General features: G+C 43.1%; 9 protein-coding genes across 16 annotated transcripts in view; 4 read left to right on the forward strand and 5 right to left on the reverse strand.

The window, feature by feature from the left end:
• The window catches only part of LOC139925215 (uncharacterized), an 8450-nt gene extending 3601 nt beyond the window's left edge, over nt 1-4849 (reverse strand). The window contains exons 1-4 of the mRNA XM_071916487.2: nt 4432-4849; nt 3589-3756; nt 2784-3327; nt 1-2111 (exon numbers count right to left, since the gene is read on the reverse strand). The exon at nt 1-2111 is cut by the window's left edge and continues 410 nt beyond it. Coding sequence (XP_071772588.2) covers nt 1-2111; nt 2784-3327; nt 3589-3756; nt 4432-4849 — 3241 coding nt within the window. The remainder of the gene's footprint in view (nt 2112-2783; nt 3328-3588; nt 3757-4431) is intronic.
• A 3999-nt stretch (nt 4850-8848) lies between these two features.
• Nucleotides 8849-15611, forward strand: rmnd5b (required for meiotic nuclear division 5 homolog B). The gene is made up of 10 exons (XM_071916476.2): nt 8849-8898; nt 9994-10170; nt 10400-10542; nt 10629-10766; nt 10950-11050; nt 11662-11828; nt 13133-13298; nt 13971-14073; nt 14172-14326; nt 14647-15611. The coding sequence occupies exons 2-10, from the start codon at nt 10032-10034 to the stop codon at nt 14708-14710; spliced, it is 1176 nt and encodes a 391-aa protein (XP_071772577.1). The 5' UTR covers nt 8849-8898; nt 9994-10031; the 3' UTR covers nt 14711-15611.
• Nucleotides 15612-17926: 2315 nt separating this feature from the next.
• Nucleotides 17927-42493, reverse strand: n4bp3 (NEDD4 binding protein 3). 2 transcript variants are annotated; one of them, XM_071916479.2, is made up of 10 exons: nt 42326-42493; nt 24896-25176; nt 24594-24765; nt 23595-23807; nt 23255-23376; nt 22914-23115; nt 21762-21854; nt 21401-21652; nt 20932-21190; nt 17927-19367 (listed from the first exon to the last, which is right to left on the reverse strand). In XM_071916479.2, exons 2-10 carry the CDS (start codon nt 25141-25143, stop codon nt 18982-18984), a joined length of 1947 nt encoding a protein of 648 aa, XP_071772580.1. In that variant the 5' UTR covers nt 25144-25176; nt 42326-42493; the 3' UTR covers nt 17927-18981. The 2 variants fall into 2 exon arrangements, with proteins under 2 accessions (XP_071772580.1, XP_071772581.1); XM_071916480.2 differs by lacking the exon at nt 42326-42493 and adding an exon at nt 35692-35757.
• Nucleotides 42494-43618: 1125 nt separating this feature from the next.
• On the reverse strand, nt 43619-46242 carry LOC139925216 (platelet-derived growth factor receptor-like protein). The gene is made up of 7 exons (XM_071916488.2): nt 46112-46242; nt 45662-45831; nt 45324-45466; nt 44927-45078; nt 44482-44775; nt 43955-44094; nt 43619-43862 (listed from the first exon to the last, which is right to left on the reverse strand). Exons 1-7 carry the CDS (start codon nt 46191-46193, stop codon nt 43653-43655), a joined length of 1191 nt encoding a protein of 396 aa, XP_071772589.1. The 5' UTR covers nt 46194-46242; the 3' UTR covers nt 43619-43652.
• A 2297-nt stretch (nt 46243-48539) lies between these two features.
• On the reverse strand, nt 48540-53161 carry LOC139925198 (cationic amino acid transporter 2). Its single transcript, XM_071916462.2, has 11 exons — nt 52789-53161; nt 52085-52240; nt 51816-51981; nt 51546-51682; nt 50874-51096; nt 49827-49963; nt 49592-49694; nt 49357-49490; nt 49001-49167; nt 48781-48889; nt 48540-48670 (listed from the first exon to the last, which is right to left on the reverse strand). The coding sequence occupies exons 1-11, from the start codon at nt 53156-53158 to the stop codon at nt 48540-48542; spliced, it is 1833 nt and encodes a 610-aa protein (XP_071772563.1). The 5' UTR covers nt 53159-53161.
• Nucleotides 53162-58202: 5041 nt separating this feature from the next.
• Nucleotides 58203-70126, forward strand: anxa6 (annexin A6). 2 transcript variants are annotated; one of them, XM_078288974.1, is made up of 25 exons: nt 58203-58274; nt 59376-59433; nt 61310-61394; nt 61585-61679; nt 61869-61982; nt 62094-62184; nt 62325-62404; nt 62535-62591; nt 63083-63176; nt 63464-63559; nt 63704-63762; nt 63995-64117; nt 64208-64266; nt 64670-64748; nt 65429-65510; nt 65601-65695; nt 65941-66054; nt 66986-67076; nt 67210-67289; nt 67519-67572; nt 67694-67787; nt 67918-68013; nt 68124-68182; nt 68420-68557; nt 69639-70126. In XM_078288974.1, the coding sequence occupies exons 2-25, from the start codon at nt 59425-59427 to the stop codon at nt 69696-69698; spliced, it is 2004 nt and encodes a 667-aa protein (XP_078145100.1). In that variant the 5' UTR covers nt 58203-58274; nt 59376-59424; the 3' UTR covers nt 69699-70126. The 2 variants fall into 2 exon arrangements, with proteins under 2 accessions (XP_078145100.1, XP_078145101.1); XM_078288975.1 differs by having other exon boundaries at nt 68420-68542.
• A 1666-nt stretch (nt 70127-71792) lies between these two features.
• On the forward strand, nt 71793-88001 carry tnip1 (TNFAIP3 interacting protein 1). Of its 5 annotated transcripts, none has more exons than XM_071916465.2 (18): nt 71793-71821; nt 76872-77055; nt 77733-77897; nt 78016-78107; nt 78397-78456; nt 79279-79494; nt 80648-80742; nt 81223-81391; nt 81914-82006; nt 82127-82192; nt 83754-83885; nt 84027-84155; nt 84245-84379; nt 84472-84597; nt 84754-84837; nt 85369-85590; nt 85875-85959; nt 86229-88001. In XM_071916465.2, the coding sequence occupies exons 2-18, from the start codon at nt 76908-76910 to the stop codon at nt 86291-86293; spliced, it is 2082 nt and encodes a 693-aa protein (XP_071772566.2). In that variant the 5' UTR covers nt 71793-71821; nt 76872-76907; the 3' UTR covers nt 86294-88001. The 5 variants fall into 5 exon arrangements, with proteins under 5 accessions (XP_071772566.2, XP_071772567.2, XP_071772565.2 ...); XM_071916466.2 differs by lacking the exon at nt 71793-71821 and adding an exon at nt 71868-71972; XM_071916464.2 differs by lacking the exon at nt 71793-71821 and adding an exon at nt 75569-75629.
• A 95-nt stretch (nt 88002-88096) lies between these two features.
• Nucleotides 88097-92703, reverse strand: gpx3 (glutathione peroxidase 3). Its single transcript, XM_071916468.2, has 5 exons — nt 92569-92703; nt 90655-90805; nt 90439-90556; nt 89774-89873; nt 88097-88683 (listed from the first exon to the last, which is right to left on the reverse strand). Exons 1-5 carry the CDS (start codon nt 92635-92637, stop codon nt 88462-88464), a joined length of 660 nt encoding a protein of 219 aa, XP_071772569.1. The 5' UTR covers nt 92638-92703; the 3' UTR covers nt 88097-88461.
• A 3411-nt stretch (nt 92704-96114) lies between these two features.
• Nucleotides 96115-105131, forward strand: dctn4 (dynactin 4). Of its 2 annotated transcripts, XM_071916470.2 has the most exons (14): nt 96115-96305; nt 96953-97023; nt 97152-97330; nt 97669-97712; nt 97913-98020; nt 99364-99384; nt 99947-100020; nt 100335-100447; nt 100736-100845; nt 100952-101025; nt 101711-101765; nt 102421-102528; nt 103206-103303; nt 103398-105131. In XM_071916470.2, the coding sequence occupies exons 1-14, from the start codon at nt 96171-96173 to the stop codon at nt 103615-103617; spliced, it is 1410 nt and encodes a 469-aa protein (XP_071772571.1). In that variant the 5' UTR covers nt 96115-96170; the 3' UTR covers nt 103618-105131. The 2 variants fall into 2 exon arrangements, with proteins under 2 accessions (XP_071772571.1, XP_071772572.1); XM_071916471.2 differs by lacking the exon at nt 99364-99384.
• Nucleotides 105132-129827: the final 24696 nt, after the last annotated feature.

The following is a 129827-nucleotide window of genomic DNA, read 5'->3' on the forward strand; positions in this document are numbered from 1 at the left end:
TTGACATATAGGTGCTCTTGTCACCCTGTTGCAGTTGTTTATGGTCCTCGGTGCCAATGATTTCACATTCCTGGTCTCTGTTTGTCATTCTGTCCTGCGTGCTGCTGGCTCCAGTGGCAAAAGGAGCTCCTGTGTTCCCGGCAGTGGCATTTGCTGAGTCACCGCCCTCTCTTTCCTCCCATCTTTTACTGTCATCTGCTCGTTGTCCATCAGTCCTGAGGATGACTTTTTCTGTGGTGGACTGTTTACTGTCAAATGGCACTGTCAGTTCTGATCTCATTTCAGATCTTGAAGAGGTTGTATGCCTGTTTTGAGAATCAGTCCCTTCGTCAGTCTGTGGCAAGTTAAAACTTGTGCTGCTGCTATTTGAGCTTGGCCTGTTACTGGATTTCACTCCAAAGTTTTTCTGTGATCTGATTTCACCCCTTGTGCTCGGTTCTCTTCTCACAGCAAGATCTTCAGATGAAAGACTGTGATCTGAGTGAAGACTGGAGCTCAGATTGTGTGTGTCAGGTTTTGGGGACTCTTTAAGTGGTGCCATTGCACTCTCAGGGGGTGGGGTTTTGTCCTCAGAGGGGGGGCTCACCTCTTCTCTCACGTGCTCTTCAGTTTGTTTATCAACACTTTGCATCTTCTTGGACAACACACTCTTGATGAGACAAGTGGCCATCTTGGTCTTAGTACAAGACTCATCCAGAGAAACAGATTTCTGGAGTTTAGATTTCCTCTCATTTTTTTCATCTGGCTCGGGGCTCGGCTCAGGCTGGTAGGACTCCTGCATGGCCGCTGGTGTACTGTGTTGTCTTACCAATGTCTCTCTGGAGTGCCTCTGTAGAGAGGGACTGTCCGCCATCACAGGAACCACAGGGCTACTATTCTCACTGCTGTCATCCTGCTTCACTTCAGCAGTATTCTTTCTCTTCAGCTGGATCTGTCTCTTTGGTACTCCTCTCTTCACCTTCCTGGGCTCCTCTCTCTCCACAGCCACATCAACACACTCAAAGCTGCCCATCTCATAGCGCTTTGATGGGTCTAGGCCATCAGAGTAATAGGTAGACTGGTGCTGGAATGAGAAGTCCTCGTTGTCCAGCCTTGGAGCAGACCCCCTGAAGTCAGCGTAGGCCAGCCAGGCAGCATTGGCCCCAGCTGGGCTTTCCTGGGTAGATGGCTGGGAAATATTGGTAGATGAACGGTGGCTGGAGTTGTACATGTCAAGGTAATCTACCTCAGGGCTTGACAGGCTGCTGAAAGCCAGGTCTGTAAACCACTTCACCTCATTGTCTGCCTCATCCAACTCACTTCCCATGCTGGAGCTGGAGCTCCGGCCGGGCCTGTTTACGGCCACACGTCCGGGAGCAGAGTTCTTGTTCTGGGACACAGTAGGCTGAAGCCGTCTGGTAGGACCACCTCCCCTGGTGTCTTGCTGGGAAGTCTGCACTCTGAGCAGACTTTGTTGTTGCTGTAGCTGTCTGGTGGCAAGCAGGCTCTCTGAGTAGGAACGCGCTGTTGGCATTCCCTGACGAGTCTCTCTGCTTGTGGGAGCTGTACTGCGACTCGCAGGCCCTTTTCTATTCCTGGCACTGAATGACAGCTCAACCTGTTCCCCTCTGTAACTGGCGTCCCCCTGCCACCCCTCCCCCTTTTCGGGCACCCGCTCCTCCCTCTTCCTCTCTCTCTCCATCTCCCTCTCCCTTTGCCTCTCCCTGTCTATCTCTCTTTCCCTTTCTCTCTCCTCCTCCAGCTGCATTTCCCTCTCCATCTCCAGTTCCCTTTCCAGCCTGACCCAGTAGGCCTGGCTATTACTGTCAATGGGGGCAACATTGGGGCTTTCCCTATTTGTCACCGGTTTCTCTAAATTACCAGTCAGTGAGGATGCTACCACCTGAGGAGGGCTACAGTTTCTATTCTGCCACTGTCGGTATGGCTTCTGAGGGGCTATGATGTGTACAGGGGTGAACCTGGTGAGTGGGGGAGAGGGCGTTCTCTTCCTGTTTACATGGTGGGCCATGTCCTCCACAAAAGTCTCTCTGGTTTCACTTCCAAGTTTGGGTGATGGCTGTCTTCTCAAGTGCTCGGGTGTAAAAGTAGATTTCAGAGAGCTGTTGCTTTCTCTATTGTCAGAGGTTAAGGGGTGAGCCGCAAATTTAGGCTGTGGGCTGTCCAATCTCTGTACAGGTGAGTTAGATGTAGCCTTGTGGGCAGGTGAACTGTTTGGACTCCTGTTCTCAAGAGAGACTGGCAGATTAAGGGAAGGAGCCTGGAGTTCAATAGAGGAATTATTATAAGGGTCTTCTTTCTGGAAAACAACAGGACCAATATCTTGTTTCTCCTCAGAGAAGGAAGCTACACTTGGGTTATGTTGATGGTATATTTCCCTTGGTGTTGTTTCTCTGTCTGTGCTTTGTTGTTTTAGTGAACTATCTAACACCCTTTCTTCAGCTGAGAAAGGTGAAGTGGATTCAGGTGAATGAATAGGACTTTTTGCTACTGGTGAGCTGTTTTTGATGTTTGCCACAAGTGATTTGGCTCCACTGTCTAATTCAGATGAGGGTGACACTGTGTCTTCTGTCAAGTGGGTGGGGTATTGTATTCCTGTAATATCAAGTGAAGAGGAAACAACCTCGACCTCAGGTATGTCTCTGAGGGGAAAAGTAGGCTCTGTATATTGTGGATCAACTTCAATGGAGGGGGCAACTGGTGAGTGCTGATGACACCTAGTTTCAGGCGATGAGGCAACAGGTGAAGGATCTCTATTTCTGTGTTGAGGTGAGGGAGTTTGATACCTCTCAGATGAAAGGGTTTGATGCCTTGGCTCAGGTGAGGGAGTGTGATGCTTCGGCTCAGGTGAAGGGGTTTGGTACCTGGGTTGAGGTGACAGAGTTGTTTCAGCGTTCTCTGGCTGTAGGACAACACACGTGAAACCTGTTATGTGAGGTGAGCCTCTTGGTGTACTAGTGGACTCTGCTATGCTGCTCTGTATACTATCTCTGCGCGGGGTAGGGCTCCTTGGTTCAGGCGACAGATGTGTCCTGCTAGGGTCAGGAGTGGAGAGGCGAGAGAGTTCAGGAAATGGGCTAGTGTCCCTGTCCTCAGGTTGAACAACAGAGTAACAGATTCCTGTGATATGAGGGGATGAAGTGAGGCTTCTGGGGTGAGAAGAGGTGGAGTCAAGGTGAGGATCCAGAGAGTCTGAGGTTAACTCCACTTCAGAAGACCGCTCTCTTCTCTTGACCTCAGGCGAGGATGCTGTAATCCTGATTTCGGGTGAGGCAGACGTATACCTTTGCTCTATTGGAGAGTAGTTGTTCCTAACTTCAGGTGATGGGACTAAACTATAAGTTATTACAGGTGAGGATGCCTGAGATCTGGTTTCAGAGGGTAGGAAAATATGTGTTGTTTTAGTTGAGGGAGCAGGCGAGGGGGTTCTTGTCCAAGTCTCAGTTGTAGAGGCAGTGCTGAGAAGGCCAGGTGAGGGAGCTGCACATCTAACTTCAGGTGAGACACTATTCTCCCTAAGCTCTGGAGTGGGGGCTAATGAAATAACAGGGGAGGGAGGTGTGTATCTTGGGGCAGGTGTGGACACAGTACTGGCAGGTTCAGCTGATGACTTGCTGTCCTGGTTCTCAGGTATTGTTGCGGTGTCTCCTCCTGCAGACGAGGGGCAAGAAATCAGCTCAGGGGTGCAGGGAGAATCCTCTATGTCAGGTGTGGAGCCTCTGCTAAAGAGGTCAGGTAGGGAAATCCTCCCTCTTAGCTCTGCGAAGGGAGAGGATGCTTCAGTATCAGGGGAGTAGGACCTATTCCTCAACTCAGGACAGACCAATGTTTCTCTTGACTGGGATGATAACTCTGTGCTGGTGAATGAAGGCAAATGGGAAGAAAGGATGACCTTAGGTTCAAAGTTTGATGGTGTCAAATCTTGTGAAAAACCCTTGGATGCGGGTTCAGGTGAGGGACTACTGTTGTGGTTATAAGAGATGCCTCTTGGCTCAGGTGAGAGCTGTGCTCCTCTAGACTCAGATGAAGATAGGTTGTTTACTGATTCAGAGGAGGATGAGGTGACACTGCTTCTAAGATCAGAGGAAGGACTCTGAGTTGAAGATTGATGTGAGGAGCTGTTATGTCTGTCTCTGGATGTAGGAGTGCTACTCCTTGATTCAGCTGCCAAGTGAGTTTGTCTTGGATTAGGTGATGAGAGTGAACTTCTTGTACCAACTGAGGATGAAGACAAGGATGACACTCTTCCCTCTGGACTGAGAGTATGGGGGCTGTTATATTCAGGAGAGGGGGTTCTATCACCACAATTAGTGTTTAGGACCTCAGCTGATGGACTATCTGTGCTTAGCTGAGGTATTGGTGATTTGCTCTTTGGTTCTAATTTGGGGTTAATGTCCTTAGAAACCCCTGGATGCCCTGAGCACAATCCCTCGCCCTCCGACTGCCTCCTTTCTGAATTCTCTCTCTGCAATGTGGGGCTGTGGAGCCTTTCTGTTGAATCCTCGAAGGCCTCCTCTCCTTCACTGGAGCCCTGGGCAGTGTGGTAAGAGCCTGACGAGTCGTTCAGGTCGTCCACCAGGGGTGATGCAGCGGCTCTTCCGTCCACCTCCCTCTGGGAAGGGACAAAAGACGCTGAAGCAGGGCTGCTGGAGAGGGACGGTGACTCACCGTCGTCCCCAAAGATGTCACACAGGCAGGTGGTCTCGGAGATGGCACTGCGAGGAGTAGGGATGTTAGTGATGTCGAAGATCTCCACGTGGTTGGGGGTCCCGTCGCGATGGCGCAGGGAAAAGGTGCGGGGCGCACTGCGCAGGAAGGAGTAGCTGTCCCCCTGGAGAGTCCAGCTGTCCATCGCTAGGCCACAAGCTCCAAATTCTTACTGTGGCCAGTCCAGTCTGCTCCTCTAGTTAGCTCTGGGCTCTCTACCTGGACTGGAAATGAGAAATGGTCACCTGCAGGGTGTGTAGTTCATTCATTTATAGTACCAGTAAAGTTTGATAATTATCCAAGAGGGTTTACGTTAAGTGTGCATTTTTATTGTTTTATTAGCTTGTCTACAGCAAAGTCATCTTTTAATTCCTTTGGGATTTATGAACCTCAAACTAATGTCCTACATGGAAACTTTGTCACCCTCTAAAAATGGTTAGAACATAAAAATAACTCTCTTAATTATGACTGTTGCCATGTCTTAAAAAGGAGAAGCATGCAACATGTTCAAGTCATAGCAAAACTTGCGATAAAATTTGTTATTGAAAAACGTATAATCTGCCTATCAGAAATTCAAAGTATCTATACATGTGCTTAAAATATCACAAGATTCATTATCATTTCAGAACACATTTTATGAAGAGCAATTTATTTTGATCTACAAAGATTGAGATAAATCTTAGATATATAGCCAGTCATTACATTTAGATTAGTTCTGCCAAATACATACCTTTACCTAAAGTCCCCACATTGCCTTCTTTAGGACTGAAGAGAGAATGAGAGCATGCTCTCAGTGTGAGTAGGAGAAAAGAGAAAGACAGGATGATTGTTACTGTACCTTTGGCTGATGATGGGGTTCTCCCAAGGGCATCGAGTTCCTCTGTGTTGCAATAACTGCCCTTCATCCAATCCACTGGTTCTCAAATCCACAGCACAGTCCAAAACTACAAGAGCTCTGTACATATCTCTAACCCGGGGCCAACACTGACCAGCTCCGTACAGCTCAGTCCGGCTGAGCCACACTGGCTCAACAACTTCAAAAATTCATAGACGCTGCCATATAAAAGACTTCTATAGAAGAAGCAAAGAAGGGCATCTCGCTCACACACACACACACACACACACACACACACGTCTTTCCTCTAACTCTCTCCTCTCTATATTTCTGCCCCTCCCCTCTAAGCTGGCCTCGGGAAAAGGGCTTACTGAATCTAACCTGGATCTTTTTTCTTCTCTGGGCTGTGGTTTGGCATTGGCTTTCCTGTCTGAGCTGGGCTGGGTGAGGCGTTGGGGGGGGGGTTTATAGTTAGCAGCAGGTGCTGATCCAGCCAGGATGGATGCATGCCCCTGGAATCTGACACTTAGAGCCAGCTCAGTCACAGGGCTCCACTATATATAGACCCATACTATCAGAGCCAGATAGCCATAGCTTAAGCCGACTGCCTGGGCACAAGAGCGAGGGAATAAAGGGGAGAGATAGGGCTCACAATGCAGCCATACTCTTTGTCCACTTGACCATTATATACTATACAGTTATACTTTAGGTCGTGGTTGTAGGTATTGTATTTTTGTGAGTGTGTGTGTGTGTATGTGTGTCTAAGGGAGTGTGTGTGCTAGGGTCTGGCTCGGGGACAACAGGTTAAAGGTTGAAGTTGTAGACCACCCGACTGACAGCTCACATGTAAAACTCTTGTGAGCTGCATGTTAGTTACGAACCCTTGCATAACATCACTAAGGTATACTCACATGTTTTAACTCACGTTTAACATTTATTGCTTGGATATTTTATGTTACAGGACTACAAACAGTGTAGAATCACATTTTCCCTGTGGTCAGCTTCTAAAGTGTTGCTCCGATCATTTTGATTTATATAATATTGCTGCTACAGGAGCAACACCTATCTGCATTTGAGGCAGAGGCTGTCTGGGCATGTTTGATAGTAGTGAGGTTGGATAAGCCCCCTGTCCCTAACCTAATACCTCAGGAGATTAACATGAATTCTTAGTCATTAAGTCATTCTGGGCGAGCCAATGGAAAATCTTTTGAATGCAGCCCCCATTGAAGGTTAGGATAATATATCAGTAATGTCAAGGGGTTGAGAGATCTCACTCATAACACAGGGAAATCGACAAGGTATCTGATGTATAGCATAGTAAATATGTCTTTTGGTCTGCTCTTTTATCTGAATCGAATCCTTAACCCCGGCTGTGTTAGTGCCATGCTCTACCCACTGAGCTACACAACACTATATAATTGCTTTCCACCATTAATTCTGGCTAAAATCATCAGTGGTGTTAGACTGATAATGACCCCTGATCCCCTTACAAAGATATAAGTGATCTTACACTTAGTTCCTTTCAATGTAGGCTCTAATGGCATGACAGACATGGTTCAGCTTCCCCCTGAACTCTTAACAGGCACTAAGGAGAGAGTGGTTGCTATGGTATCGTTTAGTACTCCTACAGTTAACTGCCCTACACTATTTTATGATGTGTTATAAATACACACGGATATCAACATGGAGATATCATGGAGGTCTATGAACAAACATGGAGTAAAAGTCTCTCACATAGCTATAGAGAATAGTAAATAACTACTAGGTGAGATGGGAGAATATGCGTGCATGTGCGTGGTGGTTATGAGATTCTGTGTACAAATGTGGACAAAAAGTGGTGATAATTTGAACCTCTGGGGTTATGGCGGCACAGAGGGCTTGTGAAGGACACAGAGGGAAAGAATGATGGGCACCTCAGCAATGGGGAGCTTTAGTTTACATCATTGATAGATTAGTCACAGCAGCCCCCTCATATCCAAAGACCTCACCCACTCAGTAATGCAACACGCCACCAAGCCATACCTAAACAATAAGCCGGGCATCTATCCGCCAGGAGGTCCGTAACCCCATGCCATACAAATGAGGTGGCACACAAATGTACAGTAACCTTTTGGGTAAATCAAAGGCCTTGGCAGAGATACTGATGTTCAGTGTCCATAGCAAAATAACATGATGGGCAAATGTCAAATGCTGTCTGGCACAGCAGTTCCTTAGGTGTGACAATAAATAAACATAATTTCCTTCTTTGAATTCATAGCGGCTTGTTTATCTGCTGGGGTCCTATCTTTGGGTCGTGCTGCTAAACAAGCGTCCAGTCTCATGACAGGGTATTTAACAGCCAGTATTTATGACAAACAGTAAGAATATAAACCTAAGATCACATTTCAAATCTGTCTTTTTTGAACTGACCTACTTGCCCTCTTTAGAAAGTGATTGTACATCCTAACACTGCTAGGATATAATATTAGCTATATTTTAATGTTATGGTTATTCTTATAATCAGATAGTAGAGGAATTATATTAAGTGACAAGTAAAATGCACCTGGTATTCCTGACAATGTTACATATAGGAACTAATAGAATAAATCTTCATAGAAATCTCAGCCAAGTTCTTCTTCTTGGGATTGGAGCCATGCATTTCTCCTTGACTGTATAAGGATATTAATTCAGTAATCTCTATTAAGTAAAGACCATGCATGCACCTAGCCTCATTTATCCTTATATCAAAGATCAAAATTAGGCTACTTGCAGTCACTATAGACTTGTGCAGAACTTTGGACCTGGACCCAACTCAGCTATGATGGTCTGTTTCATGGTTTGGTGATAAATAATAGCCCATAAGTAAAGAGAGAGGTTGTTAAACTCATTTTAATTCTTAAAATGCATTATTTAGGGTGATACATATGTGACACACGTGAAACTCTTACCTTCTGCTCTAGGCCTAGCCTACATGGTGGGGTGGGATCACGTCTCATTGGGAATCCCCCTGGAAATGGGCCAGCTTCATGATCAGTGCAGTAGGCTACATAGTGCAGAGAAGCATTATAGGAATACTTGTACAATAAATTAACCTAATTACCATATAATTTCAGATGCACTGCCACCTGGCGTTGCTCTAATCTGTGAAATAATTGCTTTGTTGGAATTTGCAGAAGCTAAATTTGATTCAAGCGCAAATCAATATGGCACGCTGAGAGCGATGAACTTGCATGTCTCACAGCAAGGAGCTTTTATTGTGAAATCCGCAGAAGAGGCAAAATGCGACACAGGAAGATCCGCATCAGGACGACTGGTGGCGAAGTGTTGTCATAACAGGCAAGTGGCTAACGCTAACGTTTGCTAACTGGTTAGCAAGATAGGTGAGTGGTGTTTATTTAAATGTCTTGGTCTTAAATTTAAGTTAAATAGCCACAAATATTTAAAGTGTTGAAAAAATACAAAATAACGACAACGAGCAGGTTGTCATTCTGTCTTAAAATCATTTGGCCCTTGTCAATCAGCAGCTGGTTAACATCAACTAGCTAGCTGCTAGCGATGGCGAGCTTTTGTGGTTAGCCAGGGACTGTGATGCCGTTTGTTTATGTTAGCAATACGACAGCTTATTTTCGGAATGTAACGTTACCGAATTGTAATGTATGGTAATTTGCCGTACAACCTATTTCCCACTGTGATTGTTCAATTTAAAAAGACGTAACATTACATTTCAATGGGACTACCGAAACCCAGCTAACGTTAATGTTGGCTAGCTCTCGGGGTGGACATTTTCTGTGTACTGCTAACAAACAGCAATTTCTAGCAAAGATTACTGTTAGCTATCAATGATTATAGGGGCTGCTAACACGTTAGCAAGGGGTTTTGTCTGCAGGCAGCTCAACTATAGTAGCCGAATGACAGTTTCTTTTGTTACATGAATTGCTACGTATTTTGTAATTGTATATGGTAGACTCAAACCATAGCATAGACTGATTACATTTGATACAGTTGAGGCCTTGCTAGCTGTTAACAATATTACATCAGGCCTAGCAAACGGTCAAGCAAACTTTTTATCAAGGCAGCATTGGTTAGGTTTGTGTTGGTAGTCTCTCTTGTCATGATCAAAGAAGGATGCTATCAAAGGGCAGTTAGATCATTGTCATTACTTAGACCAGATGGGCTGATTGCTTCAAGAGACAGTTGATATATGTTTTAAGGGGTTGTAAATGCTAAGGATATGATATTACTTTTTCCAGACACCGCAGACAACTGGTAGGTGAAACTGAAATCACATGGGAAGCCACATCCTATTAAGCCCCAAACAATTATCTTGAGATTTTCTTCAGTGTCATGTCCAATATGGCATTATTTGTACCATCACATGACTGCAAATTATACACCTGTGATCACTTGCAGTGAGGACAATAACATTCACAACATTCACACCAGTTTTGAACTGTTTTGTTTTCTCTTAAACCTAGGTGTTGGTGTTGTGTGTATGAGTGTTCCAGTCTGAACCATGGAACAGTGTGCATGTGTGGAGCGGGAGCTGGAGAAAGTGCTCCATCGCTTCGTCATGTATGGCCACCAGTCTGAGGAGAGGCTAGACGAGCTCCTGCGCAGTGTCTGTGAGATACGGGGACAGCTGGTCGCATTTGGTAAGAAAAACTAATGCTCATAAGTTGACTGAACAGGTTGCACCACAGTAGTGCGAGTAGTGATTGAACTGAATTGAATTTTAAGTGTTGTAGTAGTTTTCCCCCCATCAGAAAGTGCTTTGTTCTTCATGCGAAATCAGTGCTGCGTCAGAAGTAATCCGACACAATGATGAGTCGCAGTTTATTGTAGATATGCATAGTGAAAACCTTGTCTCTTTCTCTCTTTCAGGAGTACAAGACGCAGACTTATCAGTCTTATCTCAGACTATGGCACAATGTTGTAAGAATATCAAAGAAACGGTACAGATGCTTGCCTCCCGACATAAGGACATTCACGGCAGTGTGTCAAAAGTGGGCAAAGCCATTGACAGGGTAAGGGCAGGTAGTAACTGTCTGACATTTTACATTTGGCATACATATATTTGATTTTTGTGTGTTTTTGGTCTACTTCACTGCAGAATTTTGATGCAGAGGTAAGTGCTGTGGTGGCAGAGACAGTGTGGGACTCCCCAGAGAGACAGAAATACCTGAGTGAGACCATTGTGGAGCACCTGTACAGACAAGGGATGCTCAACGTAGCAGAGGATCTGTGTCAGGTAAATCATCTGAAAACTTTCACACAGATGTTTTTGGTGTAAACCTAGCCTGAATGCCCTCAAGATGTTTGATTTATGAACTGCAGAAACATCTTGAGGCCATAAAGGCTAGCGTAAACCTTTGTTTTTGTCAAAGGAATGATTGTAATAGCTCTTTATTAAAATGCTATATCTTGTTTCTAGGAGTCTGGAGTAGTTATAGATATGAGTATGAAGCAGCCTTTCCTGGAGCTGAACCGGATCCTGGAGGCTCTAAGGATGCAGGACCTCAGACCAGCACTAGAGTATGTTTTCTTTTTTTCCCCTACTTTATCTGTGTCTACTCATTAAGCTTCTTGGTATAGAGACACTTTAATCAGTTGACTTGGACTATTAAGCACTCTTGCATAGATAAAGACGAATATACATCGGATACTTTACTAATCATTATACAACTGGCAGTTTCAGCAATCTGATTAGTGAAAGACACATTCCAGATGTAATTCTACACAGCTAGCAAAGCATTGCTAGCTGTGTTTTATTGGTTGCCATGCCAACTCCTATGTTAATCACGGAGGTAGTTGGTGATTTATTTTTGCTTTCTTCTGTGTTTTATTCTTATGTATTATACCTCTATGAATATAACAGTAACACCCTAAAGGGAGTTCTTTGTTGCAATATATAAAGTTACCAATGCGGTTTTCTTCATAGATAAGAATAAAAAACAGGGGAAATCAATAAAGATCTCTAACTAGCTTCATGATTACCATAGGAGTTGACATGGCAACCAATAAAACACAGCTAGCCATGTTGCTAGCCATCAGATTGCTCAGCTGAAACCGCCTGTTGTATAATGATGATTATAAGACAGTGTGTACATGGCTGACTGTACCTGCTCATGTCTGTACGTTCTTAGGTGGGCAGTGACGAATCGGCAGCGCCTTCTTGACCTGAACAGCAGTCTAGAATTCAAGCTGCACCGCTTGTACTTCATCAGCCTGCTCAACGGGGGCATCAGCAACCAACTGGAGGCCCTGCAGTACGCCAGGCACTTCCAGCCCTTCGCCTCTCAGCACCAGAGAGGTAGGAAATATACAGTGCCAGACTTCATGGAGTTTCTCCAGACTTTCACAAGATCAAAAGTTGTCCCCTGTTATGTTTGCAATGTTGAGATGGTGCTATATAAGGTTAAATCCTTTCAATATTTTCCCTTTACTTATGCCTGACGCCTTTACTACTCGTTTTGCATAAAGTCTTCAGGCTACCATATACAGGAGGTGGACAAAACACTGGAAACACCACATGAAAACTAAATCGTAATTACAAACACAGCTACACAGGCAAGGCATGAATGGAAACTTGCAAAATAATTAAGGGGAACTGTCTTGAAAATCATGACAACATATGCCACACATGGACAAACTGCATTGTCAAACAGGGAGACGTTGGTAGATGGTCACTTAACAGGATACTTGCTAAAAACCTCAAAACTACAACCTCAAAAGTTGCAAAATAATTAAGGGGAACTGTCTTGAAAATCATGACAACATATGCCACACATGGACAAACTGCATTGTCAAACAGGGAGACGTTGGTAGATGGTCACTTAACAGGATACTTGCTAAAAACCTCAAAACTACAACCTCAAAAGTTGCAAAATAATTGAATAAGCACCTGTGACACAGTCTTAGCAAAAGCTGTAGGCTACATTGTGAGCTTCACAAAGGTATTTATGGCAGGCCTGCCACTCAAACCAGTTGTATCCAAGGCCAACACACAAAAGCGCAAAAACCTGAACCCCTTCACAATGGAAGAAAAAATTGTCTAATGAGTCATGTTTCACCCTTTTTCCTACATCTAGATGGGTTTACATTTGGAGAAAGCCAAAAGATGCCTTCAATCCACAATGTATGTGGCCAACTGTTGAACATGGTAGTGGATCTGCAATGGTATGGGCAGCCATTTCATGGGTTGTCATTAAGTCAACCCAACAACATCTGCCACACATGAATGATTGCTCTGCTCCTATGGTGCAAACACTGTTTGCTCACAATGTTCCCTTATTCCAAGACGATAATGCACACCAGGATGAAGTCAAACACCTTCCATGGCCTCCCCAGTCACCAGATCTAAACATCATTGATCCTTTTATGGGAAGTTCTGGAGCGTAGAGTGCGAAGTAGATTTCCCCCTCCTTCATCCCTCAATGAACTGGAGGCCAGTATCCCCCTACACACAGTTCAGGACTTGTATGACAGCAACCAAGGAGGATTGAAACTGTTCTGAAGGCAAAGGGTGGCCCTTCTCCTTATTAGATCCTTCATATTCATATATTGTTTGGTGTTTACATAATTTTTTCCACTCCTGTATTTTCTCTGTTCCTGCAGATATTCAGATCCTGATGGGCAGTTTGGTTTACCTGCGTCATGGCATTGAGAACTCTCCGTACCGCAGTCTGCTGGAGACAAACCAATGGGCGGAGATCTGCAACATCTTCACCAGGGACGCGTGTGCTCTGCTGGGCCTCTCCGTAGAGTCGCCCCTCAGTGTCAGGTCAGAAAACCATCAACACCACACACCACGCTACCCCTCAGTTCTGATACATTTAAAATATTTTTTTCCATTTATAGCAAAATTCAGATTATTATATTATTATTAGATTATTATAGCAATTAATTGATTTGTCAGCTCAAGAGGAAATATGAACAGTGCCGTTGGATCTTTGTCATACAGTAGATGGATAGAAACTAAAACTTATGTTCACACTACTCCTGCGCTTGAGCTAACATTGGCCAATCCTAATGCTGTGCTAACGTAACAGATACTGTCAAGATGCTCTGCCCTATTTCACACTGGGATCTTTTGTTTTCACATGCTCTGAGGTTTTATTTTCAGAGGCTGTACTTGGCTGTACTTTAGACTTTGTTTTGAAAGATTGCTTGAGGGCTCATCATCCCCCGAACTACCATGTGCATCAGCCATTTTCAAAATACATAGACAAAGTGAGAGAAGAAGTAGGCTAGAGAATCTGATGATGAATCGACAATGGGCAAATAATATTTGATATTCGTCATTTGTCAACTTTGTTGATAATGTCAAATAATTGTTGCCCTAGTTCAGACTTTGCAATTGCCAACTATTGCGAGTCTTGTTGAAGCCTATGTGCTTTGTAGATTTCAACTGCAGTCACATTTTATCAGTCTGACCGTGTCTGTTTCTCCTCAGCTTTGCGTCAGGCTGCATGGCCTTGCCAGTGCTGATGAACATCAAGCAGGTGATAGAGCAGAGACAGTGCAGCGGCGTCTGGACACACAAGGATGAGCTGCCGGTAAGTCCCTTTGGTCTTTTAATTCCCACCCAGCGCTGATCCTCCACATGCATTCCTCCTAACCGTGCAATTAATGCACATCTTGTGTATACATGTAGATTGAAATTGACCTCGGGAAGAAGTGCTGGTACCACTCTGTGTTCGCCTGCCCCATCCTCCGGCAGCAGACCTCAGAGAGCAACCCCCCCATGAAGCTCATCTGTGGCCACGTCATCTCCAGAGATGCCCTCAACAAACTGACTAACGCTGGGAAGTAAGTCGGCGATGCAACCGAAAGGTCACAGGTTCAATCCCTACAACACCCATGTGCTGTAATGTCCTGGAGCAAGACACTAAACCCTCCAATCAATCATTGTAAATTACTCTTGATAAGAGTGTCAGCCAAATGTACATAAATGTAAATAAATGTCCCTCCTAAATATGAGCAAAATGATCAGGGCTTTTTTGTGTAGGTAGTGCAGTAGTTATCCTTGGCATTTTATGTTTTTGAAGTTTTGCCTGAAAACTTAAGTTCAGGATCTACATATTCTGACATCCTGCTCTGCTCCCCTCACCCTCCCCTCTCATCCTCAGGTTGAAATGCCCATACTGCCCCATGGAGCAGAATCCGTCAGATGCCAAGCAGATCTACTTTTGATACCATTCGCTCTCCTCAAGAGTAAGGCTGAAGTTCCCTGGAGCTCCTTGCGTTTCCAGGACCATTTGCTCTGGCCCCCTCCCTCTGCCCCTGGCCCCTGGCCTGTTATTATAAGCATCAAGGTTTTATCCCAGTGCTCCTCTGGACAGCCTTGGCCATCCCTAACCCACCTTGGACCCTCCAACTTCTTAGTGTACAGAGACCAGTAGGGATGGTCCAACTACAACCTGTAGTAGAGTGAGGAGTCTGTCAGTAATGAGAACAACCTTACAAGGAAGCACCTCAGAAAAAGGATCATTCATTGAAACTCATTTGCAAATGCCTGCAAAGTTATAGGCTTATCCTTTTAAAGTATGTACTGCTTTATAGTGTTTGTTTTCTTGGTTTTATCGACTGTTTGAGTTGGCTTATGGATGACTGCTTCTTTTTTTCCCTTTTTAAGTTTTTTTTTTTGACAGAAGCAGCTGAATGATTATGAATGGGTGTAGAGTGGGAATATGGTATGGTTAGACAGTTTCTGATTTCAGGATAGTATTTAACTTCTATTATAACTGAGAAAGCCTCTGAGAAAGTATATTCAATTATAAATTGTATCGAAGGTTTGTCATTTGCTGGTGGAGGGGACAGTAAAGGTCTATCTTGAATCGAACACTGATTGTGAAATGTGACCCATTTCTCCTCCGTAATGTAATAAAGGCCTCACGTAGTTGAAAGTCACTGTCGGCTGATGAATCAGTTTGATCAATAGAACGATTAACTCATCAATGGTGGAACAGCTTTTTTGTGACTGACTGCACCAGCAAGAATTTCCTCATTATGGAAGCCATGTGTCTTGTTCTATGTATGTATTTAACAAATACCACAAAAAGAAAACAAAAAATATATACTACTGTGAAATGTGCTTTGTTTCTATTTTTCATTGCAAGAGCCACGAAGGCTCGTGTAAGATAGTAAATTAAAGTGAACAGCAACGCCCGTAATCAACACTACTGCATAACTTTCAGTACTAATGATTCAACAAGACCCATCACAGCTGTGCCATTGTCTCACTCAGTCCTGCATTGTGTATCCTGAGCTTGCACACGGTGTGATTTGGAGATGTATAGTGGTGTGACGGTAGCCGTATGGTCTAACTTGCAGTGACTGTAGGCTTGTGATTCAGCTTTACTCGTTATGGGCGGGGAAATCCTCTGATCATTGTGGCTTTTGTTTAATATATATACACATAAAACGCCTCTGCTGCATAGGTTTGGCTTTCATTTGAGATTAATTCAGAATAGAAACATTGAAATCCATACATTTCCTCAGGGCTCATTGTAACAATACACAACACACTGCAGTTTGTTTTGATGGAAAGATATACCTTTATATAGGGAGTCTTGAATCAAAGACTACACATATTTGGCTATCAGGGCTGTGCACTTTCAAAGTTTGTAGTAAATTGGGTGTTTGGCTCTTGGAATTTGTATATATTAATCAATTGAAGTATCAAAGTACACCTGGGGAAAGTGTGCCACAAGGTCCAAGCCATTTGGATGTATAGTTTATGTACATATTCCATACTAATAGTGCAAGTTCCCGATGTCCTCTTGAAAATGGTGATGTCACCTCACACTTGTGAGGCTTATTTGTTCAGCAAGCACTGCACCAGCATAGCTCACACTGACAATGCAACATAACTCACTATCACTGGTTTTAAGTCAGAATTTCAGATGAACAATGTCATTTTGTCTTTATTTTCTAAAATTTCAGTTTTATTTAGTTTGAGTAAAAGCACACAGTTTGTGTGAAGTTTCACTGAATTTCCTCTTCATGTTTTCTTTCTTTGGTTGACAATCATTCATTGCTTCTTTGAGTATTCTTCAGATAGACTGCTAGCCCTCCATACTTCTGTCGTATAATTTTTGTTGAATGTTTGCATTTCCTGCTTTTGTGTGTTATGCAAGTTTTATTGTAAATATTTATCCTCTAACATGTTTCATATACTTGCATCTGAAAATAAAATAAAAACTTTATACTCCATGTCAGTTTTGGAGTCCTGTACTGGCATTTAGTGGTTGATTGCGCTTATATTAGAAATGGTGGTTCGTTGGCCTTTTCTTCCATTTATCACCACTTGATGGCGCTGTTGCTGTATTATCACTACTTGAACTGAATGGCCCACAAGTACACAAGATCTCAAGGCAGAGATTTTAATTTGAAAAGGAGTTTCACAACCAGGAACCCCTTTTTTTTATCATGAAATGAAATGACACAGTAATATTTAATATCTTCTAATCACCTTGTGAGCTCATCAGGTAAACTGGACGGATGGCACTGAGCGCTGCAGCCGTCCTGCTGAACAATAACATGCAGTGTGAGGTAAGAATCTTTTCTCATCCCACTCCAGTAAATCACTCGACCTGTTCTACACACCCATGTGAGCTGTGCAGTTATATTAAGCCCCAGTTTATGTAATGTATTAAATGCCTAGGTAAGGGCCTTGTGAGTCAACCACAGCTCATAACTATTCAGATTATTACCCCACATGAAAAATGTATCTGTACATGGACTCATATGTGTCCTCTCTCGCAATTTGATATGATACTCTCACTTGGGCATACACAGACACGCGCAGTATGTTAGATTCCCCTTGAAAAAACACCATTTTGTCAAGCGTTCAACTTTCATCCCTGCCAAGTTCTCCCTGGCACTCCTCTCTAGTGTGTACTTTGATGGTTTCCATAGAGGTGCTTATTCCCTGAGCAAACAAAGATCCTCCCATGTCTCCATCTCAGCTGACCTTCCACCCCTGGTGTCCATATTGAGTTAGAAGGTATGTAAGGGTTGACCAGGGTTGAGCAGGCAGGGCCGAAGGGAGAGGCTGAGATAAGGATCCGAGGCTAAACCTCTGAAAGCCATATTAGTCCCAAAAGCCTCCACCACTCTGTTGTTCGCACCGTCATAAAGCCCTTGTCCCTGGATTTTATTGGCACGCTCAGTGGAGATTTTATCCCCTTCAGAGCAGGCAGGCATCTGAGCCCTGGGGTGGATGTCACCAGTTATAAAGCACCTCTAACATTTTGACAAGTGATTTCTAGCAAGTTTAATTCAGTTCAGCCTAAGATAGATGAACAGGCCTATGTAGTATGTTGCTGCTTCCTGATGGCAGCGAGGCGAGCACCAATCCAACAACAGCTTTTACACCACTTGATAAATGTTTATTATGAATCCAGAACAAACATATAACACATACTGTACACTTATAGTTTTCATTCCAGTAAATAGACAAGTAGTCACAGTATGTTATTCCCTAACATGAAAGGTCAAATGAGAGCTGGTTTTTGAATTTCCATGCCTCAACAGGATCAATCAGGAGACAAATCTTCATCTACATCATGCAATTGATATCATTGGCTGGGTCTGTGCAACAATTTGTGCCAATAAGCATGGCAATCATATTCATCTATAGGCCTCATCTATAGGCTTCCTTCGCAGCACTCAACAGATGTGGAAGGAGGCCCATTTAAGACAACAGTGTGCTTGAGATACAGCAGCAAAAGGCCAGTCAAATCGCAATTACAATTATGTACAAAATAACAATGTACAATATTGATCAAGTGGCAGAAATTGGAAATTGAATGACAAAAAATAGGTCCAATATTTTCCAATTTCTCAAGTAGGGTACACAGTTTTCTTGATGGCAAAGAAATAGCATTAGTACCTTGGCATCAGATGGTTCTAATCCTTAATGCTTAACCCAGCGATGCAGCTTTCCTCCCAGAGCCCAGGTTGTACCCTGAATAAACGGAACATTATGCACAGACTTAACAGGTGCTGGGATGTTACTGGGCCACACTAAATCCCTTTGAACCTTTTGGTTGCAGTCAAGACTGTACAGCAGTTCTAGCCATGTGTAACTACCAAATGGACACATAACAAAATAGTAATAACCAGCATATCAACTTGTTCATTTACAGATAGGTTTTTATTTGTACAGATGTCTTAAGTGGGATAGTCCGGGTGCTTGGCTGGAATTTATACAGATTTGACACTACTCTTCTGTCATGGATAGACGTAGCACAGATGTGTTTCTGTGCAGCTACCCTCAGTACCAGTTCAGTTCAGTCCAGTCTTTGCAGGATAAGGGCAGGAACCAATCAACAAAGGTGCATGGATAGAGGATAGTTAAGGTCTAGTTTGGTTGCAAGGTTGTTCAACACAACAGGTTGGTGAGAAACCTTACCTAAGGAAAAAAAACAGTTTGCAATGGAATGGAGCCACTATCAAAGTCAGATCTCAGAAGATTCAATTCTCTCTATCCATGGCAAACCAGAGGAAGGTCTGTCCTCTTCTTGTTCTCCTGCTCTCTCACTCCTCAGCTCTGGCACTTCCCTTTCCAGTGTCCCATTCCTGCTGTCTCTTCCTCCTGATCCTCCTCCTCCTCCTTGCTCTCCCCCGGCCCTCAGCTGGTGCAGTTCCCTCTCCAGCGCCTCGTTGCGGTGGTACATCTCCAGGTAGCTGGCCTGCAGCTCCCTCTGGTAGCGGATGACCTTGTCCTTCTCTGTCTGCCATGTCTGCCTCTCCTCCTCGAAAGCCATGGCCTGGGCCTCGCTCTGGCGCCGCTCCAGCAGCAGCTCTGCGCGCAGACGCTCCTCTGTAGGGCCCCCGCACCCTCCTGGAATGGAGAGGGTGGAATAGGTTGAGCTAAAGTAGAGTAGAGCAGTAGAGTAAAGTAGGCTAAAATAATGAAAGGCATTGGCTACATTTACATGCATGGAAAATTCCGTTCTTGACCTGGTTACTCAAATAACCCGGTTTTGGGTCAAAGCATGTAAACATCATAACTCAGAATGACCCAGTTAAGCTTTTACTCCGATTATGAGAAACCCAGTTAAGATGCCTGGCTTACTCTGATATTAAACAGACAACGTACTTCCACTTTTGGTTTTCGCCGTCTACATAAACTCAGACTTGCACAGCATTAATGGCCCATTTTGATGTCAACAAAAAACATGCCAACAATCCTTTTTTTCTGCTGTATTAGAAGTAAGCCTCTGCTCAGTCAAAGATTAGGGATGGGACGATATACTTATCTCATGATACGATTCGATGCGCAATATGGGGTTCACGATTCGATACAACCACGATACGATGTAATAAATAAAAGTTCAATGACAAAGTCTGACTGTGCAGAATTATTTCTGAGCCACAGATCTTTCTAGCAATGGCATTGGCTTGTTACCTTGCGAGGCAGCTGGATTCGCGAGATCACGATCACGCGAGAATCCATCTTGCCAGGCTTCAAGTTATGCGTTTGTGGCCGAACCACAGTGGTTCGGACCAATCAGCGTCCTGTGAGGGCAGCTACGGGCGTGGTTTAGGTGTGATGACAGCGAGAAGTGACTGTTCGTTCACAACAATGGCGGCTCCTAAAGAGGCTAGCGTAGATGCTGCTATAACATCAGTTATTTCTGAACTGGAGAGTATTTCGTCATTGAAAGAAGAGCAAAGAACGGCACTGAAGGTTTTCTGGATGGAAAAGATGTTTTGGCTCTTCTCCCAACTAGTCTGATTGGTTGAAGTTAGCCTGTGATAGACGGTGATAGACAGATGGTTCATCCAATCACCTGCCAAGTATTTTTTGAAAGTGCCTGCCCTTTTCCAAACAGTTTCCAAGGACGACTTCCCAGATGGTTCTGTGTAACAAACCATCTGGCGCGTCAGGTTAATTGGCTTGGTAGGATGTAAAAAACAATTTTAAAATGTCACTGCAAATCAGTGCAAATTAATATAATTTTGATGGACAACTTGTGAAATTGTGATGGGCCAACCGTCTCATTTGTGATTACTAGAGCAGAATAAAATGTAGCTAATATCACGATTCATTTTTCTGCCCCACGACACGTATTGTCACATGTTTGTATTGCGATATATTTCAATATATTGTCCCATCCCTATCAAAGAGCGTAGCTGGTGGATGCACCTTTTCATACTTTTTTACAGCCTGTTTTATCTGTGGATGGGACACCTCAGGTGGACAGGAATAAGGAATATTCTGTAACTGGTTTATTCATGGCAACAGGCATACTCAACCACAGGGCATCAAAGGTGCACTTAAACAGCTTAACTCAAATAAGTCCTTAACCGGAGTATGGCTGATAGCCAGGTTACTCCAAGCATGCAAACGAAGCCAATGACAGACCTGATCAGTTGAGTAACAGACAGGTAAATAAAGCTACCTGTTGCGCCACCTGAGGCACTCTCCTCAGCTCCTCTTCCATCATCGTGCGCGGTCTGAGAGGGGTATCTGCGGCGCTGCGTCCCCTGCAGGGCGAGCTTCAGCGCATCTATCTGGCTCTCCCGGCTACGCAGCTCCGTGCGGGTCTCCCTGAGCTGCGTCTTCAGCTGGAAGATCTCACTCAGCTTCTGGGTCACCTCTGCCTGGGAGTCCCTCAGCTGCTGCTTCAACAGGGAGATCTCCCCCGACTTCTGGCAAACCTGAGAGAAACAGGAATGGAAACAGAAGGGGTGAGGGCAGGAGAAACACGTAAACAAGGACATTAATTTTTACTGACTCCGCTGACCTTGCTTTGATCATTCTAAAAGGGCAAACAAGTCTGGTATTTGGTTATCTCCTCTGTGTTCCCTGTAATTACCATTGTACTTCTCCCCCCCCCCCCCTGTCGTCTCATCCTCTCAAGGCTTTACCTCCCACTGTGTTTCCTCCAGGGTGGGACTGGTTCCCTTGGCCCTGGCTCCCGCCTCGGGGCTCCTCTCCCTCTTTAGGCCGTCCAGCTCCTCTTGCAGTCGGCTCTTCTCCTGCTGGGCCTTGTACAGCTGCAACTGCAGGCTCCGCTGGGAGCGCTGGGCATGCTGGGAAACCTGACGCAGCTTGGCGGCGTACAGGCGCTTCAGCTCCTCCACTTCCTTCTCCCAAAGACGCTGCTTCCCCTCAAACACCTGCACACAATGAGCAGATGGGGATCAATCTTCAACAGAGAGGCAGGCTGATACATAAGACTGATGGTGAGGAACAGGCGAACACAAATATGTTGATGCTGTGACTCACCTGAGCGACTGCGCCCTCGCTCTCGTCCAGGTTTCTCTTCATCTGTTTCAGCTCATGCTCTTTCTCCACCAGGCGTTCCTCCAGATCCCGCACCTGGACAAGACAAAAGCATGAATGGCTTAGCAGTCTGTAAATCATACTGACCCTTCTGTGCTAAACTGTTGGAGGTAACCACTCTGAATCCCCCAAACAACACCCAATCAGCAGTCTCCAGGGGAGGGCTTACCTCCAGCAACTGCCTAATTACTAGGGCTGGACCCGAATATTCGACTATTCGGATATTCGTTCGTTGGGTAGGTATTCAGTTTTCAATTTTGGGATTCGGATATTCGTTTTTTTTAATGTAATTTTATATGTAATGATCCTGCTTGGGTGTCTATATAGTGACGTCACACTTCCGCTCTTGCGGAGTCAGAGCTTGACCTATATCACAACAACGTCTGCCCTTAATAAAACTACAGCTGAAGTATGAAGTTTTTCGTCTGGTATTCATCTCTTCTTCTCTAACGACTCCCCGGAGATCATCCACATCTCTACAAATGGCGCCCGAACCGTGTCGTGATCACCTCGGATTTAAGCTGTGGCCACTCTCTTGAGTGAGGTCGGACTGTTGTTTGAGTTCACGTGGATTCAGCGTGGTTGCCGTGGACCGCTGTCTCCGCGCTACGACGGTGTCTCAGTGGATATAAACGGTGCTAAGCTAGATTTTCCTTGGTTGCTAACTGAAGGAGCTACAAGACCGCTAGCTAGCTGGTTGCCAAGAGGTTGCCGCTGAGTTTGCTCTCCCGTTTTGGACCGTGTAGGAGCGACGGACCTGTGGACTTTTCAGCGCTGTGTTTTTGTGAGTAGGAACTGTGACTATGTGTGAACTTGTCGGGTGCACTGTTGCCCGTGTATGGAAAGCCAAGCAGTTTGAAGGTGCGTGACTCTTAACACGAACCCAACCCAAGCCAACTTCAAAGTTCAAAATATCTTGATTTCACATCCCTTCTATTGTTCATCTCTTGTTATTGAATAAATATGAGCGAAAAGATTTAAGGTCATCACTCTCCAGTGTTTTAATCGGCACTCCCACCAGGATAGCAGGATCCATACAATCCACATCCTCCAAGGTTGTCAATATTTTATACCATCCACCTGCTCAGTACTCACCACTTCCTCGACAGACAGGGAGAGCGTCAGTTCGTAAGGAGGTGGAGCCTCCCCACCGTAGGGGGCCAGGCGGCTCAGGGTCGCCATGCTCCGACATGCCATGGCCATCTCCGCCTTGGCCACGCCCCCCGACGCTACAGCCTTCGGCCCCAGAGAGGTGCGGTCCAGGGAGCCAATGGTGTTGATGTGGCCCATAGATGCACTAGGGAAAGAAAAAAACACAACAAAGGCCATTAAAATCTCGTCCATTATCTCTACCCACGCCGTCATTAAGGGAAACACCAATCATACCAACACTGCTTTTGAATATAAAGGGATAAGACAATAATGCTGGAGCGGACCTGATGTGAGCCAGGTGTGGGCGGAAGGGAGGCCGGTACGGCGGCAGGCTGCTCATGGAGTTATGACCCGAGTCAGACAGGTTATCATCCTCCTGGCTCATCCCACGCACCGAGGAAAGGGCCTACATAGTGATAATTATTATAACAATAACAAACAGACAAATTATTAATTCGATCTACAAACAGTGGCTGAACAGAATGACAAATAATGAATAGTTAATTATTTTGCCTCTGTATTTGAGATATAAACAATGTTCAAACAAGACTGAAACTAAAAGGCCCTGACGTGCAGGCAAGACAGAAATGACACAACAGAAGTTATGGTCATGTGTTGGGATACCTTGTTACCGCTGGATGTTGGTGCTCCATGGCGGGAGGGTGAGGAGGAGGAGGAGGAGGTGGAGACAGCTTTAGGGGCGTGGGCGTACTGTCTGTGCAGCCCGTTGGAAAGGCCGTGGTCCACGTCATCCATCTTGGAAGACGGGTAGAGGTTTTGCATGGAGCTGAAGTTTTTGGGAGTGACAGGCTTGAAGGCAGAAGGCCTAAAACGGGACTGGGGAAAGAGAATCAAGGGTTCAGAGCATTTTTAGCAGACGTCAAGATAGTTGATTGTTGTGGAAAAGGCTGAAGGGGAGAGAAAGAGCGAGAAGATCAAGATTAAGAGAGCAAGAACTTACTCACAGCCAAAGAGGTCGGGCTAAGTAACATAAATCACAATGTTTCTATTAAATCAATACTGTTCCACCCTCTGTGTTCTTAGCTCTGATCAATTCAGGCAAAATGAGGTGGGATTTGATTGCTGTAATAAATTCAGAACACGCCAAGCGCTGGATTCTCAATCTACGCTGGTGAGCTGGAAGGGAGGAAGGTTGATTTACGTTGGTAACAGGCTATGGGGATGTTGCATTACACTGATAGGCAGCATTTTACCCCCAGAGATGTATCACTGTCATACTGACCAATTTAACGTAGCCCCTCCAGCCAATCACTGGCTGTATATCATTTTTTTTAAAAAGCACACAGTAGCTACTGGGAAGTCATTCATCTGCCCCTGTTGCAGAGCCAGTGAATAAGACTCATCCCTCCTCCTACAGTACCTACTGTTCTCAGAGGAGTCCCAGCACATTCTCTAAGACTTATGTTGCTATTATTAGAATAAGAAAGCAATTTAGATCCAATTTAACATGTTCCTGTACCACAGACACATTTTATATCATTGTTTTAAACATAGACACTTCCCTTCAACTGTGCTAAATTTTTCCATTTTATTCTGTGCTTTTTAACCCTAACCCCTACCTAACCCTAACCCTAACCAGCAAACAACAACAACAAACCTTACCTTTTCATACTTGCCACCAATAGGCAGCGAGTTCTTTCCCAAATCTACTTCGGTGCCGTCTTTATGGTAGACCTTGGGGTAGATGTTTTCCTCCTCACGACCGTCGACAGAGGCAAGGCCAGAGATAATGTCGTTCTTACTGCCGTTGCCGGGATTTACTTTAGGCTCCTTTCTGTTTGGGAGCACAGCAGGTCAACTGAGAACATGTCACCATTTTATAGTAGCTTGCATGTCTGAGATGGAAAACAGCAGCAATCTGAGATATTCTATGACAGCATCTGCCTGTCTATAGCAGCACCCACCTGGTGATGTTGAGGTAGTTGAGCAGCTCTCTCTGGTTGAAGCCCTTCTTCAGGAGTCCGTTGGCCTGCCTGGGTCTCACCTGGGGCATTGCGCGGTTCGCCTTGGTTGGAGAAACGTCCGGCCTCTCCACCAGACTGCCTACACTTCCCATGCCGCAACGGGAGGAGAGGGGCGGGGCTGGGAAAGGGTCACGGAAGTTCTTGCTGGGGTCACGGGTCAGAGGAAGAGTCTGGACTGAGGTTGCCATTGGTTACAGGACAGGGTGGGGCTGTAAGGAGCTCTGTGGCGAATAAAAGAGAAAAAGAGGAAAAAAGGTTGAGTGCTGATAGCAGATTCAAGTAAACAAACTAATCTGAGACCTGTAAAACATAATTACATGGTTAACAATGAATTGTAATGACTAAGATAAGGATTCAACGTGTTAGCATACCATCTCCATGGCAATAAATCATCATAGGCTTTCTATCAAGATGTTTCTTTGACCTTCTACTTGGCAAGCTGTATTTTTTGGCACATTTAACGATTTAAATGCCAGCCTGTTCACTGCAGGCCCGTGCAGAATCACTTTCAACGATAACAATCTGAAAAGCTGTGTCTTTTTGCCCTCATTGACTGTGAAAATTCAGCTCCTCCTCTCGCCCCGCTGCTGCCCCGAGTGTGGATTTTGATCTCTGGAGGGAGAGCGAGAGCTGACAAACATGTCATCAGCTGTGTTTCCCAGCGCAGGCAGCTGTCTCTCTCAGAGCACAGCAAGCACAACTGAGCTGCCCACACAATCAGAATCAGAGCACAGGTTCACCACAAAATGCTCTGCTCAAACACCCTTACACACACACACACACACACATACACAAACATGCACACGCATATGTTTACATGCACTATTATCCACTGAGCTCTATGCAAAAACTATAGGAGAGCAATGCTAAATGATGCTTCTACAAATCCCAATTTTTATAATGCAGTTTTATAATGCAGTTGTCACAGAAGCAGTCAACATGTTTTTAAGTTTCTCCAAATCTCATGCATGCTGGCTTAACCCAACGGTGAAGTGAAAAATAAGCCTAAAGCATCATGTGAACATGCAGTCTGTGAGGGCGGTGTTATTGGTTTGAGGGAGGGCAGCATATGCAACATCACAAGCCCATTATATAACTTTGATCCAACTAGGTTACTACAGCAGGGCTCATTTCCTTGAAAAAAAAAAAAAAAAAAAAGAGCGCTTTGGTAAACATCATGGACAATTTTAATCAAGTGCTGCGGTGCCTTATTTTGTTAGCATATTTCCTGCGTCTGTTGAAAATCATGTGTATCCAATTTAGAGATCGCACAAAGCTTCATAAGTCTAGCATGGGCCTGAATACATTTTCAATAGCTGTGATGGCTGGACTCTGTGACATTAGGCCTCCCTGCCAGCTATAGATGGTAACAGTTGATGAAAATAATGTAATGACACCATGATTAACATCTTCTCTTGACTTTACACAAAGACATAACAGTTGCAAAGTAATTATCTTTTACCCCCATCAATCTCAGACGACTTGAATTCTGTTTTTTGTAGCCTGTCCAGTTCTACAAGGTTAAACAGGACAACTCTTTATCTGAGCGGCGCTGTTGTTTTGTCAACTCCACACTGAGCCTTTCCCCCCCAATAAGCTTTTTTCTTCAGCCACCCATCCCCTCCCTTCCTTCTTTTCAGACAACCTCATTAAGGATCACTATTGATTTCACCCTTTTGACCTCTCTCTTCCCAAGCATTAACACCCCCATCAGCCGTAAAACATTCTCAAGACCATAAAACACACATACACGCCACGGTCTTTCCGACCATAAACAGGACTCAGGGGAGAGAGAGCGCACATAGGCTTACTTTGACCTTAAAATTCAGACCAACAAGTACAACTAACATTCAACAACATGGTCGGCTATTTCGAGTTTATGTATAATATTATTCTTCTAATCTAGCCTGCATTCTAAGCTAGAGATTAGGTATAAATAGCTTGTTCAAAGTAAATACCCAGAATTAACAGCTCTTCTGTGTGGAAATATTGTCTGGTTTCATCTGCAGTGCTGTCCTCCATCTCTGTTTCATAACAATTGCAGTGTGAGATGCAGTAATGCAGCAAAAAGGGCCAATTAAAAGCCCAGGTCTTTTTTTAGTCTCTATTTTTTGGGGGTTTGGATACTTTATTGATCCTCCAGGGGTGAAATTCTAGAAGTCTGACCTAGTGAAAGTCCGACCTAACTATTAACTGGGCTGTCCCGCTGCCTGGACCTCAGTTCTACAACAGAGCCGACTCATTCAGCACACACTCATGACACACAAACTCCCTCAATACAAGCTCACTCTCTGGCTTGCGTGCACACACACGCACACACACAAACACACGAGCACGAGCACTCTGACATCCCCTCTTGCTACTAATACAATCCACATTTATCAAGTGCTTTGCACCGCTGGCCTTGACGGTTATAACAATTATGCAAATGGTTAAAATAGGATGGAGAGCTGTGCAGCGGCAGCTCCAGCCCACTCCAGTCAGGGCTCTCAGCCAGACCAAGATCAAAGGAACCCAGGCCGCTCATGTTTATATTCATGAGGTACTGTTTCCCGATGTAAAACTTTCCACTAAAGCATCCGGCTTCTAATAAGCCAATACAATACAGGCTGAGCTCTGTGAGTGAAGCCAGACTTTCCTGAAAAAAACAACAACTGATGATCACTGATGATGAATATAATGAACAATAATCTGGCACTCTGTGAGCAAGTCTATTAGCTAATGATCCGCTCTGGCGTGATCCAGTCAGGATGCAGAGTCTGACTGGGTCCCGGGTCAGAGTGTGAGTTACACGACGGATGGATATGAGTCAGTGCAGGTCATGGCTAGTGTGTGCGTGTGTGTGTCTCCGTATGAATAAATCATGAGAATGTCAAACCTAATGGCCACTGGCCAATGTCTGACACAGTATTTTTAGATACAGTGTTTTACCCAGTTTGTGTCTTGTCTGCCAAAGACATGGGGAGAAACCAATCAATGCTGGACGGGAAGCTCGGAGAGACAGAGAGAGGGAGAGAGAGAGAGAGGAGGTGGGGTGGGGGGAAGCACACTGCAATTCTTTTTGGGTGGATGGGAGGATAAAAATCCTTTTAGGCTGCAACCACAAATCTAGCAGGACTGAAGAAATCTTGCATCCAGTTGTTTTCCATAATTGCCTTCTAGTTTATGGGCCTGAGTAAGCCAGGAGACACAGTAAGATTTACAACCCAGCCCTGACTAGCCAAGGCAGGGGCCCTGAAACACAACGCAGCCCCTTAAATCACACGCACGCACACACACACACACACACACACACACACACACACACACACACACACACACACACACGCACACACACACAGACATGGATCAAAGCAGTTCTTCCTACCAGCCTTAAAACAGTTGGTCTAATTGAAAAGTGCTCTGTTCTTGATTTATGCTTCTTTACAAAGTGGTGATGAGCTTTTTCAAAAGCTGCTGCCTTTGATAAAACATAAAAATATGGTGAACATCAACGTTTGAAGGTGCTGCGTAGGCTACAGGTGGCTTGTAACACACCTACGCCTCTACCTGCATCTGGTAGGCTATAAAGGAGATGTTTTGGGATTTCTCTATATTTCTGGCTCCCCTGAAAAAGTTTAATTCAAACTGAAATGAACTCTAACAACATAATTTGTAACTCTAAAGTAGAATGAATGCCCTGCCTTTCACTGTGCACTGCCACTCAGATTACATTAGCCTAACTGACTTAACTCTGTTCAGCTGCACACTTTGTCTGCAAACCTTTCATACCATTTGACAGTCACTGAAGGGAGATAGTGCTGAATGTAGCTGAATGTCAGTATAATTACCTAGTGGGACTGCACAGTTTATCTAAAAAAATAGTGAAATTGCAATATTGACTATTGCAATTTTCAAATTGCAAGAAGCTGCATTTTTCTCCTCCAAGGTAAAGGTGTTTTTGTGCCGTACAGAATCCATTTTGCTACATTCAAACAAAACACAAGAATGTGCATCTCTTTTTGCCCTTGAAAACTGTGTCCATATGTATCATAACTCATATTACAATTGCAATACTCACTAAACAAAATCATTCTATGATTTTTTGTTGATATTGCCGTATTAGGTAGGGATCTAAAGCAGTGCATGCTAAAGAAGAAAGAACTGAACATGCAGCTGCGAGGGTTTAAGTCTCCTCCAAAGCCTGAGGCTCAGGTTTTTGAGTCTTCTCAGAGTAATATCCTAACTCATCTAGAAAACCATATCACTGTTGCATTACTGCCACCACAGAGGAAACAAAACAGGCAGGCTTAGGCTGCATCCTGGAGAAGAGGGCTCCAAGGACGCTCTCTCCTAAAATATTGTAATCAGGTCTCCAGTGGGAAAACAAAGCATTCACTGGAACACTTGAGCTGTGAGAGGGGACGTTTCAAACCCCCAGAGACAAGCGGGTCAGCGCTGTGTGTGAGGCGGAGGAGAGAGAGGTAGGGAGGAGGGAAGCCGAATTCCAAAGATGCTTTTCTGAACACAAGCTCGGGCTCGTCCGTTTTGATGCACAAAACGCTCACTCCCACGAACGCGCGCTCACACTCGTGCGTGCGCAGGTCACTGAGCGCAGCCCCCCCGAATAAAGCATGTGCAGCAGATACTGTATCTGCTGCAGTGAACACCCTCTTCCCTCTGCGCTCTCTCTTCCCCTGCTCCGTGATCAAAGTTTGTTTACATTTGTGGGGATACTTTGCGGGTTACATCTAAAACTCCCACACAGCACACACTCTGATACATTATGTAAGCTCTGTCAAAGCTGCGCTCGCTGGTTTTCACAGCTGTTAGTTGCATGAATAAAATGCTGAAGAACGATCACTAAACGGCTACTATCCTTACTATTCTACAAAAAATTGCAGTAATAAATTCAAATCATACTCTAATAGCCTGAAACTGTTCCAAGGAATCCCTCCTTCCTTGGGACAGTTTCTGTCAGCCAACGATGTAACAGCAGCATGTTGAGGTGGGCTGCTGTAGCTGCAGAGGTTTGACTCAGCATGACAAGAGGGAAGCTCCTGACAGATTGCACTGCTAAACCAATTATGCAGAAGAGTAAAATTCACATTAAATTAATAATCTTTGACATTTTCATATCATTTTGCTACTCCCTATTGCTGATTGATCTAACACAATAGTGATTCAATCTATAGCCTGTTCATGAAAGCTTTTACATGTGCCATTCTCAACACCCGGTGTCTGGTAGGTCTTTCCTGGTAAAAAAGCTGAAAGTGATGTGTTTCCAGCAACAGTGACAGCAGTTTGATTTTTGTTTGGAATAAGAACTCGGAATTTCCAAGGAAAGGGGAAAAATCCACAGAAAATTCAGGCAAAAAGACATCACAGCACTGGCCACAGTGTTTGATTGCCAAATGATCTCTAGGAAGTACAGTGCAAAAACACCACAGCAATTTAAAAAATGCCAGAATGGAGCAGTCGAGACGCATCATTCCCTTACGTTTTGTGAAAATCCGATCAGCGGCATTTGAGATATTGTGTGCGATATTGGACAGACAAATGGACGAACAGACGGACCGAGCCAATCCATTCTCCCTCCCTCGATTTTATAAGGAATATATAAGGATCTCGCAGATTACCACTTCAAATAGTAATGGATGGGGATCTGTTAGAAGGCACAAATTTACTTTGAGCGTTCATGAAACGCCAGGGCGAAGCAGACCAAAGCTCCATGCATGCATCATGTGTGAGTTCCTTTCTTTACACCGACACTGAGGTGTTTTAGTTTTCTAAGCGAGTGCCCGCCCTCACATGAGAAATTAGTCAGCAGCAGGGTGCGCAGCGCTGGAGGCCAAGTAGGAAGGAACCAACCCAGACGTGAAGCAGAGGAGAGCTACAGTCTCAGATTGACTAGTACATGCAAGGGCATAATGAGTGAGTGAGAGAGAGAGAGAGCGGCTCTGGCTCTGGGGCACGGCAGCAGCGGAGTGCACAGCAGCAGCAGCCTCTAATTGTCAGCAGGTTATTCATTATGGATGGGAGACAGACAGACAGATAGACCCTTCCTTCCCCTCCGAGGACCCTCAGGCCATTCAGAGGAGTGATGGTGAAAAAAGAAGGCCGTGAAACATTCCTCTCTCTCTCTCTGTGCTCTCTGAAGACAGCTTGTGTCGGGTCATGTAGTATCACGCATCTGTGAAATCTGACAAGACGCAAGCTACTACACACGGACACGGAAATGTGGTCAGAGACATCTCGGGCTTAACCGCCTCGAGGCGATTCGTATCTGTTTTCTGTACGACGGAGCAGAGGGAACGCCGCATCAAAGCTTGACTTTCATTTCATGACATGCTCAAGATGTGGAGCGCTCTTTTCTGTGACACACGGAACATAATTCACTAGCGGTCAGATGCGGCGGTGCTAAAGCTGAAGGCCCAGTGTTTGGTCTCACACTGTCTCCATTGATGACAACTGCTTGAGTCTGTACAGAGGCCAGAAGGTCATATTTGGTCATAGCTGTAGATACAGGGCTCCTTTGAGAACGAAAGGTTCATGCAGACAGTTAGGAGCCGACAACAGTGGTTTTATTCTGCAAGCTCTGATGAGGCGGTACTGCTGAATTTGGGGGAACACTTGGGGAGCCTGTGTAACACTATGGACACATGAATATAGTTAAAATCACAATCCAATTATTTTGTTAGATATCGTGATCAACAATCGCTGATTCGCAATTGATGATTCGAGGAACAATATTTTTGCTTTTGGCACCTTATGTGAAGATTTTGACTGATTTCAACATCAGAAGACATTTTGAATTAAATGAAACTAAATGTTTCAATATTGCCAATATTCTACGGTTATTAACTGAAACTACAATCAATACAGTTATGCACGATTAACTGTGTAGCTGTACACAACACCTACACAAACATTGTAAAGGCCAAGTATAGTCAGGCAACACAAAAATACACCAGTCTCGTCACTTGGTGCAGATGTACACACACGGAACATACTCACTCATTCTCATGTGAGTATTCACTCATGCTCTAGTGGAATGTATGCGTGTGCGTGTGTGTGTGTGTGTGTGTGTCTTTAACCACTAGGCTACTATTTGACCATTAAGCTGATATCACTTGTATCAACCTTCTCTAGGCAGGAAAGTCACCCTACCGATCCATGTACAGTAAAAGCTTAGAGCAGATTTAATAATTAAGCCCTACAAACTCTGTTTATAAGCGTCAAAATGATGATCATGATCGGCTGGGACATTTACACACTGAATCAGCTGTCAAGACTCCCACTGAGAGACCGGCTGGCCTTCCTCTACCTGCCTCTGACCACCACCCTGCAATGCATTTGCACCTGTTAGCCTGTTGGTGGCGGTCTGCACAGTGTGCCTTGGCCTTTATTGTCACTGCTGACTTTACAGTATTGTATTTCTGCACAGAATTCAATTACTGACTCCTACTACAGTAGCGATGTTGAGGTTATCTGGGGTGGCTGGTTGCAGTGGTCTTTCATGGAACCTTATTGATTTGATCTAACCGACGTTACATAAGGATGTTTCGGTGTGAGAAGACAGACAGCACACAAGGGAATGTGTACAGAGGAGGCCACTGGCTCCAAAACCACATTACTGTCTCCCATTTAGTGGGGAATTCATTCAACAACAACTATGGGTTTGTTCCCCTCCTACAGTAATTCAGTAAAAAAGTGTCTAACGTGTGATCTGTTAAAATGACAAAGAATCTTCAATTTGTAATGTGAAAAGGACTCATTGCGTAATCCCTAATTTTGGATAGATTCGGCCTAAAGGAGTGCCTGCGTTGATCCTGATGTGAGGTCACGAGTTCAACATCTACGTGTGTGTGTGAAAGAGAGAGAGAGAGAGAAAGAGAGAGAAAGAGAGAAAGAGAGAGAGAGATTAGTACTAGCAGCATTGGGATAAGTGCCTGACCTCCAAGTGTTAATGTTGTTTTAAATTACATCCACTTGCCCTTCACTCATCCCATACACACACACATACACACACACACACACACACATCCTTCACTACCAATCTACCTATCACCCTGAGTGGTGAAAACTGAAAGGCCCTAACTCCTACACAGATACGTCCGATACACAGATAGCTATCCTTACAAATGACAGTGATAGGCCTAACGGGGGTGCTGTAGTTAAAGGTCAAATTTTCAACTCAAATGTGATACCCCAGGCACCACTGGGCTGATTTTGACAAAACTTGGAAGGATGATGCATTTTGGCACTGTGTTCTGCTGATTGGCCCGAGGCCTGAGGGCGCTATAATTAAAGGTCAACATGTTTACTTGTTTTGAAAATGTTGCAACGCAGTAGTAAGATACATCATCTCCCCCTCCAAGTTTTGCCCGGATCCGATCAGCAGTGTCTGCGTTATCGCACAGGATGAACGGACGGACGAACAAATGGAAGTAGACAGATTCATAGCGGGGGGACGACTATTATAGTAGAGCCGGTGCAGCGTGGTCTTATTTTCTCACACTACTCGTTGGGAATTTGCGAGAGAGCAAACAATATATAACGACGGGCTATTTATTTAGCCTAATCCTGAATCCAGTCCAAGTTCCCTGTTTGATCTGTTCCGTTCACCTTGTGAGCGAGCGAGGCTTAGACGGTGTTTGCCGACTATTGCTATCGGCAGAGCAGAGGTTCAGGGAAAAGAATGTAAAGGGAGAGAGGGGTATGAGGAAACACAGGCACATTCCTTACATTTCTCACTAGGTAATTATTAATGAGTGCCTTCACATCACTGCTGCAGCACCAGTGTGGGCGATGTGGAGGGCCTGTTTCTGTACAGCAGGCTACTTGGACTTCTTCTTCTTCTTTTCTACAGGCCCTGAAGACATTTTCCAGTGTTGTGGGTTGTCAGTTAGGGAAATCCCCAGGCTCACAGCCTGCGATGACAGTTTCTATAATACAAAGCAACTCGGTTCCCAAGAGAACCGAGCTGGTAATATCAGACATATAATGACTGATAATATGATGATATTGGCTAGTCCTATATTGAGCTGATAAAGACAAAAGCATGACAGAGCAAGCTTCTTATTAAGTTAATTACCGAGAGAGTAGAGTCTCTCTCTCTCTCTCTCTCTCTCGCTCTCTTTCTCTAAAAAAAGCCTCCTTTGTTTCCTGGAGCGGTTCATGTAGGAGTCACCGTTCTGTGATTACAGCGATAGAAATCGAGTGGTTCCCACATCGACCCACACCTGAACCATTTCCACTTAACAGCTCATACATGTGTGTGTGTGTGTGTGTGTGCGAGTGAATGTACATGCACACACACGCACACACTGGATGTTACACCACACTCAGCACAAATACAAAGGGGGAAATGTGTGGACGGCGTTGTGATTCTCTCTCCCAGGTGGAAACTGATTGGGGTTCAGAGGTTTGCGGCTCAGTGAGATAATGGTGTTAATGTACACAGATATGGATGGACCAAGTGTATGCTTTAAATGTTAAAACTTTGTAATTAAGGCCTAAATAACCACATAGATGCAAAAGCAATACTAACAACACTCGAGCCGACTTTCTCTCTCCGATCTCGTCTGCACTGTGACACTAGAAGAAGCGGGATCAGCGTAACCATCAGTGTAACCTGCGTGGCAGGTAGTAAACACTGAGGCTGATACAGAGTCAGATTCCGTATGAATCAGCACTTCTTTCTCCCGCTGAGTTTCTGTGTAAATACAGTAAGTGTTTGGTGTTTTTGTCAGTGCTGAGAAACAGCACAGTGGGAACAACTGAAAATAGGCTGGTTCGACCTACTTGGGTAACAACTGCACAGAGAGATTGCGATGATAACAACGCGGCGAGAAGAGGATGATAACATTACAGTGAAATGTCAACATAATGAGGGACGTTTTGCCCTGTGTGGTGGTGACATTTTCCCAGCAGCTGCTCAGAGTAACAACGTTTAAGATACAAACACAGTCTCGTTAATAACAAAGTTAGCCCGCTGAAATCTTGTTACCGAGTTTGGGCGCAACAGTCCCCGGGGGAATTCCATCAGACCGGCGATTGTCAACAAAAACCACATAAAAAGAAAGCGTGTAATGGAAAGAGGCTGTATTTAAGACATTAAGACCAACTCAACAGAGCAGATAATCCTGCATATTGTTGTTTATGCTCCATGCGCTCCATTTGAGATCCTGAATAATAAACAGTGGCCATTAATTAGCATATTTGTTCTGTGCTGGAAGTGAATGGGGAGGCTGAGACTTTTGCCCAGCGTGACGTCATCCGCCCAGGAGAAAAGATTTAGTTTAAAAGTTAGCCAATTCCAGTTCATCTCCATTGCAAATAGGCTTCCCCTATGGGCAAAGTAATTACCAAACAGGCTTCTCCTGCTGCTGCTTTGCTTTCCTCTCTGCAGCTTAAGCCTTTCTTTGACAGCGCTGCGTTAAATCACAGTATGACTTCAGACCGTTTGGAACTCACTGGCTTGTAAAAAGGTGAAACTTTCCCTACAGTAATGTCAGGAATATAGGAAATATATGCACACAGCCTACGGTAATGGAATTGATCTGAATTCCATTACCGTAGTACTGGAAGCACAACAATATTTACCAACACTGAGGTTGCTGAGCAAAGAAAAAACTTTTGATGACATTAAGTCAGCTGAAATACAAAGCTACCTTTTCATAGGATTAAAGAAGCATCTAAATAAATAAGTGGCAGTGTGGATAAGTAGGAAAAAAAAAATCACAGAAGTTTACCTGTCAGCTAATCCACCTGAAACTTCAGTTCTCTGCTCTTGATCCCATGCTCACTCTATTTCTCTCTCTGTGTGTGTTTCTCTTTCTCTTGTGTGCACGCTACTGATTATCACGCCACATGACTTCCTGTTTCCCAGGCTGTGATGGAAGCAGGGAGGTGTGGATGGGAGGGAGCTGTATGGTATGGAGTCGGTCTGCTAACCCTTTCCCTTCCACTGACCTGCAGGCCAGAGGATGACACTACACTGGCCTAAATAGAGGACTAAGCTGATGGTAAGCTGTGCCTGAGGAGGACTCCTAGGGACAGTCATTGACAAGAGGGCATCATCACTGAAGATTTACCTGTATATTTCATATAGGAATCTGGGAGAAGCCACTCAACTGCAGCTTTATCCCAGTCTAGACACCAAAGTCTTCCAAAGTCTTCTTCCTGGTCTCAACACCCTCCTCTTTCTCCTCCTCGCCTGCTCATCTCTTTGTGCTCAGCCTTGTTAGCGGCCAGTGTGGTCGGACCCGTTCTCCCAGTTCACACACAAAAGACCAGAATGTGAACAAGCTTTGAGGCGGTCAATCCAGACCCACATCTGAGAGCCAGCTTCACCGGATAAATATCAATAGCGCAATGTGTCTGTGTTTGTTCATGGATAATAACACAATAACAAGGGATCAGACTTGGGTTAGGAGGCGGACAGCAGGAACGCAGAGAAAGAGGGATGAAGGTAGGAAATGACTAAAACAAGAGCGAGAGCACAGAGAAGGAGGAAGTGGAAAATGAGAGTATGTGGGGTCCCGTCTGGACAATGGCCTGACTCTCCCTTTCTGAGGCCGGGCTACTGGACGGGTTCGGCAGCGTATCGGGTTACATAACTGGAGATGGAGACGCTCGCTTCTGAAGGAGGGAGAAAAGAGAGAACATTGTTCTCTCCTCCTCGCCCAGGAGAGAGCGACGCCTTTCTTCTTTCTTCACTCTCTCACCATGTGATCTGGGCCGAGGAGCTGATTTGGGTGCCAGGTGGAGGGGGTGGGGGGGGGGGGGGGGGTGTTATCTGGAATTCCTAAAGCTGGCACCAATGGGTGGGCATACTGGAATCCCAGCTAATAAAGTAACTTGCCAAGCAGAGATATACAGAGTGCAGAGATTGTCCAACTATTAAAGGAATTCCAAAGCTACAAAGCGATGATTTACGCTGCCTTGTGGCCTGCCGAGTGCAATTTTAAAATATCAGTGGAAAAATGACAAGGGGGATCGCCTCATCAAAGGCAAGCAATACATTCTAACACTTGAGCGGGTGCCTGCTGTATCCTTGTCATTACCTCCGGGGCCCCACAGGCATATCCAGGCTCAGATTCCTCAGATTCTCAGTTGCAAGTCTCCCAGCTGGCCGACAGAGCAGCTCCAGCAAGAAAAGGTCTGGGAACCCGAGGGAGTGGTGAAGGTGGTGCATGTGTGTGTGTGTGTGTGCGTGCAGTGGAGGGTGGATAGATGGGAAAACGGTAGAAGGAGCGAGGAGAGGGTAAGCGAGGACGAATGTGAGAGAAATGTGAGTAAGAGAGAAGGCTGAGGGTGTGTGGGAGATACACAGATAGAGAGATATATGAGGGCGAAACGGTGACAGAGACAGATAACGAGACGAGTCGGGGCCTGCTTACAGTTAGCCTACCTGTCTGACCAGCCGACGAGACGAGACGGCAATCTGGGCCAGACTCATTTCCTCCGCCTAAGCTCCGCTGGACAATAACATTACGGAAAGCGGCTATGGGAGGTATGCAGGCTGGGGCAAACTGGCTCTTGAGAAATCTGCCTGGCTCTTGAGAAAAGAAATAACATTATCACGGGTCAGACACCTATATACCCCCACCTGAGCTCCGTCGTCTCTGTAAAGAGCACCACGTCGGTTAAGACAGACTCTTTCTTCGAGGGAAGGCGCTGACATTTAGAAATTTCCTAAGTGGGGATTTAGAAGAAGCGAGCTGAAATGTCTTATTCCACATAGAGAAACAAGAACAGTCTGTTAGAGAACAACCCTAGTCTAAAAAAACAAACAAGATAAGTAAAAAAGGGGAACCGCAGCATCTTAACTATGATGTTAGAGAAGTGAGCAGGTCATGGTGGTTGAATGCAACCTTTAAATCCACGGTATTGATTTTATGTGAAAGAATAGGATGCGACAGCAATCTGAAATCCTGTTGTAGAGAGCGAGCGCTGTGGCCACGCTGATATAAATAAACAACAAAACAACAGAGGCAGAGGAGCGCTTTGACTCGTGGCCTTTTGTTCTGCAACGCTACGACTCTTCAGACTAAATAAAACAGATGAGGGCCAAGTGCTCCACACACGGGATCCAACCGAACACACACACACACACAACACAGGCTATGGTGATATCTATAGAAGGCAGGTGAGGGTGGGCGCTCCTCAAGGGGAGATAAGCCTGATCAATAGAAACACGAGGAAGCGATAAGGCTGAGCTGAGGTGAACACATCACAGCTGACTCTAGGGCTGGGCGATATGGTTGAAATCAATATCATGATAATCATAAGGATTTTTCTCAATACCAATATATATCACGATATGGTTCATGTATGCAAAATCACCTTAAATAATCAAATTAATGTTCATCTCATTGAACCGAATGGTAATGTTAGGTGTGATGTCAAACAAAACAGAAATATTCAAACAATATTCCTACCATACCTCATTTTATGAGAGTTTTTAAGTAAAATTTGCTTGTCATCATCAATTTAGACAGCAGAAATGTGTGTCACGATATCAAAATATCTTCATATCATCACGATATGATTCCACTGAAAGACGATAAACGATAATATTGAATTATCGCCCAGCCCTAGCTGACTCACAGGGAAACAGGCTACATTAGTTAACAAGACAATAGTCCCGGGACAAGGTGCTGCCACAGTAAGCAGCGGAGAAGGAGACCGGCCATTTCCGTCTGCCCTCTGAGTCGGTGACATTTAGAGACAAAGGCCACAGTATGGGGTCTGTCCACCCTCCCACCCTCTAAGACCTTTCCCCTCTGAAGGTCAGGGGGTCCCGCCTGTCCTGAGAGGATAAAACCATTGTTCGTCAGTCAGGCGGCTGGTCAACCAACCAGCAGAGCAGTAAGCTAAAAAATGCTGGGCACAGTAGACTTCACTATGTTTAAATATTAAAGAGCTACCAGATGTGGTTCATATGGCAGTAAAAGAGATTTATTTTGAATAGGAAAAAAAATGTGGATCGCTTGTTTTAAGCTAGCTTGTCTGGCAAATGACATGCCTGCTGTCCCAGTTTGTTGCCAAATGCTTTGGGAGTCAACACATTAAAGGAAAAATCCACCCTTACACTGTTTATATCATCAATCTGTGATGTGCAGTGCAGTCCAGGAGTTATTTTGTGATGAAGAGATGTAATTTACTTTTTTGGTGAACCCACTTCCCTCAATCTGCCTCGTCTACTTCCACTTCAGTTAATGATTTCCTACATTTAAAAACCACCAAAGAACTTGCCAGTGTCCCAGTGTACCTGCAGGAATACTAAAAATACACCGTCAAAAAACAAAATGGACCCAGAAATGCAAGGCACTTTGTCAATAGCTGTGTATTTTTAACATTGTCAAAGTACAAAGATTGATTGTTATTGTACAAAGATATGATGCCTCCTGGTGAGGCTGTGCATATATTTTTTATATGTGCATATATTTTTTATATTGTCAATAAAAAAAATTCAATTCAATTCAAAGTGTTTTAGACTGGACTTTCCTTGCATCTGGCAGGATAAATCAGTAGTAGTTTAAGTATGTGAAACCATAACTAAACTAAACTAAATAAATTAATTTTGCCCAGGTCTGCAGGCTACTACATGTTTTGATTCTGTCATGAGGAAATAGCAGCTTCAACATACTTTCAGAGATTGATCTTAGGCTGTTAGGAAGCAAATCACTCTTGAAACACCTGCCACTGGGACGTAATGATTAACTTGGGTGTGTTCTCCATCACAGATGCAGCAGTTACAAAATAACTCAGTTCAAGCTTGTTAGCCCTGAAACTTGGCCAGGGTGGATTTGTCTGAAATTAATCAATGCTACACTGAGGCTAATTAAATCTGAGCTGTTGTCAAACCTACACAAGACTCAGAGGATAACCACATGTTGTGTGGACTGCTTAATTAATGCGGTTAAATAACTGATTATCTGTTGCGCAGTTACATAGAAAATATATTGGTAGCAGTTACGTACATGCTGCTTAATGATTCTGGTCATAGTGACATGAAGGCAACTATTACCGTTCACTGTGATAGTTTGCAGCTTTGCTGTCCTGGGCTAAATGGCCTTGTGTCCAATAGTGGCAAAATCCAGGCAGGCAGCCTGCACGCCTGGCCAAGTCCCACAGTGATTTTCTTAACACGGCTAGGCTTTAATCGCAGCGACAGACGGCCCAGAGAGCGGATCAAGCCAGCCAGAGGCAGAGGGATGACCGAGGAGCAAAAGCTCAGGGTGTAATCCCAACCAAAGCACGACACTTTCCCCTCCGAGCGGTCAGGCATGGCCTTGTCTATAAAGAGTCTATGAGACGAGGGAAGAGGGGAGAGAGAGAATAGGACAACAGGATAAGCCCAAGTTAAGGAGCAAACAGTGAGAAAAATGGGGAGGGGGGGGAGAGGGGGGGGGGAATCAGAGGAGAGAGAAAGAACAGAGTTGAGGAGGGGAGAGACTGAGCCCAGTGAGTGGAAGAAAGGGTGATTAGTGTTTGATTAGCTGGCCGTCTGGCCCGAGGGGCAAAGCTCTGTCCACCCGCACTGTACCACTGTGGCTGTGCTCTCCCCGCTACACCATCTGCTAGACTGTGGTATGCATGGCTGACCTCCCATGCACTTACATACTACACACAACAAGAGGAAGGTTCATAGTATATTGCTCTATAGTTCACACTGGGACGATGACATTGCAACACTGATTTATTCCATTCTGAAAGGGAAACATATTTATCAACCCATACCAGGCACTTTTACTGAGGCTATACATCATGATTCATTTCATACAGTAAGCGTATTGAGGTGTGGATCTCATTCCATATTATTGTGCCCGAGTTCAAATATGGAAAGAAGTACAGAAGTTCTCATCGGCTACTATTTACTCTGCTAGGCTACGCCAAGCAAATGGTCAGCAGACATCTGATGGTCAGCAGAATCACTGTTTCATCAGCTGCCAGTGCTTTAGGCAGGCACGCTTATACACACACACACACACACACATACAGGAGAGTGTCAACCCCCTGGGAACTCAAACAGCTGAATGAAGACATCACATCAGCTGTCTGGCAGATTCTGCTGAGTGGAGAGCAGGGAAGAGACGGGCCGTGCTAATAGCCTGTCCTGGAAAGTCTCTCCACAACCTTTAGGCTACAGTGAATTATTTTGGGTTTTTTAAAAAAAATTTTTTTTACAGTTGGTGATAAGAAAGTCTTTTAGCCAGAACTCTCTGTCAGAAAGGAGTGGGTCGGATGAGATAACACCTACCTTTCCGAGCATCATCCTGGAGAAATGCATTTTTGTGGGGCGAGTTTAACCTAAAACAGTATTTAGTCTGTCTCTGTGGCTGTCAGTTATCCCGTCAGTCACAGACACAGTGAGACACCAGAGGCAGAACTATCTAACTCAGCTATCACCGGTCAGGATTAGCCTATAATCCATTCCTAAATTACAGGAACGGTGACCACACAGCTGCCATAACTCATGGCACTAAGAGGTGGGATATCTGTCTTTCTATTGTCAGACCTGACGCTTCTCTTGAGTCAGCCGCACTCAAGAGGAGCCGTCCCGCAACGCACCATGATTCGGCAGGTCAGAGGTCACCTGCGGCCCCTGGTCTCCACGACGACAGCCTGGCAGTCCCAAAGACTGTGCCGGTGCCCCCACCCTCCCCCACCACCCGCACACACCACACACACACTCACTCACTCACTCTCTCTCTCTCACACACACACACCTTTTGTTCCCAACCTCCTGGGCATCAAAAGAGACCCTGGAGTGTGAGCTTCAACCCAAACATTTACAACAGGCCAAACACATTTCAATACACTGCAGTGTGCGTGTGGGGGAGAGAGAGGGAGAGAGAGAGAGAGAGAGAGAGCGAGAGAGAGACAGAGACAGACAGAGAGAGAGAGAGAGAGAGAGAGAGAGAGAGAGAGAGAGAGAGAGAGAGAGAGAGAGACTTTGCCATGAGACCACCATAGCTGACAGAAGAGATAAATGGTGAAAAAATACTGCTGTTAAGTAGATTGTTGATCTCTCTCCCTCTCTCTCTCTCTCTCTCTCTCGCTCTCTCACACACACACACACACACTTCAAAATCTTTCTATTGGGGTAATTGTGAGAAAACAGAGACAAATTGTGAGGATTAATATCCCTGATTTTGGCACATGGAGTCTGTGGTCTAGTGAAAACACTGTGGAAACGGAAAATGTACAGGTTTTAATCTAAACAATCAAGTCTAGGTCTAGTCTATAGAAAGTTTTGAACATGGCATGATCATGCACAACAACTAGCCATGCGTCTATACTGACACAGGTTTCGGCTGCATCGCTGCATGCAGCGGAGCTCGGATCACGAAAAGATCAGGAAAAATTGGCGCTCACCATATTTTGCATGCAGGACATCTCTTGATCAACACCGGGAGTCTGCTGCAGTTTCTGTCTCGGTGCTGTAGCTGCTTATATAATGAAACAAATGGCGCATACGTGGCTCCGCAGATTACTTCCAGGGACTTAGCGCGGAGCAGACAGTGATCAGCCTGCTGGCCGAGTGGAGAGAGGCGCAGACTGGGACTGTCTCTTTTCCCTCTCCGAAATTTGAATAGCGGAGAAGAAGCAGAGAAGGCAGGGAGACATGTGCTCGGTCCCTGGTAACAGACGGACAAACTTCAAATGACAGTGTGGCAGCGCCATCTAGCGCCGAGACAATTAGTTGCGCCGGACAAACAGAAATCCAGACGCAGTCATATGGGGTTAGATTTGTCTAATAAATAAATAATTGCACAAAACAAGTTTCACAAATGTATGATCATGTATATGTTTATCACAACTCGTAAATAAACAAGGATGATGTATTTTCCTGTCCACAAAAAAATGCCACTTAACTAAACAATTCCATATATTTCCTTTTATAAGCCTATTTGCAAATGCTATATAAATAGGCTACATGCTAAATAAAGATGTGATTATATTGTCAGCAAAGCCTCACAGTGTGATAATTTCTTTATATGATATATTTCCAAGTTAGAACTTTGTTTTTCCAAAGTTACAGTATATGCAAAAAATTATTAAAAAAATAATAATAATATATATATATGTATAAATTGTATATTATAAATATTCTAAATTAAAATATAGTATTATTATATTGCTTCCTTTTATAAATGTTTCATGTGCATATTTACATAAAAAAAATATTTTTCTTTTTGCATTTATTTACAGGTTGTTGAATCTGCATCACAAGAAAGAATGAAAGACAATTCTCTGGATTCATGCAAAATAAGGGGAAATAGGCACAAAATGACAGGAAACCATGTGTGTATAAAACTATTTAATATACAAGCATATGATGCACAACAATTTCCATACTGAAAAAACCCCCACAAAGACTCAGCTATATCTATTCCAACACATACATTGTATTGTGCGCCCATTATTCATATAGCTACAAAAGTTTAAAGGTTACCAGAACATCTTTTGCTGTGATTATGTATTCATGTATAGGTAACTGATAAAATACTGCTAAATGCTGTGGCAGAGCAATTTGCTTCCCAGCTGGCCTCCAAAAATGCTTTTAACCCAAATGCCCCCCCCTCTCCCCTCCCCTCCCCTCCCCTCCCCTCCCCTCCCTCTCTCTCTCTCTCTCTCTCTCTCTCTCTCTCTCTCTCTCTCTCTCTCTCTCTCTCAGTAATGTGATCCAATCGTTAATGGCTCATGGCTTCTTAGGCTTGGCTTTGGCGACCACTTTAACGGTAGTGGATGCCGACTTGGCTCCCTGCAGGTTCTGAGCCGTGCAGGTGTACGTTCCCTGGTCCACTTCCCTCACCTCCTCCACCAGCAGGACGGACTGGGACTGCTGCCGGGCCGCACCTCCTCCACCGTCCGGCCTCACGCTCTCCTGGGTGTACGGAGGCCTGCCGATCTGCAAACCAACCAGCACAGGTGACCCGTTCAGTATGGAAATAAAACCCATGAAGCATAGGAGTGAAGCTGTAGTCTCCCTGAGCGTCTGACCTGCTGTCCAGGATACTCCCAGGTGAAGTCCACGACCACGTCCTGCTCCCCCATCACGGTGCAGCTGACATGCAGGTTCTCTCCCAGAGCCACCGAGCTCGACGAGGCCTGGATCACTGGGGCGGGGGGAGCCATGGGGTCTGATAACAAATGTAGAGTATCAATGAATTCTGTAAACAATAAGTTACACCAAACAATCATCCAACAGCGATTTGTATTCAGCAATTTAATGTGTCTGTGCCCTTTCTGTGTGGAGTTTGCATGTTTTCACCATGTTCGTGTGGGTTTCAGTTTCCTCCCACAGACCAGAGACATGCAAGTCAGGTGGATTGGAGACTCTAAATTGTCCATAGGTATGAATGTGAGATGATTGTCTATCTGGGTTAACCCTGTGATGGACTGTGTTTCCCTGCCTCCTGCTCAATGCATGCTGGGATAGGCTCCAGCCCCCTGTAACCATGAAAAGGAACAAGCAAAATAAATAACTGAATGCATGAGGGAATGAATGTCTCTGTGGCAGAACTCACAGTTGACGTAGATGAGCATGTACTTGGTGGAGCTCTGCCTCAGGTTTCCCAGGCTGGCCACGCAGTACAAGGCTCCGGCGTGATGAGGCCGGGGCCGGTGGATAGTGAAGCCCCGCCTGACGTTAAAGGAGATCTCTGCCCCGTCCACCGCCACCTCCGCCGGGGGGAACTCGCGGTGCAGCGTCACCTTGGCCTCGGGGGACGTCACCTGGCAGGGGAGGAGCGTCGGCCAGTTGGTTCGCAGCTGAATCACCTCGTAGTAGTCGGATGACGGCACAAACAGCTCTTGCGGGTCTAGTTAGTACAGGGAGCAGATACGGCAGATTGATGATAAGATAACATGAGAGCGTAAAAAGACTTCCTTTCTGGTGGTGGTAAAATAAAGCAGAGGCCTGCAGTTCTGAGAAGTGCGTATTCAAGCTGCAATAAAGATCATTCGTTGTACCAGGAAAGAAGACGAAGACTTTGACAGCTTTGTCATACTCCTTCCTGCAGTCGGTGTCTTCACAGTACATAGGGTAACAGGTGTACTCCCCTGTGTCTGCACCCGTACTGTTGACTAATGTCAGAACTCCATATCTCTCATGTTGGACAATTCTGTGGAAAATATGAAACAGTCAAACAACATACTGATTTTCCAACAGGCTTTGTCAGCAATCATTCTGGGTAATCATGACTAATCATTCTGGGTAATCAATCATCCGGGGTAAGCATGAGTAATCATTCTGGACAGTCACGGGTAATCATTCTGCGTGAGCCTTATCAATTGAAGAATAAATTGTACAGTGTGTGCTGTGTAATAAATATTAACTAAGCCATTGCCATAAAGCAATGCTGCCTACCTGAGCCTGCCATCATCATCCTCCTCCAGGTAAGAGGGAACGCCCCACTGGACAGGTTTGCCCTTGCACCTCAGCTCCAGGGTGCCTCCTGCCTGCACACTCAGGGTCTCACCCAACTTCTTGAACTTGCCCTTGTTCAGCACCTACATGTGTCAGATACAAGAACATACATAAAAGTTACTTACACAGACAATCATGTGCCTCAATAAATGACTGTTTTACAGTCAAAGTGGTTTAGCATCCTTCTTTTGAAAATACATAAAAGTTATTCCGGTCACTCTTTGATACATGGAAACTATCAGAAATTATTTTGTACTGGAAGTTGAAACATGCTGCACCTGTGTGAGTAAGGTCTGTCCCTTGGCTGCAGGTGTAGCTTTGACCTTAGGTTTAGCTGTTACAGCTCTGGGCCCTTTGTTTGTTGCCTTCCCCCCTAGTTTGGGTTTAGTGGGCTTGGGCTTCCTCCCTGGAGTGGTCCTGTGTTCTTGAGCATCTTTTTGACAATATCCTGCAGAGTAAAGTTCATAACACAGCATCAAAATATCGCAAATGCAGATACAGTCACAAGTTTAGTCACATGAAATGAGCAATAACTACTCTCTGTCCTTACAAAGACGAATATGGCAAGACTGCTATATATGGCATTGGTGAGGCTTATTTCAGTAAAATTTCTCTATCAGATCCCAACTTCTACAGTAAGCCGTATCTTGCATTAGGCCGGCGGAAATCTACCTCCCTTTGTACCTCTAGGAATGCATGTTCAAAGAACCGCTCAGCAAGTCACTTACCTAACTCGAGGATTAGAGCACAAATGAAAAGAACGCTCAATACCAGCCTCCACTTCGCCCCAAATAATTTCACCAAAAGCATGACCGATCTATGGATTATTATGGCGGTCTGTGGATTATTAGTTCATGTAGTTCAACACAGTTCACCAGAGAACGCAGTGCAGAAACCAGAAGAAGAGGGAAAGGAGAGAGAGAGAGAGAGAGAGAGAGAGCGAGAGAGGAGGAGGAGGGCAGCGCTCGCAAAGTGAGGTCAGCTGTTTAACGGAATCACACAAATTCCTCCTCCTGAGAGTGGCATTAGTACCCCAAATTCCTCCTGACTGGCTCAATGGAGCCTTTCAAGCTTGTCCGGACCAATGAGGGCCCAGAGACAGAGGCCCCTCCGTGTGGAATAGCACAGCCTGTTTGCTTAGCTGCTGGACTGGAAGTGCGCTGGCCCTCCAAAGCACACCACATACCCCAGAAAAGGACTGCAGCAGGGCTTTTAAAAAACATTTGGTGGCCAACAAATCAAGTATCCTTCAAATATGAATTGTCTCTTGACAGGTAAAACAAACAGAAGACTACACTTCATCTAGACTCATTAACACAAAACTGATCTTGTAAGCTTTTGGGATTGTCATGTTAAATTATATTATATTAATCTGTTTTGTGAAGCATACAACTCTTTCTTTTGATGTCTTATGCAATACTTAATATATTATGGATGCTGTGAAACACTCTCTGACATCCCAACATTCTTGTTCATTGACTGTGAAAAGAAGAGTTCATGGAGTTGGATCGGGTCTGTTACTTCACTTTGGCGCTACTCAAATGTTGTTCTCAAGTGTGCAATGTCTCTACTCACGAATTAACACCAATGAAAGCATATTTTTCAAAACAAAAAAGCAAAGAAAATAATGTTTGAAGAGATCCATGACATACTGTACCTCTGGGAGAGACAATGTGGGATGAACAATCTAGACCTTTTCCTTTTGAATGGCTAACTGAGCCATGATTATGAACATGACACAGGTAAGCTCATGTGAAAGGTGCTATTGTTCTCTGTGAACGCTGGTCAGCAGTTTCTGGGTCTTTATACTGGATCAGGAATGGAACTGGCATTATTATTAACTTTGTCAATGGAAAAATGTGTTCCAGACCATCTTGAGAACTTGATTATTTATTTTTAATCAAGGGATACATTTACAAAATATCATTCATGAACATTTGTGCATTTTCCATATTTACACTTTAAAACAATAAACCATTAATTAAGCAAATCTCCAAACAGTCTAAGAACAAATAATACAACATTCCACAAAAGGCATTCTCTATCTACATTTTACATCTATATACTGTAAGTGTACCTCTGTATTTTGATATGTAAAAAACGAATTCTCATTTCATTTGTAAATCATAATTAGATTTGAATATTTTTACATTTGTTATGAAAAATGTAAACTTTCTTTTTTATCAAACTGTAATAAAATGCTAATTATCCATAGAAAAGTGCTCAAGCCCTTTTTACACATATTTTTGCTTTGTTGTGAAAAATATCATCATTCCCTGTTCTTTGTTTTACATCTTGAACTTATGTTACACAGTGAAATGTGAAATAACACTTTAGTGAGGCAGTTTCTTTTTGTAACTACCAGAGAAAGGAAATGTTTATATATACAATCACAAACTGTATCACCATGTAATACAGTGGCAATGTGGAATAAAAGGCGTCAGGTCGGCCCGTCTGTCCATTTGTCTGCACATCAACGCATCACGCTGACACTCTCTGAAAACAGCAGAAACCAGAGGTGTGACCAAGTCAACTTTGCTCCAGTCCAAAGTCAGTCTGAAGTCTTGAGGCACAAGTCTCAAGTCAAGTCCCAAGTCATTAATGTCAAGTCTTAAGTCAAGTTTCAAGTCTAAATGTAGAACGCCAAGTCAAGTCAGAACAAATCAAAATATCTAGGACTTTTCAATATCATTTTAATAGTATAAAAACTTGGTAAGTGCTTCATGAGTTTGATTTCTATAATCAGTTTCAACTTCAATAAATTCAATAGTTCCATACAAATTCAGAAAACAGAATTTAAATTCAGTCTGGTGGAACAAATCTCATCATTTTCAATCTAAGTCATTTACACAAATACAAGATCTTTTGTCAAGATTTTAGAAATCTTTTCAAGTCATCAAAGTACAAGTCAAAGTCAAGTCCTAAGTCACCAGAACCCAAGTCAAGTTAAGTCTCAAGTATTCTCTTCATGCATCAAGTCAAGTCTCAAGCAATTAAAATTGTGACTCAGTCTGACTCTAGTCCAAGTCATGTGACTCGAGTCCCCACCTCTGGCAGAAACAGATCGGCACCAAGGCCAAGCAGAACAGTAGTTACGCACTTACAGTAGGTTCTCGCTGTAACATCTCAATCTATTTCCCTCCTCTCTGCCCAAGCTCAGAATTTCTCTTCTTTGATGATTTCTTTGTCTGTTTTGCCGCTGATGGTTTCGATCTGCATCTGGCTGGACAGGAGACGCTGCTTTTGAACACTGTGACGGATCCCATAGCCAAAATAGATGAGGAACCCTGCAGAGAGAGGTGAAGGGTCATTACAATTCAGAATCAACCCTCTGAACTCTAAATATGTTCTTTCATCTATGACTGCAAATGCATGCAGACTAACTCCAAGGTCTTACCCACTAACATCCAGACAGCGTATCGTAGCCATGTGTCTCCTCCTAACTGGACCATCAGGTAGACATTGATAAACACACTCACTACAGGCAGGGCAGGAAGAAACGGCACCTATGAACAGAGAAAAGGGGGATATTAAAGGCTTTTCCAGTTGATGCTCATAACAAATAACACACTAGATCTCAGTCTGAACGCACAGATTTACACTTAAGATGTGCTCACCATGAAAGAAGCCCTGGTGGCATTCTGTGGGTTTCTCCACATAAAGAAAATGTTGACGACCACAATGAAGGCTAAGATGGCGACGCACACCAGACTCCACACTTCCTTCTGGGACAGAGCGTCTATGGCTTTGGTCAGGATGACACAAAGGGCAATCACACAAGCAACTGGAGAGACACAGAGAGAGAGAGAGAGAGAGAGAGAGAGAGAGAGAGAGAGAGAGAGAGAAAGATGAAAAAGATTCATTAGGAATATCTGAATGAGAGAGATTTGTGGACCAGAAAGAAAGGCCAAGAGAGAGGGATTAAGAAACAAATGAGAAGCCATGGATGTGTTGGTATTTCCGCTTCACTTACTAGAGAATACAGTCAAGCTTGTGACTGTTCTTGAGGTGTCTGCAGTGGGAGATGACGGAGGCTTTAGGCAGCCAAACTTGGTGTTTGATTCTCTGATCTGCAGTTCATCATCTTCAGTTGGACCCACTTGGTACCTTGATTACAAAGATGAGAAAAATACATAGGATATGCTCATTTTGCTTGATCAATGTTTAGGGTAAAAGGCCAAAAATGTGTGAGAAAGAGACATAAGTACCTCAGTATTAGAATGCATATGGCCACAAGTGTGTAAGCAAACAGAGTGCCAATGGACATCATGTCCACCAAGGCTTTCAGGTCAAACAGCAGAGCCATGATGGCTGAACATAAGAAAGAGGGAATACAGAGTTACTTCAAGGCCTTAAACGTCAGCATGCGTGTAAGCTCATGAGTCATGAACCGCTGGAAATGTTAATTTAAGCTAGAGAAATCCTCCAGCAAGACAGCCGTACCTGCCACGATTCCAGATGACAGTGTGGCGATGACAGGACTCCCCCTGGTGTTGACTCTGCTCAGGGATTTGAAAAGCAGGCCGTCTCTCGCCATGGCGAACAGCACGCGGGGCATCGGGAACATGGAGCCCAGCAGGCTGCAGGGACAAACACAATCTTTCTATAAACACCAGCACAACTGCTTTTCATTTCAGGAATACAAATGAACAGACAGATAGGCATATGAGCCACAACCAGCCGCTAGTATGGGTTGGTCTGTTGGTCCGGCCCAAAAAAAAAAAAAAGTTGTGCTGGTTTTCATCATCTGTGTCTTTTGACCCTAAACTCACATTGACATGAGTGATGGCTTGTTGGACTTGGGGGAGAGTTTCCTATTAATTGGTTGTGTCACTTAAGCCCAGCCCCCCCCCCCCCCCCCCCCCCCCCCCCCCCCCTTTCCTGATTGGATGTATTGATCCTGAAGTTGCACTGAGATACGTGATATTGCCTGTATTTGTTGACCCAAAAGTCACATTTACATGAGTGACAGCTCAGGAGAGCAATCCCAAAGCTGCCTAGCCAAAGCCTTGAGAGAGTGTCCTATTGATTGGTCATGTCATTTAAGCCCCTCCCCCTTTCCTGATTGGCTGTTCTTTCGATCATCTATATCTATTTGTTCTAAAGTTGCATTGAGATTGGTGATGACTCTGACTCAGGAGACAGTTTCCTATCGATTGGTGATGTCATTAATGACCACCCCTGTTTCCTGATTGGCTGTGTTTCATTGTCTCTATTGATCACAAAATTGGATTATTAATAACTATGTTGAACTCAGTATGCAGGACTCCACTGATAAATGTATCCTCACGCTGTATATACAAATTTAGAGAGAACACTTATGTGATGGGAACAGGATGCGTTGTCTTGAGTAACCAATAAGCTGTATTAGGCTTTTGTATTTGGTTTCATAAAGACAAATCGGTCGCAGCTCATCATGAATCACATGCTTGTATTAACATTCTACAACAACAGTCAAACCTCATGACCCCTACTGTAGGAGTTCCTCACCTGGTAGAAAGGGCACACAGCGATCCCACAGCCACTGCGTATTTGGCAGGACCCCAGCCAATGTATTCAAAAGCCACTGGCAGGGGGCTTTGGACATTGAGCAAGTAGTAGGGCATCATCAGGGTGAGAGCAGCAGACACAGCAAAGTAGGCCAGGAAACAGATGAGCAGCGAGGCCACGATGCCCAGGGGAATTGACTTTTGGGGGTTCTTGACCTCCTCACCTAGGAAGAAGGATGCACAGAGGTCAGTGATACTTTTAATGTTAATCCCCCTTTGGCTTGGAGTAGAGGTTTGGGTGTTACCTGAAAAAAAGGCCCTGCCAAAACCCAGCATTAGTTTGATACTTAGCTTGGAGAGTAACACAACATTCTCTGTTTAAACACAGCTTTTACATTTTCACATGTGAGGCACAAATAAGATCAGGTTTTATGGTTTTATATAATTATTGCTTAGAGTAATTAAATGGCTACATTTTCAACCCATTTAGTGGGACATTTTATTACATTTTTACAAGTTATTACATTATCCAGTAGATATTACATTACCATAGCTGTGTAATTGTTTCTTTATCTTATTTTTATTTTGTAGAAAATACTTATGGCTAAAGCCTACTTAAATCTAATAACCATATACAAGCTAACTGATACTGCATGAAGTCTTCTCCTCTCACTTGTTGTGGCAATGCAATCAAATCCAACGAAGGCATAGAAACACGTTGCAGCTCCGGCCAGAGTGCCATCCATGCCATAGGGGAAGAATCCACCAACTCCATACTCGCTTGTAAGATTGGCTGTAGAGCTCAGGTTTCTGCATGGGAGTAAGCATTATCAGGTTTATTTAGGACAACCATGTCATGTATGGCAGGGCAATACAAACTAGGATTGAGAGGATCCTGCACACACCCAAACACACATAGGATTATATTGCTCTTAGACATTACTTGAGTTCTGCTGTTGCGTTCAGCACAACCTCTGCGCTGATGTGCCAGTTGGCGATGTCTCCCTTGATGAAGCCAGAAATAATAACGAACAGCAGCACCAGGATGTTGATTGCGGTGAAGATCTTGTTGACTGTGGTTGACTCTTTCACTCCAAAGGCTAGCAGGCCTTCATGGAAAACAAGGTGAATGGTTTTTTACCTCTTTCCATTACGGTCACCATGTTCTGTTCTACTGTTCTGTTGACAGAACTGTCAATAAAGTGACATTACCTGCCAGTAGCATGATGAGCGCAGCAGCAAAGAAGTCTGGGTAGGGTGCCAGGCCGGGGAGGCCCATGGCGACGTGTTTTCCAAAGAATGCAGCCATGACGCCCCCGATGAGGTCATCAAAGGTGCCACTCCATGCCCGTGCAACACTAGATGTCCCTGAGGAGATAATGAGTGAATGATTGAATCACCATTTAACTATAGTCATAAAGACAGTGATGGTGACATTTCCGTACCCGAGTCATTAAAACTTTACAGCTTATGTAATTTTGAACAGCGCTCTTGGTTTCAGGCTTATAACATGGCAGCAATGAATTTAACAAGCTGTGTAACAGCACTGTAAGCGGCAACTGCTAAACTTTCTCTGTTGCGAGAACCATCACAAATCTGCTTTTACAGCAGGTGAAAGGTTACAGGATGTATTAACGTCTCGTGTTGATGGTTGATCATTTATGGGCCTCAGTGTTCTCAACGAGCCAAACATGTTACACAAGAGAATCAGTATAGATAAAGTTCAAATCACATCCTATGCAATTTTGGCATTTACAGTCAAAGGCATTAAGATAATCATTTAACACTTTTCAATTAACTTTTGATAAGGAACTACTAAAATCAGATTTGTTCTCTGAAACTGAGATTTATAAACCATTGAATAATTAACTGCTACTTGATGATGTAGAAAACAAAATCCTGTGTATCATACTTGCCTATGACGTAGGAGAGCAACAGATTCCATCCAGTGATGAATGCCAGCAGCTCTCCGACAGTCACATAGCTGTACAGGTACGCCGAGCCTGTTTTGGGAACCCGAGACCCAAACTCTGCGTAGCACAGCCCGGCAAATATGGAGGCCAGGGCCGCGATGAAGAAGGAGATGATGATGCTGGGTCCGGCGGTGGCTCGGGCCACCTCTCCGGACAGGACGTACACCCCGGCCCCCAGGGTGCTGCCCACCCCCAGGGCCACCAGGTCCAGGGTGGTGAGGCATCGGTTAAACGTGGACTGCTCTCCCTCGGGCTCCAGGGGCTTCCTCCGAGACAGGCTGAACAAAAACGTCTTCAAGCCTCCGCACGGCATGCTTGCAGGGTTCAGGCAGGGGGACTGGCTGAAAGATGAGGGAATTAAAGAGGAAGCCACAGGTGGGAGTGCAGCGAGTGAGAGAGATTTTGAAAGAGGGAGTAAGTGGGAGTGAGAGTGAGGGGAGTGGAGGTGGGTAGGAAGGACGGATCAGCGAACATGTCAGTGAATAATTCACTGGTATGTCAGGTCATCCCCAGTGTAAAACATTTCCTGTTTACAGCCGCATTATTATCTAATTCTGCTTTAATAAGTGAACAGTGGTCTTGCACAAAAGAGATGCAGAAGCAGCTTTTCTTTTTTTTTACTTAACACTGATTCAAACCCTTATCTTAAAGGAGACCACTAACAAAGAGGCTGGAAAAAATTAATTAAATTTATCAGTTTTGTATATACATAATAGAGTTCACAAGATGAACCCATTGTAACAGAAACCATGAGCTCTTTTATGGACCATCATATCAGTGTTTTCCCCTCAGTCCCCTAGTTCTAATAACAACCCAATAACCTTGAACCTTTTCTCATAACACCACTAATATTTCTTCACATCTAAACTGAGCACAGAATGGGAATTCATTCACTTACCTGTTCTGTGTTATTCCCTGACTCGGAGGTGTGCTTAGGAGAAGACAATTATTCCACTAAATCACATTATTCTTTTATATGTGCCCTTCTTTATCACCCTTCTGATATGATAGTGCTGATGCCTGTCGTTTTCCCTGACGCCCACAGCACAACACCAACGCCCTGCTCCAGCTGCACTTTACTCAACCTGCAATTACTTAACATCATTCAACCTAATACACTTATTCTTGATTTGAAATATGTTTAGAACGTCCTATTGATAATATTATTCAATTACAGGATGTGTTCTCACCTCACCACAGAGATATCATGTTCTCATGAGGAGACACTCCTTCCTCTCTGCTTGATTCAGATCTACTTCTAATCACTGCAAGGGAAAAAAGATAAAAAGGAGACCATTTTATCACCGTGGAAATGATTTTGTCCTTTGCATGAAAGCCCCACATGAATGCCCAGTGTTAAAATATGTTATGCTCTGATTAATATTTCTGCAATATTTACTTTAAACAGAAAACCATGAAATTTGTGTTTACATTAACTGTGCTGAGGTACCTGTTTTACATAAACATTATTTTTGCTTTAGGTGTTTGTAGATCTCACCTTAGAAACATTTCAACACATGAACACAAGACAGAATTAATTTGGTTATATACTCGACATTTATCTGGCAAGGCAGAGATCAAAGAAAGGAAAGACAACTGTTGAGGAAATGGAAGAGTGGACAATTTTATGTTTGCTTGTTTTCTTTTGTTCATCTGTTGTCTTTTGTGTCATTCGGTTTTATGATTTTCTACGTGAAAACATATGAAAATAGGTGTTGTTACTTGTTAGGTTTACATGCTTTAAATGTTTTGTAAGCACAATGTGAGAGCAGTGGCTTTGGTAATCTTTTAATGATTATGCCTTTAAGATAAACCAAGGAGCAAACTTTGAGGTACATATACCTCTGTGACTTTGGAGTTGTCCTTCACAAAAAGGACTAGAAACCAACAAGTGGAGCATATAGCAGCAGTGAAAACTGAGAAAAATAAAATATTCATCTTTCTGTCAACCAAAGCACCCAAAACTCATGAATGATCATGCTCAATTATTGCAATTACATGAAAGCACACACATAATGCTGTTGCCTTCGAGACATCATGCCATATCAAAAATACCATATTCTAACAGAAAGTTAGACTAAACTAAACCTGCTGCCAGACATGTGTTGCTTGTAAACAAGCCTGTGAGTAAGAGTTCATTCAGCCATGACCTTATCACTGGAGTTGGAGTTTGTGTGCTGGCCAATGCCTGCCTGCATTATCGTTGCCCTGTCCTCATCTCTATCTGGAGGTGTGAGCCGGCCAGCCTAATGGCCCTATGAGTTAATGAATCAGAGGAGGACAAAGCAGCTTTCATGGCTTATGCGTGCAGCAGGCTGCACACTTACTCTTTGTGAGGTAGCTTTCCCCTTCTCATCTCCCATCAGGGGATTTCAGCTCACCTAATCCCTCCTGGCATCTACAGCAGGCGGGCAAGTAGGGAGGCAGCCTGTGTGGACGGCCCAAGTACCTTTGACCAAATTTAAAGCTCAGGCTTTCTATCTACAGATCTCATCACCTGAGATACGGTTTCCAGAAAGGCAATGTTGGTAATGCTAAACCAAACAACAGCTACTGCGCACGTGAGGAGCAGCTTTATGACCAGTGAGATAAAGAGGGGTCTGAATCACACTGTGGCTCAGTTAATGTCCATGCATGCATGCTGTTACTTGGCTTTTAGAGAGACAGTTGAGATGAAACACTGTACAGCAGCACTGTGCACCATGACATTTCACACCTACAAATTGAAGCAAAAAGACATGGATTTGACTTCTTGGTAATGTTATTCAGTAGATACATAAGTTCTTTACCTTCCAGTCCCACGAGGAGTCCGGCTGTGTGTTGTCAAGAGAAGGGAATGTGGCAAATATATCCGCTGTGTTTACTAAGATGGAGCAAAAGTGATTTTTACTGCGATATATACAAGACTGGCCTGTGTGACCCTCCCACTCAATGGGATTAGTTACAAAGTAGCCTTTCTCACTCCCGACCAGTTTGGATCATAATGCGCTCATTATGGCATGGAAGGCACAGGGTGAGAATTGTGAACAGCAAATCTCATTCTGAATGTCAGAAATGCTTTTGTGCTCCACTTTCTTTTTTTGTTTTGTTTTGTTGACAAGTTGTTGTACAATTTCTGACTTTGTGGGATAGATAAATTGATTTGGAATATAACCCATATTCAGGATTGGACAGCAATGGAATACATGAAGTAGAATTACAGTAATTGTAATCTGTTACAATTTCCATGAGAACAAAGTTATCATATATAAGTTATTATTGATAAAATAGGTAATTAATTGTTGGATTACTTAGACATTTGTTTACAAGGAAAATACATTTTATGCTGTGAAATCATGGATACAATCATCTTTTTTATTCTTCTTAAAATAATTTTTGATAACAGTAGATGGTGATGACAGTACACAATTTACAGTCTGTAAATTACAATAAATTGTTTAATGTCATAGTCTATGGATTTTGGTGGCATGGTAATAACAAATATAACCAAAAGAACTAATAATTTGAATGATTACATTACTGATTACAATTAGAAACAGGTAATCAGTTTTCTGGAACAGATTACATTTTGGAAGTAACTTTCCCACCCCTGTCTGTATCATCTGATTCAGGGTCTCGTGTTCAAGGTGCAGTGCAATTTCAAGACAGAAGAGGTCAGTATGAAACTTTTCAGCGTCTCTGCTGGTCCCTCCCTCCTCGGTCTGTGTATACCTCATATGGCCTCTCGCTCTGAACACCAGTGGATGGAAAATGAAAGGGGTTTCTATTTTCAGGAATACATGAAGAAAGTAAGAAAGGAAAAAAAAATCAAACAACTAATTTTTTTTCTTTGATTGGACTGGAGCCAATTTTACAGGTTTCTCAGTGCATTGACTGGAAGTCAGGTGATCTCAGGGAGGCTTTGATAGTATCCAGTAGAAGATGAGTCACACACAGCAAAACTAAAGGCAGGAAGAGCAGGCTTTCAGCTGCAGGCCAACTGGAGTCATGCCTCTGCTATGAGGTGAGGGACTGGACTGTGTGTCAGGCTGCCTGGAAGCCCACCTTACCATGCTATTATGGTATTGCTGTAGCTGTCACTCCTTACACATCCCTATCTGTCACAATCATAGTAATACATACATAGGTTCATAGGTTCCCCTCCTCTCTATCTCTCTCTCTCAAATTCAAATTCAAAAATGAGCTTTATTGGCACGAATCGAATAGAAACAAGTGTTGCCAAAGCATATTGTGATCTATCACATATATGAATAAATTAATTGTTAAAATACCAAAAATGCCAACATGACTGAATGCAGTTGTTACAGAAACTCGTTGCATACAAAAGATGCTTTATAAAACTTTTCTATGCACTATGTTCAGTAAGTACAAGACAGAAATTCATAGTGGAAAAATAATGCATGATGAATAATAGAATAATGTAGCTAAATATTATTTCTGAGGCCGTAACAAGAATAAATGTATTCGGCAGCAAGTAGCAATGTTTGCTCCTCTTCTTCAAGTACCAGTGGGAGTTTAGAGGAATTTGGGAGGTTGGAGAAATTTGGAATTGTACTTATATAGAGATTTCTCTATATAACTTTCCATATTTTGGACATTCAAACGTGAAGTTTGGTTTCTACCTCCTGCAGTTCACAGTGCTCTCACTCTCACTCTCTCTCTCTCTCTCTCTCTCTCTCTCTCTCTCTCTCTCTCTCTCTCTCTCTCTCTCTCTCACTCAGCTAATGCTAGTCTTACATTCCTCACCCTCTTACAGGAATGGGCGTCTGGTGGGACAGAAATAGAGCAGTCACTATTTCGCCGCAGTGCCAGCATGCTTTCCTCCGGTAAAATCACATTTGAACTCTCATGTCATGTGACCGAGTTCAGCACAAGAGGGCATCAATTACCTAAAACATCCAGCTGATAGGCTACAATAAAGTGATCTCTGTCTCTCTCCATGCATGACTAATAACTATGGGGAGGTGTGTGTATTATTGATGCTTCAGGCTTTTAAAAGGCTGTTTCGACGTGACAGCGGTAAATACATGCTGGATGTAAGCAGCCCACAATACGGTTTCAGCTTGTGTCTGCGTTTCCCCACATGTGCAGGAGCTGCAGAAAAAATATATTTGTGAGTAAAAAATTCTGCGTAATTCAGGTCTGCTGCTTGCTGTGCGTGTCGGATTTCAGTAAGAAGTGAACGCTACACAGACAGGACCATATGTTTTCTTTACTGTGAGACCCTGCCCTGCTAGATTCAGGCTCTCACTTACACTTTGGACACGCTGCGCGAGAGAGCGCCGCAGTCGTTGCGTCACAGCAGAGGACACGCAACGGGACGGTCCGAGTCTGACCGGCTGAGACGCACCGGGCATAGTGGGGACAGAGGACAGGCAGCAGGGCCACTCTCACAGAAGACTGCTAAATCCAGTAATTCGTGCAAAAAAAAGGTAAGCTGATCTCATTTTGGAGGCTGCTTCGCCTCGAGCTCAGTCGGTGAGTGAATAGTTTAAAGGAGAGATGACATTAGAAATAGATTACATTGAAGTTTCATGATGCGTCATTATTTGATTTGCCAGTGAATTGCACCAGACACCCAATAGGAACATATCAAATTTAGATAAGTGAATAGCCTAAGTAAAGAAGAAGAAGAAAATAGTTTCTCTAAACCTTCTTAGTTATTTTGTTTCAGAAAACCCTATAGGAGAGAATATGGTTAAGTATAAGTTGGGCTACAGGAGTTCATTATGCAATATGGGGTACAGATATGGGTGTGGCTCTGTAGATATAGGCTCACTCCCCCCAGACCTTGGATCTGTCATTAAAGTAAACTATGCTATTTTTGGAGAGCTCCTCTTCTATCTTAACCAAACAAGATAGCCTTTAAAACATTGCAGGATTTTTTTTCTCTCTTTTCTCCTCTCTCTGTGGAAAATTTAAATGGCCAAAGTCTACATTTGTCACAAACATTTAACCTTTTAATTTGATCTTATCTGGGTACTTTAATTTAGTGTATTTCTGGTTGGAGTAAAAAAATTGGACTTGAAATTTGACAGAGTTAAAGTTGAAGTTAGAATATTGTCCCTATTAGTTGTGCGTCAATATGCTGTGCCTGTCTGAATAGCTTTATTGTAAGCTAGAAGCGACTTGCCAACCATTTCAGGAAGGTTAAACTGCCACTAGGCCTAAAGCCAATATTACCCACCTACGTGTCATTTTTGGGTGAATGTGAGGTCAAGTGGCTTAATGAAAAATGGTCTCCTTGTTCCCTCTGTCATTTACTGTGCAATGTTGCTCAGAATTAAGCTTCAAGAATACACAATAAGCAGTGATCACTTCAGTAATGATGGCAGTCATGTGTAATTATGGTATAATGTGCAGTACACTGAATAGACCAGCTCATTAATGTCACTCTGGAAATGTAGGATGCAGTCTCATCATGACTCCTGGTCACATGCTTGACTGGACAGTGCAGGAGAGTGACACCTCGACAGGACAGGGATGTTTTGTAATCTTACCCAATCTGACCTCAGCAATTCTCCCCCTTTAGGGTTGAAACTATTGATTCCTGCACAGTGTTGATACAGAAGACCAAATATGGGAATGGTAAGTGGCTGAGGCCTCTCTCGTCTTACATTACATAAGTCTAATGTGCATTATATGAAATAGGGAATATTGTTTAACGGAGTCTCAAACAGACTGTTTGTCATTGGGGCATGAAATTGTTTTGTGCACCAGTGAATGAGGTGTGGACAGAGTCGAGGTCCTGAACCTCTGAGCCATGTGTTTCCTCCCTATTATAAAGGCAGTCGTGTAGGGTGTCATTGCTATGTTGCTATATGTTGCTGATAGACACACATGACAGCTTCTATCTAAAGACAATGGCTTTGTACAATAGCTATTAAAGGCTTACGGCAGACATCCAGCTTTCTGTCACAGCTGTAACTCTTTGTGCTGTAATTCTGGTCTTATTGCAAGTGAAACACACACTTGGTCTTAATTATACTGAACAACTTTGTGGTCTCGCTTTGTTTGACAAAGGCAACTTGGCTACAGCAGAAACCCACGGAAGGATGAGGAAGCACAAACTTGGTTGATAACATTAAATAAAGATTAGGACTATAATCACCCCGCTGCAAGAAAGGTGATTAGTTAGAAATGTCTTTTTTACAGCTTGTTTAGTGAAAGTCTGTTGCTAGGGGTCTGTATTTGTGGCCCTGTTGCTACGTGGGTGAAGCTCTCCAGCTGTCGTGAAGAGTGATGGCCACTGTGGTAATGCTGAAGCGGAGGATCTGAGCATGTGCAGTGGCCCCCTCAGCTGGGTGGGGAGGTCATGTTGGCCCACTGCCTCAATGCAGCAGGAATCTCTAAGGCAGCAGCTGCAGTTCGAGCTTTTAACATGTAGGCCAAGTTCTCTTATTTCCCCCCATGAATGAGCTTATAACCTTACAACTTCATAGTGTCAAAATGGTAGAGGGCTCTTTAACTGTAGTTATTATTATCAAATGGGCGTGGGCAGTTAGTTGGATTTTTCTCAACAGTGTTCTTCTGCAGAGCTTAATTTGACATTACATACCCAGTGGTATTAGCTGGTAAAGCCTGTCGTTTGTCAGAGTTTGTTTGAAGCATTGTGTGTTGGACCCCTGCAAAGGGAGCAGGTCTTTGTGTGTAACCTGACTCCCTGTTGCTCGTACACACCCACCATCCCACCCCTACACACACACACACACACACACACACACACACACACACACAGGGAGAGAGAGCACGTTTCCGCTAATCTGTTGGGGGTCAGACAGGTGCCAGTTGTCAGTCAGCTGCTGCCATGTCCCTTCATGTGGCCTTACACAGCCCCTACTCCCCTCCTGTAAGGAACCTTGGGTCAAGTCAGTACTCCAATTTGTAACTTTTCACCTTGAGGCAGCAAAGTGTATTGTGAGTCCCGCCCTGCTCCCCCTCAGCTGGGCAAGTTGATGTCCCAAAACCTGTCACTCATCTTGACGAGCTGTCTGCCTTGAAACAGCATCTAGAACTGAGGCTGAGGTAACCGACATCCATAAAGCCCACAGCAGGCGTTTAAGAAGAATTTTCAATCTGCATGTTTCACTTCGCTGTACTTTGTTTTCTTCCTGCTTTCTGCCATTGTCTTTGTTGCTGTGACTTCCCTGCACTGTGACTGCTAGCCTCCCCTTCACAGCCACAATACAGCTCACTGATGGCTGCTCCTACAGCAAATGGTATACGTCCCATCATCATTGAAAAGCCAATTTCAGACAAAAAGGGGATTTAGGCATGAACACACAAGGTCACAGACAATACCCTATTCATTTATCGTTTTAATGTGAAAGAAGTTGCAACTTTAAGTATTGCAGCTGAGCTCTACACATCCTGAGCATCACTGAGCACCTTTTCTCTCCTTGAATCAACACACTTGAAATTGTTTCACCTCAGAAATTGAAGTAAACATGTTTTTTTCTTACAGGGGTTCAGAGGCACAGTAACAGATGCTCCAGACTTTGATGCCAGCACAGATGCTGAGACTCTTTACAATGCTATGAAAGGCATCGGTGAGTGTTTCATTGCTTCGTGATATGTTGGCCAGGGAAACTAAAGGTCATCTCATCCATTCATCCTCTCCCCCCGTCTGCTGAATGATCACAGAAAGAACTACAGTCACAGTAGTAATACAGTTAGAGATCAGTGACTTATCTGTGACTGTGATGGTTATTGTTGAACATTTTGCTCTGTGCTCCTCAGGCAGTGATAAAGAGGCCATCTTGGATCTGGTCACCGCTAGAAGCAATGCACAGAGGCAGGAGATCATCGCAGCATACAAATCCAGCTTTGGAAAGGTAAGAATACATATCATCATGTCATCTATTAGTGACAATGTTTGCTAAATTAGAAGCCTATTTTTCAGAAATGGACCTGGCTTAAAGATCATGTGATGAGTGACTATGCCTTTATATTTATGCCTATATAACACTATGATTACTCAGTAGGGCACAGTTGTAAATGTGAATTGTCATTTCACATTCCAGGATCTGATTGATGATCTGAAGTATGAGCTGACGGGCAAATTTGAGCGTCTCATCGTCAGTCTGATGAGAGCCCCAGCCTACCACGATGCCAAAGAAATCCACGATGCTTTGAAAGTATGGTATTCACCTAATGCTCAGATTCTTTCTCATTATTCAGTTACATCAAATGAAGTGGCAGCTATTTTTAATTCTATATTTATCTTTAATTTCATGCTCTGTTTCAAGGGAGCTGGAACAAACGAGAGATGCCTGATTGAAGTCCTGGCATCTAGAAACAACCGGCAGATGCATGAGATGGTTGCGGCGTACAAGGATGGTGAGGCATGTTTTTTTTATTATATTAACTTATACAAAATGAACTGGGTATCATTTCAAATAAACAGACAATGTGTGTTTGTTTAACTCTCTATACATTTACATACATCTGTTTGCATCCATTTCTGTGGCTGTCTCCAGCATATGGCAGTGACATGGAGGAGGACGTGGTTGGGGACACTTCAGGACACTTTAAGAAGATGCTGGTTGTTTTACTTCAGGTCAGTTCACTGAAGAGTCAACTTTATTGCCAGCCAGGTATCCAGTTAACAGTGGACAGCACCTTTAGGTGCTGACTTGTGAGCAGCCTGTTGTTTTGGTGTGTTGGTGACTGTGTGCTCGTGGTTCCAGGGGACCAGAGACGAGTCAGGAGTGGTGGACGGAGACCTGGTGGAGCAGGACGCACAAGTGAGAGTTTGAACATATCATGTCTAATAGAGAAGATGTTCAGCGCCACACAACTGGGCTTATACACTGCACACAATATCCATTTAAAACAGTGATTTAATCAGTCTTAAAAGCCTAGCTTTCAGAATCCAAGTGAAAAAAAAAACATCCAATGGGTTGAGATAGTTTACATTTTTTCCAGCATGAATGGACTTTATATGATAATTTTCTTTCAATCAAGCAACATAATCTTAATAATGGAGTGACCTGCCTCATTTTAAGATATTGTCACTTAGTCCAGAAAATGTGTCCCTTTATTATTCAAGAAACTCTTGAAACAATCAAAACTTAGTCGATTTTTTCCACCTGTTTTAATATATATAAGATTTTAAACATGCAATAAGATTGAATTACTTATTAAGTAATTTAAATAATTTTTTTGCATGCAGTGATAGACCCTGGATGTTGGTAACTTTCTTCTCATTGCATTGTGCTTTCTCACCGCTGCTCAGGACCTGTTTGCAGCAGGGGAAGAGCAGTGGGGGACTGATGAGGCCAAATTCATCATGATACTGGGAAGCCGCAGTGTGACCCACCTGCAGATGGGTGAGCACGGCTGTGGGGGAAATTAGCATGGGAGTGTGGCATCCAGACACTGTAACCTTCAGTCCCTCAGGAGTTCATGTCATATATAAAGTTACAGCAAAGTGTAATTACGGGATGATAAGTTGTAGCTAAATACTACACAATAATATGTACTCTCCTACTACTGTCCCTTCACTGTTTACTTTAATTAACTAGCAATTGCATCAACACATTAAGATACTTTGAGTATGTTGAGATAGAAAACTTCACATAATTCACAGAAATGTCCTGTTTTCTTGTTTGTTTAGTTTTTGATGCGTATGAGAAGATTGCAGAGAAGTCCATAGAGGACAGCATAAAGAGTGAACTGTCTGGGGACTTTGAGAGGCTGATGCTGGCTGTTGGTATGAATTACACAACCTTTTACCCGCTATATTCACCTTCAATCAAATTAAGCTATTTTCGCTGTGTTTGAACCACTTTCTGATGTGATAGGGAATGTCAAGTTGCCAATTAACGCAGGGTTTTCTGCTTGGTCTCTCCCACAGTCCAGTGCATCCGAAGTGTTCCCATGTTCTTTGCCAAGCGCCTTTACAAGTCAATGAAGGTGAATACACTCAGGCTTTGTGTAGAAATAGCTGCTCAGTCTTGTCTGCAGCTATTTGCAGGCAGCAACACAGGAAATAAACCACAGGAACAGTTTCCTCTTTACTGGCAGACTAAGAAATGATACAATGTAATTTGTACTGATAGTCAATTTGATTCTTAAAAGTGCTTAGTGTATTTCCTGTTCCCACACTGTCCTGTCCCTCAACTGCTGTCCCTTTCTCCATTTGCAGGGTCTTGGTACAGCTGACAACACCCTGATCAGGATCATGATCTGTCGCTCTGAATTAGACATGTTGGACATTCGAGAGTGTTTCCGTCTCAGTTACGAGAAATCACTCTATAACATGATTAAGGTTGGGGGAAAAACTAATTTTACTTACAGTTAAATAGCATCAGAGGCTGCTATGCCTGTCACCAAATTCTATGTGTCTTTTACCTTTCAGGACGACACATCAGGGGATTACAAGAGGACTCTGCTCTGTCTGTGTGGAGGAGATGATGAGTAAGTTATGGTTGTGTGCAACAGCAACCAGATGGTGGCGATAGAGCTCCACCTGTAGGGAGTTACTGTTTCCTGAGTAAATGTCACTCCAAGAAATTGACATTTGCTGTTTGAAACACAGCAGAAGTATATTATTATTGTATAGGAATCAGCCACTGCTGAAACATATACAAAGGCAGAAGACTAGTCGGTAAAATGGGACATGAAAGCAGGGTTACTCGGTGATGTCATACTTTGAAAATAAGCAGATTATCTCAAAGTTAAAGGAAACTTGTGTAATGTTGAGTGTATTTCATAATAGATGCCTGATCTAAGACGTTTCCCCACTCTGTCCTCCTTGATGTGTGTTAGCTGTTCTGAGTGTGCTGTGTTGTGCCTCTTGTTGTCACACTGGTCATTACAGTTTAGCTGGAGAGTTCTTCCCTGAAGCGGCTCAGATAGCCTACAAGATGTGGGAATTAAGTTCCATGACCAAAGTCCAGGTTTGGCCCCGTCTACTCCCACTTTAGATGTGTCATTGCATGTTTGGCTTGGCAATGGCATGCATCTTAATTGTCTGCTGGCTCTGCAACGATCTGTTTCTTGCAGAGCCCCAAACTTGCTGATAACACTGCCATGCGTGCACAGCAAAGGCTTTGTCTAACCGTGATAGCATCAGAATGCTGTTCATTTTACAAATCGGAGAATTGAAATACAGGCAGTTCTTGTTACAACGCTCGATCCAAATTGTGCCTGAGTGGCCAGCGAATGTCACAAAGGTCTCAGCATTTTGGGCAACAAAAGGCTTTCTCACTAACTCTTTATCTGATTGAGTTGTTTTTCAGGCCACCCACCCTCTGCCTGATGGTGGTGTCACGGCTTCTAACCCCAACAGGCCACACTCCCCCTCAAATGTCAAGGGAATATTATCATAAAGCTTTATATCCTATTTCAAAATGCCAAGAATTATGAGCTCAGCTGAGTAAAGCTTTCAGTGACATTTATCTCTTGCATGTTTTGCAGACCTCTGCATGTTTATTGCTGTAACCCTCCAGATCTGGTGTATTGAATTCCAGGAATATGGAGTGTGTATTTGAAAACTGCTTTGCTTTGCTACTCCACATTGTGCATCTGTGTTAATATTGAATCTCAATCCTCCCATTTTGTCATTCTTCTACCTTAGCTGAGACCAACAATCCGCCCTGCAGGCAGTTTTGACCCTTCTGCTGACGCACAAGCTCTGAGGAAAGCAATGAAAGGATTTGGTATGCAACCCCACTTTGTAAAAGAAAGCCCATTTACTACTACTACTCTGTGATAGGTTTTAAATGTTATTATCCCTTTCCTGGCTACAGGAACAGACGAAGATGCCATCATTGACATTGTTGCACAGAGAAGCAATGCCCAGAGGCAAGAGATCAGACAGGCCTTCAAATCCTTATTGGGAAGGGTGAGAGACAAGTATTATTTAAAATTAAAGAAAAATGCATGATGATGCCATTTTATACGTTGGAACATGTACTTCTTACCTCTTATTTGTTTTTTGATACACACCTACACATCAACCGTTGGATGTAAACGCAGAAACAGTTCAACTTCTTATTGGTTCTTTGCTTCAAAATGTTTCCTGCAAGACAGTAACAGTTTCCATTAATGACATGTCAACATATGCCGCTGTGTTTGATCTGTTCTCAGGATCTGATGAAGGACCTGAAGTCTGAGCTGTCAAAGAACTTAGAGAGGCTTATCATCGGGCTCATGCTGACCCCAGCTGAGTTTGACGCCAAAATGATGAGGAAGGCAATGGAGGTATTGTGGGAGTTGATACCGATCACAACATGATTTGAGATCTTTTGTTTTAGAAGTGGGTCGCTTGACAGTAGGCAGCCTACAGGTTCATTCTTGAGATGGCTGATTGATGTGTTTGCTAGATATGCTAGTCTACACTGCAAAAGAAGAGCTCAATGACTAAATGTACCCCCCCACAAGAGATATTTTGGTCCTCCAAGTGGTTCTAAACCAGACCTAAAGACAAGTAGTGTTTGCACATACTGCACTATTTATGGTTTGTTGTATCGCGAGTCAGATGGGTGGGGTTTGCCCCATAGCGGTGCAGTTGGTGCTAGACTGTGATGACAATCACACGGAAAGTATTTGGAAGTCAAATAACTTTACCTTTGAGGTATTTATAACTTCTAAAACACTGTCTGAACTGTCCTGATGTGGCAAACCCCACCCAACTTTTACTCTGAGCAGAAAATGATGTGCTAAATAGTCTGTCCCAAGGATTGATAGGAAATTCTGTTTGATCAATTTTGATGCAATGGAATTATTTGACATAATTTGCTTATTACAAGGCATACTGACAAATGACACACTGATATAAGACCTAAGTAGACATTTCTAAATGATAAATATCTACTAGCATTGTTATGGCCCTCAGCCCACCACACATGTGATGTTTAGGCTTGGCAAAAAGTCAAGGCACTCACTGTTTCAAGGGCATGAGGTGCTCAACACAGTACTGGGGAGGTGGGTCATTAAAATACATATAAACATTATGCATAAAAACACAAAAGTAGCAATATATAGATTTTGTCAGTGCATATAAATAGAGACACACACTCTCTTCTCCATCTAGCTGTGTGACCTGATTCTCGCGAACAAATTGGAGCAGATTTTCTTGTCGTTGTGAAGCTCCACTGCCTTTTTGTGCTGTAAAACCTCTCTGTTTTGACAGGGTGCCGGGACAGATGAACATTCTCTGATTGAGATCCTGGTCACCAGGAGCAATGAGGAGATCCATGCCATGAACGCTGCCTACCAGGCCGGTGAGTTAGATTTTGGCAGCCAATCTGGGACACCAAAAACGGCCTTAAAATCACTGTATAGGGCTCATGTTTCTGTTATAAATACTTGTCACATGCAGTATATATCAAATCATCATGAGCCGTTGTTTTGTAGGCTATAAGACGTCTCTGGAGGAAGCCATTCAGTCAGACACATCAGGCCACTTCTGCCGCATCCTTGTTTCTCTGGTGCAGGTACTGTTCATCCTTATGAGAACCTATCATGAATTTTATTTCCACACCCACTCACTGGTTGCAGTCTAGTGGCTGTAGCAGAGACCGAAAAGGTCAATTATAATCACATTCACAGTTTTCATAATATCTTGCATTCCATATCATAGAAATAGTAATACGCTGATGTGAAACCTCCTATAGCTTAAAGTTAAGACCCAAGTATTAACCGAACATGCTTTAATCTATTCAGGGTGCAAGAGAAGAGGGTCCAGCAGATGTGGAAAGAGCTAATGCAGATGCTCAGGTGAGTTTATAATGCGGGTTGCTTACTATTAATGTATGCTTTGATTCTGTTATTAGGTATATATAAGTACTGACATGGAGAAAATGCTCATTGCTCTTGTTGTTTTTGCTGAACCTCACAGGAACTTGCAAATGCATGCAACGCAGACTCTGATGACATGGAGATGAAGTTCATGAGTATTCTGTGCACCAGGAGCTTCCCTCATCTCAGGAGAGGTAAGGGTCAAGACAGAGGAGTCATAGTGATAGATGAATTACAGATCTAAATGTGTATGTGCATTCAAATTTCAATTATGTAACAAAATGTTTTGGTCCACGATAACTGAACACCCTTTACCCTTTACAGTATTCCAGGAATTTGTCAGATACACCAATAAGGACATCGAACAGATTATCAAGAAGGAGATGTCTGGAGACGTGAAAAATGCCTTTTATGCAATAGGTAAAGACTGAGCTTGACCTTTGACCATATGAGTGGTGTCCATTTTCTGATGGTGACAAATAGTCTGTGGCTCCTCCTCAGCCCTTTCTGGCTCTCTCTTTCCTTTGCAGTTCGCAGTGTGAAGAACCAGCCCTCTTACTTTGCCGACCGTTTGTACAAAGCCATGAAGGTAAATCTATTTGTGCAGAAAGCCCCTGATGGCCTTGTCTAATTTAAACTCCAGGCCTGCTAAGGCTACAGATAGTCAGGGGCTGTGGGTGTCAGCTAAAGCTAGTGAAAGGGTTACTTTGTGGGTGCATGGATTATATTTAGGTTGTTGTATCATTTTCTGTATTCTGTAGCTGTCTCGAAGAGTAGCTGCTACTGTAATCAGAATAAACAGAGCATCTATTGATCTCCTCTGTAGGGCCTTGGCACCGACGACAGAGCATTGATCCGCATCATGGTCTCCCGCAGTGAGGTTGACCTTTTCAATATTCGTAAAGAGTTCAAGGAAATACATGACGCCTCCCTCCATGAATTCATCCAGGTAGAAACCATGGTTGTAAGTTAAACTTTTTGTCTATTAACACTCTTGGTTGGTTTGTAGTGTTCACTTCTGTTTGTCCTACATCTCTGTAGAGTGTTTGTCTGGTTTCTGTTGTTCCGGTCTGTAACTACGTGTGTGTTGCACATCCTTCTTTTGGTGTTGTGGTGGGGTGGTGGGGTACGGTAATCTATAGCTTCCTGTGGTGGACTACGGGTCTGCGGCTACTGCACAGCTGTTTAGGAATTTCCCTTGCATGTTTGACTTCCTCTCTACATCCTGAGTGTGATTGGCTAACAGCCTCAGAGGCAGGAAGTGCCCAATAGCAGTTCTATATTAACTTACAGATGAAATCGCCGTGACACCAATAGAAATTGCCAGAAATATTATCAAATTATGCAACAGCAAGTGAAATTTCAAAATTGCAAACATCTTTTGTAGATCTTTTTTTAATTGAATCAGGGCGGTCTGATCCTTACCAAGACAATGCCTATGACAGCATATTTTTAAGTTGTCAATTTAAGTAGTGAAATGGATTTTGATCTGAGCCTACTGACTCTCTTTTCAACCTATATATGTGTTACTAACTTTGTGTGTGAGTGTGTGTGTGTGTGTGTGTGTTTGATGAGTGGGCAATTTCTGCCATTTTACAGCCCAGGCGTTGCTCATCCTTTGACTTCCCAGAGCAGAGACATCTTCATTTGATTCAAATTACATTTAATGTTTTTATACAATTGTTGGTTATGATCAAGATAGATATCTGTGTCAGTGAGCGTGTGCTGACTTAAAGGCTAATTCCAGTTTTAGTGATAGCCAATTAGCCATTAATTCCAGTTTTAATAATAATTCCTGAAACAAAGTATTGTTGATTTCTGGTGATTTGACCAAGACTAATAAAACATGTCAAGATTACCTCCATTACTCCCATTCATTTCAACATCAGTGATGAATAAAGTCAATTTTGCTAATGTTTGAGAGCCAAACCATGCACTCCAGTTTCAACTGACAATGCTTCGGGCCAAAAATCAACAGAATATCGGGCCAAAAATCAAGAATTTTCCATTAATTCAAGTTCCTATCAATCTGTATTTTTCCTCAGGGCGATACCTCAGGAGACTACCGTAAAACCCTGCTGGTGCTCTGTGGAGGAGAAGATTAAACCTGCCAGGTCTCTGAAGCTTCGCACACAGACTTCAGTGACAAACCACAAGAGACGAGAGTGCGTTAGCGCTCACAGAACGGAGCTGTGGGTGTTAAAGTCAGTAGCTATTGTGAATGTCCCTAACTGCTGCCACTCCTCAGCCAAACCAAATGACCTATGACCTCCCAGCCTTCCAAGCAAGTTTTCTGCTGTGACGTCTGTCTTCCTGTCAGTCAGGATGTTTTTCCTCTTTCTTTCTCTCTGTTTTTTTACAGTCACATGTAGTATGGAGATGTTCAATTTAGAGTAGAAAAGTGCTTGACTACATGTCTAACACATTGGAAACTTGTGATTGAGGAGTGCCTTCAAACTGTAGTCCATCCAATGATTACTGTGATTTTAAGGTATCATATATACCTGAATTAAATGAATAAAAATCAAATACATTGTTGTCCTTTTCTTTTTGCTACACTGTTGGATAATGATTGAAGACATTTTGAATGTTCGCATGAGGTTCATGGTCAGTGGGTGTCACAGTTTGGCTACTTTTCTCTTTATCCTGTGTGTGTTGTGGGAGGGGTGCATTGGTTTGTATGGGTAGCTAGCAGGGGCAGGTCAATGATTAACTTTGTTGATGCTGGCAGTAGCATTGGGCAGAGCAGAATGGGAAATAGAAGATTTAACATCAGGAAACTCCCCGTTCTAATTCACTGCCTCTTCTGCTGAACAAACTACACGTGAAGCTTCACTGGTCATGACAAATTGAACTGTTGTGGCCCTCCTCCTCCATAAATTACTTTTGCCCCTACAGCTGTTTGATGCTATTTTATAGACTACATAAATAATGGCTGATGTTCTTAATGCAGGGTTTAAGATGCTATTCAAACCAATATTTTAACTATTGTATAACAGTTAGTGGCTAACATGGTAGAACCTTAATTTAAACAAATTAGGCTTTTGTTGGCCCACCCAACCACACTTCTACTTTCCATCCAACAACATTGTAGATCTGTGACTTCCTGGCTACCTTACTACCCACCATGACTAGGCAGATAACCACACCGACACACATTTGGATGAGCAAAGAGGATATAATGTGGTGCCACTTACATTTTATTCTGATAGAAGCTGTGCCCATTTGTTCCTCATTTCATGCATCTTGGTTGGACTTATACTTGTTCAGGCACAGTGGTACGAGACAGCTGTCAACTGATACTGGAGCAACACTTTCTCTGTTCTAGTCAATGTCTCAGTTCACTGCATATGTGTGAGTGCAGCTGTTGTCAGGCCATCTTTGAGTTAAAAGAGGAAAGAAGAAAAAAGCCGTACGCGGCGAGGAAATCCCCTGCAGTAGGCCAAAATCCAAGGCAACAAATACAGTCTGCAGCAGTCAAACTCTAGTTATAATGGCACACACACAACCTCAAATTGCTCCATTTGATGTTGATTATCAGAGATAAAGAGATTAAATTCAATAGCACATTGTTACAATGCAATCCATGTCAAAATATACAGTGTTCTTTGAATCTCCCTTTTGATTGCTGGGAAACTTTTTACTGTGCTGTTGTTCACAGCAGTTCATACAGTATGAATTTAAAAAAAAAGAAAGAAAGTGATTTACATATTTCAAAGCTATCATGCCCTTAGAGGAAGTCATGGGGGTTTCTGAAGCCTTTTATTTTTTAGTTACTGTCTCCATGACTATGGTGGCCTGATCTTGAGCAAACAAACCATAATCTTGTACTATATACACAAGTCAGTATATGAAACATCTGGACATTTTTCTCTAGTGCTGCTCTTGGTTATGTCAAGAGTTAGGTGTTTTTTTTATTGTGGCCTCGTCACTCCGCTCAGCTTTGTTGTGATGCATTAAAATGTGCGTCTTGGTGGTCATGTGCTGCATATACCTACTAGCACACAAAGGTTAATTAAATGCATTTTTTTTTTTTTTCACTTGTCATCTCCCTCACTAAAGTCAGGCCACGCAGTTGGACACATACCAGGTTCTGTTCAGGCTGAGCGTACAGTATCAGGCCCTACTGGGTTATGTGGGAATTCCCCAAGTCTCACAGTGAAATTGCTTCCCCCCTATTCACCAGTTTCCTTAAAAAGTGCCTCTCCGACACAAGCAGAATGTGTGGGTGAGTTGTTCATTTGTTTTATCATCTGAGATATAGTAACAGAACATTTTGTATGTCATTATCTATGGCATATCTGTTTTTGTCAGGGTGAATGGATGTGGACAGAGATGATTTCATGTTTTCCCTGGAATGAGTGCTGTCCTTATCTTCGGTACGTAACATGGATGGTGAATTTAACAGAGTGAAAAGTTTGATTTCATTTTAATTGTACTTCCTATTTTAACCATGAACTATTCTGTAGGCTAGAGAGAATGCTAGAGAGAATGCTATCTATAATTTTACTAAATAAATTGATTTTCAAATTTTTAATCCTAACCCTAACCCTAACTCAATGCTCTAAAAACATACTAATATTATGTGTCAATTTTGTCCTGATCCTTAAGGAGGAGTAATCTTGTAATTCCCGATACATCACACAATGTGGATATGTTGCCAAATTAGTTAGTTAGAAATAAAGCAACAACACTTTTGTTGTTTTATGTTAAGACAAAATATAACAGCTTGAAACAAACTGAATGATAAACCTGAGAGAAATATAATGTACTATGTGGCAAAATGGTTTCTTTGTCTTAATTAGTCTTAGTCTGCGGTAGACTTGAGTTGATAAAGATATCAAAGAGGGATTTTAAGAGTTAACACCATGGAAAGAGATTAGTGTATTTGAATTGCGTGAATTTGAATTTGTCATGCTCTTATTGAACTGCTGAATTCAGTGAACGGACATGAGCGTGACAAATTCAAATGTATGCAATTCAAATACAGTCTCTGCTGGCACTAATCTCTTTCCATGTAACATTCCTGGCAGCATCTCCTCCTTTGGTTGAAAAATTCTATTCTATTCTATTCTATTCTATCCTAACATAACATTCATGCTACATCTATATCTCTGAATAGACAGCATGTCTGAAACAAGGTGCCAGTCCATATCTGTTCCAAATTGTTGCTTTGCGACGGATACTCGGCAGCAAGAGTGACGCTGGTTTAAGGCCTAAAGAGGACAACCAGAGTTTTACCGCCAGACAGTTAACAAAAGGACATTCATGTGTTATGCTGCACAGAGCTAATGACTATCAGCTGCTGATTTCTGCTGGGACCGGACTGTCCTTGTGTCTCAGCGGGCCGAGCTCCATACTCTTAACATGTACTTGTGATACTGTGAGCTCCAATCTGGCTGCTGCCCTTTGTCACGTCATCTGCTCTCTCTCTCTCTCTCTCTCTCTCTCTCCTGTCTTTAGTGTAATAATGAAAAAGGAATGTGTACCTTCAAAAAATGCCTTGAAAATAATCTTTAAAAAAAAACACCAGAGGAGAAAAGAGAATGTACAATTTGTTGCCCAGCAGGCCCGTGTGACGGGTGACATTTCCTGTAACCTCAGACCTTTGTTTGCTATGCTGCATACTGAAGGCTTTTCTTCACAAGCCTTTTATTCATCTCAGCGCTTCACAGCAGCATGAGATGTTAACCTAATACTTCGCTGAATTAATCGGATGCAAAAAACGGAGAAGGTGTTTGTTGAGAGGCATCTGAGGTGTTTAGTGGCAGGCGCAGGATTGGGAAGAATCCAAAAAGTGTGTCCCATATAAACTGTTTATACCCTCCGAGAAACACAATCACTAATACTGTTGGTCAACATAAATACTTTATAGGCTGGTTGTACTTTGTAGAGCAGCCAACCATTAGACAGTATCACACACTCTCTCTCTCTCTACTCACTCTGTCTCTTCCTCTCTCTCTCACTCATTCACTCACCCTCTTTTCTGATTTCATTGTTTCCTCAAAGTAGATGAATCAATCAGAGACAAATGAGTGGTATTGTGTTTTTGAAAGCTGAAATCCTAATCTAAATGCTTATCTGTGAAGGGTGCTACGCAGGGAAGATGTGAATTTCCATGAAAGGTGTTACTGTACCGGCTAGCCTAAATTAGAGCAGCTGGGTGTAAGTGTTAGCCTGCTGAGAAACCAAACCTCAGATGATACAGGCAGCAGATAAGGGAGCGTTGTTAAAGTCAACATGATTTCAAATGCTTACATCTGTTTCCTTGGTCCCACGATCTGCGCCCTGGATTGTTATCCACCAAAATATACTCATGCAGGGTGTAGCGCTTAGGACTCATCCCTATCTATTGGAATTCAGGCTTGGTGTAATAGTTGTGTCCATTAAACAAATGGAGGGAGATGAATGTGACTTGTGTTGCTGGTCTACTTTAGAGTCAATATGCTCTCAGTAAATGAGTTCCTGGTCTGTCCAGTCTGTCTTTTTGCATTACAGGAAATAATAATTATCTTGTTTTTCCCATCTCTGGGGTAAATTCCAATCATTCAACAGATACCTACGAAGAACAAAATGTGGTCCTGATTGGTTTAGGTCGAACATGGACTTGGTGTTTCTGATGTTAACATGGCAGGACTACTCCACAAGAAAGACTTACGCAACTGATGCTCTGAATGGCTGCTAAATTCATAGTGGAAGGTGTTTATTTTGGCATTTGTTTACTTTTGATTTATATAATGTTTTGTTGTAGCTAAATTACCACAGTGTCACATTATATAATTAAAGCAAAACACAATAACCAGTGGGAACCATCTCAGATAGTTTTGGTTGGCAAGTGCTCTGGTGTATGGAGTCCAGTAGGTTCAGTCAAATGTTGGTGAATTGGTGAAAGCTGAATTGAATTGGAAGTAATTAGTCAGTTTACCTCCAGTACCTTGTGGAATGGGGTGCTGTATAGACTTTGCAAGGCACCTGAGCAAGAAATATGACTAGGGAATTGTTAATCCCCACAAGATGTCACTATTGCTCTAAAGAATTCTTCATCTTTAGCCAGTAATGACCTGCAATTATTAAGTTCTGGCAATTTGGTCAAAATAAGTTACTCATGTAATGTTGCTTCACATGTGGCTGAAATTAGATTTTTGAAAAGTGAGTAAAAATCCAAATAAAAACAGGCTGTATTTGTTTTTACCACAGCCTGTGTGATGTGACTAAGGAGCACTTAATAGCTCAGTACCTTTGAGTGATGGTAACTCATAAAGCCACGCAGTGTGTCTGGTCTGTAAAAACACACATGAACTCATACTATGTGGAATTATTTATTTATTATGTATTTATTTAAATTTAACATGGTACACATTTGTAGCTTATATTTATCAATCAATCAATTGATTTTAGTGTCTTTTAGCGTATTTTGAGTGTAATGGTAGTGCATATTTTAAAAAGAAGATCCCAAATATATCTTTAAAACCTAAAACCTGTATCATGTAGAGCTGAATAGGTCATTGTAAGTAGGATGAATAGTCTAGTCTAGTAATAGTTCAGAGGAAATATCTGATGCAATCGCAGAATTTTTTTCCCCCTCAGAAAAATGTATCAATGAAGAAAGAGCTCTTTAGTGAAGAAGGGGGTCAAAGTGGGTGGGATGCTTGAAGGAGTTTTAAGAAGAATGAAAAGTAGGAAGTTTAGCTAATCAATTATATGAACCATTATTTTCTATATGTAGAGTTTCGTATATATTTGAGGGTCCGTGATGTGAAAAGGTTTGAGAGTCCGTGGTCTAGTGGAAGCTTTAACATGAAATATGACTGACAATATGTCAAGCATATTTCTCCAATGTTTACATATGGTTAATGCCTGCTGTTGGTGGCCCACTGATGGAAAGCTCTGCCCTCATTGGTCCGCCAGGCTGTCAATCAGTGCTGTTTACATCAAACGTCTAGCGAGGTGGAATTTCCCAGGTTACAGCGTTACAGCACAGACCACTTCCGCAATAGATGTCTGGGCAGGAGACGAGAGGCCACTCAAGCTGAAAGGTAGCTAGCAAAAGACACCTCTTTGTTCTTTGGTTTGTCGTTTAACTATACTGTCGAACTAACTGCTTCTGCTATTGCTTCGAAAAAAGTAATTGTAGGGTTTTATAGGAATAGCTAGCGACTCACTGTCCCGCACTGTCATTTAACGTTAGCTAACCCCTAGCTAACGATGTTGCTAGCAATTTGCATGACAACAGCGAAAACTAATATTAGCCCTCTTTAGCCAGTGAAGATAGCTAACATTAGCTAGTTTGTGTTGTATCTGACACTCGTTTATTGTACAGCTATTTGTTTGCAGAATTCACATAACATTTGGTCATTTTTACTTTGCATTTGCCTCATTTTTCCTCTTGATATTAACGTAGATGCCCAATCTAGCTAACGTAAACGTTAGCTCATTTTTGCCAGATGTTGAAGGCTGGCAGGCTAACATGGCAATCGTATCGCTGCTCCTTTGGACGCGACTCGCGAAAGGAGAATAGGGATGTGATGCTGTTGTTGCCGGCCTACTTGTCATTATTGTCATCCCTAACCTGTCAATCGGTCCTTGTTCTCTTCGCCGGACTGGATACTTTAGACTCGCCGTTCTATGAATTATGAACGAAGAGAGAAAAAGAGGTCGAAAAGACTCCAAGGGGGTACAGTAATACTTTACACAGGATATCTGGGTGCATGATATTTCAACCATCATCACAAGAAGTGACAGGAACATCAGTTGTTATATTTCTCAGTGGTTGTAACATTAGTACTGCATAAGTCATAGTTAAAGTGGAGATCTAGTCCTGTGAGAACTTGACGGTAATGTGATTTCACCTCATACTGCACAGTGCTTCTGTTGAATGTGTGGCCTTATGATGCATGATCATTGGCTCTGTCTGGGTGTCGACATTTGACGTTCATTGCTTTTACAGCTTATCATGCATACTTTACAACATGATTGTGTACATTCAAATTGTTTCCATGAATAGGTTTTTGCAGAAGTACCCCTTTCATCGTGGCATTTAAATGTGAGCCTTTGCATTGTAAATGGCAAAGGGTGGGGAACCATAATAGACACATTATGTAATCAATGCTCTGTGTTCAGGGCCTCTCCTCTCAAAGCTGTGTTTGTTTTTGTAAAGGGCAAATGCTCCTGCATTGTTCCATCTGTTTGTTTTTCCCATATCTTACGCAGACTAGTTTCCAGTATCTTGTACATGGTAATAAAATTTGTAAAACTGTTTGTCTGTCTTGTTTCCATAGTTCAGAGCACCATGTCTAGTAAGTGAAACAGTGGCGATGGAAGGGAAAGGCCCATACCGCATCTATGACCCAGGTGGGAGTGAGGTCAAGGCCAGAGAGGAGGCCGGAGGGGGAAGCAGCTACCGACAGCTACTGGAGGAGAACAGCATACTGAGGGAAAGGATGAAGGGACTAAAGAGCTTAGGTAGGTGCCCAAAACAGCATGGTTACCTCATGGCTGTGGAGTGAGGGCTATAATGCCAGCTGCTCTCTGCCATTGCATGCCAGGCGTCCTGTTGTGTGTCCTACAGTAACATCTGATGATTTTATGTTTGCAGATTTGGAAATATATGTGGGGATGCCCTGAGTTTCTTTTTTGTAGCCCATTCCTAAAGTCTTAGTACAGAAAATTGTGTTCAGTTCTGTTTATTTTGACAACTTACGGCACCCATCACAACACAGGTCTTTCGATTTCTTCCGCAGCAGATTAGACAACTAAGCATGCCAATCAAAATGCACATACAGTCGCAGGAGTTCCATTGTCCTGTGGCACAAAAGGAGGAATGCAAAGAAACCTGATTACCTTCATTGGTAGTGTGCTGAAATACTTGTCAGTGAGCCTTCAGTTAATGTACCTTAAGGGTCTGATTGCTCCTTTTGTGACTCACCAAAGGAATGTTAGTTGCAACATGTATAATTTCTTATGAAGTTTCTATGCCACATCCCATTTGATGACTACTCATGTGACTGTTTTCCCAGTCTCTTTTGTGATGTTGTCAATCTATGTTGAAAATATGAAGCTAGATTAACTGGTATAAGGGTTGGGCAGGGAGGGGATCTTTGAACAGTCTTTGAACAGTCTGGCGGTGATGTGATTTGTAGGTGACCTGCTGGAGGAGTCTCAGTCAGAGGCATCAAGGCTTCGTCAGAGAGTGGAGGAGCTGGTCAGAGACAACGAGGCTCTCAAGTCCTCCAGCTTTGCCACCAGTCTATGTATGGGAGGGCCTGTTCAGACTGAGACACAAAGTATGTCTCACAGACTTGCTGGTAAGAGTTTCACCTGGCAGCCACTTGTGTTCATATTTGCAGATTGTTGCTACTTGAGTAGCTGTTTTATTTTACTGAAACTTGGGTTAACCTTGGTATTAATCATGGTCTCTTTCAGGTCAAGGTAAGCCCCATGGGCATGCCAGTACAGACCAGAAGGAGGAGCAGCCCAGCTCTTCAGGGAAGGCCCTCCAGCCTGAGAAGCCCAATGTAAGTAATGTGTATGGTGTACTAAAGTGTGGACAATGTTACTATAATTTTAAGTGTACTGAGAGGTTTGGGTGTAGGCAGAAGGTTGTGATGATTGTAGGACCATAAATAACATCAGGTATTCCTTTTTAGTTTTTTATTGCTTCAGCTAATGTGAAGCTCTTCAATGTAATGTGCCATCTGGCCAGCTCTAAACTGAAAGGTGTCTACTTTCATTCTTAAAGGTTCACTAAAGCAATTGTGGACACAGCTTGTACCATGCTGTTACTTAACTCTTTGGTGTTTACAGGAGGCCTTATCTGAGTTTAAGGTGGTGAATATGGAGGAGAAGGCTTCAGATGCCCAGACTGTAAGTACCAGACTTTGTGTGGCACAGTAAGATGAATAACTTTTGAACTATCACAGCTCTGTGAATACTGTTGTATTCCTGTCACAGGGAATTGAAATCCCTGGAAATGTATAACAATTCTTTCTGGTTCCAAAGTAAGTTTTTATTTTAATGAGCCATTAAACTCGTTTAGAATATCATCATGCTCTTGATAGTAACCCTGATAAATAGTAGTTTCATGGAATTTCTTCAAGCTAAATTCAGCCTCTCTTCTCTATTGTCATTTCTCAGATATCAGGAACTATCCTTGGTGTGGTGACTCACCAACACACTCAATACTGGTAGCTCCAGCCTGAGTCAGCCAGGGGAAAGTCCAGGATTATTAGTGACTAGAATTACACTACTGATTCACATACACTAGGCTACATCCCAGGGAATGGCTTAATAGGACACTATCTTTGCCAGAATATTTCAGGCATATAGGCGTAGAATCTCTTTTCATGTGATTGACTAGACAGTCACATATTCTTAAATTCTGTAGCATAATTTATTGTAATTGCCAAACTGGAACAGAATAATATTGGTAATAGTATAACAACAATTATTCCCTTTTGATGTAGTTTCTTTTTGACTTTGGTCTACAGACTTAACTTTAAACTGACAGGACTAACTGGTTTGACTTTACAGACAAATGTGCCGCAGCTATTCATTGAAATAGCAAGAGGATGACTACTTGCATGTTGATCTCTGAATCTTGTGACCCATTGCTGGTTGAAATTTGCCCATCGAGTCAGCAGGAGAGGAAGGACTGACTCTTCTGTTTATCTGTGTGTTCATCTCCAGGCGGGGTCAGCGGCGGGAGCAGGAGTAATCCCCCTCCTGCCTCAGGAGAACATGGAGCTAGCTAGCCAGCTGCAGAGACTGGAGAGCTCCTTCAGCATCTTTGCAGAGGAGTCCAACCCAAACCAGCTGTTGGCTCACCTTGGCCGCATGGCTGTGGAGTTCCACCATTTGTCCTCTAAGGTCCAGAAGAATGAGCAGAGGACGTCCCTCCTACAGGTGAGTGGCATACAGATAGCCTTAGAAATGATAGAAAATACAAGTAAGAGCATAGGCAGTAAAATTAGGAGACTTTCTCATGATTCTTCTTTCAACCATCACTCTCTCAATTGCATCTAATTCTCCCGAGATGGCTCTATAGGCTCTTAAGAGTTTGCTTTTAATCAGCAGCCTATTTGATACATAAAATGGTATAAATGTATATAAAAGGAAGAATAATCCATTTGTCTACTGAAGACCATTCCCAGGCTGTTGCGTTATGTTTAGCGTTTCATTGTGACTTTTGTGACATGCTAGATCAGTACGCAACTCTGGCAGTGTAGATGACCAGATGGCCAGATCTGTGTTTAGATTGAAAGCTCTTGCGCAACGGCACTGGGTGTCAGAGACCTTTCTTCTTTGGTCTGTACTGGTTCACATGTTACAGTAGTAGTGTATTCCCATGAGCGGGGTGAATGCGTAGCCAGCAGTGGTGGGAATGTGGGTCTTCTCCAACACGTCAGGGGCTGAATTTTCATAGGCAAAAGCATACCAGTATATGTGTTTGCAGTGTCTGGGTCATCTTCACCATTTTTTTTTTTCTATTTTTAGAATTTTTTTCTATTTTTTTCAAATTTTCTGTGGGTAGTCAATGGGGAAATAAGACGCCATAAACACCACCGAAACTTTTTTTTTTTCACAAAGTAGCGGGAGAGATGTACATGTTTTTTCTTTTGATCCTCAGAAATGCCATGACTCATATGCCCTAAGTGAAACACACATTCCATGCTACAGTATATTCATATAGGCTAGTGTTTTCTAAATTGGAGTCAATACTAGACCCTAATCCTAGTCCCATTGAGCTGTGTTGAAGGGACCTGATATCAGCAAAAAGGTCAGAAATGAAATATTTGCTGGTGACACCATTTAGACCACTTACAAAGAGTGTGTATAATTCTGCATAGTCTTCTTTCATTTGTATTTTATACCTTTACATTATAATTTTTTTTTCTTCTATTTGCATTGCAGATATCTGTTGCAATGTACCTAGTTTTGAAAAGTCATTGCCTCAGTTTGAGCCATGATACAGATATATGAAGAAACAAAAAAAAAAAAAGATGATGTCGTCATACTTGAATGATGTTTGTGATAATGTTGATTTTTGTTTTTATAGACTCTTTGTGAGCAGCTCAGACAGGAGAACAATGAGCTTCGAAAGAAAATGGAAGAAGATCATCAGTTCAGGAATCGAGACTTGGAACAGCTAAGGTGATGTTTTTCTTCTTTTTAACACTGGCTGGGCTTCATGTCGCTTCTGTAGGGGCAGAACTTTATTGTTAATAAGGTCAAAAACAAAATGTGAGTTGTCAAGTAGTGATATGTCCTGTTACACTGAACAGACACACTTCTCATATTCTCATTCCACTAATCTTTTCTTTTTTAGTTGTGGCACGTTTGTATGTTTCTCAGGACCCTTGAATGTAGTGTGAATCCTATGTTTACCATTATTCTTCCAAGAACAAAAACCCCATAAAGTTTGCACTGCATCAGGGTTGTTGACAGTTGGCCATGCTTTCACTTTTGACAGTGGAATAATCCAGTGCTTTCTTCTACTGTTAGTGTACCCCATGGGTATTGTAGGGTCTTCCCAAAGGACATCCTGATGCTGTACTGTGCCAAGACCTCACCAACTCTGGAAAGGCAGCTTTGTTCACAAACACTCTCATTTTTGCTTTCTGGCTGATTCAGGCAGGAGAATCAGAAACTAAAGGAGCTGGTCACAGGAGGAGCAGCAGCGGCATCAGCAGCGGCATCGGCAGCGCCAGCGGACACCGAACCTGCAGAGGCCAAAGAGGAGCCGTTGAAAGAGGAATCTGCCACCGTGAGATCCAAGATGGAGGTCACCACACCGCAGAAGGTAGTTAAATGAAATGGCGTGTCTAATTTCTTTTAAGTGCCTTTATTTTGTACAGGCATGCACTAGAGGTCTGTGGGTACTTTTCCAAACACCAATAAAGAAAAAAGCACTACAGTGGTTACTCACAAAAATGAAGGTTGTCTTTGGTTGTATGAATGTTCAAGAAAAATGCCAAGGCAACTCTTCTTGTGATTAATTATTAAAAAGCCTTTATTCACTGGCTAGTCCATTTTAGGAGAAAAGCCAATAATGTTTCATGTTTCCGCTACCACGCCTTTATTTTTCTTGAATGTACATGTACTGTTTATTTGTTTATTACCTTTTATTTTATCAAATGAACTTTATTTTCACCCTTTTAGAAGTACATAAGCAAGTTTTCTCAATACATTTGTGACTTAAAGCTTCCCCACTTCATGTTAACTGTAATGCTGTGGTGTCAGCATGTCAGCATGAGGGTTGTAGTGGCGTGACTGAGAGAATGGAAGAATGTAGGGGATTTAGGAATGTTTCATATCCCCCCAGAGTGGAAAAGCTGCAGAGAAAACCCCGACAAAGCCTTGTGACCTAGAGGTGTATGAAAAGAAGATCAAGCTTTTGGAGAAGCAGAGAAAGGATGTGAGTCTCTTTTTGCCTTCACCGCTTGTCCTCTTTTGCCATAGGGGAAAGTCTGTGTGTGTGTGTTTTGTTTCCTATATGTTCGATGTCATTCGTTTCACTTTCTGTTGCCTCTTACAGGTACTGGAGGTGAACAAGCAGTGGGACATTCAGTGGAACTCCATGAAGTCACAGTTTGAACAGAAGGTACAGTAATGACTACGGCTGTTTTGGGTGTGGGAAGACGCTGCTGTGTCCTTTACTGATTTAGGGCAGTTAAAGGAGAAATAAAAACTGACTGTATCACAATTCTCTAAACAAATTAGATTTTAAGTCCCGCTTCTAAAATGTCAAAGATATTTTGTTCAGTCGTATAAAGTCAGGTCAGCTCGATCTGATACACTTCCTTCATCCTCCAAGATTTGTTGTCCCATTCTTTGTCTTGTTCTCTGGGAACATTCTTCACTCTGACCCGTGTCAAAGTGCAAAGGCTCTGCTCCCACACCACAACAAAGATTTTTTACTTCTAAAACAAAGCCCTTATATAAACCAAGTATCTGCGTTTATTTAACATTTTCCATAACTCTGTCCTTCATAACTTAAGTAATTTCATATATGCAGAATAGACTGTTCTATATCTGTTCCTTTGGGTTCAAAGTGAATGTATTGAGTGATGGTGTTTTCCATTGTACTCATTTCAGCCTCTGCAGATGTTATGTTTAGTGACCATGTGACCTGTTTCCTAAAGGGTCAGATATTGCTAATAATAAATAGGCGTCACTTACCTACATGAATTACTATTGCTAGTATTATCAATTTTACCACAGTTACTAAATGATTGTTCAATTTTTTTTTTCCAAGTTTCTGTATTAACTGGGCTGTAAAATAGGACAGTATTACTCAACATTACACAAAGAGGAAAATGACGTTATCTGGCCAACAGCCTGTCAAGTTTAGTTTTACCATTGTGACTCCACCACTCATATTTCTTATTTGAAACACATTAACATAGTTTTGGATGCCAATGGAATGGCGTAATCACTTTTTTTTTTTTCTACCATTCAAATTGAAATGTTGTTCAAATAAGTCAAGTTGGACTTTTCAGGCAAGGGGTTTAGCAATTTGGAATTACCTAAAGGAACACGGGCCTCAATCTATTGTTTATATGTGTCACTTGGCAATGGAGCAGCTGTGTGTTATATGCGTTTGTCCAGTGGAAAAGGTGCAGTCTTGCAATAGCACACTATCTGAGCATGCTTACCACAAGGCCTGTCACACTTCAGTAAGAATTCCCCTCACCTCTCTGGTACCCGCTGACTTCCTGTTGTAGTGCAGTCAGAGGCCAGCAAAGACACACATACGCACACTCAGACTCACACACCTTTACATGTGCACACCCACAGACATGCACAAATCTACACACACTTTGCTCAGATGGGGACACCATGCAGCCTCAAGTTTAAACCGCAGAACACTTGAGATATCCATTTGCGTCATTAAGTTCGGTCTATATTTTACACAGAACAAAACTGTGTGTGCTTGCATATATGTGTTCGTTGCTGTTGCTTAATATAATTTTCTTTTTTTTATAAGTTTTCACACACTGAAGCTGTATATTATCAGTACATGCACTTTTTTTCTCAGGCAGTATTCAACCTTACCAGAGAGTTGTGAATCAGTGTGTCTGTGTGTGTTTATGAGAATTGTTTATTACCACTGTGATTTGGTGAAGGCTGTCCTAGAGTAAATGGCTTATCTGCCCCTTCAGATCACAGACCTCAGACAACGGCTTGCTGACTCCCAGAAGGCCGTGCTAGAGCTGGAGGCGGAGCGAGAGCAGAGGCAGCGGGACTACGACAAGAAGCTGCTGCTGGCCAAGTCCAAGATCGAGAATGTACAGGTGAGGATACAGGACACGTTGTCGACACTGTGACATGAGAAGACACAGGTGAACAAAGTCCAAACATTCAAAACCAGGACCAAACACAGAAAAAAAAAGTTTGAAGGATGTTTCTTGGACTGTTTTGGGTGTGTGTTTCAGGGGGAGAAGGAGTGTCTGAACTCTGAGACCACTGAGCTGAAGCAGAAGATTCGCTACCTGCAGGACCAGCTGCTGCCCCTCAGCAAACAGAGAGAGTACCAGGAGAAGGAGATCCAACGCCTCAACAGGGTAAGAGAGAGAGAGAGAGAGAGAGACAGACGAAGGACAGAGAGATTTATATATTTCTGTGTGTAACACTTCCTTTCTCTCGTTGCCAGGCTTTAGAGGAGGCCCTGAACCTGCACTCCCCTTCGTCCTCCCAACAGCCACCTGGCCAGGGTAACCATGGCGATGCAGCCAGCAACCTGAAGAAGCAGGAATTGCTCACTCAAATTGCAGTACTAAAGGAACAGGTCAGACATGAAAACGCACAGACAAGACACACACCTACTGCAATCATGCGTTCACTTGCTTAACTGCTTTCAATCTCCGTTTTGCACTCCAGGTGAAGATCTTTGAAGAGGACTTCAGAAAAGAGAGGAGTGACAGGGAGCGAATGAATGAGGAAAAAGAAGACTTGAGGCGGCAGGTTGAGAGACTGCAGGGTCAGATGACTAATTTGACCAATCAGGTAAGCTTTCTTTGTTTTCTTTTATTTGGCTTTATTGAGAATACATTAATTCACGTAGCCTGCTTTAAACAATCTTAGCTGGACTGCTTTCTGATGTCGCATTTGTTTTTCTTTTTGTTTTTTGTGTGTGTGTGTGTGTGTGTGTGTGTGTGTCAGCTTCATCAGGCGCAGAACGAGTGTCAGAGAGAACGTACAGAGAGATGTAAGCTGGAGAGACTGCAGATGCAGCACCACAAACAGGTACTGGCTGCAGCCTATGGCCGAGCCTGGTGTCCTTGTGTAAAATGGGAGCTCGGTACAACCGCTAGACATAAAAAAGAAAATGGTGAACTTATGCCGTCAGCCTGCACAAGTGATTTGTTGTATAGAAATTTGATCATTTTGGCCATTCTTTTAAGTACATTTCATTAGGGCCAAAGGATTTACTGAAAGTTGTGCTTCAAGTCTTTGGAATTTATATCCTAGCAGATAGTTTCTGGTAAACGTAGCACACCAGCGCCCCCTTGTGACAGAAAGCAGTCACTTACATGTTGGCTGTAGTAAGTGCATACTGGACAGATCAATACTCCAGGACAAGAGTCTCACTCCAGTTAGGTTGTTTGTTAGCGCTTTTGGGGACAGCAAGTGGAACATTTACATTCCTCTGTGGGAGGCAGTGCCAGTAGGGTTAAAGTTCAGCAGCAGCCCATACATAACGGGGGCACTGTGCTCTGTGAGCGTAGCAGCCGTGCACTGATTGGGGATCACGTGTGTACTTGTGATCCCTCGTAGGGGCAGCAGCAGGAAAGACGTACCTCAGACCCCACGTCAGGCTCAGTGAACGGCCCGCTGAGCCCTCCCTACTGTGGTCCCTTTGTGCAGGTGGGACCGCAGGGCCTGGAGGGCTGGCCCATACACTTCCCTCCTCGGATGCCCAACGCAGCAGGCGCCACAGCCGCAGCCGCCGCAGCAGCAGCACCGCCTCCTGGACGAGACTTCCAGCCTGTCACACCGGTAAGGATTCCTCTAAGCCTCCTTTCTGTCTCTGAAGTGACTCTGGTTCACTGAGGAAACAAGACTCTTCCTAGCCTCTAGTTGGCAGGAACATGGCAGATGTAATTACTTCTTGCTGTAGCTCCACCTAGCCACCTACTGAATAGTGAGTTTGAGTTTGAACAGGTCTACATTCATATTGATTGTTAAGTCAGGGTGAAGGCTTTAGGACTTGTGGGCTGCTGGTTGTAATGAGGTAGGATATTAAGTGATTTGAAGTACGGTTGTGCCTTCTCTGTGGTCAGGGTTTTCCCTGGCAGTCATCATTCCCACAACCCAGAGGGGCAAGAGCAGCGGGGGAAGGTTCAAGACCACCACCAGAGAATGCAGGTAATGTACAACCAGCCAAGTACATATTTTATCTGTCTTTGTTTTGTTTATATATTGTATTTTTGTTCATTTTGTTCTATTTCTTAATGCAGAGCATCATAGATTTGTATAGAGAATATATATAGAGAGAGAATCATGAGATTACCCCACTCAATGGCTAAACTCCTGTTTTCTTTTTGAAATAAAAACTTCCCAATGATTGTGGAGCAGCAAAGTTTGTGACTATTGTAAAGATGTAATGGAGTATTGTTCCCTTTATGTATCCATAGATCAATCCACAGCAACAGGATTTGGTAAAAGGGAGCGACAGAACATTGACCCTGGAAAGCACTAAAAGCATCACCGTTCCCACCTAATGGAACTTGGGTAGTAGCATGAATCAGTTTGTTTTGAGTTGACAAGGTGTGATTTGATCTATAATTTTCCTACTGAACTGTAGATATCCTATTGTAATGTTGTTTATACTTGCGTTTTATAAGCCTATTTGTGAAACACGCTATTCTGAATATATACATGAAATATTATTTAGATTTTTTTATCTATTATTTTTGAGACTCAATCTGCTTCATATGATTCTATGCAGGAACTGAAGTCATTTGTTAAATAGGTTGGAATAATCAACATTGGTTTTTTTTTTCCAGACAATATACCTATGTGATTGTCTCTCTGCAAATATGTAACAACTTGACATACTTAGTTTGTTACTTGTAGGGTTAAAGGAAGCCATTCCCCAATATGAATAAAACTACATATATTCATTCCAACAATGAATGATTATATAGGTACATTGAATCATAGAAATTATAATGTGAATGTTAATTCATTTATGAAGATTTCTTCAGTACCATCGATGTTATAGAACTGTCCCATATGTGTAACTGTTCAAAAGTGGTTGTTGAAATACTAAAATTTTGGGAAATGAATTTTGATGGTATCATGCCAAAAACATGATTGTGATTATTGATAATTTATTTATAATCTACTGTTTTGATAGTTGCATTGACTAAGTGTAAATCATTGTCTTTAGTAATGCTGTTCTTTCTATGTTGTTAGTGTAATCCCAATATATTGTAGCTATTGACATTGTATGTTTGTATCAGACACAAAACACAACGCACAGTACATACACACAACCTATTTTTTTCACTATGATGGACCTAATCTCATTAAACACAACACTTTTACTTGACCACAATTGATTTGATGATTTGATCGCTCATTCCAATATTCATACTCATCTTACAGTATCCTGTACTAATGCCCACAATTAAGCCCCAACATATCCAGAGGTTCGAGTCTTGAACTGCAGCACCAAAACCTTGACGCAACAGCGATGACTAGCTTCCTCTTCATCTTTAAAGGCCTGTTACTTCATGTTAAATGGCATAATTAGTGGATTGTAATCATTGCAACTATTACACCTAGTTCTGAAACATTCACAGTCAGACAAGAGGAAGCTTTTCATAAATATTTAGAGCCCTTAGACCCAGTGTTGCAGCAGTACTGCCACCCCTCAGAGAAAACCTCTGCCAGGATGTCTGGCTTTGCTTTCTATCCACCTCAACGACCAGCAACCCATGCCTTGCCGACTGACCTGTGAACTGCTGTAACACAAAGTCAAGAGCCTGCGCAGCCTCAGACAAGAGATCCACCCCCTGAGATAATGTGTGAGACTATTTTGATGGTAAACTCACTATCTCCTTTGAAACAAGCCACTGTTTAACTGGATACCCATGAAGATTTCCTTAATATGTGTATTTCAGACGATCAGATGGAGGGCTTCAAAATGTGCGCAGATGAATTTGAACAAGCCTCCATTTGAACCAACAAGTTATCAAGTTACAGGGAACAAAATCCTGATTGGAGAGAGCTGAAATGAGACATTAGCTGAATTGCACTTTGAAAGGTATGCTGTAATTACTGGCAGTTGTATTTTCTCGGTTTGTAGCCTAGTTATGTTTTTCTTTTTTGCTGTAGGCAAAAGCACATCTTATGTGAGACTTTTTGTATTTGACTGGCTTAATAAATCTATTCTAAATGTCTATTAGCATCTTACCCTGGTTATTCATGTTCATATTCTCTTGAAGCTTTCCTGAGTTTTTTGCTGCACAAGAGAAACGACGACCGAGAAACACACTGTTTCTGTTCATGATTTATTGAAAGTAATTAACATGTAGGCTGTAGTGTCTAACAGGCCCTGGTTGGGGAGATGACATGACACTGTGGGATTGCAGGGCGGCCTGAATGCACTGAAGAGCCGGCCTGGACCCCAGACTCCGAGGAGGCACCACAGAGTTACTGTTTTCAAGCCTCCCCTTCATTCAACATGCCATCTCCATGTATCAGGAACTGTTACATACCATTACTCTAACATTTGATGTTACTAAATCTCTTTTGCGTTCTACCTAAGTTCTATTATCCTGTTTATCTCACTACGATTTTGCATTATGTGGAAAATCTAGCCGGAATCTAGGTAATACACAATATGATGAAGCAAAAATCCTAATTAAAAATCTGTTGAGCGTAGAGTTGGCTGAAGTATTTGCGAATGTCGGCCCGGACCTCAGAAACGTTGACCCTGGGGTACCACCTCTTCACCGGCTTCCCGTCTGGCCCCACCAGGAACTTCTCAAAGTTCCACTTGATGTCGGTGATCCTCAGAGGATCCCAGAAGAGCCGGCCGGTGGGGTTTCCGAAGCTGTCTCCGACCGGCGGGCAGGAGTTCTGCATGGCAGGAGGCACAAGACTAGTGAGAGAGATGAAAACTGGCATGCACAAAGTGATTAACCCAGGGGTTCAAAATGGTATTTTCCAGGCCTGGGGAAGTTATGAAATATAAAAGGGAGAAAAGTTTTGGAAAGGTCATGAAATTTGATTTGTGATTTTTGATGATTTTTTTTCTTGAATACTGTCAATTGTCACAAAAAGCTGTGGCTGGATCTGGAACAGTCTAGACCTCCCTGCAGGAGGAAAATATTGTTGTTGTTACTGACTGTTTTTTTTTATGACAGAGTTAAACTAATATAACAAACTAATGCTTAAAATTAGTATAGTTGATGGTTACTCTTTAATTCAGTCAAATTTGGTCATGGAAATTTGGAAAGGTGTCATGGAGAAGTCATGGAAAAGTTTTGCAATTTCATGAGTAAAAAAGGTGTGGGAACCCTGTAAACCTCCATCTGACAGAGACCAATTTGGATTTGCAACACATCCAGAGAAAATGAGAAATTCCATCGAAGACTAGAAATTTATAGAAAGGTTAAATTGTTTATATATTTTTTACAAATGTAAAGGACAGGTGACAAACCTTTAATAGCTCCAAAATCAATAAGTTATTAATGACTGTTAAATGCTTGCTACTGGGTGTTTGTTTGGTAGTGCATATGCTTCTGTGCAGAGGTTTGTGTGCTTTTGGGTGCTACTGGATAAACATGAGCTGGCTGGGTGTGAAAGGAATACAAATGCACCTGTTACGTGCTTTATTCTGACAATGTGAACTGATGCTTGTACACAGGTCACACTTGAAAAAGAGTCTGTTTTCTCTAATGTGTCTGCACTGGCTGGGAGGCCCTGGACCAACCTAGAGCAACACGGCCAAAGGTGACTGAGCAAGCTGCCTGTGCAGCCATGTTGAATAAAGAGACTGACATGCATGTTTCTAATAAAGTTTGTGCACAACTCAAGTGGAGAATAGGATTAGTATAACACCCTATTTGATTTAAACACTACTATAATACATAGTCTATCTCTATCGATATATAAAATACATCTTTAAATGACACACAAGTTGTCAACATCTTAAGGGAAAACTTACCTTCAGGAAAGTGTATACACCTTGCTCATTTTCTCCATTCACATCACTGCGCTCAAACAGCAGGAAGTTTGGAACGAATCCATTGCCGGGCCTGACATGCCTGGAATCCAGGAAGAGGTCAGCTTATCAGTGGACGTGCCTCTAAGCACTTTGTGCAGCCAGCGCTTCATGAGCTGCAGCTTGGCAGCTGCCCTAGATTCAGCTCACGTTGTGCAAAGCCACAATCTACTGCAAAGGCCCGGCTATGGATATGGGATGATTGATGGAATCCGAGACATACATTCTATGCAGGTTAGAGTGAGGATATGAGGAGAAACTGATCTTCTTGCCAAAGGATGATTTCCCAGATTAAATGAAGCTCTGCTGATTGACAGAGGATTTGCCAATATTGCAAATTCCTCTCTACGTCCCGCTATGCAGGATCAGGATTATGTTACACCACCTCATTAAAAAAAAGATATAGCTATATACATTAAATTACAACTTTAATTTAATGTAATTTAATAGGAATTAATATCACTGTTGTGTGAAAACCTTGTAACCCAATTTTTGGTGATTTTCAAGGCTTGTGAAACCCTTTCAATATGTATTTTGCTTTTTCTGTGTATGCAGTAGGTTGTGGCTGACTTGAGGCTAACTTGCATTGAAAAAGAAAGATTTCTCACTTTAAAGTTGGTAGAATTTCATGATTTTTCCCTGGTTCTTGTTTCCCAAATTGATTGCAGGGAAACCCGAGAATGGTGAGTCCATACGGCTTCATCTCCTCATGTAGTGCATTCAACTCTGATTATAGGAAAGGAAAAAAATACAATATGCTCAGGTAGGCTCGTTTATTATGCTGTTACATACCGAAGAATAAAGCCTGTGGTGGCATTTCTTACCCAGGTACTGGAAGGTGAGTCCTCAGTACGTGGCGACGTTGACAAAGAGGACAGTCTTGCCTGCGTACTGACTGAGGGACACAGTGCGACTGCCATTTAGGGTCTTTGCCTTGTAACCGTAAATGGTGCCGTCTGTGGCTGAGTCACACAGCTGGGGACAAAAACATCGGTCACAACAGGTTATTATTGTTTTATCTGGCCAACAGCCAACACAGTGATTGATCCATTACTCCTCAGTGTAGTATTTTGGTCACAGCTGAAGCTTTTGTGGATAGACAAATGCATGCCAGCAAACCTCGCTTCCAAAATGACATGCATGGTATATTATCCAAAGAGATGTGGATGCTGTTTATTAGAGTTTACTTCAACACAACTTGTACTCTGTTGGCATCTATGATTTCACAATGGAGATCAAAGCCAAAAGTGGGCCTTGACACAGAGTTGCCCTCTCTCGCTTGTTCAGTCATGTTTGATCATGTGTGGGCTTTTTTTTTTTTTAAGATTTTTGCCAACCAGTCCTTTTAATGATTTTCATTATTTTAATGTTACGTGAGTTATTTCCTGGCAAATTAGAAGAACGTGCATTACTCTTTGATAAACCTTAACTAGAAAGGGTTAATTTTGTGCTTTCATTTCTTGGAGAGAAAAAGCATAAGAGAAAAAAATAACATTGACTGTTTGATTTATAATCCTATGACTAATAGTATGATTTTTTTTTTTACTCAGGTAATGACACACAAAAAGATGAAAAAAGTTTATCTGGATGTCCAAAATGTATGGAAATGTGTTGATCAAGAGGATATACAATATTTTTTTCTGAATGAGAAGTTGTAAACAAGTGTTCATCTGGAAACCTCCCTCTGATCAAAATTGCAAACTACTGTGCAATCTTTGGAGGACAAGGTGTATAAGCAGGTGATTATCTTTGTCCGGTCTCCAATACAAACATCAAAGTATACACAACAGTTTATTTACCAATTGGCTTCTGCAGAGTGTGTCTCAACACATTAACCAGAACCGGGGACAGATGTAACACTTTTTTACCTTTTTCCCCCCATACCTCTGTTGTCATTTGACATCTGCCTGCTACAAACACAAACCTAATGTCAACAGAGACAGAGAACATTGCTCTCAAAGCCACAGAGGCACTTTGCTAGAATAAACCACCCGAGCCTGGGGTGGATCTGGGTTGATTTATACCCATCCAGAAATAACTGTCCAGCAGAGCAAACAATAATATGCTAATGATTATGTTATTATTAGGCTAAAGGGGATCTGTACCGCAGTAGAACTGGGTGTACCAGTGTGGTGAGTATGTGTATGAGAGAGAGACACTGGTGTCCTATTGATTTGCATGTCTGCTTTGTATATTCGGATAGGTTTGTACAAGCAGGCAAACCAATGGGCATTTGATGGTAAAAAAATAGAATCAAGATGCAATTTTCTAATATTATTTCTAATATTTTTTAGTAGAGTTATGGTACATGTAACCTAGGCTACAATTGACTGCAGGCTTTGGAAATCAGTTAAAATCATCCCCAAAATATGGAAGTACTACTTTGTGGTTTAACTTTTTGCAAATCCTGATGGTCTCAGATCATGCATCTTTGATAAGGCGTCATATAAATAATAAGTAGCCTATATATACATATATACGATTCTAAAACACAAGCTACACCAATTAAAACAACCAAACAAATCGACCAGTTTGGGAACACGTCGCTACACGTACAGGTTACTCACATCTCTCCCTTTTTTTATGTTACAATCATCTCCCCTACCAATAGGCCCGTGTTATGTCATTCAACTGCTCGAGCGCAAAACCGCTCAAGTTTAGATAGTGAATATAGAGAAATATCGTCATGACGTCACCCGTTTCTGTATAACGCTCCTTTAGGAGGTGAACGGACCTACCTGGGTGAGTGGGTATCCGCCCATGCCGGGTCGCAGCAGCCCCAGCAGGACCAGAGGTAAGACCCACATGCTGGGCGACACGGTGCAGGTTTATCACGCTCCTCTGCTCTGCTCCCTCGGGATAAAATAACTCATCTGGTCATTCTGTCACAGCTGGTCGAGGTGACGCCCTCTGGTGACGTACATACGCAACAAAAAAACTGACGCTCGGCTCGTTTGGTGCCAATCGGAAACCGGCGCACTGCCCATTTTCAGATGTTCTAGAAAGTTGTGTGTGTGTGTGCGTGTGTGTGTGTGTGTGTGTGTGTGTGTGTGTGTGTGTGTGTGTGTGTGCGTGTGTGTGTGTGAGTGTGTGTGTGTGTCTGTTACCATATTCATTCCTGGGTGAATGTTAGGTTAGGCAGAGTATTGGCCCTGAAAGTCCCAAGTTTGCATCTACATAAATGTGTAATTTAATTGTAAATTTGTCTTAAATACATTTACAATTTACACACTGTCTCAGCTATCCAAAAATTATACCAAGCTTCAAAACATCATGAGTTTTTCCAGTGTATGTGCATTTTATGCTATTTTGCATTTTTAGAAACATGCAAATCCAATCCATGCAAAACCTGGTAGCCTACACACTATTGTTAGACTTGCCTGGCCACAAGGCTGCTATTTACCAAAGAACTTAAAAAAGGGGTGTGGTGGTCACAAACTCAGATAAGGAACTATGTCTGTTTAAAACTGATCCATGGGGGAGCCACAAATACAAAAAAGTATCTGTTTATCTGCTCATCCCATTTCAGTACACATGCTCTTGGGTCAATTTTAGTCAAAATCAAATTTTTGATGGACTTTCATACAGGCAGGAGACTGCTTTAAACCAATACAACACTCCCTGTAAACCAATAACTCCAGTGACCCTTCAGTCAAGCTGCACAAGTCTGCGGACGACACACACCTAAGTGGCCCTAATCAGAAACAAGTAGTCCGTCTACCACAGAGCGGTGGCCAGACTGGGGTCTTGAAGTGCCAACAACAACCTTGAACTTAATGCTGTCTAGACAGTGGAGATGAGGATGACTTCTGCAGGAGCCCACAGGCCCTTCTCCCCGTTGTAATCAATGGGGCACTGTTCAGATGTCGAGAGACACCACTCTCCTCCCACTCCGCGTCATTCAAATGGCTGAGAATGAAGTTAGCTGTCATCAAAAAGACACCAGAGCAAAGGAAATGACAAAGAACATTGTTGCTGACTCTGCCCACTGTTGCAGCTGTTTGACACACTCTGGAGAACAGATCCAGTGAATAAATGCCTGCACAACCTGCCACTGCAACAGCTCCTTCCCAGTGGCAATCACCCCATGCCCCATCCCCACCTCACACACACACACACATGCACACACACACACACACACACACACACACACACACACACAAACACACACACACACACACACACACACACGTCACCCTGGACTGGAAAACTGATTGAACCCTGCTATCTGCACATGGACACTGATATAAGCTATTCCGGTTATCTTGTACTTCACATATCTATAACTGTTGTGCTACACTGGGACAAATCTTCAGTTCTGAATGAAGGTTTGAAGTGTGTTTATTTTTAGTCCACTGTCAGACAGTAGTCCTGCCTGCACTATATGTGAAGTCCCACTATGTTTTAGATCAGGTCAGGTCAGGTTAAATATCTTTTTTTGACCTGGACAAAGCACGATCATGACAAACATAAAAGTTTCAGACCAACAATATAGAACATAAAACAAACAAAATAAAAATCACATGAAAGGATAAGTGCAAAGTCAAAATTCATTCACTCAAATCTAATCAGCAAAATCCGGGGTAAACTCCTCACTGAATGTTCCTCAAAATCCTTCATAAACCAAGTGTGACCAGTTCTTTCAGTTTTAATTCAATTTGCCTTGGCTTCCATGTAGAAGGGAGCAAAATACATAAAAGCTTTTATTGTCTCATTTAGTTCAGACCTTAGGAACAGACAGCAAAAACAACATGCAGACTGCAGAATCTAATTTGGAGATGTAAGAGCACAAATAATGCGGAGGCAGAATGGCGTTATAGATAAAAGTCTACAAGTTAATGAGCCTATGAGGGGACGGGGCAGCTGAATGAAGTTGAGCATACAATATACATAGTGTTTACAGTCACTAATAAACCTCAAGGTTCCATGATACACACACACAGTAAAATTGTTGCTGTTAATTTAACTCTGAAAGTGTAAAATCAACACTGGCATAATATTAGCTGCATGAAATAAGAGATTATCCCCAGGGCTCTTTAAATAACAATCTATTCTACTATTCACATAAGGAACTAATTCTGGTTTATGATGGTGCATAAACAGTCAATGGGCTCTTTATGAGGCATTATATACCGCTTTTTTGTTGTTTATATAGTCAGTAGTTATATAGTTATATAGATCTAGCAGTTCTGCCTTTATAACATCCACTTTCCTCAATAAAGGCTCTGATAAACTGCCAAAACATAAAGCCAAACAGTAAGTAGGTCTCTGTGTCTACTAGCCTATCTGTCACTGTAAGGACGCCTGGTGCCTAACCCACTTCACAAACATTATTCAGGACTTTCAGTAGAGACCCATAATTCAAATGAAACGAGAAAAAAAGAAAAGAAAAAAAGATTGCAGTGCTGGGACAAATCGATCTTGGCTGAATCTCGACATCATGACTGAATACGAGATGAGAAGCGTCATCTTTGCTGTATAGGAGAGAAAAAACTGTTGGTTTAATTTTTCATTCATGGATCATCTCGCCTCTCTGGGATCAGCTGTTGCCATGGTGAGCTGTGACTAGGCCATTATGCCCCGTGGGTGGTAGAGTCTCTTTCAAGGCCTCTTTTATCCTCTCTCCGTTTTTAGAGCACTTCATTTTTCCATATTTCACACAGTGTACGGGAACTTATTTCTCTGCATATTCCTCTGAGAATCCAGTTTCACTAGCTGGTTTTCGGCTGGTCTGATGCTGGTTTGGTGATGGTCAAGCTGGTAATAAACTGGCCTGGTTGAGCTGGTGAATCAGCCTGGTTAAGTTACAGACCACTTTGCTCACAAAATCATAACCATAGAGACCTGGTTGATTGATGCAACTTGTTGATCATAAACCAACTTGGCTTAGTGAAGCCCATTGGAAGAAGCTGGCATGGCTGCAGGCTGGCAGACCCACAGTGCCGGTCAGTTGTACATGCTGGATAACCAAATGTCTCACTCCCCTTTGATTTGGAACAAGTCTGAATACCAGACGTGAAGAATAAATCAGTGGCATCTTGGTACATTAATGTGTAGGCTAACGTTATATAACCAGTCACGTGGGTCTAACAAATACAGTTTTATAAGAGTCAGCCCCCAAGATTAATGCGTTTTGCCTAACAACGCCTCTTAGTTACAGATATAGCACAACACTCCACTGAATGTTGAATGCGTGTAGTGTTGCCGTGTGCATGCAGACATTTTCGATGTTCACCACCTGAGGTCGACATTCAGCAGATTATTATTTTTCCCAAAGACCAGACGACTAGCGATGACACCACGGCTAGCCTGAGCTTTCGGCTGCACTGACTGGACAGAGATGGCGTCCCTTTTGCAGCCAGATAGAGTTATCTATCTGGTTCGTGGGGAGAAAAAGATCAGATCTCCTCTATCTCAACTTTATTTCTGTCGTTACTGTAGTGAGCTGCGATCCCTGGAATGTGTGTCTCACGAGGTACGTAACGTTATTCTCTGCTGAGGGTTATGACAAGCTAGCTGCTAGCTACAGCTTCAGTTAGCTAGCTACTTTGTTGTTAGCCAGTTAGCTAGTAGCTCAGTTGCTTGCATTGACAGGTAGGTGGGGTTTGTCACATAACCTCGCCCACGGTGTGGCCAAGCCGCTTGTCAATCAGCATGTATTCAGCAGTCTTGCCATCTGATAGGCTGTACGTGATGTTTCCGTTGTTGTTACGTTAGGCCGAATATTCACAGCGCAAGTTAGCCTGCTAGCTAGCTGTTGCTACTATGTTAGCCTAGCGTCAACGTTAACTGATTAACGTTAGCTCATTTATTATGAATATCTGAATAAACGTCATGTCAGAGAAGCACATATTTGTAACGTTAGGCCAAGCTAGCTAACGCTCTCTGTGTAAAAAGTATAGCTTGCTTTTTAACAAGGCTCACAGCACAGACACCACACCCAGACAGACTGAACAAAGATGTTGATTTGATAACTTAGTAGTCAGTGATTGTTTTTTGTAAAGTTGATGATGCAGTTGCTAACGTTGCATCAAAGTTGCTCCCTAAAGACATGTTGTCAAGTGAGGCTATGAATTCACTGGCCGGCTACTCTGTAATCATGCTACTGTCTCTGGTATTCAGGTGGACTCCCACTATTGCCCAAGCTGCTTGGAGAACATGCCTTCAGCAGAAGCCAAGCTTAAGAAGAACAGGTGAGGCCTTGACCAAGCTACATATTTATACGTAGTTTATTATTTAATTGCATTTGCATCTTTCCAATCCCCTTCAGTGTGTTTGTAGGTCATCCCATCTAACTTCCCTCATTATCTGTGTGCTCTAGGTGTGCCAACTGTTTCGACTGCCCATGCTGCATGCACACCCTGTCCACTCGGGCCACCAACATCCCAGCTCCTCTGCCCGATGATCCCACCAAGACGGCCATGAAGAAGGCCTACTACCTGGCCTGTGGCTTCTGCCGCTGGACTTCCAGGGATGTGGGCATGGCTGACAAATCTGTTGGTGAGTCTCGATCTGTAAGGATGACAACACCTGCACCAATCTGATGTAATGTAGACATATTAATGTGGTCATATTACAGCACGCTCCCCAAACTTTGCTACAGTGGTGCTGCACCACCCAGTATGTTTTCACAGCCACCATGTGAAATTGTCAAACACTAAATCCAAATTTGGAGTAGTCAGTAGTCAGTCAGTGCCAAAACACAACTTTTGTCTCAAAGTCCTGTTATAATTCCTGAATCACACATCAGTTGAGGTCAAGAAGAAATCTTTTATGGTTTGTATCTGTTCCTTATGACCGTCTAAGCTTCCTGTTTTGGTATATTTTGTTCTCTGCAGCGAGCGGTGGATGGCAGGAGCCGGAGAACGCTCATACTCAGCGGGTATGTTCTCCCCTGTGGTCATTCAAATCCTCTCATGACTTGTTCACATGTTTCCTGATCACGAGTTATGTGGGCTATGCTGCTTCAGAACACTGTAAATAAAGGATGTGTTATGCTCATTCTAGTTTGCTCTTGTTAAAAGATCATCATTTGTGAACCATTGATAACTAGTCTCTGGATGGCATTTTTGTTCCCTACAGATCAACAAGCTGATAGAGTATTACCAGCAGCTGGCCCAGCGAGAGAGGCAGGAGAGAGACAGGAAGAAGCTGGCCAGGAGACGACAGTGCATGCCTCTGGCGTTCTCGGTACTCTGCACCCTCTGAGCCCGGCACTTACCTGGGCTGTTGATACTCGGCCTCTTACTCTATTGAAAATTGCACTCCTTGCTCTTTAACCTTTCTAAATGACAAACAGCTCTTTTCTCACAGCATATTTGTAATTAACAACATGTGTATGTGCTCTAAATTGGACACTAAAGTCATGCTTGTCACATTTGGTGTTTATTGGTGCTAATAATGGTGGAATATTCTGAAATTGGCAATATGTGATTCAGTAGACTGAAGTAGTGTAATGCTTGTTGTCAAATGCAATGCTGAGTAATTTCAGACCCCTCTAATGCTTAAGAGTCAATCTCAGGTAAATAGAATTGTATTAGTCCCCTGGGGGTAGTTGTTTTCAGACTCGGTGCAAAATATACAGTAGAAAAAAATGATAACATAATGTAAAAGACAAACAAAAAAAAATGGAGCAAACACATAAGCAGGTATCAATAGTATCAATAGTTGGTAGATAAGTTGCAGACAGTTTGTTACAGCGCAGATGGCATCCAAGAGCTAGTAGTTCAGCCTGCTGTCATCCAGGACCGCACCAGCTTTCTATGAATTGGAATGGCATTCAACTTAACACAAATGTTTTACCACATGGCCTAGAACAGTTCAGTCAAGATTTATGAACATGTGCAGCACTTTGTCTTTAGAAACCAGGAGACAACGACTCTCATCTGTAATATAACTGAGATGCACAGCCTGGTGATGCTCCATTAACAGTAAATTGGAGAGGAACTTTGTGGAATATTCATTTGCACTTGAAAGAGATTTATTTGATACAGAAATTGTACCCAAATCCCAATATCATCACCCAGGGTGCTCTCAAAGTAATGTTTGCTTCTTTCCCCAGTTCATTTTCTATGCCAGTGGTCCTCCCTCATGTGCCATCGAGGCTAGAGTATGATTGGCACACCTTAGACCAGAGAGGAAGGGAATAATTAGTGATATCAGCTGCTGTAGTGTTGCTAGGAATGAAAACCTGCACCCTCTTGGGCCTCGATGGCACACGTCGAGAACTATTGCACTATTCTTCTGTTTAGGGGGTCAAACAAACTTTTTTCCTCTGGGTTCTGCTGCTGTTACATTCATTAATGTTCAATAATGCAAACTAAGCTGTCCTCTGTTGTGGGAATATCACATTTAAATACTTAAATTTAGCTGTGATGTCCCGCAATCATTTTCCATCACTGATGCATTTCTGTTGCTGTTGCATGTCACCAGTTGCCACTAATGTTTGCTTAATCACTTTGGTTTCACCTGGTTCTTTATTCTCTCCTTTTTTCTTTGCTTATGCACACTGATATTTTGGTTTTACCCCCCAGCAACACACTATTCATGTGGTGGTGAGTTGTATTTTTCACAACTTGGGTAGTCTAATCGTGTACAGTAGCACTGTCTTCTCCTTTTCTCTGTCCTTGTCTAATCTGTTACTGAGTGACCTCCCAGATCACATGAATGTCTCCTTGGGTAAATTAGATTGATCCACACAATAGGAGCCTTTATGTTGGGTAGGGGGAGAGAAGGAATAGGACACTTTCTGTTGAAGTATGTAGTCAGTCCCAAATATTTGTTAATACTGATTAAGCCCTGAAGACTCAGTCTGTCAGACTGTTGAATCTCTCCCACTATCCTGGTCAGAAAAGCTCCTGTTTTGTCTCTTATCACAAGGCAAACAAGATTATCTGTTTTTGGCTTGTTCTGTTGTTTATTTAAAATGTCAAATGACATTTCTTCCTTTTTATGTTTAAAAGTTGTCATAAATTGCCTTTGGGGCTAAGACCTAGTGTTAAAAGTAGTCTGTAGAACACTAGCTTTAGAAGTAAGCAATTTTATAAATTGTATTGCCTCATTAGTATACAAAAGGCAGAAAGCCCTGACCCATGTTTTTTTTTCCAACTCACTCAGGAAAAGTATGGCCTTGGAACCAGACTGCAGAGGCAGAGGTCTGGAGCTCCCATATCAAGTCTGGCTGGACTCTCGTGAGTGTCTTTTGTCATATGCTGGGAAATGATGTTGTGTTTGACTTGACATTTGAAACATTTTGTTTCCTAGTCAGATTTACTGCAATTTAAATTATGTTGTGCTGTAAATGTGATGTGTTTTTTGAGGCCAGTTACTGTAAATGAGTATTGCTGCAAGCCTCAGTATGCTTTACACCTTCAGTTTACATTCATTGCCATTCATTCTTTCATTGATTCATTCATTGATTCATTCATTGATTCATTCATTAGAAGGTATTCATTAAAAGGTATATGATGAGTTTGTTGATAGCAATATATGTGTACTCCTCTAGCCTCAAAGAGGGTGAGGACCAGAAGGAGATCAACATTGAGCCTGCCCAGGCCCTTGATGAGGTGGAGCCCCTGCCTGAAGATTGCTACACCAGGCCCATCAGCCTACCGGAGGGTAAGAGCTTGTCCAGAACTTATTATCCAATGTAAATGTGTCCTGATGTGCACTTTCAACCAATAGATAACACTGTTTGGTTTGGAAATGCTCAGCTTTATGAGTTTAACTATTTTTAGCACATTTGACAAGGCCCATCACATGATGCTGTGTAATGCCAGTGGTTCATAGGTTCTCGTTATGTTCATTGACTTTGTACTGGAATGATGTTGTAATACATTATAGATCTTGTAAGACTCTTTTCTAATTGATGTTGAGTTGAATTGAAGTTTTGTGGCGTCCTCTTAGTGACCACGCTGCGCCAGCGGCTCCTGCAGCCTGACTTCCAGCCTGCGGGGGCGTCTCAGCTCCACCCCAAACACAAACACCTCCTGATGAAGCGCTCACTGCGCTGCAGGGTCAGTATCACTTAAGGGCTTTATTTTCCTATGCTAATCAAGGCTAATCAATATGTTTTATAGATCAAATTTACACTGAAATGTTTTTTTTACTTTCCTCCTCCAGAAATGTGAGCACAATTTGAGCAAGCCAGAATTCAACCCTACTTCAATAAAGTTCAAAATTCAGCTGGTGGCTGTGTGAGTATTGGTCATCAAATTCAAGTCTGTTTTGATTATATCATTTAACCTTCGCTTTAATTTTTAATCAGGTGTGGAAGTAGTTTGAAGTAGTTTAATTAAATTAAGATCCTTGTTACTCAAGCAAACGTAGCTCAATTAAATACTTAAATTAAATACTACATTTTGTACATGTTCCAAAATTGTCGCCTCCCAAATTAACTGGTCACTCATTTTGGCACTGTCCATAGAAATAGTATAGTAGTTCATTATCTGTCCACAAATTGTGAATGGTCCCTTTTAAATCATATCAGCAAAGATTGCATCAATTGTGGAAGGTTAAGTCCAGAATGTTTTTACTGTAAATTTCAGTTCTCATTGTACTCACTACTTTTACTGTATGTATATGTGAGTAAAATATATATGTATATATGTATATTTTACTGTATGTATATGTAAGTAAAACTACCGGAGTAAAATTTACTCCGGTAGAAGTAAAGGCATATACCTTAAAAAAAACTAGTGTTACACAAAATGTCTACTCACGTACAGTAGATTGTTGTTGTTTTCATAATATATTTTTTGTTTGTTTGTTTTCCACCTCAGCTTTAAATAATATGTTTGGATGCTGTCTTGATTGAATCAATCAGTGTTGGAATGTTGGGTCACAGTGTATTGATTGGCTTGCTGCCTGTTCTTCCCACAGGAGCTATATCCCTGAAGTGAGAATTATGTCCATTCCGAACCTCCGATACATGAAGGTCAGTATCCTCACTGGTTCTGGCACGTCTGGCTAATATGAATATATCATTTTCATGTTAATTAATCTTAACCTCAATGTTTGAATCTATAGCATGCTTTCCAAACAAAGTATTCAGCATTGTAGTGCCCTCAAGGACTGTATTGGACTTTTAGAAACCTAGTGGACTGATCAATAACTAAGCCTTTTTGAGGTTAGGGTTATTTACAATGCTTTCACACTGGTGCTCTTTGTTTGTGTGATATTGGCAATAGTTGCCATTAGCAGTGGTAGGAGAGGTCAGTAGGGATTGAAACATTGCTCTCTAAAACCTCATGCAGTTCCTTTCAATCTAAACTCATTATTACTCCAGCTAGGAGACATAAATCAAATGGCTTGCATATACAATTTAGAGAGAAATCACTTCAATATCCATTAATATGCACTACCTATATACTAACAAGTGCTAACAGGAGGCTGCCACTTATTTCTCAATAAAAATCAGTGGTGCTAAAACATTCGATAAGGGTGTAAAATAAAATAGACTTCTAAAAAAAAAAAAAACAGTCTGTAACTGGTGCTTTAAGCCCTGCGTTGCCATGTTAGTGAGGTATTCAGCCAGCCAAAAGGTAATTTGGGTTAAACAATGTTATTTTTTCCACATCCTGTCTATTCAGGAGAGCCAAGTGCTGCTGACCCTGACCAACCCAGTGGAGAACATTACCCACGTCACACTGGTCGGCTGCGAGGAGGGGGACCCAGATGACGTCAGCAGCACTGCCAAGGTTGTTACCTATAGTTGTATTTGTCCTAATGGGCAGTTGTTTTTGCAGAAAGTATTTAAAACAACATTATATAAAAACAATTATATTTTCACCCCTTGTATGTTCTGTATAATGATGCCCGTCATGAGAGCAGACATATTGTAAAGCTTGCTGATGTCTCTAATAGTCTAATTCAGACTGATGCAACTTGCCATGGTCCTGTTGCTGATTTTATCCATTGTGTGGAAGTGATTTTCTACAATTGAATATTTCTGAAACTAAACAACCGAATACAGATAAGTCTGAAGTTGTTATTATTGAGCCCACCAATGCTAGTGCTCAAATCCGTAACTATATTGGCCCACTCTCTACTAATGTATCATCATACTGTAGGAATCTCGGGAGTAATTTTTCACTTCAATCTAGGCCTGGAGAAATATTTTAAGACAGTTGTGTTTCATACAACTCCGGAGACTTGTCTTAACAAGGTATAGCAGCATAGCTGAACTAAGAGCCACGTCGACAAATACTTCAGCTCTCTTTGAAAACATCTTCACCTTTTTCCAAAACACATTAATCTACATGCTAGCAACTGAAAGGCATATTAGGTTGCAAATCTGGCTCTATGAGCTGTACTGTCAACACATCCTGTAGTCTGAAACCAATGAATGTTGAATAGTTTCTTTTTATTTTTGTAGGTAATGGTACCCACCAAGGAGCTGGTCTTGGCAGGAAAGGATGCTGCCGCTGAGTACGACGAGCTGGCCGAACCTCAGGACTTCCAGGATGACCCAGAGTAAGTAACCGCACACACACACACACACACACACACACATGAATGAATACGGTTTGTGTAGTAACTCTTAACCTGATCTCTTTCCCCCCTGCAGTGTTGTTGCCTTCAGGAAATCCAACAAGATTGGTTTCTTCATCAAGGTGATCCCTCAGAAGGAGGAGGATGCGGATGTCACTGTGTCCTTTAAGATCCGCCATGACTTCCGCAACCTGGCGGCTCCCATCAGGTCGAGCGAGGAGACCAGTGACGTCGCTACTGAGGCCATCTGGCTCACACACCATGTAGAGCTGAGCCTGGGACCGCTCGCTCCCTGAGAACAGGAACACACAGTTTCACAGCTTATTCTCAAACAGTCCCAGAGTCTGAGGGTTGGGTTCTTTGAACTCATTTCTTTAAACTGTGGGATTGATTTAATATAAAAAATGACTTCTGATTCTGCTTATTAATACCTAGGAACATAGTTCAGATACACCATTTATACAGCTTGTCTAGAAATGTTTTGTTGAGTTCAAGTGGCATCATCAGTTACATTGCACAACATACGATGGTTACCTAGCCTAGCTGTGTGTGCTGCTCAAGTTCTGAAACTAGATGAAACCATGGCTGACTGCAATCCAACTGACAAGCACCCTAAAGTTTAACTTGGCTTCATGATATGTTGCTAAATGCAGAACATCAAACAAGATGAAGCATTTGCGTCAGCATGGTCTAAAAATGTTGCTGTTGCTGTCTCCCAGTCCTAGTATTATGCCAGAACACATCTCGTCTGCAACTAACAGCTTTGACACACAACACCAGCTATCAGTGAAAAATCCCACACATTTGCTGCTGCTAGCATGTAAATCAATAAGTATTAATTAAGTTATCCTACTGGTACATAGTTTCTTACATGGCTAGGCAATGACAACAAAACAAGAAGTACAGACTGTTCATTGAGGGGTGGCAAGGTCTGGTAAAGTCTACATGCCTTCTCCACAGTTGACTTCTTTTGTTTGGCAAAGTGCAATGTTGTGGTCTTTTTATTGTTTTGTGCAATATCAGTTGTGGACTTTAACCTAGATCGATGGCTTTCATCCAAATACAAAAGCATCACAAACAGTTGTCATTATTATTCACTGTATGTAGCAAATAGCAGTTTCTGTTAAAATGTAATAGAGAGTGAGAGTAGTTCTTACAGACCTAAATATAACAACACTATATGGATTACAAGAAACTGTAGATAATAAATAAGGAGTCAAGAGATGAGCAGAATCAGAAATCAGAATGGACAAAATCCAAATTCCCTACAGTCCCCCCCTCGCCCCCCCGCTTCTAGCTTATGCATCTTCATCGTCATTTTCCAGTGATGACAGTATTTACTCGCATGCTACAACTTTAGTAAATATCACCTACTTTAGACAATGTCATTCTACAGTTACTGATGCTGTACTGTATTCTGTTCAACAAGGTTGTTCTCTGGGCCGAAGGCGGGGTCTGCCCAGACATTTAGGATTGTTATTTTATTATTGTCTCAAGTCACACAGTAACTTTATTGGCAGTATGGAAAGTATGTAGTAAGAAGCTCTGTAAATTATATTAATTATAAGGTGATCATCAGTTTGATGTCTGTAAACACTATCATCTATTCTAATAAAAAATATGTTCTGATGGTTTGAAGATTTCACTGACTTCAGTGTCAGTGGGTTTCTTACACTGCTGTCATATTTTTGGTCTGTGTGTGTGTGTGTGTGTGTGTGTGTAAACTTTGGATTTCACTCTTTGGTTTGTAGTAAGACAGAGCCTTACAACACAGTTCATCTTCTTTACTGGCTAATAAAATAATGTGATACTGTAACAGTTTTCTTTGGTCATTTATTTGTCCAGAATTGACATGACTTTCAAAGTAGGCTTCCTTTGGGAAATACCGTGTGTATTTTTCTTCATTTATTATGAATTTCTGAATCACTGCGGCTGTCTGGTGCATGCGGCTGTTTTTTGTGCTGTAATCACTCTCACCACTGGATGGAGCTATAGGCAAACTATTTGTTAGGGAGCAGGGACGCCTTGAGTTGACAGAACAAGACACTGAGCTAAGCTAGGACAGATGTGGGTGGAGACTCATTCTACAGACTGATCAATAAATCTGAACCTGTGAAGTGTGGCTTAATAGGTATTTAGAGTACAACTTTATTGGCCAACCAGGGCTGGGCAATTGTCTTTGGTCTCACCTCATAACATCAATTAAAAATACACAAAAATACACAGGTGGAACACAATTTGACCTTGCTAGTGTGTCTTGTGCTTTGGTTTGCTTCCATGTGTGACATCATTCTGTTCTGTGATTGATTGTTGATCAGTTAGATCTTGCTAGGCTCATTCTCTGTCCTTTGAGCTTGACTTCAAGCACAAGTCAGTGGCAAACCAATTAACACAGTGGTTGATTTCACAGACTAGGCAGGATGAACTCCTATCCCGATATAAACATTTTGAAGGGAATCCAAGCCTCAAAGCTGCGTGCTTTGAGGATGGACTGTCTACTTGTCAATATTAGCAGCAGTGGAATCTGTTTTTCTAGAGGTTACCATTTGTATTCAGTACTTATCAGGCCATTGCTACTGTACAAAGATGATACATGCATATGGGATAGTTTATTGCCTCAAAGAAGGCAAATCAGATACCTGATGCAGGCTTGTTGCAGTTCCCCAGTGAGGCCGTCTGCTGTGTAAACAGTCCCACACAGCCCGAGTAATAAAGCCGGGATTTTCTTTTATCTTGGGCAGATATAAACAGCTCAGGAGAGGGGCCTGTGTGAGAGTCATAAATCACCTCTGAAGATGAGGTAATAAAAAACACATGGGGGGGGAGCCCATACCACTGAAGCTCGACCCAGGCTCCCACTTCAGGCAGAACTGATAGCAGCAGTAGGCCTGCACTTGTGTTGGAGTGCTGCAGAACTAATGGGAATACAGTATTCTTGGCTTGAAAAAGATGAACAGTTGCTATGCAAGGGACCATTTATTATGCTAGACCTGGATATGTGTTGCTATTAATAGCGTTACTGACACTCTTAATATCTTAGACACGTTCAGGTCCAAGTCATGGACATATTTTAATTTGGGTAAATAGAGAAGACATGATTGGAATGACTTAAATGTGGCATATGGCTTGAGAGATTTGTGTTATAACCTCATCACTGACCCATGAGCAGACCTTGAATGGTCCCAAAAACACACTGGAAAAAAACAATCCGGATACTTCTTGCTTCATGCTCAATGTGTTCTCCTTTGTAGATACTGTAAACAAAAATCTGACCCGCGAATCATTATGGGGATTATAAATGAGTGTTAGAGTGTTTCATCAGTTCTGAGTAAATGGCTACTTTACTCACTAGACCTTTCCTTTCCTTTCCTCTCATTTCCTCTCCTTACCTTTAATTTCCTTTTCTTTCCTTTCCTCTCCTTTCCCTTTCTTTCCTTTCCTTTCCTTTCCTTTCCTTTCCTTTCCTTTCCTTTCCTTTCCTTTCCTTTCTTTTCCTCCTCCATTTTCCTTTCCTTTGAGGACTAACATCTTTATTTATAAAGACAGCCCGGCCAGCCTTGACCAGATGAAAAATTCCTCACTGAATTACAAGTTTGACTGCACCCAGGACCTTTCCACAATTACGTCATACCCCCAAACCGCCAGTAACTCACCCTCAGACGATGCATGACACAGGAAAGAAAAAAGGGGAAAAGCTACACCTCAACAGAGGCAGTAAATTCCCTCCATCTAATAAAAGATGGGACCTAGAGGCCTGCAGAGTATATGAGGACTATCATTTCTCTGCTGTGTTGATTCACTCCTCTCACGAATGAACTGCACAGCATGTACAGTATATGCTTGGGTTTAAAGGTATGTTTTCTCCATTAATGTAACTCATCAGGTGAGTTGCTGGATATTGCCAATGTAATCCTCAGAGCAGTCTATATTTTCTCTTGTTTGTGGGCCATGATGGTTTGGATATGCAATATATTAAAGGCACTGGGTCTGGGCAGAGGAAGGGAAACACAAAATGCTCAAGTGCACTTTTCGCTCACATCCCCCTCAGGTTGAGCAGCGGTGCTGGAGGTGCTGTGAGTGATTAATCGCCTCCTTCATTTTCTGCTCACCGGACCATCATCTGGTTAATTAGAGGTAATTGATGATGTCTGCCTAGATGAATAACTGTAGGTATGCGGGCCTCCGGAGCAGGGAAAGCCAAACCTGTGAAACCTTAGATTTTGGGGTGGAGGGGGGTGGAAATCTCTTTCTCTTTCTGTCGTTCTCTCTCCCTCCATTTCCTTCTCCCTTTCACTCTCTGACTGCATCCTGATGGCTGTAGGTCGGCTGGAATGTTGACTTTGGAGGCCGGAGTGAAAAGGATCACTCTGAGAAAGCAGCTGACCCCCCACACCCCCTCTGAGCCCCCTGTCCGCCTCGACCGACGCGGATCGAGACTGCAGCCCGCTCTGTGTTTTCATTTATTATTTGCTCAATTGCTCACCGGGTGCATTATGTGTGTAAAGGCACAACTGTGTCAGCAGACTGAGCTGGGGCCAGCGCCGCAGATAGGGGCCTCGTGGGAGCCATCGGAGGCACTGGAGGGTTGAGAGTCTGCGTTTTTTGTACTTGAATACAATCGCCCGAGGACTTTAGACGTCCCTGTCAATGGAAAGAGTAGAGCAGACCAGAGAAATGTCAGGAGCAGTCTGACTGAAGGAAGGAATACTCTGGAATGTCTTAATAAGGTGTGATTTTCACTGGCATGTATACCAGTGTGGGCTGGGTGTCAAGGTGGATCTGTTTGTGGTTCTCCCTGGAAGATCACCTTGAGCAGTACACTGCAAAAAATGTTAGTCTCATTTAGTCTCATATTCAGCCTTCAAGGCTTATTTTTCTTAAACCAAGAGAAAAACCAAGAGTTAACTCCACTTGTTTCCAATGCAATTTCGCTTCTTTCAGGATTTTATTTTAGAAAATAGTCAGAATAAGGCAGATCACTGCACTACTATCAAGAAAATGACACTTGATTCTACAAAATTCTTGAAACAAATTGATTTGCATTGGAAACAAGTGAAATTACAGATTTTTTCACTTATTCACAGAAAATTACAATTTCAGGACTCAATAACAGACAAGATGACTTAAGATGGAGATTTTTTGCAGTGTAACGCTCCCAATAGCCAGACACACCTAGGCCTAAACTTTCCAGGGGACATTGGCACTCTTCGCACAAACAGACACATAATTCCAGTCATTTTCTTTATCATTTTCCCTTGGAACAAGAGTGACACTATATGCGTTTAGCCCCGTATCAGCAAACAGAGCAGAGAGTTTGAATTTCCCTGACCTATTTACAAGAGCAGCTCATGCGCCTCTGAACCTGCCACACTGAGATCTTCCTTAACTGATGCCCAGCACAAGATAATCCTCTCTGAGGTCTGCGTGTATCCACCCAAACAAGATTCATTAAGTGACAAACTGAACTACATGCCCCAGAGAAATTCAGCCACACTCCAGCAATAATGCAAGTTCGATAAATAGAGGATTTCAATTAGGTTGACACTTGTTATAGAAGTAGTATTGTTGTTCTGCTGTAGACGGTGGAGCCAGGAGCTTCTCAGGCAGCCAAGCCCCATTAGGCCTTGCTGAAAGGGGGCTGGCCGCTGCGAACGTGTAGAAGGATGCCGAAGACAGAGCCGGCTGGTTTCCGCCGCGCGGCCGTCCCGAGGCACGCAGCCAAAACCCACCGCAGCCCAGCCCAGCATGGCCCACCACCGCACCGCAATCGCACATATATCCCCGTCCAGAACACATACACAGCTTCCCTTTACTGAGCAGCGCTGTATTTCACCCAGGAGAGACTAAAGCTGAAGCGGCGTGGGAAACAGTGAAAGCTTCGCAGGATTTAGAGGGATATGAAATTATTTAGATGCAGATTTGGTGTAGACTCCATCAGTGGCATGTTTCACGGTGAGGAGAGCACCTTGAGAAGCTACAGGACACTGAAAGTCCTGTTGCTTGACACAATGTTGATGACAGATGGAGGCTGAAGGGGCACACAGCAACAGAAACGACAACAACGGAGACAAGAAGACGGCTGCACGCTGTCTACATGAGTGCAGAGTAATTAAATGATTGGTTCCTGGAAAAGCATGAGAATCTCAACCTTATACTGATTGGTTAAATGTAATACAATAATGCCCCTAAAAAGGGTCTGTGAGAGAAATAAGTTACAGATTGATTGCTAAAGCAAGACCAAGCCTATTTTGAGTGTGAGGATTAACTCATTTTCCCAGTCCCAATTCCCAGTGAATCACTGAAGCAGCAACAGATGTAGACTTTCTGTGTTTTGATTCAGTGTTGATCACCTTCACGAGACCAAAGGAGTCTTGATTGCTGCTTGCACACAACATTCTCTAAACCTATGCCCATGGAGTTAAAGAGAACATCCTTATTTAGTAGTTGCCAGTAAGAGTGGGTTATAGATACTGCCAGCAACAGCAATTAGCTGTGGAGACGGAGTCAGACGCACAAAAAGCCCACAGGGACTGCCGAGAATAAAGGGCATAAGTTAGAAATCTCAGTCATGCCCAAAGAATTTTTGGGTATGACGTTGCTCGGATGTTGTTCATCTAAAAGAATGAAATGACAAGGAACTGGAAATTAAACCACCGCGGCACCATGCATTTTGTTTGACTGAGGAGAGTTAATTGCAGTTGAACTGAGCCTGTTTGTCGTGATGTAGACGATAATCACTCAGGATAGAAGAGCATTTCTGGTGTTTTTTGTGCATACTTGTTCCTCTGATTATCAATATGTTGGATGCATTCATCTGTCACTGTTAAATATAAAGCAGCCACTTCAAAGCTTCACTATTTTCTCCAACTTTTCACTCAAACCAGATATTCTAGCATCATTCCAACTCTATACAATCAATGTTTTACTCTTATGGGTGTTGAAGGAAAGTTCTATGTATTACAGCAGACGGCCCATCTGGACTATGATGGACAGACAGCTGTGGTCTGACATCTTGTTTACCTTTGTACCGACAAGGCTCTGACACAGCGTTGGAAGTTGAATTGGATTTTCTCAGCAGGATGTAAACAGCTCGTTGGCTGGTGAGCCAAAACTCTCAAAACATCTATTTCCTGCTAATATAAAAACTGGAAGGCATTATTTGCTGAGAATGTTTTCAAAAAACAAAAGGAGGGATGTAAACAACATGAGCCCTGATAAGCCTGACAAGAGGAGGGAGAGTTGCGTTTCCCTAGTGTTTGAAGTGGAAACATTTCCAGACGTATTATTTACTTACAGTATATCTGGTGTTTGAGCGCTCTGGCTACTCTTTATCTGCAGGCTGGACGGGCCTCAGGAGTGTTTCACTGTGCGGACGTCCTGAAGTGTTGCCAGGCCTGGGAGAATCGGGGTAGGCTGGGGTTTGTGGGCTTTTGTCTAAACCATGTTGTTCTCTTTAATTTCCTGTTGAGGTGGCTCACAGATTTGATTTCCTGCCTGGGCGGGAAAGACGATCTTGTCGTCAATCCACCGACCAGGGTGGAGAATTTCACTCCAGCGAGCCAGGACCACTATATCTAATACGCCCCCCCCCCCCCCCCCCCCCCCCCCCCCGCCTCCCCCATCCACCCACCCACCTTCACTGTTGGAGGACAGACTCCGCTGGATTTTCACATCTGTTGTGTGTAATTTCAGTATTTCGTTTTGAGAAGGCTTGATGGGGGAAACGGTTGCGTGCTCTAATGCTTTAACGATTACCTGTGTGTGTGTGTGTGTGTGTGTGAGAGAGAGAGAGCGTGAGAGAGAGAGAAAGTCTGGGTATACTATTATGTCATTCAATTGTTCATTCAGGATTGAAATAATAATCTGTACTGGAATTTATAATAACAATAAGACTAAAAAAGATCCGCTTTATCCAGTGTGCGCTGCTGATAAGTGTAACCATAATGCATTGCAGTAGATGACTAAGTGGCTTGGCTTGATCCCTGGATGGAAAGAAGGTCAGAGGAAAAGAGGAGGGATGATGAAGACGGAGGACAGGGAGGGAGGGGGGGGGGGGGGAGTAGGGGGAAGAAAATATGTCTTCAAAAGAGGGGAGTGTTTTGGTCTGGGACCAATTTGAGACGTCTGGCACCCCTTTCCTGTGCGGCATCCTCTCCTAGCGGGTGAGGCGCAATCATAAGGACTCTTGGTATCTTCAAATTTAGACGCATCTCGTTCTTTCCATGTGGCGCGGCTGTAAACTATCATTGTGTTAAATGTATGATAATGGTATTCAGCGGGTAATACCAGATCTACAGCAGTGTCAGCGCTCAAAGGGCGACTAAATGGAAAGACATGACTCACTTCTAACACACAGCAATTCACCCGCAGCTCGGGGGAGAAGGGGTGCTACAGACACGGGGAGTGCTCACCAGGCCTTGCAGTAGTAATACATCCCTGACATCTTTCCATTTACCAGTGGATGGATGAGCTTGACCCTAAGCACTTGACCTTGGTCACCCTGCAGCAAGAACAGGACATTCCCCGCTGGAGCTCCGTCCCTCTGCTCGTTCCTCCGGGGCACATTAGCCAGCGTGCTTCGAGTCTTACAAAACTTTCAATTTGTCGAGTGCTGAAAGAGCGCCCACCTTTGGGAGGTACAGTTTCACATGAAGATGAGAGGCAGTTTCTTGTCATCTTACCGGAGATGTTCCTTAAAAGTGGAGAGAATAAGAGCAACAAGGGAGCTGAATATGGATTTTGGTGTGGGTGTAAGCCTGAGGATTAGAGTGACTTCATGTTTCTGGTGTAGCTTGCACAACATTGTTAATAGGAACTTATGCCAGCAAATGTCCAACATGCTCTGTTATTAAGGGCCTTTTCTTCCCCACTCCGCTGAGTTCATAAATATTTTCATGCCGAGGGTTATCATAACATAACCTTATGAAAAGCTAAACAAAGCATTCCTTCTCCTTAGGCACAGAATACAAATCTCCCACATCTCCAGCTTTCTCACTTGGCTTTCTCTCCCCATCCAAACCCCCGCCACCTTTCCATTTTTTTCCTCCTCTCTTGCACTGCTTTTACTGCCATCTCTCTTTTCACTTTCTTTTCTCTATTTCTACGGCTCTCTTTCCCATCTGTCCATCTCTCTCTCTCTCTCTCTCTCTCTCTCTCTTTCTCTCTCTCTCTCTGTCTCTCCTCTCGGTCCACCACCCGGTCCCCTAATTAGAGGGGAGTAAAAATAAGAGTGGAGTTGCTAAGCTTGTGAGTTTGGCAGACCGGGAGCGGAGCGAACCAGGTTGGCTGCCAGACGAGAACCTCTCCGGCGCGTTTGCCAACACGTAGCCTTTAAGTGGGTCACGAAACTGAAACCCAGGCTCGACTTTGTAGCCCCTTAAAACAGACCCAGAACCCAACCATCGGGGGTCACATATACCTCTTAGCCGGGACCCCGAAAACCCAGACACCTCGGGGGCCGCGGCGCTGAATCCATTAGCAGCGCTTTGACGCTGGCTTGATCACCTGTGGGTTGGAGCAGGACTTGAACGTGGTTTTCTCGAGTCAGCCTGAGCAGGAACTTGGTACTGCCAGCTATTTATTTTCTCATTTTCTTATTCAGCGCTGTAACTGGATAGGCCCAGATGGCGGCTGCTGGCTAGATTGGCAGGCATTTATTTCAGGCTGTTTATATTTGGGTGTGTCTCCAGGGAAACCCTCATAACTGACATAGCTGTTCTATCAATACCCAGTGTGTTTACAAATATCACAGCGCTGGCTATGATGTTACATCAAGTTATTCATCTTCTGAAGTTACATAATTTGAGAATTTGACAGTATCTTGATTTTCTTTAGAGTTTCAGTTTTCACTATTCAGAACATCCTGTGCCTCCATGTTTCTCTCTACCTGACTGTCCAGTGTTTTCTAGTCATCTCTGCTCAGCCTTGCATCCTGGTGTGAGGCCCTTTCTGGTGAGAAAGAAAACACAGCAGAGTTTACAATATCACGCACAGCTACAACTCACAGTATCGTGACCCGGTATGATTTTAGCTTTGTCGTCACACAACCTGAGCTGAACTCATTTTCTTTGCACTCATGGTATTTTCGACAGCGTGGAATTTTTCCTTCGAGCTTCCTAACCTCCACAACCTACCAGTGTGTGTGTGTGTGTGTGTGTGTGTGTGTGTAGTCTCTAGAGAAAGAGATATTTGTCACATGCTTTTTTTTTCTCTGATGATTTTAATGGGTTGTTTGGTCTTGCCTTACATTACTAAAGGTTTATGAGGGGAAATATCGTAGAACCCAAATTGTTAGTTAACCGTGGCTGTAGCCAGTAATTAGACTTGCCCTTGGAAAGCATACATAATGGTTACTGACTCAGATTTAGGAAGCAAAATGCTGGTTTGGATTTAATCCCAAACAAAATGTCCTATCCTTTGCTTTGATTCTACAGACAATAATAACATTGTTGTGTTGCGTTGGTATGGGCTTTCTGTCTTGTATTGACTTGATTGCTCACACTGCCTGTATTTAGTATGGTTTGTTTTTGTGTCATTTGCGACGCTCTGAAGGTCGTTGCACGAAAGAATATCCAAAAGCTTTCAAAGGAACAAGAACGGTTGCATGGTGCTGCTGTCACGTGAAAACTTGTAACTCCAATTTTGGTGATTTAACTTCAGTCGAAGGATCGCATGTTTCTCTAAGAAACCCTTTCAAGCCCCATGGGATAAAGCCAAAAATGTATGGCAGTCAAGTTAAAAACAAGGCTGTTTTCCCTAGTTCCTGAAAAGCTGGCATTTTCGAGATGCAAGGTTTTCACCCGACCGCAGCAATTTATTCTTCCTTTTGTAATCCAATAAGGATTCATTGCTGGCTCCTGCACCTCAGATGATCCCAATAAGTTTTAGGGACTTCCTCAGCATTCATTCCCCAGCTATTAATGGTAAGCATGAAATATTAGGTCTGGAGACACTTTGGACACAGCTGAAAGTCTGTGAATACAACATTCACTCCTTGCTTCTTTTCTCAGGAAGTGTTTGGTAGAATGACTAACGTGGGTCACTGTTTTCCTCTAATGGAGTCTGACCTAGCTAATGCCAGACTGCACTGAGTCAGAGAGGAGGAGGGGGAGGAGGAGGAGGAGAGGGGGAAGAGGGGGGGTCGTTTCAAACATGGAGAAGCACAGTACAGCTCTATTCATGTTAACACAACATGTCTGGTTGGCCAGGAAAAGAGAAGAGGAAAGTGCTCCTATCGCACCTAACACACGCCTATTTTTTTTTTTTTTTTTTAGCCAACCCCCATATCCTCATCCACTTCATCTCTCCACACACACGTACACACCCACAGTCCGTCATCCTTGTTTTTCATCGACCCGCCCTCTGTCTATCCTGTCCAATAAAATTCCTATGTCATTCATTCATCCATCACCTCACCTCACCCTCGCACGCTGCCATATAAAACCCCTGCGTTGTAACACGTGTATATCTTGGCCCGTGCATTTACTGTTAGAGGAGTGCAGCTTGGAGGAAAATAAACTACAACTTGGCATTGCTCTCTCCAGGCCCAACCCTTGCTGACCATTATCTATTTTACACTCATGTATATCTGGGCAGTATCAGCAGAATTGTACAGTAGTACAGTAGAGGATGCTGTCTCCATTCCCTCAGCCTCTAATGGATTCACGATGTGCTGGGTCTTCTCCCAGCTCGCATTTGGCCTTGATCAGAGATGCAGAAAATGGAATCAAAGCAAGTTGGAGTATTAGTCGTGGGGGATGAGAGGCTGGAGATGGGAGCCGGCCAAGCCCAGGCCGCCACCGCCCCGAGATCTGCGTTTCACCATGATGGACCCCTCACTCATTTTCTTGACTGAAAGAGGAAACAAGGGGGCATTCACATGGCAACGCATATTGCTGACATCTGTCTCAGCATCGTGTTGAATAAATCTTTTTGTATTCAGTACCCCCATGACATAATCAAGATGTACTGCCCGTCATCAAAGTCAACTTCATCTATCTGCTTTGAAGTCTCGCAGCTCATTTCGGCGTAATGGCTGCTGCGACTTGTTTCGGGCATCTGAGAGCCGATCGCAGCAATGTTACATTTTTCCAGATTTTCCAGTGGTTTGTTTGATGGCAAAGCATGACGATCGCTCATGAGTGATCTTGGGGAGAAACTCGAGTCAAAAGAAATTACATTCCTCATCAGACCTCCTCCGCTTCTGGAGTTCATCAGTGCAGAGACGAAGGAAGACAACATCAGAACTGATAAGACGCTTGGCTGCCTGCCTCGTACACAACAAAAAACACAGGGCTCAGATATCCTCACATCCAAATTCTGCCTTATCATTCTCGGTTATAGTCTTCAGTGGGAATGTTTTCTTGGGGAACAAGGTCCTGATTACTCTAATTAAATAATCAACACAATGCTTGCAATACCCAACAGGCCCAAATGCATTGTATCTACTGATTAGCTCTGAGCTCTCTCGCAGACAGACAGAGAGAGAGAGAAAGGGAAGCAGAGGAGCAGCACACAGTGAAGGATTCATCAGACTGTTGTTGAAAGGCAGATTTAGCACCCTGCGCCCAGTTAGTCAGCTGTCCCGTCCCGGGCCCGCTCCATGCCCACTTTCTCCACACATCTGTAAAAGCTTAAAGCTCAGTGGGCTGGATCAGAGAGACAGAGCTGGGCTTTGTCAGGCCTCAGATTCTGTGCCAAGCCTTGACCTAACCGGATTAGAGAGTCTGTCAGAGAGCAGCGGAGGAGGGCCGGCTTCACTCCCCCTGACCGGCGGCCCCGGGTCCCTCAGGTCGGCTGGGCACTGGTCTGAACAGCACCGGGGGGACTTGGGACCGCTCTCCGTCCCGCTGAAAGGGTTTTCTTTGAGAGCCCTTGGAGAGCGGAGGCAGTGCAGCCAACAGAGCCATGAGTCTGAGAGCTCTAAAGACTAAACACAGGAGGAGAGGCTGGTGGAAATAGACTACACAAATGCCTCTCTTCATTTGATGATTTTGGCTTTTCAGCAGCAGTGGCTAACCCTCTTGTATTTCTTTTCTCCTTGTCCCCCCCCTTCTCTCTGTCTCCCTCTGTCACCTTCCCTCTTCTTTCTCCCTGTTTTTCATCTCTCCTGGCTGCCATATAATGGTATGTGTTTTGATTGGTGCAGAGGGGGGAAGTGGGGTATTGTCTGGACAGGATCTCGGCTGAGATCAGCAGATAGATTGGATGGTGGTTTAGGGCAGGACTCGAGCTACCAACGTCATCTTTGTTTTAGTTGGACCTTACGAACTCTTAGCTAATCCCAGAAAAGAGCCAGACATGCAGGAAATAAGGACTTAGAAAAACAAGCAACTATTCCAGCATTATTATTATGACGAAGCCATTCATTAGAAATATGTTGCTATTCATTATTTGTCTAGATATTATCAGATGTCTTGTTTTCATGTTGAGTAAGCTGACATTAAATCTAAGAGGATTGATTATTGGTGAAAATAATATAAAATGGGAGTAAATCTGTTTGGTTTTGTTCCACTTGTTGCCTCTTGTTGCTCCTTTTTACCCTATGCCTATTCCATTATACTTGCTCTAAATGGAGTGAATGTTTTGGACATCACCTTTGCCTCCCTTGGTATCTGTTGTCTGAGCATCCCGAATGGCTGATTTCATGGTTGGTTATGGGCCCACCCCAGCGTTTGACGCAGATACTTTTCAGAGGCACGCAGGCCTGACTGCCTCTTGCTGTGCAGGGGGGACAGACTCTGAAAGGATGCAAGCAACTGATTTATGTTTTCTGGCAAAAACCAGACAATTAATGCCTGGCAATGTGCTGAAATTACAACATGCTTGGGTTGTTGTGGCAGGGGTGCGTGACCTGAAATAGCTGGTCTGTCAGTGCCGTGAATCTGCTATGATATAGTGGGGTCGGTAGCCCATTTGAAGCAGGGCGTAAATGGTAATACAACCCATATGCTGCTCCAAGCTTTGATCAATCCACAGTGAAGCCAAAATGTTTCAAGACTTCTGTTCAGATTTCTTAACTACTTATATCAAGAATGAACGCACATACACACACTCATGACCACACATTCACAAGCTTGTGTGCATACAACAACACATATGCAGGCGTGCACATGCAAATGCACACACACACACAAACACACATTTAACCATTGATGGTTCACAGTGAAAATGACGAGCGGGGAGGGTGACAGAGCTGTGTCAACTGAGCTGAGCGGATGTGATGTTGTCATCTCGTCCTGTTCATCACAGCTAATCATCTGTATTACATGCTTCACTGCTGTCAGAGGGACAGGCTGGCCGGAGGGACACGGTCATACAGAACTCAGAATCTGTGCCCAGTTTGTGAAATGACTTCCTTTCCTCCGGGGCTGGACTCCACATCGCCCGATGTTCTGTGGGATCCAAGGACCTAGAGGCTTTCCACAGCATGTCATTTCCTCCCTGGAACCCATGGATTAGTCATGTCACTTCCTATTGTCCTTGCCAACCAGTGGCCCACTTGGCCAAGCTGCTCTTTGTCCCTGGCTGCTTTTATGGCCTTACAGTTGTGCCACAGTCAGCACATGTCCACTACAGTCAAAAGGATATTTTCTTTGCCGTCTCTTTTTCCTTTCCTATTTAACTGATGGAAAAGCGAGATTGTGAAACAGGAGTGTGATGGAGCTGTCATCCATTTCAAGATAATTCCCAGGCTTTGAATGGCATTTGGCGTAGGGCTTTATTGTACAGCCAAAGACAGACGGCATTCAGTCCAACAATCTTTCAGAACCATACCCATTTATGGTGTTGGTTAAATCGTTAAAACAATATTTTGTTGCTCATTTGATGGAAAGCTCAAGTTTGCGTGTTAAAAACCTTCGGGCCTGGACTGTCTCACTAACATGGTAATGTGTTAATGAGAAAACGGTTGCCTCGACCCTCATCTTTACTCCAGCGCCCTAAACCTTCACTTCCAGGCAGATACTGCTCTCTCTGCTGTAAAGGCTCAAGTTGGCCTCTGCTTGGATGAAAAAGGAAAAGGGGGAAGAAGAAAAAAAGAACTTTTCCATGCAGCTCTGAAGCAGCCCCTGGATCTGTGTGTGGAAGTTTTAATGGGAGTCAGATGTGCTGCTAATCAAAGAAATATGGCGGGAAATGTTACTGAGCCCAAGCTAAGAGAAATGGGACCGCAGAAACTGTGATAAGACTCAAACAAATTACACTTCTTCTCTTCAGGGCCAACCAGCAACTGCAGGCGTAGAGTTGGTCTTACCTCTAGTGTGGGAACGTGGTCATATGATGGTGTTAAACGCCGTTTATGAGCCGCTTCACGCTGTAGGAGTGCAGACAGACTTGTGAGTAAACCAGGGAAAGGGCGTAGAATCTTTTTTATTGGGCTCGATATTGTGTAAATACGTGTTAGCGTGGCAGCTATGACAAATGATAATTTTCCCCGTGTAACTTGGTACTTAAGTGACTGAACAAACCCTTTCTTCTGCTCCTAAAAGAAAACAAATGTTGCAAAACAAGTAATTGCATGACAAATCTCTCTCTGCACTCTGGGAAGCAGTAGAGCAAGTCTCAAATAAAAACAACTGGCAATGCTATGGTTTGTACTGATGTTAACCAACCAACTACATTTAATATTCACTCGGCTTCTGTATAACATTCTCTGTCATTTCTCGGTGTATGTTAATAATTTCTACATACTGATTTGCCCTCCAGAGAAGGCACTGTGACTGTTGCTCAGCATATTTTTGCGCTGATGTTGCATATAGTTAATACTCTGGTAATACCGCAAAGTAGCTCGCTCTCTGTGACAATGGCATACCGCCTAGCTAATCACCCACTGCTCCCGAGCCCGCTCTCTCTTCCTCTCTCTCTCTCTCTCTCTCTTCCTCTCTCTTTTCCAATCATGCCTCCTATGTATTATATATCGGAGTGCCTGGGCATGCCCAGAGCGGACCGGCCAGCTAGCCAACAGCATGCGAATGGAAGCGATGATGTCATGTGGTGATACACGCTCATCAGAGGGGAACAAACTCAGCCATTTGTCTCTGTCAACCCGCAAGCCCCTTTCTTCTGTCCATAGACTAAACACACACTCTCAGACAAGCGCACACTGCATGCATGCATGCATATGGGTGCACACAATCAAACGCCACCACACACAGACACACATACAAACAGACAAGCAGATGGACACACATGCGCAAATTATGCCACATGCCAAACATCCAGTGGAAAGTACTGTGTATGCAATTTGTCACTCATCTGCCACTTCATGGGACCCTCTCTCTGTGGTGACTTTTACTGTTTCTGAAGCTTTGTTTGCATCCCCGACTCTCCCCAGACAGACTAACCGCAGCACTCTGAGGCCTGTGATATAAAAGCCATTAACATAAAATCACCCCGGGTCATGCACAGAGAGCGATGGGAAAGTAGCAGTTCTCCTCTAACAGCGGAGAACTGTTCGGGCCTTGGCTCCATTATAGAAGAAGGCCGGTTTCATCGCACTCTATTTTCTGAACTGAACTGGCGCGGGTTCGCAGGGAATATCTGTGGTCTTAGAAGTACTAATAAACCGGGTGGAGTAGGAAAAAGCAAGAACGATGTTAAAAGAGAAAGAGGGGGGGGGGGGGGGGAGAGGAAAAGAAAGAAACAGTCACAAAAAGAGGAGACTTGCAGGAAGCTTGTCAAAGCATGTTATGTCTATTTACAACACACTCATTGCTGGTGTCTGGAATGCCTGCATTTTGCTGGAACAGCAATAATCCGGCGGTGTTGCAGGCTGTGGCCGCCTTACGAGAGAAGTTACACCTCAATATGGTTATTCAGCGTTTTTTCATGTGCTACATTTCTCCCTCAGTCATACCAGTGGGGGGGCAAAAGCCTTAAACCAAGCTTGTGCAGGATGCGTAACAAATAGCCTCTAGTTTTTATGTAGCATGCTGCATTTCTAGGAACAAAATGGCCAGTGTGGTATCATCCAGGTGGGTGGCTGGTAACAGTAGTGGATGAGGGGATTTCTTGAGGCTTGGATAGCTTTTCCATTACAAATTGTATCAGGTGAAAAAACATGTTTCCTTAATTGTGCATTGTAAAGAGCTTAGAGCCTGTTCTTCAGACCCATATGCTGAGCAGATGGGCATAGAACATTAAACCCAAACTGGCATTCACAGGCAATTATAGATAAACAGCATGGACGGCCTAACCTATAAACTCCTCTTTACAATAACAAATGAGTTCACGTTAAGTTGCATATAGGACACTTCCTGTACGCGGTGTGTGGATAATTTGAATATTGATTCGGCACTGGCCATGCCTTGCTAAGTGCCTCTCGGAGGTCAGGTGCAGGAAAGGACATGATGGAGTATCTGGGATTTATGGGAAGAGACGGTGATGTCAGAGCTATAGTGTCTTCTCCAGACATCCGGGGTGAGGCCATGTCTGCGGTCAGCAAGGTACAGCTGAATCCTCCTGAGGCTGATTTAGCAGTCCTGGTGTGTGTGTGTGTGTGTGTGTGTGTACATGCAAGCACACATGGACACACACACAGTGCAGAGTGAAGCTGTAGACATAGTCGTCTGAATCACCGAACCAGAATCCAACATACCACAGCTCACAAGAGCATAGTGAAGAATAGTGGACCAAGTTCAAAGAGTCAATGTTCCCCTTCTTTGTGTTTTCATACAGTGAATCATCCACCTGTGGTATTAAAGAATGTTTTCAGTCCCGTCTGGTATTCGGTTTCTCAAGTGAACAATCTTACGAGTTATGTGTCATTGACAGACACAGGTGATGGAGGAGAGCTGAGGGAGAGCTGCGGTGGCTATGTTTCCATGCATGGAGAAACCCGGGTATGACATACTCCAGTTGTTATTTGCTTCATGCTAATATTTTAGCACACACACTATGTTGAGGAATATTAGGTGACTAGCATTATATCAAAAGTGAAAGAACTTATAGCAGCTCTAAAGCTAAATGGTGAGTAATCTTAAATGTTATGTGGCCAAGTCTGGCAGTTTTGTGTTGGAGACTAATAAAATTCACACAAAATATGGTATAAAAATAATACTTTTTTAAAAAAACTATCAGGGACTACGTTTCCTGTTTCCATGCAGTGAACATGGTGGGTGATGAAAGACTCTGTACAGCTAAAAAACATTGTGCAGTGGATGAATATGTGGTTGCTCACCTGAAATAGTTCCCAAAATAAACCTGGCTACATCAGCTATATTCATCTGCAGTATAATGAATCTACAGGCCATATCACAATAACTTTTTTTGAAAAGGTCAGTCTTCTTACTTTAGACAATGCAAGTCACCTACCATGCTAAAGAGTTAGCATGGAGCACCAGAGCTAATGACCTACCACAGACAAATGGATGATTTTGGTGTCTATGTTCTCATCACTTAATGGGTAAAGTTTACCAATGGGCCATTCTACCAAAAAAATGTCCACATCCCTTTAAGGTCTTATTTGTTAATATGTTTACATAAACCTTTGATAACCTGCAATTGTAAAACAGATCTGATTAAGAATTAAGAAAGTCCCAAAAAGATAGTCTTCCATTAACAAGCTCTTCAAGATTATGTATGTACTGTGGAATGAATTTAGGAGGTCAAATAAATTATGGACTGTATCTTTTAGAAACAATTAAGCTGCAAGTGCTGGGATGACGGCACGCCATTGAGCAGTGATTGGCATTCACAGGAGTTAGGAAAGGACACTGAGCGCCACAGAAGCTATCTGCTCCCAGCATGAACCTAGTATTACCTCCTGAGGCATATAAACTTGATTAGCGAGGCTAATAAATCAGATTAACTGTCCAATGTGATACTTGGATGCAAAAATAGACAATGAGCCAACAGACACAAACAAAGTCAATCACAGTCATTTCAACATATCCCCCCTCTGCTGGGGATAGAAAGGTCTGTGCAGCTATTTAGGTTAATTTGAGCCCAGTTGGATCATTATACTCTCATTCACCCCAGATCCTGGAGCTGCCTTTCAAATACTGCTGGATAACTGTAGACATGGATAGAGGAGTAAACTGTAAAGTCTCTAAAGTCAAACGGAAGTCAAAAGGAATTCAAATTCTCCTCTATTCATAATTTTATACAATCAAGGATGTTTGATGTGGAAATTGTTGAAATTTAGTTTTGTTAGAGTGGTTACATTTAAAGTTACTGCATAAAAACAGGTTTACCTCATTTGAATTAGAGGAGCTGCTGTTGTTGACTAATCAGGGTCCATCATTCTGCCTATGAGTCTTCAAATTCATTAAATACGTGCCCATGTTCATACCCTTTTAACCAAACTACATTTATTTGCAAGACATCATGAAGAACATTATTCTTATCCTGAGCCACTGTGTAAAACAAAATCCTGAAATCCTGAAAATTGAGTAACGTGGGACCATTAAACCCTCTGCACTCCTTCCACCTCCATCCACTCCCTCAGTCCCCCTCTCCCTCTGAAAGAGAGGAAATGCCTCAGCAGAAACTGCAGAAACACACATACCTGCACACACTCAAAACCCCAAAGTGATGGCTAACACTTGTTGACAATGGGCTCGCCCAATGTGGTTACCCACCTCTTCCTTAATGGTATCCACTATTAAGGTCTCATAAAACCTGGGAGTCTCTCTCTCTCTCTCTCAACCTTCTCTGTGAGTGTGTGTGTGTGTGTGTGTGTGTGTGTGTGTGTGTGTGTGTGTGTGTGTGTGTGTGTGCATTTCAAATGTTCATACAGATGAACTTTGCATGGGACCTCTCATGAATGTGTCACTACTTTCCCTTACGTACAACTGTAATCAAGTCGCTTGTAACTTTTACATGGGAAATTCTTTCCTAAGATTTTGTGGCGTTAGAGGAGGGGATTTTTGAATCCCTCTTACTGGCAAAACCCACTATTGAATAAGTCACTGTGGTGCAATGGACCAATAGCTGACAGCCATAAATGACAAGATTTACTGAGCTCCCACTGCTTGTGGGTAAATTCCATGGGACTTTTGAAATGATCCAAAAACATAGGATGGGTATTCTGTTCATCCCCAATACATTCATATCAAACTGTAATAAGAGGCTATGGGATGTTGAGAACATGCCAGTTTTCATGCACTAAAAGCATTACATTGAACCTTTTTACAGCAGCTTAATGCCTAAATGAGTTCTTGCATCTTTTCTTGTCAATTCCCATGCAATCTATACCTTCCTGTGGGCCGGAGCTCAATAGAAGAAACCCATCCAAACCTTTTATGCATCAGTGTTTATAAAGGACGTGGGAATATGGTGAGAGGGAGAAGCAGGTAAGTGCTCATCATCATCAGAGCCTGAGTCTGTTTATGACTTTTCCAGAAAGCAGGAGAGCCTATCTCCGCTGCTGCTAGTCCCATCTGTCAGGCGGCTGGAGGCCAGCTCAGAGGGGTCCTCTTCAGTCCTGGTTATCTCCAGTGCTCTCCTGAGCCTGGCCAGAGAGGATAAATAACCGTGTCCACCCTCTTCCGAAGCCCCTTCACAGTGACCGCTCCGTCGGCCTCTGCGGGCCTGCCGAGCCTCTTGTAGCACTTTCTCCTTAATGGAAAAATCATGTCTTTGCCAGTGTCTCCATTCAGCTCAGAGTAATGGGATCCACTGCGGCCCAGTGAAAGACCATTAAACCGGAGGAGTGACAGTGATGAGCAGAGCATACTGCGGAGACTCGACTTAAATGTGAACGGCAGGAACACCTATTACAGCCAGGCCGGTCTGGCAAACCTTCAGGCATTACCTGGCAACTGAAATGACACTGAGCTTTTGCCTCTGAGTTTTCTCTCTTTGATCATATGTCTCTCGTAATAAGATCCAAATAAGCACTGTGATCTGATTTTGCATTATGAATGAAATCATTGTGCGCTGTTGCTCACAATTAACCATTTAAACATCTTGTTTGACATGATTGTTTTTGCAGCTGAGTCATTTGTACATTAACTTGTTAATTTATTCCCAGGCGAGCGATAGAAGCCCCCTCCAGTGGATAGTTTTCGCTGAGAAAGGTAGAGAGAGAGAGAAAGGAAAAAAATATCCAACAAAGCCCCCAATGTCCTGAGAATAAAAAATGACTTGAGCCACAGAATGGAAAAAGATTCAACCTGGTCTCTTAATTCAGAGAGTAAAAATGTGAGAAGCCCAGAGCCCAGATGGCAGGAGGTATGAAGGTATGAATTTAATTGCTTCCAGACACAATGGAAGCAGGGGGGGATACTAGGTACTGTAGCTGCACAAATACACCCTGTGAGACTTCTGATGAAGATGAATACTGTTACAAGTCACTATAGTCTGGACTGACAAAGATTACTTGTGGAAAAGGCATGAACCGTGCATTCACGTTGGATTCTTCATTACAGAATGATAGATGGTAACAGCAGTTCTGTTAAAATGATTTAATTTGGATGTTGATGAATAGGAAGTAGGTAAAAACATGGTTATAACTCTATGTTTCTACCCTTATGATTGAATTATGGCCTATATAGGTTTGTATCAGTCTACCCTCCCTACTGTCTAATCAGAGTACAACTGCTTTGTTGATCAACGCTTATAAACTCACATAATAGATTAGCATTTAGGCTACTCAATTATACAATAGCGGGAATGAGAACTCCTATAGGTTTATGCTAATATAGGTTTGTAGTTGAATATACAACCAACAGGAGGATTAATAATAATAATGCTGGAGGTTAACATGCAACATCAGTAGGCTTAGGCTGGATTAGCAACTGGTGGTCAACAAGTGACTTCAGCACTACAGGACTTTAAATGCAAAGCGGTATTTATTAATACTCACAAGGTGCAATATCTTATTCTTTCCCTATACAGTCTCAATGACGTGCTGTTGGTTGAAGGTCAAAGGTCAGCTAATTGCGTCAAGCAGCTGCCAAGCCCGAACTTACAATAGCTGCGGTTAATGAGAGAATCAATATAAATTGCTGTGCACTGGTTCTATATTCAGTTCATGGTTAACATAAAGTTAATAGGGCTTGACACTAGAGTTCCTTCAACCACCAAGTTGCCAGTTATAATCAGTAGGCTTGTGGCTTCTCATTGGCTGAGAAGCTGCAGCAGCCGTTGCCTCAGCAACGCTTTCAGTATGGGCTTCCGGTGCACATCCTGTGAAGCTGAGTGAGTTACTGAGAGAGAGAGAGACATACAGACAACAATATTTACGTTTTGGCCTTTCTACTCTGTTGCTACCATGACTTCACTCATACGCTCATCCACACTGATGTCGTTCAGTTTTGGAGGCTCAGAATTCAGGAGCAGAAGAGACAGGAGGCTTGTTTGATTCTTTCATTGCTCTGACCTTTGCTCTCCCCTCTCTCTGGCGTCCAGCTTTTCCAGACATGCCTGGGCCATGAGATCTGGGGCTTCTGTGAAGACTGGGATGCTGTCACTTCTGATGACATCACTGCTTACTATTGATTGGGCGGGAGTAGGATATGATGCTTAGTCAATGTGAAGTTTTAAAAGTGAGCATGATCTCCAAAATACACTGATCAGACAGGCTTAGGTTATGGGAGATGAATGAGTGGAAGTGCATTTCTCATACACACACACACACACACACACACACACACACACACACACACACATATTGGGGCCTCTGATTTCCTGGAATGTCACTACATCACACATCTACAGTGATTGCGGCAGATATTTTGGGCTCATGCACTAATGTCATTTGCAGGAGGGGCAAAGAATAAATATTTTGTTGAGACCTAGCACTGTGTGACACAGATTAAGTCCTTAGCTTGTGTGGCAGCGACCCAGATCAGTGTTTGGTATTTTGTTTTTGTCTCCCGGTAAATTTTGATTACATTGTGGAGAGCGTTGGTCTAAACAAAGAGGGAGCCTCTTGTTGGGAGAATAATTCCGGCCTTGTTCCTATCCATCTGCAGAGAGGCCCAGCTACTAAGCAGAAAGGCATTTAGATGGAAATGGGCCGAACCAAACAGAATCAGAGGGGAATGTCACATCAATTGATCCACATCTTATGTGCTGGTTTGATGGAAAAACGATATAATTCCCTTACAAATTGGCCTGTTTTAATTATTTTGAGGCTCAAACCAGATTTAAATGATAAAAAATGTTGCATAGAAAAGTTAAAAGTGTGGCTACAGTAAAGTAGTAAGATGTGTGTGTGTGTGTGTGTGTGTGTGTGTGTGTGTGTGTGTGTGGGGGGGGGGGGGGCATTTTTGAAGTACTTAAGCTCCCACCCATTTCCCTTAATTCTTTAACACTTAACACAGCGATGGGCGAATAAGGAGTAAAAGTGCTGCATGACATTCCATTGAAGTAAGTAATGTCCTGTACAGAGAGCAACCTGGACTCCGTGTGAAAGACCTGCACCTCTTGTTGCACAGTAGCATTCACACCCCACCCACTGACTTGACAAGTATAGCCACCTCTGATGGCGCTTGCATCAATTTCATTCAGCAGATATTCATTCAGCATTTAAAAAAAGGCAGCTGTATGATATTATTTGTGAGTAAATTGCCCCTATATGGAAGCAAGGATTCAAAAAGGACTTTTTGTTCTTCCACTAATAAACTAATGACTAATGACCAAATTTCTTTATTCATCTTTTTTGTAACATCCGGCGTTTGTTTGTTTTGGCCGTCGGGCCTATGTGAGCACTGATGAGGGTGATTATAAACTGGAAAACACCAACAATCTTTCACATTAAAAAGCCGTAGAGAGCAGCTGGCAGTGAAGGGAACAGTGATTGTGTCCAGGGCAAGATCTGCGAGATTTATTTGCAATTCTTTACGCCTGCTTCATGTCCGAGTCGCATTGTTGCCAAAGACGTATTAAGAAGGGGGCAATGTTGCTAAATAGGTGTTTTTTATATGTGTAATATTGTAATGCTGGCTCTGTATGTTGTTTTTCGACGTTACCCAGACACATAGACAGACCCAGCCAGCTGATTGTGGTTTGGGCTCAGTCAAGAATACCCCTGCAAGCCTGTCTGTGTATTAGTGGACTGTGGCTCCTGCCATATGCTTGTGGTGCTGCGGATTTGAGTCTGGCACACACACACATACATGAACACACACACAATAAACACACAATTTTAAAAAAGAGCACTGCAGAGAGTCCACATGGAGGTCCCATGCCCTGCCCAGTCTGTGAAAGCAATTTAGACCACAAAACTATGTCGTAGTGGGACTTGTGCCATGGAGTATATATTGGATTTGGAAAACTCTGTGAGTTTTAAAATATTACCAGACGCCATGTTGGCATCCAAGTTTGGTAGCATTCAAAATGGAACATCAGTGTTGTCTATTTGGTACTACTTTGTGATAGCAGTACCAATACCAGTGCAAAGGTATCTGTCTATTTGATCTGTTAGATAGATATCTATTTTAAATGTGACCTTACATCATCTGACCATGAGTGGCCACACCCTGATTCATGCGTTAGTCCATCTCCGCTTCAGACCGCAACACCCTCTGAGGCAGATTATGAAAAATACAGAGGACTGGTCGACTGAAACTAAACAGAGGCAGCTCTGAAACATGAGTGAGCCTTAATAGCATTAGTCATATAGCCATACCGTATCCCTGAAGACTGGATCAAGATCAAGAATCAAGCCAATCGGTCTGGAGTTATACTGTCAAGCACACCATTAGACATGAACTTAACTGAATTGCTCCTCAAAATCAGTGAGGAACATCTACCCACCAAAACATCCGCAAGGCATCATGAATAATCTCTCTCTCTCCCTCCCTCCCTCTCTGTTTATACTAAAGCTGCGCCTTTGAACAGCCCCATGGCTGTATCCCATTACACACAGAGGGATGTGCTGGTGGTGGTATGGCGAGCTAGGGAGCGGAGAGGGGCTGTGTATGATTCTAATCAGTTCAGGGCTTCAGCCATAGCAAACTCTCTAATAACTTCTCCCAGTGCAGCGTAGATGGATCTGACTTGAGAGGCAATGCAAACCAGATCACTTAGGAAATTCCACGCCGCTCTCTGCAGCAAAAGCCCCTCTCCTGAAGGAATGTGCGCCTAACATTTCCCCTCGGCTCCTCAGTCTCCCACACACACAGCTGCCCTTCGGAGAGTCACGCCAGCAGAGCGGAGCAGGCCACTGGAGAGAGAGGGAGAGGGAGAAAAGAGAAAGATAGAGACAGCGGCTAATGGCTGCTCTCCCAGCTGCATGGGGTCTTACACATATAAACATGTCAGGAGAGGTTGGGTCAAAGGAGAGAGCACAGAGGAGCGGTGGTGGTGGTGGGAGGGTGGGGGGTGGTGGGGGTGAGTGAGAGAGACTGAAGGGGAGGAGAGGAACGAGTAAAGGGGAGCTACGAAGAAAAGAAATGGAAAATGAAGGTAAAAGAAAATGGATTGGGGCAGACGGAGGTGTGAGAGTGTGAGGAAAGAGAGGAGGATTGTGGAAGAAAGTGAGAGAAGAATAGAGAGAGGGAGAGTCAGAGTAGGAAAGGGGTGTTGGGGGAGGAGGAGAGGCAGGGGCGAGAGGCTACTTAAAGTAGCTTCTAGGTGATGGATTGTCTGGGCAGCTTGGCAGGTCCATCCATCAGGTGAGGAAGGGTGCTGAATAGTTTGGACAAACATAACACCACACACACCACCAACACCTTCAGAATAAGTTTGTTCAGGATTTGACAAAATATGCTGAAATTATATTCTGTTATTTTGTTGGTAAAATGTCCAAATTTTCATGTTCCAAAGGGAATTGGGAAGGAGTGGTTGGCCTCTGGTTAAACTTTGTGTGACTTACAGAATCCCTGTTTGAAAACAGTGGTGTACCACAAGCAGAAGAAATACACCGCTAAGTAAAGTTAGCTTATCCTATAGCTGCAGGGTGACTAAGATCGTACTCCTAAAGCATGGCAGCCATTCAGGATACAACTCCCCCCCCCCCCACCCCCCCCCACCCCCCCATGCAAACTCCACTATAGTCTTTGTGGATCATGAGTGAGATGATACAATATCCATACTTATCTCTACGAAAGACTTGAACTCTATAACTCTAATAATTTCTAACTCTTAGATACTATCCAGTGAACCAGATGTTGCTGACTTTTTTATGGCACCTATGGGGTCTTCTTAATAAATCAATGTTTGGCGATATGGAGTGATATTAGTGAGGATCACAAGCTTAGGGTTAACATCCCAGCAGAGGGGCCAAAAGTCTTATACATCTTACATGCATGGTTATACATTTCACATGTATATAACCATCCATGAGTTACTGTCCCATCCAACCCCACGCCTGCAAAAAAGCTCTGCAGACTCTTTATGTCCTGTGTTTTATGTTCCTTGTCCTAAGTCTCAAGTGGAAATACTTTTCTGTGCTTGAGTTTTATCATTCAAAACAATCATTGAGAGCATAAACAAATTCTGCGGGCTCAGTCGAGACTTAGTGTACATTTTCCCCGCGTATATTTCACTCTTTATTTGGATTTCTCTGGCCGGTGTGCATGGCGGGAAAATGGGTCAAGAAGGGGAAAAGGGGGGG

The sequence above is a fragment of the Centroberyx gerrardi genome, chromosome 16 (assembly GCF_048128805.1).
Source record: "Centroberyx gerrardi isolate f3 chromosome 16, fCenGer3.hap1.cur.20231027, whole genome shotgun sequence".
Lineage (NCBI taxonomy): Eukaryota > Metazoa > Chordata > Actinopteri > Beryciformes > Berycidae > Centroberyx > Centroberyx gerrardi.

Coding starts and splice junctions, on each gene's coding strand:
- n4bp3 (XM_071916479.2), bottom strand. CDS start 25,143: ATGGCAACCTCAGTCCAGACTCTTCCTCTGACCCGTGACCCCAGCAAG. Junction 21,653..21,761: donor GCGAGGGCGCAGTCGCTCAG/GTGAGTCACAGC, acceptor CATTGTGTGCAG/GTGTTTGAGGGGAAGCAGCG. Junction 19,368..20,931: donor TGCCTCAGGTGGCGCAACAG/GTAGCTTTATTT, acceptor TCTCCATTCCAG/GAGGGTGCGGGGGCCCTACA.
- LOC139925216 (XM_071916488.2), bottom strand. CDS start 46,193: ATGCTTTTGGTGAAATTATTTGGGGCGAAGTGGAGGCTGGTATTGAGC. Junction 45,079..45,323: donor GATGATGATGGCAGGCTCAG/GTAGGCAGCATT, acceptor TATTTTCCACAG/AATTGTCCAACATGAGAGAT. Junction 43,863..43,954: donor GGGAGTATCCTGGACAGCAG/GTCAGACGCTCA, acceptor GTTGGTTTGCAG/ATCGGCAGGCCTCCGTACAC.
- rmnd5b (XM_071916476.2), top strand. CDS start 10,032: ATGGAACAGTGTGCATGTGTGGAGCGGGAGCTGGAGAAAGTGCTCCAT. Junction 10,171..10,399: donor GGGACAGCTGGTCGCATTTG/GTAAGAAAAACT, acceptor TCTCTCTTTCAG/GAGTACAAGACGCAGACTTA. Junction 14,074..14,171: donor CACACAAGGATGAGCTGCCG/GTAAGTCCCTTT, acceptor GTATACATGTAG/ATTGAAATTGACCTCGGGAA.
- tnip1 (XM_071916463.2), top strand. CDS start 76,226: ATGAACGAAGAGAGAAAAAGAGGTCGAAAAGACTCCAAGGGG. Junction 83,886..84,026: donor CCAAGATCGAGAATGTACAG/GTGAGGATACAG, acceptor TGTGTGTTTCAG/GGGGAGAAGGAGTGTCTGAA. Junction 84,380..84,471: donor TTGCAGTACTAAAGGAACAG/GTCAGACATGAA, acceptor TTTGCACTCCAG/GTGAAGATCTTTGAAGAGGA.
- anxa6 (XM_078288974.1), top strand. Junction 63,560..63,703: donor GAGGCTGATGCTGGCTGTTG/GTATGAATTACA, acceptor TCTCTCCCACAG/TCCAGTGCATCCGAAGTGTT. Junction 66,055..66,985: donor TGATGAGGAAGGCAATGGAG/GTATTGTGGGAG, acceptor CTGTTTTGACAG/GGTGCCGGGACAGATGAACA.
- dctn4 (XM_071916470.2), top strand. CDS start 96,171: ATGGCGTCCCTTTTGCAGCCAGATAGAGTTATCTATCTGGTTCGTGGG. Junction 96,306..96,952: donor TGGAATGTGTGTCTCACGAG/GTACGTAACGTT, acceptor TCTGGTATTCAG/GTGGACTCCCACTATTGCCC. Junction 97,024..97,151: donor GCCAAGCTTAAGAAGAACAG/GTGAGGCCTTGA, acceptor TGTGTGCTCTAG/GTGTGCCAACTGTTTCGACT.
- LOC139925198 (XM_071916462.2), bottom strand. CDS start 53,158: ATGCCGTGCGGAGGCTTGAAGACGTTTTTGTTCAGCCTGTCTCGGAGG. Junction 52,241..52,788: donor GTTGCTCTCCTACGTCATAG/GCAAGTATGATA, acceptor TTATCTCCTCAG/GGACATCTAGTGTTGCACGG. Junction 49,695..49,826: donor GTCATCTGGAATCGTGGCAG/GTACGGCTGTCT, acceptor TCTTATGTTCAG/CCATCATGGCTCTGCTGTTT.